Source organism: Hyla sarda, chromosome 2 (assembly GCF_029499605.1).
Source record: "Hyla sarda isolate aHylSar1 chromosome 2, aHylSar1.hap1, whole genome shotgun sequence".
Classification (NCBI taxonomy): Eukaryota; Metazoa; Chordata; class Amphibia; order Anura; family Hylidae; genus Hyla; species Hyla sarda.
This window is the reverse complement of record NC_079190.1, coordinates 321521587-321665765: the sequence shown is the minus strand read 5'-3', so window position 1 is coordinate 321665765 and position 144179 is coordinate 321521587. Positions and strand designations below refer to the sequence as shown.

Below are 144179 nucleotides of genomic sequence, written 5' to 3'. Positions count from 1 at the left end.
TCCTTTACAGGTTAAAGGTTAGAAACCAGCAAACCCTCTCTCGAATTTGAGGGAAGGGATGCTCTTCGAAGATTAGAATCTTGCTAGGTGCTATTATAGGGGAAAGGATAAGGAACATGTTTTGGAAGTCGTTTTGGCACTATGTCAGCTTAGGATGAGGAAGTAGGAACACTGATATGATGTCAGGGTAGCACAGCATACTTTGCAGTTAATAACAAGATCACATGATCCCATGTTAGCCAATGAATGCCTACATAGAGCTCCCAGGCTTATCAGAAGACAGCATAGGGGTAGGTTCAGAGCCAGACTGGGACCAAAAATAGGCTTGAGCATATTAGACAATGCAGCCCATTTTTTTTTAGGTGGGGGTCTCAGCAGTCGTACTACCGCCAAAATAAACTGGGCTGTATAAAATGACCTCAGATCAAGAGCTTTAGACATGATGTGAGTTGTAATTTTCTAACAGTTGGAGAGCCACAGATTTGGGTACAATTTTATCCATCATCACTGCAGAAATGACTAATAAAATAGACTGAATTCACAATGGTATAATGACTCACAGGAGACATCTTCTGTATTGTCTTTCCTTTTCTTTTCTTCTTAATATTGTTCAGATGCTAAGACTTCTTACAGCTACATCTTCCTCAGCAAAGTTTGACGCCTGGAAAACATTGGCTCTCTATGAAGACAGTAATCATTATAACCATGTCAAACATGCCCCCTTAAAATAATACTTCCAGACACTGTTTCTTCTGTTTGGCAGGATACTACCCCTATACTGTCCTCCCTCAGACCCATCTTTCCTCTCCTCCTTCCCTAGACCCCTCAATCCCCTTCTTCCCCCAGACCCCTCAATCCCCTTCTTCCCTCCGACCCCTCTGTCCCCTTCTTCCATCCAGATCCCTCTGTGCCCGCTCCTTCCCCCAGGCCCCTCTTTCCCCTTCTCATCCCCCAGCCCTCTCTGTCCCCTTCTCCCAGACAGGAATCATGGAGGTGCATGGACCCTTAAAGCGACAGCCTGTGCACGAGTGCGGCCCTTACAGTTTGTGCCAGAAACGGTGGCTGCCTGCAACAGTACACACAGCACAGTCTCAGTAATGTGCTGGCAATGTGCAGGAAAAGTTTGCATTTGGTTTAAGGAGAAATATGATCAACTTATATAACTATATTAATAGCCCATACAAAAAAAATAAGAAAACAATGTTCCAGGTTAAACCCCCTCAAAGGACAAGGCGCACTCCCTCCATCTGAAGAAGAAAATTTTTAGTTTCAAGGGGCTACAGGCTTTCTTTACCATAAGAACTGTGAATTTACGGAACAGTCAACCTCAGGGACTGGTCACAACAGGAATAGTTGAAAGCTTCAAAACAGAGTTAGATACATTCTAAGAATGTGCACGTTTTTTCACATAGGAGGATGTATTCACCCCTATGGGGTTTTCCCAAATGGCAAATTGCATTTTTTTTAATGTTTATATATTATGTCTTTTTCTTTTATGTGATTTTATAGTGTCTTTATATACAATGTGGTCAATGTTATTCTTATTCTTATTTTTATTTCATTGTATACTACATTGTTATTACAACTGTGATACATTGGTCTTGAGGGGCGGATACCATTTGGACACGTGGTCCTGACCAGTTCAGGTGCACCTGTTAGGTTATTGGTGTTCCGCCCACTTAAGACCTTTGGATTCAACGTTTTTTTGTATGAGTAAGGCTAGGTTACCTGGCTGAAACACGTCACTTTTATCCTGTTCTTGTTGGTACCTGAATAAAGTTTTCTACTGCACGAGGTCTGCATTGATCCATCCTTTTCTGCATTGTTTCCTCCGGTGTTGGGTTGCACCTGTCTGGGTTTGGAGACCTGGCGTGGTTGGGGGTGAGCTGATGATTATTGCTATCTTCCTATTCCTAGAACAATATAACATTAATGCTTACGCATAAATAAAAAAATCACATCCCTTCCCCAACTATACCCCTTCCCTACAATTTCTTGGTTGAACATGATAGACGTATGTCTTTTTTTAACCGTACTAACTATGGCTTAGCCATTCCTACACTTTTAAACATGCCCTTCTAGACCTAAAACACCAAAATAGTCTTCCTGAACACCACCTCATTTTCGACATTCCAACATGGTGGAACTATCATACCACATGTAGCAGCAGTGCAAATCGTGACAGGCTACCTAAAGCAGTAGACAGTTTTTGGAACCAGTGTGATTTCCAGCTTAGACATTGGAAGTTAACTGGAGCATGCTCAGGCCTTTTGAAGAAACAACAAGATTTGTCAACAAAGACAACAGTGGAATTAGTTGTTATGCTGCTTCCTTCTGGTGCTAACACTCATGGTGATGATTGAGCAAGGAACAAAGAACAGTTCACATTTGGCTGTTAGCAGTATGGACGTTCTTCTTGAGGAGGGGTTGGATAAGGAAGTGAGACCTGAGGAGGATTTGGAGATGAAATCTTTTGAAAGGATAACTGACAAGGAACCTACAGAAGTTGACAGAAATAATGATGACAATTGTGATTTTCAACCATGGCAGAGTGAGATGTAGGCAGAACCAGCTGGGCCCTCAGAAAAGCTGGAAGGAAGTTGAGCTGTATGCTCTCTTGTTTACACACTGACAGGCAAATTGGGAGCTTGGAGGAAAAATTAATACTGGATAGCCACACTCAGTATGAAGCCAGACTTGGGGATTTTTTTTCAGCTTCTGAGAAGGAGGGAATATTGAATTTTTATAGGGTGAAGTTATGCAACCAGCTTGACATTGCTTTCTAGCAGCAAACACCACTCTCTACTCCCGCTGAGTCAATACTCCCTCTGCCAGCACTACCCCTTAAGAGGCAGAAGCAGCAGCATCTTCACTTTGGAGTACATAATGATGAATTTTATTCTGGTATTCCCCCCTGACATGAATCATTACCACAGGGATGTAAACTACCAACTGAACAACAAGGTTGATGCATATGTAAGCTGTGTGCTTTCTATAACATACACCATAAGCCCAGACCCCATGGACTTCTAGGTTACCAAATTAGACCATAGGCCTGAACTTTCCCAGTTTGCCATGTGTGTTCTGTCTTGTCCACCCTTCAGTTTAGCATCAAAGAGAGTGTTCAACACAGTAGGCATTGGCGTCAACCCCAAGCGAACAAGACCCCAGCATTGTGGAAAAACTCACATCTGTTAAAATGAATCAGTAAGGGATTTAAACCTCCTTTGCCTGAGGCCACTCATTATATCCAGTACTACCATCACCCCTACTGTCCGCTGGCTACAACAACTATCACTATTCCACCCATCACTGTCTGCTGGATACAACTATTACTAGTCCACCCACCACTGCATGCTGTCCACTGACTACAACTATAACAAGTTCACCACTGCCTGCTGTATGCTGACTACTACACCAGGGACGTGCACACATAGACAAAAAAGAGGGTGTGAGCCTCTGCCCTTTTTTCTGCACATGCCCTTTGATGCCCTATTTTAGGCATTATTAGATATGTTTTATATGAATAGTGAATTTAGTACAAAGATAACTATTTTGTGTTGATACAGGTCTGGAAGATCCAGATCAGATTTTGGGAATATCCTGTCTTTAATTGCCAGAGGAGATGATAATATTGTATAAAAATAATGAATGTTGACCCTCATTTTGAAATTGGTAAGTTTCTGATGAAAGGACCTAGGATGGTCGAGAAATGTGCTCAGCCAAGTGTGAATACGTACTATTGTTTTACAGCCTTTGCATGCTGTTAGTTATTATGGGTTACCGCATGTCTACGAAACTTTGACATTAAAGCAGTTATCCACCATAAGGTGATTTTAGTACATAATTGCCAGACAGTAATAGCCATGCTTAGGAAGGATCCGCACTTGTCTTGGAGTTAAATGAGAGATTTCCATAAAGCTGAGGCTAACTTTTTGTGACCTGGCTATTCCCTATTGGAGTTTGTTCCCTTAAACTACAAATCCCATCATTCCTTGTTTGTAAGTGTGAGGTCCCTTTTCTCCCTCCCACACATCAGCCACCCCACCCATTGAAACACACCTGTGATCACTTCAATGCAATAGACCAGTGTTTTCTAACCAGGGTGCCTCCAGCTGTTGGAAAAACAGAATGATCTTCCTTCCACCCAGCGGTCACTCACCCATTAAAGCAAAGACAGGCTAGTGATGTAATGTCTCAAGCCACACTGAAACCAGGGAAAACCTGAGACGACAGTCAGGTTGTATGCTGTTAAAAATAAACCTTAGGGAAAAAATCATATAAGAATTGCGAGGCCACCATGAAACACAGGTACAGACATTATATTATGAACTACACTAACTTTACAGCCCATGTAGAATAGTCAAATAAAAAAAAACTCCTGGAATACTTCCTTAATGTAGCCTTAAAACAAATGTAAACCTAGTTGAATACATTCCTAGGTGACCCTAAAAGTTTTATACAGGGCTTCAGAGGTCTAAGGCAGTGTTATACACGTGTTTTTTGTGGGTTATTGCATTGTCAATTGGTAGAGATTAGCTAATCCAAGCTGACGAACCCAAATTCGTTACGAATTTCATGAAATATTCGATTTGCAATGAATATTGCCGTAATTTCATTGCGCAAATCGCTTCATTAACCCCTTAAGGACTCAGGGTTTTTCCGTTTTTGCACTTTCGTTTTTTCCTCCTTACCTTTTAAAAATCATAACCCTTTCAATTTTCCACCTAAAAATCCATATTATGGCTTATTTTTTGCGTCACCAATTCTACTTTGCAGTGACATTAGTCATTTTACCCAAAAATGCACGACGAAACGGAAAAAAAAATCATTGTGCAACAAAATTAAAAAAAAACGCCATTTTGTAACTTTTGGGGGCTTTCGTTTCTACGCAGTGCATATTTCGGTAAAAATTACACCTTATCATTATTCTGTAGGTCCATACGGTTAAAATGATACCCTACTTATATAGGTTTGATTTTGTCGCACTTCTGGAAAAAATCATAACTACATGCAGGAAAATTTATACGTTTAAAAATGTCATCTTCTGACCCCTATAACTTTTTTATTTTTCCACATATGGGGCGGTATGAGGACTCATTTTTTGCGCCGTGATCTGAAGTTTTTATTGGTATGATTTTTGTTTTGATCTGACTTTTTGATCACTTTTTATTCATTTTTTAATGTTATAAAAAGTTACCAAAATACGCTTTTTTGGACTTTGGAATTTTTTTGCGTGTACGCCATTGACCGTATGGCTGAATTAATGATATATTTTTATAGTTCGGACATTTACGCACGCGCCGATACCACATATGTTTATTTTTTTTTTTTTTACACTGTTTTATTTTTTTTATGGGAAAAGGGGGGTGATTCAAACTTTTATTAGGGAAGGGGTCAAATGACCTTTATTAACACTTTTTTTTTACTTTTTTTTGCAGTGTTATAGGTCCCATAGGGACCTATAACACTGCACACACTGATCTCTCATCCTGATCACAGGCGTGTATTAACACGCCTGTGATCAGCATTATCGGCGCTTGACTGCTCCTGCCTGGATCTCAGGCACGGAGCAGTCATTCGTCGATCGGACACCGAGGAGGCAGGTAAGAGCCCTCCCGGTGTCCGATCAGCTGTTCGGGACGCCGCGATTTCACCGCGGCGGTCCCGAACAGCCCGACTGAGTAGCCGGGATACTTTCAGTTTCACTTTAGAAGCGGCGGTCAGCTTTGACCGCCGCTTCTAAAGGGTTAATACCGCACTTCGCCGCGATCGGCGATGTGTGGTATTAGCCGCGGGTCCCGGCCATTGATTAGCGCCGGGACCCACGCGATATGATGCGGGATCGCGGCGCGATCCCGCTTCATATCGCGGGAGCCGGCGCAGGACGTAAATATACGTCCTGCGTCGTTAAGGGGTTAAACTCCATTTACTGCGGTCCAGGCTCCAGGTCATCTAAAATGGCGGATCCACATGTCAATACATGGGTCAAGCAAAGCTGGGAAGGCGGGAAGGCAAGGTGGGAAGGGAAGTAGGCGGGATGACCCTGAATCACATGCAGGATGCAGCCTATCAGCAGCCAGTCACCCCTGTGACTATATATTCGGCAACCATTTTGTGGCTCGTCATATCATTCATTACACTGCATACAGATAGGACGGACATCGCTGTGTGTGTGTTACACAGAAAAGCTAATTCCAGCAGCATTTCACATCCTAGTCACATCAGCGTTCTGGTGGACAGAGAGCAGTATTTTTTCACTGAAAAGGATTTTTACTGCAGCCATAAACCTCCCAGTTACTTTCTTCAACATTGTATTACAGAGAGGGGCAGATAGCTGTGTGTTGCCACATACATTTCAACAAGCTTCCTCAACTTCATAAACCTTAGCAGAGGAGGCAGGAATAATTTTTCAGCGCAATTCTTTGTCTTCCACAACAAATCATCTGCTGGTTATACTAGTCTGTAGATGGTATAATATCCAGCAGACCATTCCTAATAGTCTTTGACAGAGTGAAATTTTGTGTTTAGTACAGAACTTTATTGTGCTGCAGCACTGTTGTGTTCTGCTGGTGTTGTGCAAAAATACTTTTTTTTAAGTGTACTGTGGCGCATTTTTTCTGCCCTCAGAAGTACATACCACATACCTACATCTAAGTGGAGTACTATTTTGTGCTTGTTAATCTGTCAAGGGCCTAGATACTGTGAAAGGACAGCCAAAAGTATTCATTGGCTGGTGTTTTACTCAAATAATTTTTGAAGTGTACAGTAGCGCATTTTTCTGCCCACATAAATGCATACCACATACCTACAGCTAAGTAGCATACTATTTTGTACCTGTTAATCTGTCAAGGGCCTACATACTGGGAAAGTCAAGGCAAAAGTATTCACCGGTTGGTGTTTTACTAAAATAGTTTTTTTTAAGCGTACTGTACCGCATTTTTCTGCCCTCATGAGTGCATAACTGCATACCACATTCGTAAATCTAAGTAGCGTACTATTTTGTACCTGTTAATCTGTCAAGGGCCTAGATACTGTGAAAGACAGCCAAAAGTAATCACCGGCTGATGTCTTGCAAAATTACGGAGTTTTTAAGCGTACTGTAGCGCATTTTTCTGCCCTCATAAGTGCATACCATATACATACATCTAAGTAGTGTACTAATTTATACCTGTTAATCTGTCAAGGGTCTACATACTATGAAAGGACAACCAAAAGTAATCATCGGCTGGTGTTTTACTCAAATAATTTTTGAAGCGTACTGTACCGCATTTTTCTGCCCTCATACCAAATACATACATCTAAGTAGTGTACTATTTTGTACCTGTTAATCTGTCAAGGGCCTAGATACTGTGAAAGCCCAGGCAAAAGTAATCACCAGCTGGTGTTTTAAAAAATAGTTTTTTTTCAAGTGTACTATACCGCATTTTTCTGCCCTCATAAGTGCATACCACACACCTACATCTAAGTGGTGTACTATTTTGTGCTTGTTAATCTGTCAAGGGCCTACATACTGTGAAAGGACAGTCAAAAGTAATCACCGGCTGATGTTTTACTCAAATAATTTTTGAAGCGTACAGTAGCGCATTCTTCTGCCCTCATAAGTGCAAACCACATACCTACATCTAAATAGTGTACTATTTTGTACCTGTTAAACTCTCAAGGGCCTAGATATTGTAAAAATCCAGGCAAAAGTAATCACAGGCTGAAGTTTTAATCAAATGCTTTTTTAAGCGTTCTGTAGCACATTTTTCTGCCCTCATAAGTGCATACCACATCCCTACATCTAAGTAGTGTACTATTTTAAACCTGTTAATCTGTCAAAGGTCTAAATACTGTGAAAGTCCAGGCAAAAGTACTCACCGGCTGGTGTTCTAGACAAATACTGTTTTAAGCATAGTAAAGCATATTGTACTCCCCTCAAATACGCATAAGTATGTCACGCAGAGAAGTGACAGGAAGTGCACAGAGGAGTGGCAGAGGCCTAAATTCATCAGGCAAAGGTAACAGCAGACTAGGGGTGAGTGGCAGGAGGAGTCGCAGCGAGAGGCCTGAGCTCCCAGTATCAGCTAGCGTTCATGTCTCGACCATCAACCCATCTGCCTTCATTCATTGGTTAACACGGTCATCCACTTCATCACAAGTGACATCTAATACCCCCAGTCATCAGTCGGTGGGTTCTTCAGACACATCCCTCAGTTGTCATGGCCTGGGAGCAGTCCCTGTCCTCCCATTGCCTCTGTCCTATGCTGTTCCCTCCCCTACAAAAGTATCTTATGCTGTGGGTTCAGCTCCACTATTAACTGAGGACGATGTAATAGGGGACAGTCAGCAGCTACTGCCCAGCCTACAAGTGGAGGAGACATCCGCCTCTTCCTCCACTATGCGGGCAATTAGTGATGAGGAGAGTGACGTGGGAGGCGGTGTTGCCAAGGTTCAGGGTCCTGAAGCAGACTCTGTTGAGGAACCTGAGGAGGACATCAGTGACGTGCAGACACTTGTTGATGATGAAGCCGATCACAATTGGGAGCCGGGTGCAGAAGGGGCTTCATCATCATCAGGAGAAGAGAGTTGCAGGTTGCCCGTGAGACAGCAGCTAAGCCAGCAAGGGTGTAGCATGGTTGGCAGTCAGCATGGTGGCAAAAGTGAAATTTCTGGAGCCAAACGTGCCTGGGGGAGACCACCTGCTTCGCGGCAGCCTACCTTCCATGGAGGTAGTGGAACAGGAGTTCCTGGAGTTGGGGGCAGTAACAGTCAACTAGTGCAGACTGTTGGTGGGAACATCAGCTGGCAGTGTGGCAGCTTTGCATCAAGCCTCCGGAGGAGGATCACATAGAAAGATATGTCGGCAGAAGGTGAAGTGTGGCCAGGGTCCCAATGTTGGCACCACGGCCCTGCGTCAACATATGCTTCCCCACCATAAAGCAGCATGGAAGAACCGTGGCTCCGATGTAGTGGTCCAGCCTGCTGCATCACCCAGTGGCACGCTGCTCCCTCTTTCAGTCAGCCAAGGCTACACCACGTTAGCCGAAGGGAGCTGTGTGTCATACCCTCCTTCTGTCGCTCCAGGTAATCCTGCTCCTCCTCTTTTTAGTCAGCCATTCCACCAACAATCCATCCAATGGTGCAGAAGCTGAATGTGCTCCTATCTAAGTTGCTGGTGCTGCAGTCCTTCCCTTTTCAAGTGGTGGACTCTGAACCTTTCAGAGAACTGATGGCTTTTGCCGAGCCGAGGTGGAGAGTGCCAAGCCGTCATTTCTTTGTGAAGAGGGCAGTACCAGCCCTGCACAATTTTGTGGAAGAGAAGATAGTCCAGTCCTTGAGCCTGTCGGTGCGTACCAAAGTGCACGGCAGCGCCGATGTCTGGAGCTGTAACTATGGTCTGGGACAATACATGTCCTTTACGGCTCACTGGGTGAATGTGGTTTCTGCACAGCCACAACACCAACTTGGACAGGTCACGCCGCTTCCTCCTCCACGCTTTCAGGCCGTTGGTCCTGTGACAGTGTGCATTTCTGCCTCCTTATCCTCCACCCTGTCCATAGTTTCCACTGCCCAGACAAGTCTCAGTGGCCCTTCAGCATACCATGTGTGCAGGGCACGGTGGTGTCACGCTGTTCTTCACATGGTTTGCCTTGGTGAAAAGAGTCACACAGGAGAGGAACTGCTAAAATTAATTCGTAAAGAAATCGGAGCATGGCTTACTCCACGAAAACTGGAAATGGGAACCAAGGTGACTGACAACGGGAAGAACATCTTGCATGCGCAGCGACTGTGAAGGCTGAGCCATGCGCCCTGCATGTCACATGTGTTCAATCTTGTTGTGAAGCAGTTCCTGAAGTGTTCCCCCCAATATGCAAGACATGCTAACAATGGGAAGGAAACTTTGCATGCACTTCAGCCACTCGTACAGGGCAAAGCTTACCCTCCTTGAGCTGCCGCGTCAGAACATTATCCCACAACATAGTCTGATTTGTAACGTTGCCACATGTTGGAATTCCACCCTCCATATGTTGGACCGACTGTACGAACAGAGAAAAGCCATCACCGATTTCTTGATGATCCTCTTGATGATACTCCCTTGTGTAACTTCAATGTGAACCAGTGGCAGCACATACGTGACACCTGCCGCATTTGCTCAGGCCCTTTGAGGAGGCCACATTACGTCATTCCACTGCTTCATTTCTTATAACATGTGTTGGAAATAATGGCTGGTCAGGGCACTGGAGATGAGGCGCCTACTTATCATGGCCACATGAGCCCTGTGGGGGCTGAACTGGAGGAGAAGGAGGGGAGGGGCACAGTGGAGCACAGTTTAGGTTTCACCATATGGGCAGTTTTTCTAGTAATCTGACAGGAGAGGAGCAGCAGGAGCCGCCAGAGGAGCTAGAGGGTTATGAGGAAGGCGAGACAGAGGACCCAGACACACCGTGGCAGCAGTGGCGGATCCAGGGGGGGGGGGCAACGGGGCAATTGCCCCCCCCCCCCCCGCGATTGCAGCATGCAGCACCCGCCCCACCACCTTGCAAGGTGGAGCCGAAGCTGTAAGCTCCAGCTCCACCATTCACTAAACTTTCACACGCTGTGATTACACAGTGTGTGAGCTGTGGGGACGCGATCCACTAGAGGCCGGCGCGATGACGTCACATAATCGCGCCGGCGCCCGGAGATCCTGTCCCCGCAGCCCGCATACTGTAAGTACTGAAGAGTATGCTCAGGGCCCAGGGGAATTGGGGAACTATATCGTACAGGAGGAGGGGGAGGAGGATTTAAAACTTGGGAAAAGGGAATATTTCATGTGAAGGGCTACAGGGCAAAGCACAGGGGGCATTATATGGGAAGAGCACATGGCAGGGGCCCCCCTGTGCTGTGCCCCTCACATATAATGCCCCCTGTGCTCTGTCCCACACATATAAATTATATGTGTGGGGCACAGCACAGGGGGCATTATATGTGTGGGGCACAGCACAGGGGGCATTATATAAAATAATGCCTCCTGTGCTGTGCCCCTCACATATAATGCCCCCTGTGCTGTGCCCCTCACATATAATGCCCCCTGTGCTGTGCCCCTCACATATAATGCCCCTTGTGCTGTGCCCCACACATATAAATTATATGTGTGGGGCACAGGGGGCATTATATGTGAGGGGCACAGCACAGGGGGCATTATATGTGAGGGGCACAGCACAGGAGGCATTATTTCATATAATACCCCCTGTGCTGTTCTCCACACATATAATGCCCCCTGGGCTGTGCCCCTCACATATAATGCCCCCTGTGCTGTGCCCCACACATATAAATGGATGGGGGCATTATATGTGAGGGGCACAGCATAGGGGGCATTATATTTGAGGGGCACAGCACAGGGGGCATTATATTTGAGGGGCGCATGATGGGGGCATTATATGTGAGGGGCAAAAAAGGGGGCATTATATGTGAAGGGCACAGCACTGGGCATTATATGTAGGGGCACAAGATGGGGCATTATTACTATATGTGAAGGCACAGAGTGTTTTGTATTTCAGAAGTATAGTGTATATGATGAGGAATATATGGTCTTCTAATGCTTCAGCCACATCCAAGCTGTGTCATTCAGCCACTATATGGTCTCCTCATGCTGCTAACACCTCTATGCTGTGTCATTTAGCCACTGTATGGTCTCCTCATGCTGCTAACACCTCCACACTGTGTCATTCAGCCACCATATGGTCTCCTCATGCTGCCAACATGTCATTCAGCCACTAACTGATCTCCTCATGCTTCAGCCACATCCAAGCTGTGTCATTCAGCCTCTGTATGGTCTCCTCGTGCTGCAAACACCTCCACGCTGTGTCATTAAGCCACTGTATGGTCTCCTCATGTTGTCAACACTTCCACGCTGTGTCATTCAGCCACTATATGGTCTCCTCATACTGATGCCACCTCCAGACTCTGTTATTGTGCCGTTCTGCAGCAGTGATTCTAAAAGCAATGCCTATAATCTGCATGTCATTCTAAATAACAGTATTATTTCACTACCCCAACACACTCCATATGAGTGTTAGAACAAAGAAAAGTGTTCTACACCCCTTTTGAGGCTCTGTGTAGTCCAGAAATAGCCATTTTTAATATAGATTTGATGCAAATAAATTCGGATCAAACCAAATTTTTTCGAAAAATTCGCCAAATCGGCCAAATCAGATTTTTTAAAAGTTCGCTCATCTCTATCAATTGGCATAGAACTTGTTTGCTACGAATCAAACTTTTTATAAATCAAACCCAGAAAACCAAACTTGAAAAGCTTGCTTAACTCTATAAAGTGTCTTGCCAAGAAATGAGTGATTATGTTTAGGGAATAGACATCCATCCAGGACTGCCACTCAGAGGCTATACCATCATGGACAGTCCAGACATTAATGAAGAGGAGGATTAACACACTTCTACTTTCTACTCTTCCCTTGGTGTGTCTGCCTCTCAATAGGGCTTTGGCCCTTTGATTTCCATACATTTTCTACTCCCCCATCCCTTGTTATTAATCTATTTGCTTTTTGATTGACATGTGGAGCTTTAGTAGAACATTATAGTTCAGTGTGTAATGCACAGTGCAGTGTTCTTGCCTTCGCTGTATTTTATGCACTTGTGTTACAAAAAATACATATGTGATATTTATTCAACCTCTGTTTCAATCTGCTTTGCATTGCAGTATGTCATATGTTTTTTTTTTTTTTTTTTATCGGTGAGTGATTGTAAAGAAAGCTATTTTTAATTTAAAAAAATGGCAGTAATCAATGCCAAAGTTTGAGGGAGATTTTTTAACAGTGTTATTATCACCATGAGTAGGGAACAGTGCAGACCTAGACTCAACCCGAACTACTATCTATTTGGATGAACAGCGGCTCCCAACTGAGAAACGATTTCTACTCTTTACTAAGTTCAAGTGGAATAAAATCAAACAGGCAAAGTCAGCAACAAACAGACAGAACTAAATGAACCAAATGAGGAGAAAAGAGGAAAGACCAGAGACAATCCAGGGGGCCAAAAGGACAGTGCAGTACAAAATCAGCAGGATTAGAGTAGTCAGAACAACTGGTCTCATCAGGTCAGGTACACAGGGAACAGGTACAGGGGACAGGAACATGTAAGAACCCCAATTATAGGCATCTATGCTCTAGAGAGAACTGTTGAAATATTCCCCCGCCAAGGGATGTGAGGACCGTTTGTCAGGATAATAAGAGATCCTGCTGGGGAGAAGCAGGCTAGGTAAGTTTTTTACAGTTATTAAGTAGCTTAAAGGGATTATTTGTTTTCTTTGATGGCTTGTTGTATTGTAATGAATAACCCTTTTTTGGGAGGTAAAGAAAACTTTTGCCTTTTTTTTTTTAAAGAAAAAATGTTATGTACTGTTATGTAACTGTTTGGCGCTTGGTTTTGTTAAATTCAGCTTCCTAATTATTTTTCTTATTAATGTTTTTGGAATGATGATGAACAGAAACAATGTTATTTAGGATGTTCTTAATAAAGGGCTTATTATCATTTGACCTTAAATTTGGGGTATACCTTGGCAGGGAGGGTCATAATCAGGAGGAAACAGCCTGGACCCAGGTAAAAGGCCCTGGGGAGCCCAGGCCCAGCGAACAAAGTCCTATCTACTGAAGGCTTCTACCTAATGGAGGGAAATTACCTACTCACCATCACCCAATCCCCTAACCCCTCCCACCAACACATTTACCTATTCCTTTATACTATGCATGGCACCAGGGTGGGCATCTTTTGGAGCACTGAGGGTAGGAAAAAGGTGGGAAACGTGCTGAAAAATAGAAAATGGTTGTCTTTCAGATTCTCTGATGATGAGTCGAGGTAGGCTTCATTTTCTTTGGCCAAAAAATTGTTCCTTACTATAAGCACCGATAAGGATCTCACTCACTTTTTACTTTTTTCTCTGTTAAACTCCGGTAAACTACTGGATCACCGATGGATTCAAGTGACTGAGATCTGTCAGGACCTGGTGTTGACCTGGCAGAGTCAGTTGGGCTCCGACCTGTTTTGTGCCCGTTCAGCAAAAGAAAAGGAACCAAACGCACCCAAAATGGGACGGAACACAACAGCAACTTGAATTACCTTATTGGAAAAATTGATAATGGTTCATAAAAGTGGGCAGAACTTTTCAAAATTGAAGCTATGAATTAAAATATGTTTACTGTACCAGCTCTATTGTAATAATGCTACCTATAGATTAAAAAATGAATCTGCATTAATTGGTTAATATTTTCATGTTTTTGTTTTATTATAAACCAAATATGAAACACTCTGTGTCAATGTTTTTATTGTGGAAAATAAAAATACACTACAGTAACACATTAAAGTGATTAAAGTAAATACAGTATGGTGCTGACTGAGTAACAATCATGCAAAAGATATACAAAAAATATAATAAAAAGAAATCTAGAAACAAAAACTATTCAACAATATCAATAGATGTACATGTTGCAAATTAAACAAAAGCAAACAATATCTCTTATTGCCCCAAACTCAAAGAGACTCATTATAGAACATAATTGTCTCAATCCATCTTAAAGGAGTAGTCAGGCGCGCACTTTTCTCATTTTATCCCGTCCGGGCTGCAAAATAAAAGGAAACAAACTTTCTCTTACCTGCCAACGAGCCTCCGGAGCTCCGGTACACTCCGGTACAGGTATTCGGTCCCCGGGCTGTATTCTTCTTACTTCCTGTTAGCCCGGCAGGTCACACGGAGCTTCAGCCTATCACCAGCCGCAGCGATGTCCCGCCTCGGCAGGTGATAGGCTGAAGCTCCGTGTGACATGTCGGGCTAACAGGAAGTAAGAAGAATATAGCCCGGGGCCGAACACCTGTACCGGAGTATACCAGAGCTCCGGGGGCTCGTTGGCAGGTAAGAGAAAGTTTGTTTTCTTTTATTTTGCAGTCCGGACGGGATAAAGTGAGAAAAGTGCGCTCTGGACTACTCCTTTAAGTCAAAATTGTGATGATGACAAAACAAGCTGAACATCATGGACAGCTTTTAGCTATAAAACCCTGACAATGTATTTGTAGCATATCTCACTTAAGTTTCAGATGATTGCATAAAGAATCTTGTTGAAGCATAATGGTTATGGTAGTGAGATTCATACTGATATTCTACATATATAGAAGTAAACATTTATTTTTATATACAGTACATGGGTATACACACAGCTAATGACTTTTAATGTGTCACAGCAAGTAGAAATACAATATTTAAGAAAGCTATATATAACCAAAATTACTGTTTATGTAAATGGCTAAGGCTATGTTCACACATAATTTGTGGGCCTCATTTTAAAAATGTAACTATTGAAACATTAGCCCTGAATTGTGTCTGTGTCTGTGCCTGAATCTTCATCAAAAAGAATTCAAAAATCCAACTGACTCTCCATTTTACTTAGAAAACCTGAAAAAGGCGTGTGTCCCTGACATTTTCAAAAAATCCCAACATATTTAGTAAGGTTTCCACAGATAATGTGGTGTATTTTAACTCTAAATACCCCACAGCTCAGAGCAGTTGTAAAAAAATGCAAAACATAGGAAAAGTGCAAAACGTAAGAAAAAAGGTAGTAAATACAGTGGAAAAGTCAGGAATCAAAACCCACAAAGAAAACTCCACTCCACTCTTAGAAAATCAGCGCCATTGGATCAAAAGCAAAAAACAGCAGTTTTAAGCTGTATACTGTTAAAAAAAAATGGCAGATTTAAATATGCGTTAACATAGCCTAAGTGGAAACTGTAGAAATCCATATTCAACAGGAACCCTAAGGTGATGGCCACAGACTGCTGAAATAGTTGGAGCACAGTCTCTTATACTGTATATAAAGGAAACAATACAAAGTGTTCATGTAAAACATTCTAATGGTAGACAGTTTTTATTAGTAATACTTGTATATATTGAGTTCTCATTCCCAGTATTACTTTACTGGGATAAAAATTACATGTGTAGTTCCTATACCTTCTTTGTACAAGGGGTTATCCAGGAATGGAAAACAGATCAAATTTCTTTTAAAACAGCACCACATCTGTCTTCAGGTTGTGTGAGGTATTTTTACTTGGCTCTATTCAATACGTTGGAATTGAGCTGATGCATCGCGCACAACCCGAGGACAGGAGTGATGCTGCTTTTTGGAAGAAATCAGCTGTTTTTCTGACTTACCCCTTTTACATACTGCACATCTCAAATATCATTGTGAACTTGATATATATAGTTAGAAACAGTTTGTATTCATTTCTTATGTGCAATATTGACTGAAAGTGTGTAAGTAACTTAATAGGCACCAGCCTAGAGTGGTAAAATTGAGCAATTTTTTTGTGTGCAAACTCCCTTTTAATGCAAATTAGCCCAATTTTACAAATTTGCACTCTCATGCAGATTACAGTTTATTATTGGGGTCCCAGCATCAGGGCACACTGTCATTAGCTTATTGTTGAGTGATATTGTTATAGTGTATACAGCAGGTGAAGTAGTTCTTAATGAAATCCTTTGCCAGTCCTGTTTACTCAAAATTGCTGAAACTGGTCCACCCAGTTACTCAATACCATTTTCAGTGTACTATATTGATAAGATTTGTTGAATCTAGTGCCGCAGAAAACCAATCAGATTCCAGCTCCTGTTTTAGATGCCCAATTGTAATAACTTTCTTTTACTATGTACACTGAAATGAATACTGCCAACATTCAATAAATATAGTGTTTTCACCAAAAGTACTGGTTTTTGCCTGATTCACCTGACAGGATTGTGTGTACTTCTTTTATTGTCAATGTAGTGTTGTCTCCTGCATCCCTACTCCTTCCTCTTTCCTGAGACAAGCAAGTAATACATTTTGGGGATTGTAAGACGGTGGTCCCTTAAAGCACAACTGTCATGAAATAGTCCCCCATTTATTATTCCCAGGGTGACACAATTTAGCCATACCGTCTGCTGCTTTTTAGCAGCCTTTATCAGGCTAAAAAATGCTGTCAGCAACAGTCGGATAAGCATAGCGGCTGCAGAGCATAGCCATCCCGGACCACAGTGTGATCATTCTTACTTGTGGATGGCGAGTTTTTAGAACAATTGCTAGCTCCCTCTGCACACAACAGTGCCTGTTCTCTTTACTTCTTACAGCAGCGCAGTGCTAAACTGGAGGCAGAGAGCTCACTCTCTGCCTCTAACATTACACAGGCACACTGGAGGGATCAGGAGCGAGCGTTTGCTCTAAAAACCCGCTGCCCGCATGTAAGAGTGTCAATCACGCAGCAGTCCCAGCACTGACATACAGGGGATAGGCGTGGCGGCCACGAGGTGTAGCCAAGCCTATGTGACTGTTGCTGACAGTAGTAAAAAGCATTTTTTAGCCTGGAAATGTTATGGCTAAATTGTAATTGTGAAAGACTGTGTCACCTTGGGAATAGTTTAACCCCTTAACGTCCAAGGACGTAAATGTACGTCCCGGTGCGGAGGTACTTAGTGCACCAGGGCATATATTTACGTCCTGTGTATGACCGCGAGCATCGGAGCAGTGTTCATGTTATACACTGCAGGTCCTCGCTGCTATCAGCAGCCGGGGACCTGCCAATAATGGCCAACATCCGCGATCACGCAGATGTCTGCCATTAACCCCTCAGGTGCCGTGATCAATACAGATCATGGCATCTGCGGCAATGCGCATGTCAAAATAGATGATCGGATCGCCCGCAGCGCTGCCGCGGGGATCCGATCATCTGTAATGGCGGCTGGAGGTCCCCTCACCTGCCTCCGGCTGTCTCCTTGGGTCTTCTGCTCGGGTCTGAGACCGTGCAGACCAGAGCAGGAGATAGCCGATAATACTGTTCCATGCTATGCCCTATGCTTAGCACTGGACAGTATTAGCAATCAACTGATTGCTATTGATAGTCCCCATGGGGACATAAAAAGTGTAAAAAAAAAAAGTTGAAAAATGTAAAAATAAAAAGTAAAAAAAAAGTGAAAAATTCTCTCCCCCAATAAAAATGAAAATTGTCCCTTTTTCCCATTTTACACACAAAAAGTGTAAAAAAATATTTTTTATAAACATATTTGGTATATATTAATAAAAAGTGATCTAAAAGTTTTATTTATGCAAATTTGGTATCGATAAAAGTGCAGATGACGTCGCAAAAAAGGTGCCCTCATACCGCCCCATATACGGAAAAATGAAAAAGTTATAGGTGGTCAAAATAGGGCAATTTTATATTACTGATTTTGTACAAAAAGTTTGACATTTTTTTTAAGGGGTTCAAAAATAGAAAAGTATCTAGCCATGGGTATCATTTTAATCGCATTGACCCACAGAATAAAGAACATTGTCATTTTTACTATAAAGTGTACAGTGTGAAAAGGAAACCCTCCAAAATATTTTCATTTAAATTTCCTAAAATGATTCTGTGGGTTCACCATACATTTTTTTGTAAAATGAAAGGTTTCAATTACAAAGTACAATTGGTCACGCAAAAAACAAGCCCTTATATGGGTCTGTAGATGGAAATATAAGAGTTATGGACTTTAGAAGGGGAGGAGGAAAAAACAAAAATGCCATAATAAAATTGACCTGGTCCATAAGGTCAAAATGGGCTTGGTCCTTAAAGGGTTAAAGGGGTACTCCGGTGGAATTTTTTTTAAATCAACTGTTGACAGAAAGTTAAGCAGATTTGTAAATTACTTTTATTTAAAAATCTTAAAGGGGTACTCCCTAGACATCTTATCCCCTATCCAAAGGATAGAGGATAAGATGTCTGATCGCAGGGGTCCTACCACTGGGAACCCCCGTGGTCTTGGCTGCAGCACCCCGCTGTCATCACTGCACAGAGCAAACTCGCTCTGTGTGTAATGACGGGTGATACAGGGGCCGGAGCATAGTGATGTCAAGGCTCCACCCCCTCGTGATGTCATGGCCCGCCCCCTTTATGCAATGGTAGGGGGCATGGCAGCCATCACGCCCTCTCCCATAGACTTGTATTGAGGAGGCGGAGTGTGACATCATGCGGGGGCGGAGCCATAATGTCACAATGCTCCGGCCCCGTCATTACGCTCAGAGCGAGTTTGCTCTGTGCAGTGATGACATCAGGGTGCTGCAGCCAAGATCGTGGGGGTCCCTAGCGGTGGGACCCCGCGATCAAACATCTTATCCCATATCCTTTAGATAGGTGATAAGATGTCTAGGGGCAGAGTACCCATTTAATCCTTCCAGTACTTATCAGCTGTTGTATACTTCAGAGAAAGTTCTTTTCTTTTTAAATTTCCTTTCTGTCTGACCACAGTGCTCTCTGCTGACATCTCTGTCCATGTGAGGAACTGTCCAGAGCAGGATAGGTTTGCTATGGGGATTTGTTCCTGCTCTGGACAGTTCCTGACATGGACAGAGGAGTCAGGGGTGGTCAGACAGAAAAGAAATTCAAAAAGGAAAGAACTTTTATTGAAGCATACAGAAGCTGATAAATACTGAAAGGGTTAAGATTTTTAAATAGAAGTAATTTACAAACTTTACAACTTTCTGGCACCAGTTGATTAAAAAAAAAAATGGTTTTCCATCAAAGTACCCCTTTAATGGGGGACAATTTCGTGACTGTTGCGCTTTAACTTACATTGGTCTCAGGTTACAATGTTTTCAATATACGATGGTCTTTTCTGGACCATCTTAACTCGAAACCATAGTAAACATACAATACAACGGACAGTCCTCCAGATCTGCAAAATGTGTCAATGGTTGCAAGAACTGAACACTTAGAATGGACACATCACTCACTGCTAAAACACTTGTATTACTTAAATGGGCACTCTCATTAAAACGAATTTTTGCCATTGCACTCCTTATGGTAAATGAAAAATATTTCTAATATACTTTGTTTAAAAAAAAAAGCTTTGTGCTTAAAAAAGCTCAAGAGCACATTTCCCCCCAACTCATACACAGACTTTGGACCAAAGTCCAAACACAGGAAGTGCCGCCTGGAGTGCTGAGGGGGGGGGGGGCGGGGTGTCCAACCAACAGCATATGGCAGTTATGTGTGAGAGTAGCTATGATTGGATGAGGCTGGACCCCCCCCTCAGCACTCCAGGCGGCACTTCCTGTGTTTGGACTTTGGTCCAAAGTCCGTGTATGAGTTGGGGAAAAATGTGCTCTTTAGCTTTTTTAAGCACAAATAAAACATAGAAAATTCATTTTTTTTAAACAAAGTATATTAGAAATATTTTTCATTTACCATAAGGAGTGTAATAGCAAAAATTTGTTTTAATGAGAGTGACCCTTTAAGTTAATGCACTGACTGGCTGTCTAGTAGCGCCTACTGTACTACTCTTACCCTACCAGTGCCAGGGTTAGCTGCTCCTTTGGACACCAGGTGAGGGCAGCTCCATTTTATTTTTTTGGGTCACTGTGTGGACCCTGAGGAAGCTTCAAGCAGCTCTTTCTTACTTTTAAACAACCAAACAAATATTAGATCTGAGTCACTACAAATATATCACCTGCTTTGAGTTCACCACTAACTCACCACTAACTCTCTAATACCTAAAATACCAAGTAAGTGGGGTTTAAGGATCTCTTTCTTACTTTTATAAGTAAGGACTTGCTTTATCTACATTAGTTATCTACTTATTTTTCTTTAACCCTCCATTTTCCTATTTTGGATGCCATTTTGGGACTTCAGAACCAACGATAATGTTTCCATGGAGTTATGGTCTTAACATACAATGGTTTTAACATACAATGGCCATCCTGGAATTAAACAATATTGTAACGTGAGCGACCACTGTACTGACCAACTGTTCAAAAAGGAAATACAACCAGAAAGTACAAGACTAAGTCTTGCTGGTTTTGGAACTGTGGCAGACAGGAAAGCAATGGTTACTGCAGCATTTTTATTATATTTTTTTTACTGATGTCTGAGTATGCCTTTAAGTCCATTGTACCAGAAGAATTAGGACCTCTGCTTATTCTTGATTGCCTGGAAGCTTTAGTGAATTAAGAGACATAAGTAACCTGAAGTAGCCATAATCTGATCCTCTGTGCAAAAACCAATTAAATAATCTGAAACCTATTTAGATATTTGTATAGATTCAAACTGGTTATTATCAAACAAGAATGAGTGTTAGGTGATAGGTACCCTAACAGATATTGGGATGAGTCTAAAAATGTATACACTGTCCTCATGAATGTTTACTAAATAAGCATTTAACTTAAGGACTTAGGGCGTGCCTGTATGCCCTAAGCCCGGTCCCGGTGTGAAAAACAAGGTCACGCCGTGACCCCGCATCACACCGGGTCGGTCCCGGCTGCTAACGATAGCCGGGACCTTGGGCTAACAGCATGCAGCACCGATCGTTGTGTCGCGCGCTGTTAACCCTTCAGACGCGGCAATCAAAGTTTATCGCCGCGTCTGAAAACGAAAGTAAATGGTTCCCAGCAGCTCAGGATTTTATTGCGATGTTCTGATCAGCTGTGACGCAGGCGGAGGTCTCCTTACCTCTCTCCACAGCGTCCGATCTGGGATTGATTGCTCCAAGCCTGAGCTACAGCTATGGCTTTGCAGGGATCAGCATAGGAGATCAGTGTGTGCAGTGTTATAGGTCCCTATGGGCCCTATAACACTGCAAAAAAAAGTGAAAGAAAAAGTTAACAAAGGTCATTTAACCCCTTCCCTATTAAAAGTTTGAATCACCCCCCTTTTCCCATAAAAAAAAAGTGTAAATAAAAATAAAATAAACATATGTGGTATCACCGCATGCAAAAATGTCCAAACTATAAAAATATATAATTAATTAAATTGCATGGTCAATGGCGTGCGCGCAAAAAAATTCCAAAGTCCAAAATAGTGTATTTTTGGTCACTTTTTATATCATGAAAAAATGAATAAAAAGCGATCAAAAAGTCCGATCAATACAAAAATGGTACCAATAAAAACTTCAGAATACGGTGCAAAAAATTAGTCCTCATACCGGCCCGTACGTGGAAAAATAAAAAAGTTATAGGGGTTAGAAGATGAGAATTTTTAACATATAAATTTTCCTGCATAAATTTTAAATTTTCCTGATTTTTTTCCGAAGTACGACAATATCCAACCTATATAAGTAGGGAATCATTTTAACCGTATGGACCTAAAAAATTAAGTTAAGGTGTTATTTTTACCGAAAAATGCACTGCGTAGAAACGGAAGCCCCCAAAATTTACAAAATGAAATTTTTTCTTCAATTTTGTCGCACAATGATTTTTGTTTCCGTTTCGACGTGGATTTTTGGTAAAATGAATAATGTCACTGCAAAGTAGAATTGGTGGCGCAAAAAATAAGCCATCATATGGATTTTTAGATGCAAAATCGAAAGCGTTATGATTTTTAGAAGGTGTTGAGGAAAAAATGGAAATGCAAAAACGGAAAAACGCTGCGTCCTTAAGGGGTTAAAAAAACTGTGGTTTTATTTAAAGGGGTTCTCCACCATAAGGTGATTTTAGTACGTACCTGGCAGACAGTAATGGACATGCTTAGGAAGGATCTGCACTTGTCTTGGGGATAAATGGCTATGTCATGAGAATACCATAACACTGTGGCTAGCTTTTTGTGAACTTGTATTTCCTGTTTGACTTATGTTTTTTTGACTACAAATCCCACAATGCCATTTTCCTCCCTCTCACACGTCAGCCACCCCACCCATTGAAACAAAAGACCTGTGGTTTTCAATCAGGGTGCCTACAGCTGTTGCATTAGTTGCATATTGATACCTCTACCCATTGAAGCAGACCGGCTCCCTGTCATCAGCTGACTAGTGAGTCAGGTCTCGGCCGCATTGCAAGCTGGGAAAAATCCGAGACAGCAGTCATTTGTTTATGCTGGTAAAAATAAATATTGGAGTGAAAATCACATAAGAATTGTGAGAAAACCATCACACACAGGTACAGACACTATATTATGAACTACACTAACTTTACAGCCCCTGTAGCATAGTCAAATAAAAAAAACGTGTTAATGTGTACCTGTCATTAGCAAAAACATTTTAAATAATGTAGATAATACCATTATATGTATGTTTGTAATATACATTGGTTATTGCCTGTGAGTCTCTATGCAGAGATCAAATACAGGAAGTATGGGTGGACAAGCAGGGCTCTGTGCACTGAAGACAAACAGGACTGTGTGCACTGAAGACAAGCAGGACTGTGTGCACTGAAGACAAGCAGGACTGTGTGCACTGAAGACAAGTAGTACTGTGTGCACTGAAGACAAGCAGGACTGTGTGCACTGAAGACAAGCAGGACTGTGTGCACTGAAGACAAGCAGGACTGTGTGCACTGAAGACAAGCAGGACTGTGTGCACTGAAGACAAGCAGGACTGTGTGCACTGAAGACAAGCAGGACTGTGTGCACTGAAGACAAGCAGGACTGTGTGCACTGAAGACAAGCAGGACTGTGTGCACTGAAGACAAGCAGGACTGTGTGCACTGAAGACAAGCAGGACTGTGTGCACTTAGGCTCTGTGACATTCTCCCGGCCCACACATCAGGATGATTGACAATCTAATCCAGTCCAGTATTTGAATGTGTCTCATCATAAAGATAATACCTACTCAAAAATGGGCCTAATAACACATCTAAAGGTACCTAGACCTTTGCAATAAATAACCCTTAAAGGTAAAAAAAAAAAAAAAAAAAACTTTATATACATGTGTAAAATTTAACTTTTATTATAGTACAAGAAATCATAAAAGGTGAGATACACACGATTAAAACTACCATCTCCAATTGCATCCATGATATATCTATCATGCTCAATGCCACTACAGGGTTGATACAGATCTAGTCTATGGTCACACTCTAACAATATAGAGTGTGACCATAGACTAGATCTGTATCAACCCTGTAGGGGGATCGAGCATGATAGATATATCATGAATGCAATTGGAGATTGTAGTTTTAATCGTGTGTATCTCACCTTTTATGATTTCTTGTACTATAATAAAAGTTACATTTTAACTACCTTGTGACACATGTATATAAAGGTTTTTTTTTGACCCCCAATGGTTATTTGTTGCAAAGGTCATCATAAAGATAAAACTCAGACTTGAATCCAGAGTCACTAAAGCTATTGAGAAAGAGACTGAGAGATTCAAAACATGTCTAGAGAAAGTGAAAGAACAATCATAACAACATTGTTTTCTTTTACTGAATACAGAAGAAAACCAACACAATATTACAGAATACATAAAGTTTATCAGTGGGCCAAAATTAAAAATATGTAAAATTCTTCTTGGTGTCACAAGAGCCCGTCCACTTACCCCTCCCCCACATAAACAGAACTATGCCACCGTAGCAGGAGTGCAAAAATTGCTTCAAATGCTCTGCATTAAAAGACCAGGAACACAACGTCTGCTAATTAGCCACTTGCTGGACAAATATAGGAGATTCAGGAATACCTTATGTGTTGTCTTCCTGATTTCTACAAGACTGTTTGCTCCAGATACATGAAGAAATGATTGCAGACGGACAAACACTTGGGACACATTTTTCTTATATTTCTTTTTATCATGCATTCTAGCTTTGGTTGTACTTTTACATACTGTCACTAAACTATTAGGCTAGGACCACTCTGAAATGCGCCGTCTCATAGACGGAAATGCATTTCTGCGTGGACTAAGTTACCTGTCTATGTCTATTGTCTACATGTCTATGAATAGGGATTTCCACAGCAGAAACATCTGCTGTGTGCACAACACAGCTGAATCCCACTGATATCAATAGGAATCTGCTGCTGCGGAATCTCAGTGCGGAATTCTAATGCGAAATTCTGCACTGAAATTCCATTGTGTGAACATACCCTTATAGTAAAATATAAGACTTCAGGGTAGAATTTAATTACCTGCATTTCCTTTCTCTGCATCAGCAACATTTTTGTTTCTATTCATTCTGTACTGTTAATTCGGTTTGTCCTACCTGCACTATTGTATTGGGCTGTGGCTGTAGTATCTTCAGCCTTGAGCCACAATACAATATCTGGAGGAATGTATTTTAACAGTGTTGATATCACAACATTTTTTTATTGACTGACATTTCCCATTAAGGTTTACCACTTGGATTGTTGACTGTTCATCATTGTAGTAAATATATATCTAATACCAGTGCATAAGAAAATGCAGATTAGTTGCACTGAATGTTTTTACAGATCAAAATGTCTAAGAATACGATTATACATTGGTGTGTTAGTACAGGAAATTGGACTACAGCAGTTTATTAGTTTTGCCTATTCCTGTTGTGGGCCATATCACTTAGATGATCACAGATTGCAAAAGACGGAAACACATGATAACATCCAGCGGTATTGGGGGTTTCAGCTGGTTTCCATCCAATCTCAGGTATCGCAGATGTGGAACAAAGGTCAAATCTGATGACAGGAAATCAACTGGCGCAAATGGTAGCGGGCAAAGATCAGTGCCATTAATTTCTGCAAAGAGAGAGAAAAGTATATATATAAAGTATGTATATTTACCAGTCAATAAACTGTTTAAACAGAATACACATGCAATTCAGAAGCCATAAATAATCTTGCTTCTATACTTCTGCTGTTACTTTTCACATATTCACCATCTGTTTTTCCCTTTTCCATTTTCATCTTTATAAATTGTTATAGAACAGTAAACTAACTCAAATTTTTTATTAATCTAAGCAAAGTTGTGAAACATTTTGCAGGAATAGCACATGTCCATTACTCAGACAAAACTTGTCAGTTTGTATAAACACAAATTCTGTGTCCTTTGGCAAGGGTAGGAAAAAAAAATGCAAAATATCAAATATTCATAACCTTGGATAGACAGCAAATTCATTGGGGGTGAGGTTGGTTGTGTGTACTACATTATATTAAATACATTTTTTTTCTTCAATGAATATTCTTTTAAAGGGGTACTCTGGCCCTAATACATCTTATCCCCAAAGGATAGCGGATAAGATGTATGATCCTGCAATCTGTCATTCCGCACCAACTTTTGTGAGCTCTCAGCAGCACTGGAAGCTCCGAGTGTGAAGCATGATGACCACGGGGCCAGAGCATTGTGACATAACAACTCCACCCCTGTGTGATGTCACACCCTGCCCTGCCCCCTCAATGCAAGTCTGTGGGAGGGGGCGTGATGGCTGCCATGCCCCCTCCCATAGACTTGCATTGAGGGGGCAGGGCGTGCCATCATACGGGGGCAGAGTCGTGACTAGAGATGAACGAATCGAATCAGACAAAGTCGAATTGGTTCCGAATTTCATGAAAAATTCGATTTGGACCGAATCCGAACCTCGACTCGATTCGAAAAAACAAATTTCTTCATTAGCGACACCCGCTGCAAGCGTCCTGTATAATGTATAGATGCGAGTGGCTTTCTCCTGTACTCGCATCTCTGCAATAGATAGGAAGATTGCAGCGGATGTCAGGAGTGACACCTGCTGTGATCTGTCCTTAACTGCAGGTACTACTGCTCCCAACAAGAAGCACACACTGCTCTATGCTGGGAGCTGTAGTGCCTGCATTAGTAGACAGATCGCAGGGGGTGTCACTTCTGACACCTGTTGTGAATTGTCTATTAATGCAGGTACTACAGATCCTAGCATTAGTGTGCTCCATGTTGGGAGCAGTAGTACCTGCAGGTAATGAAAGATCACAGCAGTTGTCACTCCTGACACCTGCTGCGATCATCCTGTATAGAGATGAGTGAATTTCTGAAAAATTCTATTAGGCCGATTTGCTGGATTTTACGAAAAAAATTTGTTCGGTCTGAATTTATTTGTGGCGAATCACTATTAAAAACGTCTATTTCTGGCTTACAGAGAGGCTCAATAGAGGTGTAGAACACTTTACCTTGTCCTAACACGCATAGGGAGTGTGCTGTGTTAGTGAAACAACACTGTTATTCATTATGACATGCAGATTACAGGCATCGCTATTAGAATCACTGCTGCAGAGCGTCTGGATGTGGCCGATTTTTTATCGCTACAGTACGCTTAAAAAAGTATTGGAGTAAAACACCAGCCGGTGAGTACTTTTGGCTGTCCTTTTCACAGTATCTAGGCCCTTGACAGATTAAAAGGTACAAAGTAGTACACTACTTAGACGTAGGTATGTGGTATGCACTTATGAGGGCAGAAAAATGCCATACAGTACATTTAATAAACTACATTTAGTACACTATTTAGATGTAGGTATATGGTATGCACTTATGAATTTTATTCGCGAATATCGCATATTCGCGAATTCGCAAATATTCGCGAATATAGCACTATATATTCGTAATTACGAATATTCTTTTTTTTTTTTTTTTTTTTCATAGTACACATCACAGTGATCACCCCTCTCTGCTTCCAGCTTGTGTGGTGTAAAGAAGGCTCTAATACTAATGTGTGAGACTGGTGTGCGAATTTTCGCATATGTGAAAATTTGCATATGCTAATTTCCGCACATGCAAATTTTCGCTTATGCTAATTTTCGCATATGCAAAATTTTAAATATGCGAAAATAAAATGAGAATATTACGAATATGCGAATTTTCGCGAATATATGACGAATATTCGTCCATATATTCGCGAATATTCGCAAATTTGAATATGGCCTATGCCGCTCAACACTACTTTTGAGGGCAGAAAAATGCGATACAGTATATTTAATAAACTCCCAGTGTACAAAAGTGGACCCAGCACTGAACCTTGTGGTATATCACTTACAAATTAAGATTATTCAGGGCAGAAATCATGAACCATCACTATCTTCCTATGATTCTTAAGCCAGTTTGGAATCAAGTTATAAACAAAATTTTGTCCAATGCTGTGTCAAATTCCCCTCTTCACTAGTTGTCCTACTTCCCTGCAATCTGCTGTCTTCTGCCTGTAGATAGGTTACAGATACACCAAGACAAAAAACATAAAGTGGGGGGTGGGGTTAGCTACTGCTATGTGCAGGACTGGAGGGGAAGGGGGGCATGGGCTGTGTACCTTAAGTCTGTGAGCCTTTGTCCATCCTCTAGAGGATCCTCAATGCCCCTGAAAGGTAAATAAAGGCTTCCCTCTAAGCAGCATCTGTTCAGTGCTTAGTGTAACCCCTTCTTTGTGGTGCTGTTTCTGTTTTTTGTATTTTTGCTCAGTTAGGACCATGAAAAGTCAGTGCTTTAGTAACCCCTTCTGTCTTCACATGCTATTCATAGCAGTGTACTGTAAATCATATTCCAGCACAGTGCCAGCTTGTTTAGTCCAGTGCATTTCACCAGCACTTTGTCATGGCAAAGCAGTAAGGTTTAGGGGCTGTGCTGTGATTGGCCACAGGGCCACCATCAGGGGGGTACAACCCATGCACCTGTGTGGGGCCCAGAGCTTCAGGTGGTCCCTGGTCCCTTTTTTTTTTTATTAGTGCTTGTCTGTGGGGGCCCGACACCACTACTAACTGATTACTTACAGTCAGTGCCGCACTCTATGCATGCATGCATGCAGCAGGGATGCTGTCTCTTTAAAATTGCAGTGGCCGGTGCGAGGTACTACTTCCTCACGCACAGCCGCTGCGCATTGATTCAGCCGCCACCCTGCTCCTCATGCACAGTAGTGCTGTGGCGGAGCAGAGGAGAGTCGCTCTGCTGCCTGCTGCTCACTGTGCGCACTGACTGGCTACCAAAGAGGTGAGTGGTGGCAGCGGTGACAATTGAGCCTGATCACAGGCAGCACTAGAGAATGTCGTAAATTTTATGAAAAAAAATATCTATCTGTGACTTGGGGCTGGGGGGGCCCAGAGCAGAACTATATAGCAGTGGCAGGCAGCGCAGCTGAGCTGGGGCCTGCTGCCTGGGAAAAAGATATGAGGCCTAATCTATATGGGGGCAACAATGAGCAGGAGAAAGGAGTAGGCCCCTCTGTTAATAGTTGCTTCCATATAGTTTGGGTAGGCCCCTCTGTTAATAGTTGCTTCCATATAGTTTGGGCAGGCCCCTCTGTTAGGCAGTAGTCTGGTGAAAAATAACTTACTCCCTATCCAAGGGAGATTTATTAATGTCAGCACCTGGCACAAATTGGCATAATTTAGTGCCATTTTTTTTTATCTGTGTCGTGATTGCAAAGTAGGTGTGAGACCTGTCTAATCTGGCACAGTCCTACACTAGCAGCGAGAGGTTCCCTTAACGGGGAACTCCAGGGTGGGGGGGGGGGGTTCCAACTGCCGCTCCATACATGGAATGGTAGTTGACATCATGCCCTTACCGTGTATCTCTATAAGAGAGCCAAAGATACACAAGTACAGTGCCTGTGCATCTCCGGTTCTCCCAAAGAGAGGTTGTGTCAACTACTGCCGCTCCATGCAAAAGGAGAGCAGGTGTTCTGAAAAAAATCTTCAGAACATCGGGGTGCCATGTAGGAGATCGTGTGAGTTCCAGCGGTCAGACCCCCGCAATCCTGCAGTAGTTCCCTGCCAAAGTTTCCCTTTAAGACCAGTGTATGAAGTGCCATTCTTAGTAAACCCCCCCATAGTGTTTTACCATCAACGGTATGTTCCCTAATGCACATGCATGCACGTTGCTTGTTCACTTGTGACCCCTCCACTCTTTTTTACAAAACGCATTGAAATATTTTAAGAGTATCATAAATTATTTTTTTTAACAGAGTGCGCAATATATAAGATATATATAAAACAATATTTTAAATCATTCCTTGCATGTGATTTATCTCCTGCCAGGGAACCTCCATCTGTATCACCTTGTTCCTATCAGTCATGGTACATTGGCAGTTTGTAATCACTTTGGCAGCATAACCAGTGTCTCTGATTGCTCATCGCTATAAACAATTTGTGTTGCAAGCAATTCTTTATATCCATTGATTATAGTGGACGTCTGGTAATTTCCTTTAGTCTAGTGATTTTTTTTTTTTGCCAAAGCAGCAGATATAATTTGATGTTTATGTCACTTATTCATTTATTGAAAATAAATCTTCATATAGCTTTGTCTTCAAAATGCAGTAAATTAGTTAGTACTATACGGCTTACTTCTGTTTTATTATAATCCATATCATACTGTATAAAGATAAATTTTCATTCTAATATAAAATGACATTAATAGAAACACTTGGTACTATATATGATCAGTCAATATTGTCTTTTAACCACTTAAAGACATTGGAAGTAAATATATATGTCCTGATGCGCTGGTAGCGCACCAGGACGTACATTTATGTCCTATACATGAAGCAAGCACAGGAGCTGTGAGTGCTTCATGCACAGCAGGTCCCAGCTGCTGGGGACTCGCTGATAATGGCGAACATCAGCGATTGCACTGATGTCTGCAATTAACCCCTCAGCTGCCGTGATAAATATTGATCACAGCATCTGCGGCAATGCACACTTGTAATGGCTGATTGGATCGGCCTCTGCATGACTGCAGAGATCCAATCAGCCAAGATGGTGGTCGAAGGTCCCCTTACCTGCCTCCTGCCATCATCATGGTGTCTTCTCCTCTGGTCTGCATTCTAACAGGGCAGAGAAGAAGATTGCCGATAATACTGATTAGTGCTATGCCTATGCATAGCACTGACTAGTATTTTCAATCAAAGTGCTATAAATAAGCCCCTATAGGACATAAAAGCTGTAAAAAAATAGGAAAAAATGTAAAAAAAAGGTGAAAAATCTCCTCCCCAATAAAAATTTTAATCACTCCTTATTCCCATTTTTGCCAAACAAAACTTAAAAAAAAGTTAATAAACTTATTTCATATCAGCCCGTATGTAAATCTAAATATAATGTTAATGATCCATATGATGAACAGCGTAAACGTATGCAATTGTTCCATAATTTTACACACTTATTTTAACCAATGAAAAACGCATGAAAAAACACTGTGTGACCCTAGCCTATTGGCCAAATCAGGATTTACAATCTGATTATGATATTATAATACTGAGAATAAGTGTTTCTTTTATATGTTGCCCCTATTGTGGCGTGTGCACCTCTGGCTAGAAATTTTTAAAGAAATGCTGGTTACCCTTCTGGTGTAATATGGTTGTTAAAGCTACCTCTCTGTAGCAGGCTACTGGTTTTAAATGTCTGATGGCAGATGTGGCTCACACCATTACTAGAGGTACACTTTAAATGCACTTAAAAGCTATGTTCCCACTCAGTTTTTAAGAGTAAAAATATTGTTACAAATTAAATCAATTTTCTTATAATATTAAGTTCCATTGTCAAGGGAAAATTGTATGCTAGTGCACAAATAAGGTAAAAAAAAAAAACTGACGTAATTTCCACAGACATTAAAGGGGTACTTAGGTGAAGAAACAAGTGGAAAACAAATGTTTTCAAATCAACTGGTGCCAGAAAGTTAAACAGCTTTGTAAATAACTTCTATTTAAAAATCTCAATCCTTCCAGTACTTATCAGCTGGAGTATACTACAGAGGAAGTTGAGTTGTTCTTTTCAGTCAGACCACAGTGCTCCCTGCTGTCACCTCTATCCAAGTCAGGAACTGTCCAGAGCAGGAGAGGTTCGTTATGAGGATTTGCTTCCAGGGCTGCCATCAGAAATTATGGGGCCCCTTACACAGCTTTAGGCCTAGGCCGCCCCCATTCAACCCCCCGCTCCTCGATGACCTTCTCTCAGTGCCCCCAATAATACTCCCCTTGGTGTCCTAGGGAGTAGGTTAGTGGGCTTGGAGAAAGGGTAGGGGGATTGGGTGGTGGTGGGTAGTTAATTTTCCTTCCACTATTAGTTAATGCCCCCATTAGGTAGGTAGTAGGTTATGCCCCTGGTAGGAGGTAGGTAATGCCCCCAGTAGGTAGTGCCCCCTGTAGATACATAGTAGGTAATGCCTCCAGTAGATAGTGCCCCTAGTAGGTAGGTAGCAGGTAATGCCTCCAGTAGGTAGTGTCCCCCAGCTAAGTAATGCCCCCAATAGATAGTGGCCCTAGTAGGTAGTGGTCCCTGGTAGGTTGTGCCATCAGGTAGGTAATGCCCCTAGTATATAATGATCCCTGTTGATAGTTTCCCCATGTAGGTCATTCCCCCAGGTATGTAGTGTCCCCAGGTAAGTAGTGCCTCCAGGTGGGTAATGCCCCCAGTTGAGTAATAATGCCCCCAATTAGGTAATATTGCCCCCAGTTAGGTAATAATGCCCCCACATAGGCAATGCCCTCAGTTAGGTAATAAAGCCCCCAGTTAGGTGGTAATGCCCCCAGTTTGGTAATAATGCCCCCAGTCAGGTAACAATGCCCCCAGTTAGGTAATAATGCCCCCACATAGGTAATGCCCCTAGTTAGGTAATAATATCCCCACATAGGTTATGCCTCCAGTTAGGTAATAATGCCTCCAAATAGGAAATGCTCCAGTTAGGTAAAAATGCCCCTACATAGGTTATGCCTCCAGTTAGGTAATAATGCCCCCAAATAGGAAATGCTCCAGTTAGGTAAAAATGCCCCCACATAGGTAATGCCCCCAGTTAGGAACTAATGCCTCCACACAGGTAATGCCCCAAGTTAGGTAATAATGCCCCCACATAGGTAATGCCCCCAGTTAGGTAATCATACCCCAACATAGGTAATGCTCCAGTTAGGTAAAAATGCCCCAGTTAGGTAAAAATGTCCCCCACATAGGTTATGCCCCCAGTTAGAAACTAATGCCTCCACACAAGTTATGCCCCCAGTTAGGTAATAATACCCCCAGTTAGGTAATAATGCCCCCAGTTAGGTAATAATGTCCCCACATAGGCAATGCCCTCAGTTAGGTAATAAAGCCCCCAGTTAGGTGGTAATGCCCCCAGTTTGGTAATAATGCCCCCAGTCAGGTAACAATGCCCCCAGTTAGGTAATAATGCCCCCACATAGGTAATGCCCCTAGTTAGGTAATAATATCCCCACATAGGTTATGCCTCCAGTTAGGTAATAATGCCTCCAAATAGGAAATGCTCCAGTTAAGTAAAAATGCCCCTACATAGGTTATGCCTCCAGTTAGGTAATAATGCCCCCAAATAGGAAATGCTCCAGTTAGGTAAAAATGCCCCCACATAGGTAATGCCCCCAGTTAGTAACTAATGCCTCCACACAGGTAATGCCCCAAGTTAGGTAATAATGCCCCCACATAGGTAATGCCCCCAGTTAGGTAATAATACCCCAACATAGGTAATGCTCCAGTTAGGTAAAAATGCCCCAGTTAGGTAAAAATGTCCCCCACATAGGTTATGCCCCCAGTTAGGAACTAATGCCTCCACACAAATTATGCCCCCAGTTAGGTAATAATACCCCCAGTTAGGTAATAATGCCCCCACATAGATAATGTCCCCAGTTAGGTAACCATACCACCACATAGGTAATGCCCCCAGTTAGGTAATAATACCCCCACATAGGTAATGCTCCAGTTAGGTAAAAATGCCCCAGTTAGGTAAAAAATGTCCCCACATAGTTACTGTACCCAGTTAGGTAAGTTAGGAAAAAATTGCCTCCACATAGATTTTCTAAAAAAAATAATAATCCACTCACTGCGTTGAGGCCGTTGCGGCGCGGGCGCAGGACTTCTCCGGCGGGCTGCGTGATGAAATTACGTAATAGCGTGGCCTGCAGTGCAATGTAGGCTCGTGTATCTACATTGCGTATGCTATTTGCGCAATGTACGTACAGGAGACGTAAAATGCTTTAGCCTGTACGTTCATTATGTACGCAATTTGGGTACTGTACATACAGAAGCAGAGATCACTGTTTACACAGCGGTCTTCTGCTTCTGTGCTTCTGCTGCCACAGGGAGTGTAGTGGGGCCCTGGGGCCTTAACTGGTGTACTGGCTGTACCCCCCTGATGGCGGCCATGTTTGTGTTTAAATAGAAGTAATTGACAAATCTGTTTAACTTTCTGGCACTAGTTGATTTGAAAACTTTTTTTTTTCACTGGAGTACCCCTTTAAATAGAATGTTCTTTATTGTAGGACAATTTTTTTTTTTTTATACAAAAACTGCAAAAATACAGCATATTTTTGAACACTGTTTTTGGGTGGTGAGCCACGGGGTGTGAGGTGTAAGGGGCAGATGGTGTTACCCAGGGGTAGATGGTATTAACCCCTTCGTGTTTGTGACACCAAGGCGTGGTTTAACCTTAATCACCCGAAGGTAGCACAGCTAGCCCTTAGTTTGGCAGGGGCAAATAATAGTCCAAGGGCAGGTTAAGGTTAACGGTAGCTTTTACTGAGGTAGACAGATGGTACAGTCTATACAGATCGGCCAGGATCCCAGAGAGGTGACCAGTAACACGGGGGACCTTGCAGCTTGCTGGGACTTGCAGTGACTTGACAGACTATAGATGCAGGCCAGTCTGACTACAATTGACTTGACTTGACTGAAGATGATGACAGATGATAAAGACGACTTGACTTACTGACTTGTGGATGCAATTTATGTTGAGGCCTCCAGATGTGCTGGATACTTACCCTGAGATGTCTGGACTGGACTGAACCTCAGCAGGAAAGAATCACAAGAGGGAGATTGCAGATCCTCCCTATCTTATAAAGGGGGGCTGTGCAGGGAGCCCATAGGCTACCTGCAGGTCACCTGGTGCTCTCTGGGTAACAAACATTATCATGTGACTAACAATCATATGACCAACGTCAAAGGCCATTTACACTTAATATACAACCTATTAACATTGTGGGGGAACACTGCAGGAGAGCCCTGAGGACGTACGGAGACTCAACAGGACAGGACTGTAGGAGCATATCTGTTACGCCGAGCGCTCCGGGTCCCCGCTCCTCCCCGGAGCGCTCGCTACACTTCCCTCACTGCAGCGCCCCGGTCGGTTCCACGGACCCGGGGCGCTGCGTTACTACCTCCGGCCGGGATGCGATTCGCGATGCGGGTAGCGCCCGCTCGCGATGCGCACCCCGGCTCCCGTACCTTACTCGCTCCCCGTCAGTTCTGTCCCGGCGCGCGCGGCCCCGCTCCCTAGGGCGCGCGCGCGCCGGGTCTTTGCGATTTAAAGGGCCACTGCACCGCTGATTGGTGCAGTGGTTCCAATTAGTGTTTACACCTGTGCACTTCCCTATATCACCTCACTTCCCCTTCACTCCCTCGCCGGATCTTGTTGCCCTAGTGCCAGTGAAAGCGTTCCTTGTGTGTTCCTTGCCTGTGATTCCAGACCTTCTGCCGTTGCCCCTGACTACGATCCTTGCTGCCTGCCCCGACCTTCTGCTACGTCCGACCTTGCTTCTGTCTACTCCCTTGTACCGCGCCTATCTTCAGCAGCCAGAGAGGTTGAGCCGTTGCTAGGGGATACGACCTGGTCACTACCGCCGCAGCAAGACCATCCCGCTTTGCGGCGGGCTCTGGTGAAAACCAGTAGTGACTTAGAACCGATCCTCTAGCACGGTCCACGCCAATCCCTCTCTGGCACAGAGGATCCACTACCTGCCAGCCGGCATCGTGACAGTAGATCCGGCCATGGATCCCGCTGAAGTTCCTCTGCCAGTTGTCGCTGACCTCACCACGGTGGTCGCCCAGCAGTCACAACAGATTGCGCAACAAGGCCAACAGCTGTCTCAACTGACTGTTATGCTACAACAGTTACTACCACAGCTCCAGCAATCATCTCCTCCGCCAGCTCCTGTACCTCCTCCGCAGCGAGTGGCCGCTTCTGGAATACGACTATCCTTGCCGGATAAATTTGATGGGGACTCTAAGTTTTGCCGTGGCTTTCTTTCCCAATGTTCATTACACTTGGAGATGATGTCGGACCAGTTCCCCACTGAAAGGTCTAAGGTGGCTTTCGTAGTCAGCCTGCTGTCTGGAAAAGCCCTGGCTTGGGCCACACCGCTCTGGGACCGCAATGACCCCGTCACTGCCTCTGTACACTCCTTCTTCTCGGAAATTCGAAGTGTCTTTGAGGAACCTGCCCGAGCCTCTTCTGCTGAGACTGCCCTGTTGAACCTGGTCCAGGGTAATTCTTCCGTTGGCGAGTATGCCGTACAGTTCCGTACCCTTGCTTCAGAATTATCCTGGAATAATGAGGCACTCTGCGCGACCTTTAAAAAAGGCCTATCCAGCAACATTAAAGATGTTCTGGCCGCACGAGAAATCCCTGCTAACCTACATGAACTCATCCATCTTGCCACTCGCATTGACATGCGTTTTTCCGAACGGCGTCAGGAGCTCCGCCAGGATATGGACTCTGTTCGCACGAGGCGTTTCTTCTCCCCGGCTCCTCTCTCCTCTGGTCCCCTGCAATCTGTTCCTGTGCCTCCCGCCGTGGAGGCTATGCAGGTCGACCGGTCTCGCCTGACACCCCAAGAGAGGACACGACGCCGCATGGAGAATCTCTGCCTGTACTGTGCTAGTACCGAACACTTCCTGAAGGATTGTCCTATCCGTCCTCCCCGCCTGGAAAGACGTCCGCTGACTCCGCACAAAGGTGAGACAGTCCTTGATGTCTACTCTGCTTCTCCACGTCTTACTGTGCCTGTGCGGATGTCTGCCTCTGCCTTCTCCTTCTCTGCTGTGGCCTTCCTGGACTCTGGATCTGCAGGAAATTTCATCTTAGCCTCTCTCGTCAACAGGTTCAACATCCCGGTGACCAGTCTCGCCAGACCCCTCTACATCAATTGTGTAAACAATGAAAGATTGGACTGTACTATACGTTTCCGCACGGAGCCCCTTCTAATGTGCATCGGATCTCATCACGAGAGGATTGAACTGTTGGTCCTCCCCAATTGCACTTCTGAAATCCTTCTTGGACTTCCCTGGCTTCAACTCCATTCCCCAATCCTGGATTGGTCCACTGGGGAGATCAAGAGTTGGGGGCCCTCTTGTTCCAAGGACTGCTTAAAACCGGTTCCCAGTAAACCTTGCCGTGTCCCTGTGCTTCCTCATGTAACCGGTCTCCCTAAGGCCTATATGGACTTTGCGGACGTTTTTTGCAAAAAACAAGCTGAGACTCTACCTCCTCACAGGCCTTATGATTGTCCCATTGACCTCCTCCCGGGCACTACTCCACCCCGGGGCAGAATCTATCCTCTGTCCGTCCCAGAGACTCTTGCCATGTCTGAATACGTCCAAGAAAATTTAAAAAAGGGCTTTATCCGTAAATCCTCCTCTCCTGCCGGAGCCGGATTTTTCTTTGTGTCCAAAAAAGATGGCTCTCTACGTCCTTGCATTGACTACCGCGGTCTTAATAAAATCACGGTTAAGAACCGCTACCCCCTACCCCTCATCTCTGAACTCTTTGATCGTCTCCAAGGTGCCCATATTTTTACCAAACTGGACTTAAGAGGTGCTTATAATCTCATCCGCATCAGAGAGGGGGATGAATGGAAAACGGCATTTAACACCAGAGATGGACACTTTGAGTATCTGGTCATGCCCTTTGGTCTATGCAACGCCCCTGCCGTCTTCCAAGACTTTGTTAATGAAATTTTTCGTGATCTACTATACTCCTGTGTTGTTGTATATCTGGACGATATCCTGATTTTTTCTGCCAATCTTGAAGAACACCGCCAGCATGTCCGTATGGTTCTTCAGAGACTTCGTGATAATCAACTCTATGCCAAAATAGAGAAATGTCTGTTTGAATGCCAATCTCTTCCTTTTCTAGGATACTTGGTCTCTGGCCAGGGACTACAAATGGACCCAGATAAACTCTCTGCCGTCTTAGATTGGCCACGCCCCTCCGGACTCCGTGCCATCCAACGTTTTTTGGGGTTCGCCAATTATTACAGGCAATTTATTCCACATTTTTCTACCATTGTGGCTCCTATTGTGGCTTTAACAAAAAAAAATGCCGATCCCAAGTCTTGGCCTCCTCAAGCGGAAGACGCCTTTAAACGACTCAAGTCTGCCTTTTCTTCGGCTCCCGTGCTCTCCAGACCTGACCCATCTAAACCCTTCCTATTGGAGGTTGATGCCTCCTCAGTGGGAGCTGGAGCTGTCCTTCTACAAAAAAACTCTTCCGGGCATGCTGTTACTTGTGGTTTTTTTTCCAGGACCTTCTCTCCGGCGGAGAGGAACTACTCCATCGGGGATCGAGAGCTTCTAGCCATTAAATTAGCACTTGAGGAATGGAGGCATCTGCTGGAGGGATCAAGATTTCCAGTTATTATTTACACCGATCACAAGAACCTCTCCTACCTCCAGTCTGCCCAACGGCTGAATCCTCGTCAGGCCAGGTGGTCTCTGTTCTTTGCCCGATTTAATTTTGAAATTCACTTTCGGCCTGCTGATAAAAACATTAGGGCCGATGCTCTCTCTCGTTCCTCAGATGCCTCTGAAATTGAACTCTCTCCTCAACACATCATTCCTCCTGACTGCCTGATTTCCACTTCTCCAGCCTCCATCAGGCAAACTCCTCCAGGAAAGACCTTTGTTTCTCCACGCCAACGCCTTGGGATCCTCAAATGGGGTCACTCCTCCCATCTCGCAGGTCATGCGGGCATCAAGAAATCTGTGCAACTCATCTCTCGCTTCTATTGGTGGCCGACTCTAGAGACTGATGTGGTGGACTTTGTGCGAGCCTGCACTATCTGTGCCCGGGATAAGACTCCTCGCCAGAAGCCCGCTGGTTTTCTTCATCCTCTACCTGTCCCCGAACAACCTTGGTCTCTGATTGGTATGGATTTTATTACTGACTTACCCCCATCCCATGGCAACACTGTTATTTGGGTGGTCGTTGATCGATTCTCCAAAATGGCACATTTCATCCCTCTTCCTGGTCTTCCTTCAGCGCCTCAGTTGGCTAAACAATTTTTTGTACACATTTTTCGTCTTCACGGGTTGCCTACACAGATCGTCTCGGATAGAGGCGTCCAATTTGTGTCTAAATTCTGGAGGGCTCTCTGTAAACAACTCAAGATTAAATTAAATTTTTCTTCTGCATACCATCCTCAATCCAATGGACAAGTAGAGAGAATTAACCAGATCTTGGGTGACTATTTACGACATTTTGTTTCCTCCCGCCAGGATGACTGGGCAGATCTTCTACCTTGGGCCGAATTCTCGTATAATTTCAGAATCTCTGAATCTTCCTCCAAATCTCCGTTTTTCGTGGTGTACGGCCGTCACCCTCTTCCCCCCCTCCCTACCCCCTTGCCCTCTGGTCTGCCCGCTGTGGATGAAATTTCTCGTGATCTTTCCACCATATGGAAAGAGACCCAAAATTCTCTCTTACAGGCTTCTTCTCGCATGAAGAGATTCGCAGATAAGAAAAGAAGAGCTCCTCCCATTTTTTCCCCTGGAGACAAGGTATGGCTCTCCGCTAAATATGTCCGTTTCCGTGTCCCGAGCTATAAGTTGGGACCACGCTATCTTGGTCCTTTTAAAGTTTTGTGTCAAATTAATCCTGTCTCTTACAAACTTCTTCTTCCTCCTTCTCTTCGTATCCCTAATGCCTTTCACGTCTCTCTTCTTAAACCTCTCATCCTCAACCGTTTTTCTCCTAAATCTGTTCCTCCCACTCCTGTTTCCGGCTCCTCGGACATCTTCTCTGTCAAAGAGATTTTGGCCTCTAAAAAGGTCAGGGGAAGAACTTTTTTTTTAGTGGATTGGGAGGGTTGTGGTCCAGAAGAGAGGTCCTGGGAACCTGAGGACAATATCCTGGACAAAAGTCTGATCCTCAGGTTCTCAGGCCCCAAGAAGAGGGGGAGACCCAAGGGGGGGGGTACTGTTACGCCGAGCGCTCCGGGTCCCCGCTCCTCCCCGGAGCGCTCGCTACACTTCCCTCACTGCAGCGCCCCGGTCGGTTCCACGGACCCGGGGCGCTGCGTTACTACCTCCGGCCGGGATGCGATTCGCGATGCGGGTAGCGCCCGCTCGCGATGCGCACCCCGGCTCCCGTACCTTACTCGCTCCCCGTCAGTTCTGTCCCGGCGCGCGCGGCCCCGCTCCCTAGGGCGCGCGCGCGCCGGGTCTTTGCGATTTAAAGGGCCACTGCACCGCTGATTGGTGCAGTGGTTCCAATTAGTGTTTACACCTGTGCACTTCCCTATATCACCTCACTTCCCCTTCACTCCCTCGCCGGATCTTGTTGCCCTAGTGCCAGTGAAAGCGTTCCTTGTGTGTTCCTTGCCTGTGATTCCAGACCTTCTGCCGTTGCCCCTGACTACGATCCTTGCTGCCTGCCCCGACCTTCTGCTACGTCCGACCTTGCTTCTGTCTACTCCCTTGTACCGCGCCTATCTTCAGCAGCCAGAGAGGTTGAGCCGTTGCTAGGGGATACGACCTGGTCACTACCGCCGCAGCAAGACCATCCCGCTTTGCGGCGGGCTCTGGTGAAAACCAGTAGTGACTTAGAACCGATCCTCTAGCACGGTCCACGCCAATCCCTCTCTGGCACAGAGGATCCACTACCTGCCAGCCGGCATCGTGACAATATCCTGTACTGGGACACCATATTTGCATAAAAATCAACCCATTTTAAGCTAAAAAGTTGGGCCAAAAACATTGTGAGAACATAAGAGGAGATTTATCAAAGTCAGTGTCAATTACATGGTGCAGGGCCTGTGATAAATATGGGGCTAGTACATATTTTTGTGAAATTTTACTTTAGTACACCACATTGTCTGATTCTGTCTCTGTGACTTTTCAGCAAATTCGAATATGAGCAATGCCGCTCATCACTAGAAATAGAGGGGTTAGTAACTAACAGTTTGTTATTTTAATGCATTTTTGGCCTTTAAAACATTTTTCTAAAAGGTGGATACTCCTCCAAAGGGGTTATTCAGTGTTTGCCATTAAATACATAGAAAATATATTTTTTTAAAAACTATTACCTTACTCTGATCTCCTGCTGGTTGCCCAAATCTCCATCTCATCTCCATCTGTTTACCTGATCTTCTTTCTTCTTCCTGCTTCTGAGACGGGAACTTATTGCAAGAACTTCCCACTTAGCCAATCACTGGCCAAGACAGGATACCACGGCAGATAAATCAGCAAGGGACCATGGCCAGGGCCTTTTTTGTTTTGTATTCCCCAACACCCGCCCCAGCAGCATATTGTTTTTAGCAAACTCTGAATAACCCCTGTAAGACACTCCTGTGCCTCCGTCTACTGAGGGTGTGGCTTCAGAAAAAAATCTGTGCGACTTCTGCTGGTTTTAGAGGTATTTAAAGTGTATTGGGTTTAGTGTGGGTGAACAGATGACCATTTTTCTTTAATATTTGTGTCTTATTTTAAAATAATCACATATTTCTACACTCAGTGGATGGGGTAGAAGTCCACAAGGCAAAAAAAGTGCATTTAAATCCATCAAATTTATTTGACATAAAGGAAAAAAGTGCCAGCTGGAAGAAAAGAGTAAAAAAATGCTCAAATGATAAATTCCCACAATTGTGTTTAATTTGATGACAAAACAGTCTATGAAAAGGAAGATTTAGATTGAGAAGATTAAGACAACAATTCTTCTTTTATATTTCTCTCTAGAGCACAGTCCTACATATGACAGCATTGATATTTGTCAGTTCATAAAGTCATTGAGAAGTATAATTACACCTGCTTTGACAGATGGGATCTGGAGGTTGTTTCCCACAATCTCACATCTTAGGGTTTATTTCTCCTTGGATACGCAGTTTGCTTTACTTTCTTAATTCCCAAACCATTTGTATCTTGGCCTCTCTCCCAGGACTGCATGGAAGTTCCTGTCTCTATAAATCTAAACCGTCATCCTTCCTGCAACACTCACGGATTTGACAGGTGTTTGCTATTCAATGGAAACATTTTTATTTTTTATTACTGTAAACCTTAAGGGCTTAGAAAAGTCTCAGCAATGCTTTATTAAATGAAATTTAGATCACAGCATTTGAAATGTCTTTTTTTTTTCTTAGCAAAAAGTAATACAAGAAAGAACTTTTATGTTGTACGCCCCCTGTAACAGAATGATGCATCATCGGACTGTTTCTTAAAAATAACTAAAATAAAAACTGTTCTACAATTCAAACATTGAAGTAGTTTTTAGTGCTACAAGAAAATAGAGATGGTAGGTAGCTCAAACAACATTGGAAATAGAACCAAATGAGAACTAGTAAAAATGTGGTTGTATACCCTAAACAACCTAAAGAAACAAGTGAACAAAAGACACTGGGCCACATTTATGACTGTAGGTGTAAGTGAAGCATTTTTTTACACTTTTTTTTGTGTGCTGATAATGTGTAGGAGCACCAAATCTATTAAATGTTCACCGAGCATTTGATAAATTTTGTGCAGGTAAACATTTTCTAAAATTTCTCTCTTCACATACACTAAAAAGCTACGCCAGGTCTGGGATGGTGTAGTTTTAGACACTTTTCAGTGGCTTTGCGCCTTTTGTAAAAAGGCGCAGTGCATTGCCAAAATCAGTGGATCACAACTCAAAATCTGTGGATTGCAACTCAAAATCAGCAGAAATGTGTAAACAAAAAGGCACAAAAAAGGCGCAAATAAGCCCTGCTTGCGCCTTTTTGCGCCTCTTGTAGACACAAAAAACTGTTTAAAGACAATGATAAATGTTGGCCACTGTCCTGTGGTAAGGCCACTGTGTTAGTGTGCAGTGGGTAGAGTGTATAAGGTGTTAAGAATGTAGTCTGGTAGTGTTTTTAAAATGTTGCAAATAGATACATTTATTATAAAAAATACAGAAATAGATTTTCAAGAGCTAACTGCAGAAGCTGCGCTCGCATCATAGATTGCTAGTCCCAGTTGCTATCAGCAGCCAGGGACCCGACAGTAATTGCGAACATCAGCGATTGCTCTGATGTCAGCAATAAACCCTTCAGATGCTGTGATCAATAGTGATCACGGCATCTGCCCAATGGAGCCGTTCCGATGGCTGATCTGATCACCCATGGCACAACTACGGTGATAATATCAGCCAAGATGACGAATGGTGGTCTCCTTATCTGTTTGCCTCCTGCCATCATCATGGGGTCGTCTTCTCTGGTCTGTCTTCAAGCAGATAACACTGATCAGTGCTATACCTATGCATGAGGCTAAGTTTCCACTTGTTTTTTTTCTGGCAGTTTTTGGAATGCTGCCACTGCAGTTTTTGAGCCAAAGCCAAAAGTGTATTCAAAAGGAATAGGACATATAAAGGAAGGACTTACACTTCTCCTCCCGTATGGAACCACTTCTGACTTTGGCTCAAAAACTGCAGTGGCTGATATCCAAAAACTGCCAGAAAAAAACAAGTGGAAACTTAGCCTAACACTGATCAGTATTTGCAATCTAAGGGTTGCAATAAAAAGTCCTCTGTGGGACCTAAAAACTATTTAAAAAAAAAAAGAAAGAAAAGTTTTAATAAAAGTGAAGAAGCCCCTTCCCCAATAAAAAAAAAAAAATCCCTTCTTTCCCATTTTGGCCTTTAGAACACAGGAAACCTTCATTTTTGTGTTTTTGTCTTCTAAGAGTCATAGCACTTATTTTCCAACTACAGACCCATATGAGGAGTTTTTTTTTATTTATTTTTTGCGCCACCAATTGTTCTTTGTAATGACACCTTTTATTTTACCATAAAATCTATGGCAAACCAAAAAAATTGTTTGTTGGCACACTTTAGGCACCTTAGTTGAGCATCATGTAAATGCAACCTTAGCATTGGGGCTGACCATGCCCATCCCTTTATGACCACAGTGTAACCATCTTTTGAAATTGCATCATGTCTCAAAGCTCACATCATCTCAAATTGGTTTCTTGAACATGGCAATGATTTCACTGTACTCTAATGGCCTCTACAGTCACCAGATCTTAATCCAATAGGCACCTTTGGGATATGGTGGACTGGGATATTCGCATCATGGATGTGCAGCCGACAAATCTGGACCCAAATCTCTTAGGAATGTTTCCAGAACCTTGTAAAAATTATGTACTTTGAATAACAAAACTGCACATAATGTAAACTGACCCTAACACACTTAGGAGTCTAATGAATTCACCATGATTACATGACAAGGTACTGTGATCAAACACCACACCCAATCTCTCTGCAAAGCTAGAGGATTCCTGTAAATCATGCATCTAAAATTGCTAAAAGCCCATCCATGCTACATCAGATAAAACAGGTAAGCACAAGGCATACACAAGAACACCTACATTCTCTAGTAATAGCCTATGCTGCATTTTATAAGCAGAGTACTGCTAAAAAGGATGCATTATCAAATAATTCTTCATTAAAACAGACACTTTGGAATTTTTTTTTTAACTATTTAACGCCTAATTTATGAAAATGTCAATTTATTGACTTTTTGATCTCTCTGTCTAGAAAACTGATTAAGATTTAGGTCAATATTGTTTGGTGGTTGGAGAATCAGACCTTGAATTGACCACTTCAGGAATTGATTGGTGAAATATTAGATGCTTCAACAGCTCCCATCTTAGTTATTTCATGCTTATTTGATTCCATGAATTGCTCTGTGAAATAGATAAAGGACCTGCACAAACACCCTATTAGACTCATCATTACTATGGAAATGATTCAAGTTAAGCAAATCATTCAGTTCATCATAACATTTCATAAACTAAAACTTTCTATGAAATTGTAAATATAGTTCTGCAGCAGTCCTATTCTTGTGTCCTACAGCCAGTTTCCTCTGTATAACAGATTAAAACCATATGAAATTACATATTTTCAGTATTTCTGTTTTGCTGGCACTTATTTACAATTCTTATTGGTAACTTTTTGGATTTTTATTGTGCAGTATAGGTTTATGTCTGCTATTTCAGACAATTTATTTGAAAACACTTTTGCACAAACCTTAGCCTAGTCATAGATGTAACCTAGTCCCTCTCAATGTTTTCAATGCATATTTTTATTAACCTCTTAAGGACACAGGGCATACCTGTACGCCCTGCGCCTGGTCCCGGTCTATAACGTCATATAAATGAAAACCGGGACCCTAAGCTAATAGCGTACGGCCCCGATTGTGGTGCCATGCCTTTAGACGTGGGGTTCAAAGTTGATCGCCGCGTCTAACATAACAAAAATACACTCCCGGCAGCTCAGTCGGGCTGATTGGGACCATCACGGTGAAATCGCGATGTCCCGATCAGCTAGAACGTGAGCGGAGCATCCGTTACCTGCCTCCGGCAAGTTCGATCTGCGATTGATTGCTCCAAGCCTGAAGTCCAGGCTTGAGCAATCGACCACCGATAACACTGATCATTGCCATGTTAATGCATGGCAGTGATCTGTGTAGAAGATCAGTGTGTGCAGTGTTATAGCTACTAGAGGGGGCTATAACATTGCAAAAAAAAAAAAAGTGTGAACAAAAGAAGTTAATAAAGAACATTTAACCCCTTCCTTAATAAAAGTAAGAATAACCCCCCTCTTCCCATTTAAAAAAAAAAAAAAAAACAGTGTAAATAAAAATAAACATATTGGTATCCCGCATGCGGAAATGTCCAAACTATAAAAATATATTGTTAATTAAACCGCACAGTCAATGGCGTATGCGCAAAAAATTTCCAAAGTATTCCACATTTAATGGGGTACTCCGGTGAAAACCTTTTAAATCAACTGGTGGCAGAAAGTTAAACATATTTGTAAATTACTTCTATTAAAAAATCTTAATCCTTCCTGTAGTTATTAGCTGCTGAATACTACAGAGGAAATTCTTTTCTTTTTGGAATGCTCTCTGATGACATCACGACCACAGTTCTCTCTGCTGACGTTATTATAATAATAATAACGCTTTATTTATTGTTGTCCTTAGTAGGATTTGAACCCAAGTCCCCAGCACTGCAAGGCAGCAGTGCTAACCACTGAGCCACCATGCTGCCCTTAGCATGCTATGCATGGTTGCTAAAATGGACAGAGATGTCAGCAGAGAGGACTATGTTCATGATGTCATCAGTGTTCCAAAAAGAAAGGAATTTTCTCTGTAGCATTCAGCAGCTAATAAGTACTGGAAGGATTAAGATTTTTTAATAGAAGTAATTTACAAATATGTTTAACTTTCTGTCACCAGTTGATTTAAAAGAAAAAAGGTTTTCACCGGAGTACCCCTTTAAGGCCGGGTTCACATGGCAGATTTTCTGCACCTGATTCTGCATGAATTTATAGCCAATACACTTCAATAGGATTCCACTGTCCAATTCACATTGCAGAATTTCTGCTGCAGGAGTTCCATTGAAGTAAATTGGCTATAAATTCAGACAGAATTTTCATGCAGAATTCTGTGCAGAAATTCTGCAGTGTGAACAAAGCCATAATATAAACACTTTTAATTGTTAAAAATGGGTAGAAACACTATGGGGGTGATTTATCAAAACCTGTGCAGAGAAAATTTGCCCAGTTGCCCATAGCAACCAATCAGCTTTCTTCTTTCATTTTTTAGACCTCTGAAAAATGAAAGAAGAAATCCCATTGGGTGCTATGGGCAACTGGGCAATTTTTCCTCTGCACAGGTTTTATAAATATTTCCCTATGTGTCTGATTAAACACAGCAAATACACGTATCTTGGCCAAAAATGCGTAGGCAACATTCACTATAGAGGCTTTTAATTAATATTTATGTTGAATCCAAGTAGAAATATTTATCAAAACCTGTGCAAAGGAAAAGTTGCCTAGTTGCCCATAGCAACAAATATGATTGCTTCTTTCATTTTGCAGATGCCTTGTTGAAAAATGAAAGAAGTGATCTGATTGGTTGTTCTGTGTTAATAAAACACAGAAAATACACATTACTTGGCCTAAAATGCGCATTTCACGTTCATTATAAGGGTAGGGTCACATGTGCCATATTTCTCTGTGTATTTGCTGCTATGTATTTTCCTATCTATTGAAGTCAATGCGTAGCAAATTTTGCTTCGTATTTAGCTATCCATTGACTTTATTGAGTAGGAAAATAAACCGCAGCAAATATGTCAAATGTGACCCTACCCTTAATGCGTATTTATGTTAAAATACAGGTCAACATACTGCTTTTCTCAACTTGCTTTGTATAGTAATCTGATGGCTTTTAGGGGCTTGTTCTGCAGTGACACTGCTGGAGTCTGTAGTGCACCAACTGGACACAGTAATGCAAATGACAGGAGGTCACTCTTTGAGGTCGGCCCACTGATCAATGCTTTGTTTCTGCGATCAATAAGTGATTTGCCCTGTTTGCTCTCAGTTTTTTTCTCCAAAAGGGTTATACAGAAGCTCAGCAAACACGATACAGCAACTTACACATGAACGCCTTAGATACACATCTTAAGGCACAGTATCTTACATGGCAGGCTTAGATACACCTACTTATGTTAAAAAGAGAAGGAGCCTTTGGTGGTGCACTTACAGGAGCTCAGCCACAAAATATCACACACACCAGGATTAGATCTGAACACAGAAGCCTTCAATACACAGCTCGTTCAGAGGGAAGAGGGACATCTAGTGGATGAACTGTGTCTGTGCATGGGAAAGAATTTTAGCATTTGCACTACAGATACAGGAGCGGTGTGCACATTGTTATGCCTCAGAGGCCAAAATTCTAGTACTCTACGAGAAATGCTGGCCAGTTGGCTCAAAGGCAGCACAGTTGGCTCCAGGGCAGCCACCTGGGCCACCAGGAACGGCTGTGTATTAAAGATTGCCTGGATTGTGTTTTAGATACAGTACAGGGATGCACAGTTTTTAACAGGATTTATAGGACAATATATACTTTTCCTGGGAACCTATTTTGTTATGTATTTCACCATTGAATATCATGGCACAGTAAATGCATCATGGTGAGGTTTTGTTTAATAAAGGAGGTTATCCGGGAAAAAACTTTTTTTTTATATATAAACTGGCTCCAGAAAGTTAAACAGATTTGTAAATTACTTCTATTAAAAAATCTTAATCCTTTCAGTACTTATAAGCTTCTGAAGTTAAGGTTGTTCTTTTCTGTCTAAGTGCTCTCTGATGACACGTGTCTCGGGAACCGCCCAGTTTAGAAGAGGTTTGCTATGGGGATTTGCTTCTAAACTGGGCGTTTCCTGAGACACGTGTCATCAAAGAGCACTTAGGCAGAAAAGAACAACCTTAACTTCAGAAGCTCATAAGTACTGAAAGGATTAAGATTTTTTAATAGAAGTAATTTACAAATCTGTTTAACTTTCTGGAGTAAGTTGATATATATATATATATATAAAAAAAAATTTTTTCCTGGATAACCCCTTTAAGTTTTCTAATTTTTCATTGAATGGATTCTACAAGGGAACCAATTGAAAAGCATTTACATCTCTTATCCTATTTAGTGGGAGAACACCGACTATTGGGACTAGTGACATATACTAAATAGCAAGTGAGAATTAGAGAGTATTTTTGTGGTTTTTGCAAAAACACATTTTTTGCTTGTAGTTTTGTAAAAATTGTGGCAAAAATTTGAAATTGCCATTTTGGTCTGAATTTATGCAAATTGCAGCAAAAAAAGAAAACATTTTTGCCACAATGATTTACTGAAAACCACGACAATGACCAAGAGAGAAAAACTGGAGAGATTTTTGCCCATATCAACTACAGCTCAGCTTTCACTTTACCAGAGCTGGATGTGATATGAAAGCTGAGCTGTGATTGGTTGTTATGGGAAAATCTCTCCACTTTTTTCTCCCCTATGTGTCAGTGTTTTTATCAGTGTTCATCCTGTGTGAATAAGAAGTGTACTGCACATGCTGATTGTGTAGATACAAATATGGGGGTAAATTCCCTATCATAACACTATGACCTCTATAGTATCTACACAGGGAGACTGGGTTCCTAATTTAGTGTTGATTGTGGAAAAACATTCCTTTTTAATATGGCTGAATAAAAGTAACTTTTTTAGGGTGGGTTTTTTAATAGGGATTTTTGGTCTACAGAGTTTTGTGATTTGCTTATATTGGGCCCCTAGCACGATTTTTACTTATTGGGTTAGTGTTTTGCCATTGCAAAGTTTTATACTAGTTTGCACTGTAGATCCGCCAAAACAGGCTCTTTCTTCAGCATTTATGGTATTATTTGCTGGCACTTCCATTAGCAGTGCTGTTCCCTCTTATGTAGTTTTCTCCCTGTACACAGAGCAGTGTCGGCTGGCCAGCGCTGTTGTGAGCAGGCCATGTGATTACTGCTCTCCGCAGCTCTTCTCTTTCTGTATAACAGTCCCGCTCACCACACCCCACTACCCATATTCTTAAATGACCTATTGATTTCACTTAGTCAGTGTAGTGAAAGGGGTCCCAGGGGCCTAGTTGTGGTTGACATCACTGAGATCCCTATAGCTATGCCACTGCATCTTCTTCTGCTTTTAATGTTTATTCAGTTACTAGGAGCAGTTTAGTTTTTTGCCTGAGTATTGGGTTTCTGCTGGGTTTTTGCTATGCCTGGTTTTAGGTGATTAAGATACCTTCAAAGTGCTTCAATGTTTATTTTCCCCTTTTACACTCAGGTAAACTGATCACCTGCTTGCTGCTGTTTTAGCATTAGTCAAATAAGTCAGTTGAAACCTTTAGGGTACGTTCACACATACAGGATCCTGCGCAGATTTGATGCGCAGGATTTGTAACTGCCGATTAGAAGCTGTGCTCAGTCATTTAGTTTACATTTATATCTGCAGAAGAAAATCCTGCACATCAAATCTGCGTAAGTGTGAATGTACCCATAAAACATATTGGGGGAGATTTATCAACACCTGTTCAGATTTATCAACACCTGTGCTGAGTGGCCTGTAGCAACCAATCAGATTGCTTCTTTCATTTACATTTTTCAGAGGCCTTTAAAAAAATGAAAGAAGCGATCTGATTGGTTGCTATGGGCAACTCAGCAACTTTTCCTCTGGACAGGTTTTGATAAATCTCCCCCACCTGTTCTTATGTTTACTTAATTTTTTTTTTTTCACAATAAAACTTTGGGTCTCAACCAATCTGTTGCTTATACCCATGTTCAAAAGACCACCAATTTACTGTGCCTGTTAAGCATTAGCTGCAGAACCTCCAGTGGCAGAGAACACCCAGCTTGCCAGGGTTCCGGAGTGGCTGGTTAAAAGTGTAGCTTTAATTTATTTATTTAAAGGAAATCTGTCATCAGAATCACCCGCACTAAACCTGTTACACAGGCTTGTAGTGCGGGTGATCCTGATTAAAACGCTCCTTACCTGGTTAAAAATGGTTCAGCGGTTCTTAAGATATCTATATTTTTAGTTTTCTGTTATTCCCTGGCTTGGGACTCAGTGGGAGGTGTTATCATCTCGGACTCGGCCACACGTCATTCTAGCTGGGTGGAGCTGCCGCCCGGCTCATGAATATTCATGAAGTTATTCACACAAATATATCTCTATATAACCTGCTTGTTCCTTCAGTTTGTGAATAAAAACACCCTCCGTCCCTCCCTTCCTCCCACCCCCGGCTTTTCACTCATGCAGCCCGTTTTCTTACTTGTATTGGGCCGCAGCTCGAGTGAAGCCGGGGGGAGAACGCCGCTTCCGGATGTACGGAACGCGGCGCATGCGCGGCCCTCCCCACCAGACCGAGAAAAAGGAGTTAGACTACGAGGATAAGTTAATGAATATTCATGAGCCGGGCGGCAGGTCCACCCAGCTAGAATGACGTGTGGCCGAGTCCGAGATGATAACACCTCCCACTGAGTCCCAAGCCAGGGAATAACAGAAAACTAAAAATATAGATATCTTAAGAACTGCTGAACCATTTTTAACCAGGTAAGGAGCGTTTTAATCAGGATCACCCGCACTACAAGCCCGTGTAACAGGTTTAGTGCGGGTGATTCTGATGACTGATTTCCTTTAAGAATCTGACTACTATCCTCAAAGGCTGGTTATAATGTAATGCTGAAGTGTTGTTAGACTGCAGATTCAGGCATCACTTTTCCTGGGTCCAAAAATGTCTCCCAGTACTCAGATACCCTCTGGTAGGGCAGGATAGTGAAATCAATAAGCAGTTATGCCAAAAATGTATACACGCTTGTATTAACCCCTTAAGGACGCAGGGTTTTTCCGTTTTAGCATTTTCAATTTTTCCTCATCACCTTCTAAAAATCATAACGCTTTCAATTTTGCACATAAAATTCCATATGATGGCTTATTTTCACTAAGGAGACCTCCGCCTGCGTCCCAGCTGATTGGAACATCGCGATTTTATTGCGATGTCGCGATCAGCCTGACTGAGCTGCCGTGAAGCGTTTACTTTCGTTTTCAGATGCGGCGGTCAAGTTTGATCGCCATGTCTGAAGGGTTAACAGCGCGCGGCACAACGATCTATGCGCTGTTAGCCCAGGGTCCCGGCTATGATTAGCAGCTGTGGCCGACGCGGTGGGATGCGGGGTCACGGCGTGACCCCGTTTTAAACACCAGGACCGGGCGTAGGGCGTACAGGTACGCCCTACGTCCTTAAGGAGTTAAAGGTCAGAACTTAATTTTTTTTTGCAAGAGATGATTAATATATTGACGTGGAAGTAAGGGGCATGTCGGACAGATTAAAAAGATATGCAGTGTATCAACAAATGGCACGACATCTCCCAGCTATCGTTGCTATTTTGAAAAACAAGGATATGCTTAAGATAGCAAAAAAAAATATTGGGCTAGTTATGAATACCATTCTGTGTACTCCTCCTATTCTAGAGGGGTTTTTCTATATATACATCATAATATATCATTCAAACCTATTAGGGTTAGAATTGATATGGAAGAAAGATATGTCTTTATACATGGTTTAGTAGATGGTAGGGAGATGATTCTAGCATTTGTTTACATACCGTCTCCATTTAAGACTTTATATTCCTTGCTCTGATTTTTGGAACAGGTGGGAGAGATCCCGGTGGTGATTAACGGCAATTTTAATGCTGTATTAGGGTGGGTTCACACGGCCGTTTGCCCCCATTTTTTTTATCCCTGTTTTAGTTTCGTTTTTGCAGATTGTAAACGGATTAAAAATGGTTTTAAAAAAATCTCATTCATGTCAATCGGATATTTTTACAATCCGTTTACATTAACGGATGCACCCGTTTGCACTCATTTCCGTTTTATTCATGGAAGAAAAAAAACGGCACATGCAGTATTTTTTCTTCCGTGAAAATAATGGAAGAAAACACGGACATCATAATTTTAACAAAGGGTTTAAAATATCCGTAATTACATCTGAGCATTCTCAGAAGAGGTGACATCAGCAGACTCCTACAATGTTGTGGGACTACTACTACTCCCATCATGGAAACAAATCTGTTCCATGATGGGAGCAGCAATTCCCTGGCTGCGGGAGTCTGCCGGTGGCTGGAGGGACTACATTAGTGTTTGTACTACTATCCCCATCATGGATCAGACTCTGTTCCATGATGGGGGTTGTAGTACAGGGGCTGAGGGATTGATCGCACTGGGTCTCACTTCTGAGACCTGATCCGATCAGAAGTTATTAAGCATGGGAGCGGGCGGCATGGTCTGCAACCCTGCGATCACCAATGTATTTTACTTTCATTTTTAAATTCCTCACAGGGAGCTCTGAATGGCCCGTACTGAGGAGCCAATCAGGGCTCACTGCAGGGATTTTTAAAATGGACAATGCATATTAAAAGCGCTGTGGGGGGCAAGTTATATAGCGCTATATATCTAGCCCCCCAGCGCATTTATAAAGATATAACCCCAGCTAGCGCAAAAATATACACCCCCTCAGTATATATATATATATATATATGTGACCCCCAGCCAGCGCATTTATAATGTAACCCCAGCCTGCGCCTTTATAATTATATACCCCCACCAGCGCAATTATCAATATATACCCCCCGCCAGTGCATTTATATGACCCCCCGCTGGCGCATTTATGTGACCCCCGCTGGTGCATATGTCATTACTGCAGCGATATCTGTGAATAGTATTTTACTCGCAGAGCATCGCACCAGCCGCCGCCGGCACGATGCTGCTGATAGAATACTATTCATACATCACGCTGCAGGGGCATATTATATAGAAGTGCTGTGGGGGCCATATATATAGTATTATCTGGCCCCCACAGCACTTCTATATAATATGCCCCTGCAGCGCGATGTATGAATAGTATCAGCAGCATCACGGCAGCGGCTGGTGCGATGCTCTGCTAGTAAAATACTATTCACAGATAGCGCTGCAGTAATGACATATGCGCCAGCGGGGGGTCACATAAATGCGCCAGCTGGGGGTCGCATAAATGCGCTGGCGGGGGGTATATATTGATAATTGCGCTGGCGGGGGTATATAATTATAAAGGCGCAGGCGGGTTACATTATTTAATGCGCTGGTGGGGGGTCACATATATATATACTGTGGGGGTATATATTTTTGCACTAGCGGGGGTGATATCTTTATAAATGCACTGGGGGCTAGAAATATAGTGCTATATATCTTGCCCCCCACAGTGCTTTTAATATACATTGTCCATTTTAAATCTCCCGCAGGGAGCCCTGATTGGCTCCTCAGTATGGGCCATTCAGAGCTCCCCGCAGGGAATTTAAAAATGAAAGTAAAATACATCGGTGATCGCAGGGTTGCGGACCATGCCACCCACTCCCCTGCTTAATAACTTCTGATCGGATCAGGTCTCAGAAGTGAGACCCAATGCGATCAATCCCTCAGCCCCTGTACTTCAACCCCCATCATGGAACAGAGTCTGATCCATGATGGGGGTAGTAGTACAAGCACTAATGTAGCCTCCCCAGCCGCCGGCAGACTCCTGCAGCCAGGAACTACTACTCTCACCATGCAAACAAGTCTGTTCCATGATGGGAGTAGTACTAGTCCTGGCTGCGGGAGTCTGTAGATTGCTGATTTTTTCATTAAAAAAAAACGGATTAAAAACGGTTACAAACGCTTCAAAACTGATACCCGTTTGATCAGCCATTTTATCCGTTTTTTTTAATCCCTTTTTTTTTTTACGGAACGGGGGCAAACGGCCATGTGAACGCACCTTTAGATCCGAGCCTCAACAGAGGCTGGACCCAGAGAGACCCGAGTTTGGCAAGTACGGCTCTGGCGAGGCTGGCTTCAGAAGTGGGGTGGGTAGATTTGTGGAGGAAGATAAATGGAAATCAGAAGGTTTTCTCATGTTTTTGTACAACATATATAACAGCATCCCATATTGACCAGATAGCCGCACAAATTACTATTGGTATGAAATATGAATCTCGGTCAATCTCAGACCATGCCCCAATAAGAGTTATGCTTGCAGACCATAGATCACTTAAGACAATGTCACGGGAGTTCAAAATAAACCCTCACAGGTTAGTGCTTTTGCATCGGGATATGTTCATAATCCTGTATTTTTAGGATATGAATAAGGGCTCGACGACCATTAAATATGTATGGGACTCTCTAAAGGCCTTTATTAGAGTTTTTTTATTTAAAGAAATCTTGGCCAAATAGAAATCTTTTGATAAGACAGAAAGAGAACTTAAAGAGAAAGTTTATCAACTAGAGAGGGAATATGAGGAGAGGCCAGGGGTACAAATTTAACATAAAGAAACATAAAGAACTTACGGATTATCTAACTATAAAAGCGCAGCAAAAATTTATTTTTCAAGGGGTGAATCGATTTGTAGAAACAGGGAAGTCGGGCAAATTCTTAGCTAAACTAGTTAAAACTCATAGGAGTAAGAATATAATAGATACACCGTCTTCAGATAATGGTGAAAGTATCTCTTATCCACAAAGTATTGAAGAGAAATTTTTTGAGTATTAGGCCTCTCTTTATAGGTCCAACTCTTTAGCGGGGGATGTAGAAATGGATGAATTTTTGGAGCAATTAGATATTCCCAAATTGACGCAATGTCAAACCTTGCATGAAAGCATCACTTGTGAGGAAATTAATCAAATAATTAGAACTGCTCCCATGGGTTCCTCTCCAGGTCCTGATGAGATCCCTTTTGAATTTTATAAGAAATGTATTGGTATTTTTGGTCCCCTCTTAACATCGATTCTAAATGAATCCTATATGAATAATTTGCTTCCTTATTCGATGTTGGAGGCTACTATTATACTGATATTAAAAAAGATAAAGACCCTACGAAAGTGGAATTGTACAGACCAATCTCTATAACACGGATGCCAAGTTTTTTTTAAAGGTTTTGGCAGCCGATCTGATTATAGTTATCCCAAATTTAATACATGAAGATCAAAATGGTTTCATACCTGGGAAATCTATAGGAACTTGTCTTGAGCGGGTCTTTTCTTGTATTCAGTTAGCTGATAAGGGTCCCTACTCTATCCTGTCTTTGGATGCAACAAAGGCATTCGACAGGGTGGAGTGGGGCTTCCTCTGGAGGGTGTTAACAGCATTTGGGTTTAGTACCCAGTATAGTGACTGGATCAAACTGTTATATAAAAATCCTAATGCCATGTTAAAAGTTAGTGTTCGAGTGTCCTGTAGTTTCCCCCTTGGTAGGGGTACCAGGTAGGGTTGCCCACTGTCACCAATGCTATATGCCCTCTACGCGGAGCCACTAGCCATGGCTATTAGAAGGAATCTGAAGATAGAGGGTTTTGGTATTAAGGGTATTGAAGAAAAGGTGTCTTTATATGCAGATGACACACTTTTATTTATTCAGAACCCAGAGGTCAGAGTAGAAGAGGTAATGAAAATTTTTAACCAATATAAATATCTAGCGGGACTTGATATTAACTGGAGTAAGTCATCACATAATGCAATAAATCACCAAACATCTTGATTAGATATGAAGGAGGTATCTAAGGATTCACCATTAGAATATTTAGGAATAAAAATCACCCCTAATATATCGGATTTTATAAGCTTAAATGTAAAACCTTTGTGGAAAAAAATAGAAAAAAGGTACAGATATGGGCTAAGCTCCCTCTATCTATGTCAGACAGGGTGGGACTTCTTCCTCATATTTTGTTAGCCATTTTTGCAGCCCCTGTTTGGATTTCGGTGCTATGGTTTAAAAAATTTGAAATAATTTTAAAGCATGATTTGATGTGAAAAAAAAATGAAACAGTTGACTGGTAGTCTGCCGTATATACCTTTATGGAAGAATAGAAATTTGTTTGAATTTCATAGTATTCCTGACACTATATTTGGGTTTCGCATGGGGGTAGATAAAGTTAGGCACATAGTTAGGCAAGGTAAATTATTATCCTTCTGAGTAATGAAGGTAGAATTCGGCATCACAGAAAAACACAGTTTTAGATATTATCTAATATGGCACATGATTAAACAAATACTCGGTTAATAAATGGTTAAAATATTAATGAACACAAAGTAATGAATTTCATTAACAACAACCAATTTAAAAAGAAAGACCTGACAGCTATTTAGAATGAAGTGGGGTTGCACGAAAGTAGGAATCAATTGGATAGAATTGCAATTAAGTGGAGGCTTAATGATTGATGGAGTGAGAGAAGATTTTTGGAATGAGAGCTGTAAAAATATTGACAAAATCTCTGTTAATATGCAGAATAGACAATTGAGAATTATTTGAAAAACATATATCTCCCCCTCTGGATAGTTGCAAATTTGGCTCAAAGGAGGTTGTAGGTTGTCCTAGGTGTAAGGTAGAGAAAGCTGATTTTGACCATCTTATATGGGGTTGTAGGTATTTGCAAGAGTACTGGATGAAGGTTTATGATATCATCCAGAATAAAATAGGTTATGGACCTCCTTATACTTTGGCCTGTGCATTACAGGGTGAGAGCATGTGCATTAATAATTATTAAAGTTCTGTTCTATGTTAGATTAATGGTATTAAGAGTTTGGTACTCGCAAAAAAAATTTGATTGGTTAAATACTTTAACTCCTTAATGACGCAGGATGTATATTTACGTCCTGCACCACCTTCCGCGATATAACACGGGGTCAATGGCCAGGACTCGATTGCGGTGATGCCCTGTATTAAACCTTCAGATGCGGCGATCAAAGTTGACCGCTGCATCTGAAATGAAAGTGAAAGTATCTCGGCAGCTCAGTCGTGCTGTTCGGGACTGCCGTGATGAAATCGCTGCATCCCGAAAAGCTTACAGCATACCGGGAGGATCCCTACCTGCCTCCTCGGTGTCCGATCGGCGATTGACTGCTCTGTGCCTGAGATCCAGGCAGGAGCAGTCAAGCGCCGATAACACTGGTCAATGACAAATTAATATATGCCAGTGATCAGTGTAAAAGATCAGTGTGTGCAGTGTTATAGCTATAACACTGCAAAAAAAGTGAAAAAAAAGTGTTAATAAATGTGATTTAACCCCCTTCCCGAATAAAAGTTTGAATCCCCCCCCTCTTCCCATTAAAAAACTCTATAAATAAAAATAAACATTTGTGGTATCACCTCGTGTGTAAATGTCCGAACTATAAAGATATACTATTAATTAAACTGCACGCTCAATGGCTCAAATGGTGTATTTTTGGCCACTTTTTATACCATTAAAAAATGCATAAAAAGTGATCAAAAAGTCAGATCAAAACAAAAATGGTACTGATGAAAAAAAAAATTTGCCCTCAAACTGTCCCATATGCGGAAAAATAAAAAAAAGTTATAGAGGTCAGAAGATGTCATTTTTAAACATTTAAATTTTCCTGCATGTAGTTACGATTTTTTCCAGAAGTACGACAAAATCAAACCTATATAAGTAGGGAATCATTTTAACCATATGGACCTACAGAATAAAGATAAGGTGTCATTTTTACCCAAAAATGCATTGCGTAGAAATGGAAGCCCCCAAAATTTACAAAATGGCGTTTTTTCTTCAATTTTGTCGCTCAATGATTTTTTTCTGTTTTTCCATGGATCTTTGGGTAAAATGTGTAATATCACTGCAAATTAGAATTAGTGGCGCAAAAAATAAGCCATAACATGAACTTTTAGGTGGAAAATTGAAAAGGTTATGATTTTAAATGCAAAAACTGAAAAACGCATCCTTAAGGGGTTAAAGAAGATCAGAAATGATGAATGGTATTTGGCCAAAAATAGAGCTAGGGGGATAAAGAGGTTCCAAAAAGTATTAAGAATTTAGAACTGTATTTAGAAATGATATGGTGATGCACTTTGTGATATATGTTTACTGTGGACATGGTGCAGCGGACAATTTATCTATTGGGCTTTTCCTGTTTTGTGCGAGAAACACAACACGTAATTATATACATCTCCTGCCCGTGTGATACGCTCCCGGTCCTGGCCCTCCAGTTGTCCCTCCCTTATCCCTTCCTGAGCCATCTGGGAATAGGGTTTAATAGATACATTATTGTGTATACTATACTTATGTTTATCATATCATTTAATATCTGATTTATTATCGTGTGGCATTGTCTATATTTATTTTGGTGTGGACTGATACGGACTGTGTTATGTGCTTTATCAGACATATCAGAAGAGCTATTGAGATGCTTATCCACTTGAGTTTGTGATATGATTTGTGGTACCCCTTGTTTTATGGGCATATAATAAAAGTTATATTTTAATAAGTCTATTATTCGGTGATACAAAGCAACTTACTAATATGAGATACTGGCTTGTATCTGTGATGTCCCATTACACTCTCTAAAAGCACAGCACCCTCCCTGTTCCCATTTTCCCTTCTGTTTGCGGAGGACTGGGACATTTTTGTGAAGAGGGGGGCTCATATTACTGCTTATTAGATTTTAAAGCAGCAAAAAGCGTTTATTAGAAATTTTTTAACAGACCATTACTGGTCTCTTCCTGAGCAGACAGGTCGAGAAGGGGGAGTGCGGGGACAGAGCTCTGAGTCTGACATGATGTCTCAGCTACAAGGACAGAGCAAAGCTTATATGGAGAGATCTCTGCACCAATAACATTATATTAATAAATTGATGTATTATTCTTTTTGACACTATACACTGGTTGTTTCTTTTGCTGCACAACCAATTTAAGTGCAAACAACAAACACACAACATGACAAGACAGACTGAAGGAACTAGAAACAACAGGACCAGAAAATTCAGTAGGCAAAACTCTGCTAAAAAATATGACAAACTTCCAATATCAATTACTTAAACCCACCTGAGACAGACTAGACAAGACCTAAGACATGGCAGCAATATAAACCAAACATAATCAATCAAAGTAACTCACATAGGGGGAGATTTCTCAAAACCTGTGCAGAGGAAAACTTGTCCAGTTGGCCATAGTAACCAATCAGATCGCTTCTTTCATTTTTCACAGGCCTTCATAAAAATGAAAGCAACAAGCTGATTGGTTGCTATGGGCAACTGGGCAAGTTTTCCTCTTCACAGGTTTTGATAAATCTCTCCCATAGAGACTAGAAGCTGGACCTTTAAAAATAGTCTAAGAATCAACTTAAAGAAGTAGTCTAGTGCAGACCATTCAAGCTCCATTCTGCCCATCTTCTTCCTTTTTCCATGTGCACAGAATGTCACATGGCTCTCAGCCTATCACTGGCCGAGGCGGGACATCGCTGGAAGAAGGCAGAAGATGGGACCGGAGGACCGATCAGCTGTAATGGCGCTCTGGGGGGACACAGGAAGGTGAATGAAAGGTTGTTTTCATTTTTTTCAGCCTGGGCACAATGGATTTAGAATTGCCTGCGCTAGACTACTCTTTTAAAGCCAGCATGGTAGAAACCAGGCAGAGATACAAAAGTTCAGAAAAAAACTGAAACTGCTTCCAGAAAATGAGTAAACATTAAATGTAGAAGAATCTTACATTGCAGAAGAATTGCTAAATGTCACTATTATGTCTAAAATGAATTTTTATATATGTTATACATGGCAGAAGAATTTTTGCAATGCACTACATATATAAAACATCATAAGAAGATTTTAGGCATAATTACAGTGACAATCGGCACCTCATCCTGTTGACGTGACCTTTGGTGCACTACCTGTAGCAAGATACCACACATGGTTATTTCATGTGCCAGATTTTCTTGTTTCTGTGAAAAGGTCATTTTATAATGATATATCCTGACAGGTATTTTGTGTCATAAAATTATGGTTTTCCCTGTTTATTGTATAGCTATAAAGCCTGTTACCAACTTATAAGCTTAAGCAAATGGATGTAAAGCTGTTGCAATCACTAATCGTGATTCCAATGTGATGGACGTCACCATGACATCAACATGCACCATAATCCTGACATTCCGACAAAAGCATTATGTTACCGATCACTAAATAGAATCACATCACCTGCTGTTGGTAACAGGTCCTTGTAATAAAAAAAAAAACACAGTGTCATATTTACATCTCAAAAGTCAAAAGGTATTTACTTGCTCTCCACCTTATATTTTCTAAATGTCTAGCGCTGGTCTGTCAGAATAACGTGATATGTGTTTCTGACAACATTAGAGGAAATACCATCTAGAACCCTTGACAGTCTTTATCCTATACCTCTTTGGTTGTTCTATTCCCTTCTACAGTGTTCCAAACAGCTACTTAACATTTATTACATTAACATATGCATACACATTATGGGGGGAATTTATCATTGGTTTTACCCTGGGTTTGTGGTGTACATTTGTCTCACAGTTTGTCTCAGATGCTGTTTTGAGACTTTTCATTGCGACTTTTGCTTTCGAAGGTTTTTCTAAACGAACATATCAAGTCATGATTTCAGTTGATATCATGCAGTGGTCAGGTATTCATGAATGAATGTCTCATCTTTTGTCGCAACTGCGCTCAGTTAGGTGCAGATCTACACCAGCCCTGACTTGGCTTACAGAACTGACTCTTGACAGCATTATTAAAAAATCACACATTTTGTCGCACAGGATAAAAAGTTGCACAAAAAGTCACAGAGGAATCACCATACAAAGTGGAGTACTGAAGTAAGAAATGTGATCAGCACCAGATTTATCACATTTGTGATCGGGGCTTACACATTCGTACTCGTGATAACAATGATATATACTTACTTGTTATGTACACATTATGACTTAACCTATCGGTCTGAGATGTGCCCGATGACCGCGACGGAGGCTATACCTTAAGAGGGCATGCCCTGTAATGGATGAAATGAAGAATGAAAGAGGAAAAAGAGAGGGAGGGTTGGGAGGGGTCCGCAAACGTCACGAACGGCCCACTGATAGGAGGTAGGGGCGTTATATACCCCTGCCCCCACCCACAACCCTATGTGCCGCCTGACGTGCAAGGGGGGTGGAGATGTTACCGCCCCTCTCACAAATACAGCCTAACTAGGCTTCACACTCCCTGCACCATGGAGTACATTTGGTGCAGGTTCACAGTTTCCTCCACATGAATTAATGGGGTTAAAAGACGTTCACCTACACCACTCTTGATGAATACTCCCTTATGTGCATAGATATTTCCCCTCAAGCAGGTATGTTTCCCCTACTGTTCCCATAGATAAACATGGCCCTATGTCCAAGGGCCTTGACCTTAAAGATAACCTTGTAAAGATACAAAATGATATGCATGTACATCTGAGTGCGGGAAACGGGTTAAAAGAATGCATAAAACATGTCATTAGAATGGGAATGCACCAGTGGAGGGGGGGGGGGGGGGGGTGCTAGTTATATTTCATTTCCATTGCTGTAGTCAGTAAGAAATATGTGGAGCGTGGCAGTAAAATCTTACAGGCTAATGCAAGTAGAACTAGTCACAGCCTCATTAATGGTCTTCCCATATATATCCTTTGACAGGTTTCCTTTTAACTATTTCATTTTAGTGCAAATTGTAAAACACCATCTGCTTGTTCATGCTTGTAATTGATATTGACAGAAGTTGCTTCAGAGGGATCAAGAGGGACCAGAGGGACCTGTAAATGTTTTTTATCATCATGATTTACTGTACAGTATATGGCATTTTATGGCTCCAAAAGATTAGAAGTCATATTGTTGCTTTTAGTAATGATTGCTATTTTTTTCTATAGGAAAACTATAGTGGAATGTGAGCTGTGACTAATGTAACAATTCATAGGTGATTCTGTGTCACTATGCAGCCATAGAACTATGGAAACTACATATATTAAAGATCTATTTAAAAGGAAAATAAACTGTATATTCTATCTTGAAAGGAAATGTATCCTTTAGTGAATTGTTGCCAAAACTTTATTTAAACACTGCATCGGAGGCATATTTTAGGGTATGTTTAGTCAAAAAATGACATTGGAAACTAAAGGCCTGGTAGTTAAACCTACATTCAATGTAAATAATTTGAGGACTTGTGAAATTAAAGGGGTATTCCGGTCAAAAACGTCTTATCCCCTATCGAAAGGATAGGGCATAATATGTCTGATCGCGGGGGGGCCTGCTGCTGGGACCCCCCGCAATCTCCCTGCAGCAGCCCGCATTCTATGTAGTGTGGGAGATAATGGGATGTTTATTTTGAGAGGAACATAGACGGGGGAGGGATATATTGCGCCTTAGAAGGGGGATAGAGAATATGAGTGGGCTGGAGTCAAGGGTGTGGTGACATGTCTTTGTTATATCTTTATCAATGATATTCTATAGAAAAATAGATTCTACTATACTCGGTGGATATTTTGGGTTATAAGTAATTAATTAAAATTGAAATTTATAGAGTGCTGGAAGCATGGGAGTGAGGCCCACACATGATTTTTTTGCACCCCCAATTTTTTTTTCTCTTTTTGTATTTTTTTTTCTCTCTCGCCATTTAGGTACGTTTACCCACTACCTGTATTTTTATATTTATTTATTTTAATTATTTATTTTTCCCTTTTTTTTCCCCCCTGTTCTGGACTTGTTCCTACAGGGTTTTAGTAGTACTAAGTGTGGCAAGAAACAGGCATTGGCCAGGGGTTTCCCTTTTTTTTTTTTTTGTTCCTCTCCCCTCTGCCCCCCTCCGGATCCCCCCCTCTTTCTTGGCTTCTGGGGCTGGACGGGTTTGCCTGGTTACCTGCTCGTGTTTTCTACGATCACTGACGGTTTAGTGGGGAGGATGAGGGGGAAAAAATATGAGAAATTAGTAGTGGGCTCTCTCAATGTTAGATGGCTACCAGACCTGGGGAAACGCGCAATAATGGGCAATTTATTAAGATCTGAAGGTTTGGATGTAGCGTTTCTCCAGGAGACACATTATCTATCCTCACACAAGTTTGTATTTACTAGTAGGAAATTCCCGATTGCATATCATAGTTATTCAGATAACCCAAAATCTAAAAGGACCAGTATTCTTACTGCACAAAATACAACTTGGGTTTTTATGGATATCTGTAAAGATTAGGGAAGATATATTTTTGTCAAGGGCACTGTTGCTGCACAGAAATATTAAACAGGGGTTAGTTTTGCGTCAGATTTTGAATAAATTGGAGGAGTTTATTGAGGGGATTCTAATTCTGGGAGGGAATTTCAACTTTGTGCTTGAACCACATATAGACACATCGCGAGGTATGTCGTATATGAGCACATCACCATTGCGATACTGTAAGAGAATGTTGCATGAATTTCGCTTGGTTTATCCTTGGCGTATTTCACACCCGAAGGATAGGGATTTCTCATATTACTCCACTGTACACGATTCATTTTCTAGGATTGATTTTTTTTTTACTGAAACAAAGAGATCGGGAGTGGTTTCAGGGGGCATCAATTGAAAATATTTTTTCTCCGATCACGCTATGATAAAATTAACTTTGAACATTCCTGAAACATGTCATAGACAATGGGATTGGAAGCTTTACCCTCTTCTTCTACAAGATGAAGTAATACTTACTGATTTAAAAGAACAGGTGAAGGAGTATTTTTGTAACAATGATTTAGAAGATATTTCACCAGGAGTGTTATGGGCAGCACATAAATGTGTAGCTAGGGGGATACTTATCAAACAGGGGGCACGATTAAAAAACACAGAAAATGTCAGAAATTCTTGATGATTTAAGAGTGCTAGAAGTAGAACATAAGAATAAAAGAGACCAGCAATTAAAAATTAAGGTAGAAAAGAAGTGAGAGGAGTTAAGGCATGTTCTTTTAGTGGCGAAAAAAGATTTAACTAATTGTAGGAGTCATACGTACGAATATAGCAACAAAATAAGTAAGGCATTAGCACTGGCCGCAAAGGCTCAAAAAGCTAGCTCGTATATCGCAAAAATACAAAAGCATAAAACTCAGGAGATGGTATTTAGACCGTCAGAGATTGCAGAGGCCTTCTCTACAAAGAATTGTATAATATAGATATATCTAACCTTATGACCGGGGGACCAAAATTTTGATCTAAGATTAGGGAATATATTGTAACATATTTTTTGGTCGTGCCCTAAAATAGAGGGTTATTGGCGAGAGGTGCATGAGACTATTGTGAAAATCATGGATGAGGAACTTCCATTTTCACCTGCTTTCTTCTTGCTGCAGCATAACGAGATGCCTATGAAGTGGTATAAAAATTCCCTGCTGGGTTTCTTAGATATGTCTGCTAGGAATTGTATCCCATTGCTGTGGAAACAAGAAAGGGTACCAACTATGACAATGTGGTTCGCTAATGGAAGATTTAAGATCCGCTCGGCAAAGTGCAAACACAGATTTTTTTGGCACTTGGAGGAATTGGATCCAATTTCAGGAATCTGAGCATTACGAAATGGCAACCCAGGGAGTGCAGGGAGGGGAGAGATGAAGGAGGTGGAGAGAGAGGGGGGTAAAAGAGTGATGAGCTGGGCTGGAGATCGGGGTTGGGGAAGCTGGCTAAAATATATCTCCGAAAAGGTGTATTTAAGTTTTGCGATATTAAGTTTAAGGTAGTGCAGTATAATCAAGGCAAACAGAGTTGAAGTTTTGCTATTTAGGAGGGTATATTGGGTTAATATCCCTCAATCCTCAAATTGAAGAGGAGAGAGGAGTTAGAGGGTTTGGTGTTTAAGGTTTTTTCCTTTCTTTTTCTTTTTTTCTTCTTTCTCTTTTTTTTCTTTCCTTTTATTTTATGTAAGTTGGTCTTGTCTTTGTATATTTTTGGGTGTAATTGTATTTGTGTTTGAAATATAAATAAAGAATTGCCAAATGTATTTTTCAGCCCAATGCAGCCATTTCTGCTTGTGAGCATTGGTTAGTGGTGGCCGAATAGAAGGTTTATGCACAGTTGCAAGAGGACTCTACACCTGGATGTCCATGGGACTCCAGAGGCACCAGCAGCTTCAAATAGCTATTTGCTGCTATGTAATGGTATTTTAGCAGCTGCTCTCTTGATCCAATGCATGGATCTGGCAGAAAACTTCCTCGATTTGCCTTTATTTGCACAAACCCGTCTATTTCACTCTTTTCGGCAGCAGAGAGATCCTTTTTCTTCCCCGTATTGCTTGAAAATGGTGCTCTGCTAATAATGTGGAACACCCACTTTTGTAGATGTTCCTTAAATTGGGCTCACCTGCCAATCTAATTATTGTTTTCAGTGATCAAAAGAGCCATGAGACACAATGCCATCCATGAGTTAAACTGAAAAACTAAATATTTAATCTTTGTGACACCAAAATATCATTTGCATTATCATTTGGAACAGGGTGTATAACTACCTGTGAAAGATCTATATCACTTAGTTCTTTTATTTATTTATTTTTTTTAATTGGCCCCACATTTAACTTGCTCTAGTCCCTATGTTAGTCACCAAAGAACCTCTTAATATTGTAAACATGGGAACAGGAATAAATTAACTAAATTCTTAAAATATTCCCTGTCATTTTGAGAAACTCTGCTGCTTTGGATAGGCAATGTACTAACTAGTACATAAGAAATATGTGTATTTATATTTAACCTGTTAAGGACCACGGGCGTACCTGTACTCCCTGAGTCCGCTCCCATTCTATAATGCGAGGCCACGACGGGTCGGGACCGGCCTCTAACAACGGCTGGGACCCGTGGCTAATAGCGCGTGGCACTGATCGCGGTGCCGTGCGCTATTTGCGGCGTTCAAAGTTGAGCGCTGCATCTAAAGTGAAAGTAAATCATTGCCAGTTAGCTCAGGGGGCTGATTGGGATGTCAGTGGCGAAATCGCGGCATCCTGAACAGCTGTGACACAGCAGGAGGGTCCCTTACCTTGCCTCCTGGTGTCCGATCGCCGAATGACTGCTCAGTGCCTGAGATCCAGGCATGAGCAGTCAAGCAGAAGAATCATTGATCAATGGTTTCCTATGAGAAACCATTGATCAATGTAAAAGATCAGTGTGTGTGTGCAGTGTTATAGCCCCCTATGGGAGCTATAACATTGCAAAAAAAAAAGTGAAAAAAAAGTGAATAAAGATCATTTAACCCCTTTCCTAATAAATGTTTGAATTACCCCCCTTTTCCCATAAAAAAAAAAACTGTGTAAATAAACATATGTGGTATTGCCGCATGCGGAAATGTCAAAATTATACAAATATATTGTTAATTCAACCGCAGGGTCAATGGTGAACACGCAAAAAAATTCCAAAGTCCAAAATAGCATATTTTTGGTCACTTTTTATATCATGAAAAAATTAATAAAAAGTGATCAAAAAGTCTCCTCTGCTGCGGAGGATAAGTTCATCCGAGTCACCAGCCTCAGAAATTGCAGGTTAAGAGCAGCTCAGATTAGAGACCAGGTCAATGCCACACAGAGTTCTAGCAGCAGACACATCTCTAGAACAACTGTTAAGAGGAGACTGTGTAAATCAGGCCTTCATGGTAGAATATCTGCTTGGAAACCACTGCTAAGGACAGGCAACAAGCAGAATAGACTTGTTTGGGCTAAAGAACACAAGGAATGGACATTAGACCAGTGGAAATCTGTATTTTGATCTGATGAGTCCAAATTTGAGATCTTTGGTTCCAACCACCGTGTCTTTGTGTGATGCAGAAAAGGTGAATGGATGGACTTCCCATGCCTGGTTCCCACCGTGAAGCATGGAGGAGGAGGTGTGATGGTGTGGGGGTGCTTTGCTGGTGACACTGTAGGGTATTAATTCAAAATTGAAGGCATACTGAACCAGCTTGGCTACCACAGCATCTTGCAGCGGCATGCTATTCCATCCGGTTCGTATTTAGTTGGATCATCATTTATTTTTCAACAGGACAATGACCCCAAACACACCTCCAGGTTGTGTAAGGGCTATTTGACCAATGAGGAGAGTGATGGGGTGCTGCGCCAGATGACCTGGCCTCCACAGTCACCAGACCTGAACTCAATGAAGGCAAAAGGACCAACAAGTGCTAAGCATCTCTGGGAACTCCTTCAAGACTGTTGGAAGACCATTTCAGGTGACTACCTCTTGAAGCTCATCAAGAGAATGCAAAGAGTGTGCAAAGCAGTAATCAAAGCAAGAACCTAGAATATGACATATTTTCAGTTGTTTCACACTTTTTTGTTATGTCTATAATTCCACGTGTTAATTCATAGTATTGATGCCTTCAGTGTGAATCTACAATTTTCATAGTCATGAAAATAAAGAAAACTCTTTGATTGAAAAGGTGTGTCCAAACTTTTGGTCTGTACTGTAAGTAAGGTATCATTTTAATCGTATGGACCTACAGAATAAAGAGAAGATGTAATTTTTACCGAAAAATGTAAAGTGTAGAAACAGAAGCCCCCAAAAGTTACAAAATGGCGTTTATTTTTTCAATTTTGTCTCACAATGCTTTATTTTTCCATTTCGCCGTAGATGTTTGGGTAAAATGACTGATGTCATTACAAAGTAGAATTGGTGGCGCAAAATATAAGCCATCATATGGATTTTTAGGTGCAAAATTGAAAGAGTTATGATTTTTTAAAGGTAAGGAGGAAAAAATGAACGTGCAAAAACGGAAAAAAAAACCCTGGTCCTTAAGGAGGTTAAAAACATGTTACAATAATTCTGGCCGGCAGGGTTCTCCCTACCTGCTAAAATGATATCAGCCCCCAGTTGAATTGCAAGATTACCAATGCACAGTATGTTCCTATAGCTGAATGTTGTGTTCAACTACAAGCATAATATTGAGGAGATAGTGACAAGTAAGATGGCATCTAATTGGACAGCGCTTGTCTGCTGCTGATTTGGGGCTGCTTTTGGGCTAGTAAGTGAACAGAAGTTGGCTTACTTCTACTGACAAGTTTTATGCTTGCAATGGATGCCCACTATGCAGGAGAGAAGTGCAAACAGTTTTACTGGGCAAATGAGTCCCTTGGGAGGAGCTGTTAGAGGGCCCAAAGTTAAAAATAAATAAAAATAAAAACAAACCCCCAGGTACTATAAGGCTGGAATTCGGCTTGTTTTTTGTGTGGGGAAAAACACTAAAAAAACGCCAATTCTGCCGCATGGCGTTTTTTTGGCCAAAAAACGCTGCGGCCAGATGTTAGCTGTAAACCAATGAGAAATTGCAATATTATTTTTCCTTTTGGCGTTTTTCAGTTTGGTGTTTTTTTATTCTTTATCCTTTTGGCATTTTTTTCACTCTTTTCAGCTCCTTGGCAAAATCTCAGTATGTTGAGCCTATGGCGTTTTTTTCCCTGAAATTGTGTCGAAGTCTAAAAAAACGCCAAGAAATACGCCATGTGGGTTTTAACTTTGGTGTTTTTGTAGGGTACCATTAAAAAATAATAATAAAAAGATACAGTAGTGATGGAAAAAATTGTATTTAACAAAATTCATCTTTTTTTATACCAAAATTTTTATAAATTTTTAAAACAGGGATCAATTTATGTGGGCGGGCTAGGCACTAAAAATATAGCCAACAATAAGAAAAATGCAGTGTGTGTGTTTTTTCACTTTTTTTTCTTTATTTTTTGGGTGAAACTACTACTCCCAGCATGGAACACACACTGTTCCATGATGGGAGTAGTGTTGAGCGGCATAGGCCATATTCGAATTTGCAAATATTCGCGAATATATGGACGAATATTCGTCATATATTCGCAAAATTTGCATATTCGTAAAATTCTCGTTTTATTTTTGCCTATGCGAAAAATTTGCGTATGCGAAAATTAACATATGCGAAAATTAGCATATACCAAAATTAGCATAAGCATGTGCGAAAATTCGCACGCCAGTCTCACACAGTAGTATTAGAGCCTTCTTTACACCACACAAGCTGGAAGCAGGGAGGGGTGATCACTGTGATGTGTACTGTGAAAAAAAAAATTAATATTTGTAATTACGAATACATAGTGCTATATTCGCGAATATTTGCGAATTCGCGAATATGCAATGTTCGCGAATATTCGCGAGCAACACTAGATGGTAGTAGTTGTACCTGTACTAAGTGACAGATCACTCTGGGTCCGTTTCGATCCTTCTGTATAATGTATAGATGCAGCCGACCGCTTTTCAATGGTCCCCTGCACTACCGTGTATATACACCTATTCATATTTCCCGCAGAGAGCTGTGATTGGCCGGATGGTTCCAGCCAATCACAACTCTCTGTGGGAAATATGAATAGGTGTATATACACATCAGTGCAGGGAACCGTAGAAGAAGGGGGGCCGGCTGCATGTATACATTATATAGGAGGATCACAGCGGGTGTCAGGAGTGACATTCGCTGTGATCTTTCCTTAACTGCAGGTACTACAGCTCCCAACATGGAGCAGAGCTTGCTTCATGATGGGAGTAGTAGTACCTGCATTAATAGACAGATCGCAACAGGTGTCAGAAGTTACACTCGCTGCGATATGTCTATTAATGCAGGTACTACAGCTCCCAGCATGGAGCAGAGTGTGCTCCATGTTGGGAGTAGTAGTACATGCAGTTAAGGACAGATCACAGCGGGTATCCCTCCTGACATCCACTGTGATCGTCCTATCTATTGCAGAGATTTTTTTATATTATGGAAAATCACATCAGGTGGCAGGACTGACACCAGGGGCGATATGTCTGTTAGAAACATAAGGGTCATCCCTATCACAGGTACTACTACTCCGATCATGGAACAGTCTGTTCTATGCTGGGAGTAGTAGTACTACCTAAAAAAAGAAGAAAAAAATAGGGGGGAAAAAGTGAAACACACATACACACTTTATTAAAAATGTATTAAAAGTTCATTATATAAAATAAAAATTTCCTTGAATACATTTTTTCCCATCCCCACTGTATTATTTTTATTTTTTTAAAATTTTTTTGGTACCCAACACATTTAGAAAAAAACGACAAAGGGTCCAAAAATGCAATTTAAACTCAAATGCAAAAACGGCAGCAGGAAATTGCACTGGCGTTTTTTCTGAAAAAAGTGGAAGTGGAATCCTAGCCTAAGGAATATATCACCTAGATTGTTTTTTTTTTTTTTTTTGCGTTATTATAGGGGCTACCATCTTTCCTGAGATGTTTTTAAAAGCATTTAGTAATATGCTTCACAGCAGGACCCATGGATCAGCATGGACCATAGACAGCAATAGACAACAGGACCTGTCCCACTTAGAGATGCTACTGGGCACTCTCTGTGACCTTTTCAGAGGTTATTGTACAGGAAGGGGAAATGCTAATCTCTACTGTAAATGATGATGGAATGGTGCTCCCTACTGCTGTCACCTTTCATTCTAATTTTGTCTGGTGTTAGAAGAAAAGCATGTGTTTTGAAGACATAAAACATGATTTAACCCCTTAAGGACCAAGCCCATTTTGGCCTTAAGGACCAGAGCGTTTTTTACACATCTGACCACTGTCACTTTAAACATTAATAACTCTGGAATGCTTTTAGTTATCATTCTGATTCCAAGAATTTTTTTTCGTGACTGTCACGATTCGGCTCACAGGTAGTGGATCCGCTGTGTCAGCGAGGGAATGGCGTGGACCGTGCTAGTGGACCGGTTCTAAGAGGCTACTGGTGTTCACCAGAGCCCGCCGCAAAGCGGGATGGTCTTGCTGCGGCAGTAGCAACCAGGTCGTATCCACTAGCAACGGCTCAACCTCGCTGACTGCTGAGAAGGCGTGGGACAGAAGGACTAGGCAGAGGCAAGGTCAGACGTAGCAGAAGGTCGGGGGCAGGCGGCAAGGTTCGTAGTCAAGATGGATAGCAAGGATTCAGGTAACACAGGCTTTGGACACACTAAACGCTTTCACTGGCACAAGGCAACAAGATCCGGCAAGGGAGTGCAAGGGAGGAGATCAGATATAGCCAGGGAGCAGGTGGAAGCCAATTAAGCTAATTGGGCCAGGCACCAATCATTGGTGCACTGGCCCTTTAAGTCTCAGAGAGCTGGCGCGCGCGCGCCCTAGAGAGCGGAGCCGCGCGCGCCAGCACATGACAGCAGGGGACCGGGACGGGTAAGTGACCTGGGATGCGATTCGCGAGCGGGCGCGTCCCGCTGTGCGAATCGCATCCCCGACGGCCATGACAGTGCAGCGCTCCCGGTCAGCGGGACTGACCAGGGCGCTGCAGGGAGAGAGACGCCGTGAGCGCTCCGGGGAGGAGCGGGGACCCGGAGCGCTAGGCGTAACAGTACCCCCCCCCTTAGGTCTCCCCTTTTTTTTGTCCGGTAACTGCCTCCCCTGGGATGAGGACACCGGGAAAGAATGGAGGGTTTCCTCAATGGCAGGCAGTACAGCAGGAGTTGGAATGGGGAGGGAGGGCAGAGGGTGAAGCTTGGCACGGGGCAGGGTGACACAAGGACGGGAGCCATGAGGAGGCACAGAGGCTTGCCTGACGGGACTGGGAGGGGGGGAGAGGCACTTCCTATGGCAGGCAGAGTCCCAGTTCTTGATCTCCCCGGTGGTCCAATCAAGGGTGGGAGAATGAAGCCGGAGCCATGGCAGACCGAGAAGGACCTCAGAGGTACAGTTGGGGAGAACGAAGAGCTCAATCCTTTCGTGGTGGGGTCCAATACACATCAGGAGGGGTTCAGTGCGGTAACGCACGGTGCAATCCAGTCTGACTCCATTGACCGCGGAAATGTAGAGCGGCTTGACGAGACGGGTCACCGGGATGCGGAATTTATTCACAAAAGACTCCAAAATAAAATTCCCAGAGGCACCAGAGTCCAAGCAGGCCATGGCTGAGAGGGAGGAGTTGGCTGAAGGAGAAATCCGCACGGGCACCGTGAGACGTGGAGAAGCAGACTTAGAACCAAGAGATGCCACACCCACGTGAGCTGGGTGCGTGCGTGCGTTTCCCAGACGTGGAGGACGGATAGGGCAATCCACAAAGAAATGCTCGGTACTGGCACAGTACAGACAGAGATTTTCTTCCCTACGGCGATTCCTCTCTTCCTGGGTCAGGCGAGACCGATCCACTTGCACGGCCTCCTCGGCGGGAGGCCCAGGCGTAGACTGCAAAGGATGCTGTGGGAGAGGTGCCCAGAGATCTAAGTCTTTTTCCTGGCGGAGCTCTTGGTGTCGCTCAGAAAAACGCATGTCAATGCGGGTAGCCAAATGGATGAGTTCTTGGAGGTTGGCAGGAATCTCTCGTGTGGCCAGCACATCCTTGATGCGACTGGATAGGCCTTTTTTAAAGGTCGCGCAGAGAGCCTCGTTATTCCATGATAACTCGGAAGCAAGAGTACGAAATTGGATGGCGTACTCGCCCACTGAAGAATTACCCTGGACCAGGTTCAACAGGGCAGTCTCGGCAGAAGAAGCTCGGGCTGGCTCCTCGAAGACACTCCGGACTTCAGCGAAGAAGGACTGGACTGTGGCTGTGGCAGGATCATTGCGGTCCCAGAGCGGTGTGGCCCAAGACAAGGCCTTTCCTGAAAGAAGGCTTACTACGAACGCCACCTTAGACCGTTCTGTAGGAAACAAGTCCGACAACATCTCCATATGCAGGGAACACTGAGACAAAAATCCACGGCAGAGTCTGGAGTCCCCATCAATTTTGTCCGGCAGGGACAAGCGGAGGCTAGGGGCGGCCACTCGCTGCGGAGGAGGTGCAGGAGCTGGCGGAGGAGATGGTTGCTGCTGTAGCAGAGGCAGAAGTTGCTGTAACGTGGCGGTCAACTGCGACAGCTGCTGTCCTTGTTGGGCAATTTGCTGCGATTGCTGAGCGACCACCGTGGTAAGGTCAGCGAGACTTGGCAGCGGCACCTCAGCGGGATCCATGGCCGGATCTACTGTCACGATTCGGCTCACAGGTAGTGGATCCGCTGTGTCAGCGAGGGAATGGCGTGGACCGTGCTAGTGGACCGGTTCTAAGAGGCTACTGGTGTTCACCAGAGCCCGCCGCAAAGCGGGATGGTCTTGCTGCGGCAGTAGCAACCAGGTCGTATCCACTAGCAACGGCTCAACCTCGCTGACTGCTGAGAAGGCGTGGGACAGAAGGACTAGGCAGAGGCAAGGTCAGACGTAGCAGAAGGTCGGGGGCAGGCGGCAAGGTTCGTAGTCAAGATGGATAGCAAGGGTTCAGGTAACACAGGCTTTGGACACACTAAACGCTTTCACTGGCACAAGGCAACACGATCCGGCAAGGGAGTGCAAGGGAGAAGATCAGATATAGCCAGGGAGCAGGTGGAAGCCAATTAAGCTAATTGGGCCTGGCACCAATCATTGGTGCACTGGCCCTTTAAGTCTCAGAGAGCTGGCGCGCGTGCGCCCTAGAGAGCGGAGCCGCGCGCGCCAGCACATGACAGCAGGGGACCGGGACGGGTAAGTGACCTGGGATGCGATTCGCGTGCGGGCGCGTCCCGCTGTGCGAATTGCATCCCCGACGGCCATGACAGTGCAGCGCTCCCGGTCAGCGGGACTGACCGGGGCGCTGCAGGGAGAGGGACGCCGTGAGCGCTCCGGGGAGGAGCGGGGACCCGGAGCGCTAGGCGTAACAGTGACATATTCTACTTTAACATATTAGTATTTTTTTGTGGTAACTTGCATTCTTTCTTGGTGAAAAATCTGTAAATTTGATGAAAAATTTGAAAATTTAGCACTTTTCTAACTTTGAAGCTTTCTGCTTGTAAGGAAAATGTATATTACAAATAATTTTTTTGGGATTCACATATACAATATGTCTACTTTATGTTTGCATCATAAAATTGACATGTTTTTACTTTTGGAAGACACCTGAGGGCTTCAAATTTCAGCAGCAATTTTCAAAACAAAATTTTCAAACTTGATATTTTTCAGGGACCAGTTCAATTTTGAAGTGGATTTGAAGGGTCTTCATATTAGAAATACCCCATAAATGACCCCATTATAAAAACTACACCCCCCAAAGTATTCTAAATGACATTCAGTCAGTGTTTTAACCCTTTAGGTGTTTCACAGGAATAGCAGCAAAGTGAAGGAGAAAATTCAAAATCTTCATTTTTTATACTCGCATGTTTTTGTAGACCAAATTTTTGAATTTTTGCAAGTGGTAAAAGGAGAAAATTTTTACTTGTATTTGTAGCCCAATTTCTCTTGAGTAAGCACATATGTCATATGTCTATGTAAAGTGTTCGGCGGGCACAGTAGAGGGCTCAGAAGGGAAGGAGCAACAAGGGGATTTTGGAGAGAACATTTTTCTGAAATGGTTTTTGGGGGGCATGTTGCTTTTAGGAAGCCCCTATGGTGCCAGAACAGCAAAAAAAAAAAAAACCCACATGGCATACCATTTTGGAAATCAGACCCCTCGGGGAATGTAACATGGGATAAAGTGAGCCTTAATACCCCACAGGTATTTCATGACTTTTGCAAATGTAAAAAAAAAAATAAAAATTTTTACCTAAAATGCTTGTTTTCCCAAAAATGTTACATTTCTAAAAAGGGTAATAGCAGAAAATACCCCTCAAAATTTGAAGCCCAATTTCTCCCGATTCAGAAAACACCCCATATGGGGGTGAAAAGTGCTCTGCTGGCGCACTACAGTTCTCAGAAGAGGAGGAGTCACATTTGGCTTTTTGGAAGAAAATTTTGCTCTGGGGGCATGCCGCATTTAGGAAGCCCCTATGGTGCCAGGACAGCAAAAAAAAACACATGGCATACTATTTTGGAAACTAGACCCCTCGGGGAATGTAACAAGGGGTTAAGTGAACCTTTATACCCCACAGGTGTTCCACGACTTTTGCATATGTAAAAAAAAAAAAAATTTTTTTACCTAAAATGCTTGTTTTCCCAAAAATTTTACATTTTCAAAAAGGGTGAAAGCAGAAAATAGCCCCCAAAATTTGTAACACAATTTCCCCCGAGTACGGTGATACCCCATATGTGACCCTAAACTGTTGCCTTGAAATATGACAGGGCTCCAAAGTGAGAGATCGCCATGCGCATTTGAGGCCTAAATTAGGGACTTGCATAGGGGTAGACATAGGGGTATTCTACACCAGTGATTCCCAAACAGGGTGCTTTCAGCTGTTGTAAAACTCCCAGCATGCGTGGACAATCAGTGGCTGTCTGGTTATACTGGGAGTAATGGTTTTGCAACAGCTGGAGGCTCTGTTTTGGAAACAGTGGCGTACCAGACGTTTTTATTGGGGAGGGGAGGGGGGCATGTGTAGGGGTATGTGTATATGTAGTGTTTTTTACTTTTTATTTTATTTTGTGTTAATGTAGTGTAGTTTAGTGTTTTTAGGGCACAGTCACACAGGCAGGGGTTCACAGTAGTTTCTCGCTGGCAGTTTGAGCTGCGGCAGAAAATTTGCCGCAGCTCAAACTTGCAGCCGGATACTTACTGTAAACCTCCGCCCATGTGAGTGTACCCTGTACGTTCACATTGGGGGGGGGGGGGGGACATCCAGCTGTTGCAAAACTACAACTCCCAGCATGCGCTGACAGACTGTACATGCTGAGAGTTTTAGTTTTGCAACAGCTGTAGGCACACTGGTTATGTATCTCTGAGATTGTGACCTAACTCAGTGTTTCACAACCAGTGTGCCTCCAGCTGTTGCAAAACTACAACTCCCAGCATGTACGGCGCATGGTGTACGTTGACTGCTGAGAGTTGTAGTTTTTAACAGCTGGAGGCAAACCAGTCGTGAATCACTGAGTTAAGTAATAAAAAACTCTGAGTTTCACAACCAGTGTGCCTTCAGCTGTTGCAAAACTACAACTCTCAGCAGTCACCGACAGCCAATGGGCATGCTGGGAGTTGTAGTTATGCACACAGCAGATGCACAACTACAACTCCCAGCATGCACTTTAGCTGTTTGTGCAAGCTGGGAGTTGTAGTTATAAAACAGCTGAAGGTACACTTTTCCATAGAAAAAATGTGCCTCCAGCTGTTGCAAAACTATAAGTCCCAGCATGCCCATAAGGGAATACTGGGAGTTGTGGTTGTCTGCCTCCTGCTGTTGCATAACTACAGCTCCCAGCATGCCCTTTTTGCATGCTGGGAGCTGTTGCTAAGCAACAGCAGGAGGCTGTCACTCACCTCCGGGACACAGGTCAGTCCCTTGCCGCCGCCGCTCCTGGGGCCCCGATCCCAACATTGACTCCGGGGATCGGGGTCCCCAGCTCCCGGGGTCTTCTTCCCCCACCCGCTCACGTCCTCCGGAGGAGGGGCGTAGCGGGTTGTGGGAGTGACACCCGCAGCAGGTGCCCTGATTGGTCGGCCGGTAAACCGGCCGACGAATCAGGGCGACCGTGAGGTGGCACCAGTGCCACCTCACCCCTGCTGGCTATGGCTGTTCGGGGCCATCAGAGACGGCCCTGATCAGCCAGTAACTCCGGGGCACCGGGTCACTGGAGACCCGATTGACCTGGAATCGCCGCAGATCGCTGGACTGAATTGTCCAGCGATCTGCGGCCATCGCCAACATGGGGGGGCATAATGACCCCCCCTGGGCGATATACCGCGATGCCTGCTGAACGATTTCAGCAGGCATCCGGCTCCGGTCCCCAACCGGCTAGCGGTGGGGACCGGAATTCCCACGGGCGTATGGAGACGCCCTCGGTCCTTAAGGACTCGGAATGCAGGGTATATCCATACGCCCTATGTCCTGAAGAGGTTAAACAATAGATGATTTTCGGATGACTCATTCAATTTAAGGGTTCATGGCTTTTAAAGGACTACTGTGATGCAGGACCATTTATCCCCTATCCAAAGGATAGGGGATGTGTGTCTGATTGTGTATGATGCCCAGCTTTCCTTGTGCACAGAACGATTTCTGTTCCAAGCAAGGAGACTGTTGACCCTCGCACAAAGCTGTGGTCAACACCCCCCCTCCATGTATTACTATGGGATATCCGGAGATACACGAATGCTGTATCTCCGGCTTTCTCATAGAGTTGCATGGAGGGGGCGTGTTAACGACCGCTTTGTGCAGGGGAAGTCGACACAGCCATGCAGAAAGCCAGGGCGCTATGCAGGAGATCCTAGGGGTCCCAGGGATCAGACAATTCACGATTAGACACTTATACCCTTTCCAACAGATAGAAGGTAAGTTGCCCTGCACCACAGTACTGCTTTAAGACAGCTGGTTTTATTTGTCATTGTTTGCTTATGAGCCAGGAAAAATTTTAAAATAACTCCAGGACTAATGAACACATTTTTATGAAATTTGGTTGATACATACCTTACTCAATGACAATACAGAGCCCCTAATAACTTGTCCATTGAGCACTCCTTAACACAAATGAAATAAACAACTTTGAAAAGAAATTCAGCAGTCAGAAAGCCATCAGCAAAACTGTGTATTTAGAAATTGAAACGGAAAATGGAAACGATAGGAACATTATTGGACATGCATGGCAGAGGAAGGCCAAAAATTTAGCAAGAAGAAGTGCAGAACGTTAAAGACAGATTGTTGGCTTCTTCAAGAAAGCCTTTACACAAAAGATCTAAGCCGATGGAGACATCCAAAAACATTTGCCAAAGATCTATAAAGAGAACTTGTCTTCATACCAAGAGACTGTGGTGCATGAATTGAAAGGTCTTGAATTGAACAAACATTTCCCTATCAACTTATGAATATATGACGTGACCTTCTGATTACTTGTTTTTTTTATACTAATTCAATTTAACAGACCTTAAGGGATCCTGTTCTGCAATAGTTTTGCTCAATGAAAATACGCTGTTGCATAGTATAGCACACAAATGAAGGCATGGTGTGTTGAGTGAGACAGTCAGACTAGCTGTTTCTTCTCCCCTGCCGGCGACTGGTGGCAGTTAAGTTAAGAAATGCTCAACGAACAAGTTATGAGGGGTTCCTGTTTTTCATTGAGTAAGGTGTGTTTCATTCAAATTTAAAGGGTTATCCTGTGATTTTTCTATTTCCTATTCTTCCTGGGTTGCAAAAAAAAATTAAAAATAACAAACCTTAACTTACCTTCCGACACTCCCCCACTGCACCAATATTAGTCTCCCGTCTTTTGCCCCGGTCTTCTGCTGCATACTGGGGCCCAACACGTCACACTGTGCTGAGCTTATTGCCGGTTGCACCATTGCCCAGCCTCAGCCAATGATATGCTGAGCGGTAGTGTAATCTAACGGGCCCAGGCTTATAGCATGTCAAAGTCATAGAAAGTGTGTAAAAACACTAATAAAGTAGTGTGTGGAAAGGAGCCTTCAGAGGACTATCAATACATCACAAGAAAAGCATGCATTAATTTGACTTACTTTCTATTAAGTTGTCATTCATATAGAGGTGTTCCAGATGGGAGCTGATGGATGGTACTGTCGTAAATCGGTTATGAGCTAGTTGAAGGACCAGAAGACTGGAAATGTTAAAGGCATTTTTCGGTAGTCCTTTTTCTGAGAGCTGGTTGTAATTGAGCCTTAAGAAAGCTAAATTGGGGAGATCTTTAAAGTAATTTGCAGGGATGTCCTCTATATTATTCCTGTCAAGAAATAATTGATTCACTGTTTCAGGTATTGTGGGAGGCATTTTTCTTAGTATATTGTGTGCCAAATTAAGCTGAATAAGATTCTTTAGACCCTTGAGTGTATTCTTGTTAAACACATTATCACTTAATTTATTATGGTGCAAGTCAAGCAATATCAGCTGGTCCATTTTGTTGAAGACACCAGGAGGTATTTTGGAAATCTGATTACGACTGAAGCGAACTTGTTCCAGTTTTGGAGGCAAATAAGGTGGTACTTCCTTTAACTGATTCTTTTCCACATAAAGATATGTCAGGTTTTCCATCTTTTCAAGGATTTTTTTGTCTAACTTCTTAATACGGTTATTATCAAGGTTGATCCACTGAATCTCAGTGGCATTTTTGAAGGCATCTTCTGATAAATCCTCAATGAAGTTATTTTGCAGGTACACATACCTAGCACGAGAAGGCAGAATTGGCACTTTGCGTAAATTGCGACTGTCACAATAAATTGTGGAAGGAAAATCAGGAGGACAGTAGCATTCACGAGGACAATCAGGATAAACAGATGGAGGTCCAGGTGGAAGTGGCGGGGGAAGCTCTGTGGGTTCCACGGGTTCTGGTGGTGGTGGGGTTGGCCTCTTAGGTGGACGAACAACTGTTGGACGAGGTCTACGTCTTTGACCGTCTACTTTTATGACCCAAATTAGGACCAAAGGTAAAAGTAGAATGACCCAAGTTCTCATAGTCACCTCCTGTAAAGTAAAATATGAAAGTAAAATAAACCAATTTGAAATATACATATATTTTGTAATATATTTTACAAGATTGCTCTTCTAAACAAGATAGGTAATATGTTTCTATAAAAACTGAAATTTTAAATCTGAGCTTTGTACCCCTATGGTCTGTAATATTCATGCAGTATATTAAATTTCCTTTAATACATCTGTACATCATCTCTTTGTTTATTATGGAACAGTTTCGTGAACTATGAGTAAAGGCAGTATGGTAAATTTTCACTTTCTTACTTGTTGAAAAAAAATTTAAAATTACAGTTGGGTATAAGTTTCTTAGAAGCCATTTTTTTAAAGTGAAGAAAATAATCGCTATACATTTAACATATATGTAAAAATAAGTTACATACATTTGTAACCTTTGTAAACATTTTCTAGCTAAATATTTGTAGAACATGCTGAATGTATACTAAAAATGTGATGTGATCCGAGACTTATTTACAAATATATGACCAATTTTTAGAAAAGCCCTTTAAGAACATTTTAATATGTAGCAGCATGCAGCAATAACATGTCACAGTTACTGTAGCATAAAAATATATTGTGACTTAACATGTTAAAATTTACTTATCCCCTATTCACAGATCCCCAACGGTCGGAGCCCCCGCGATCTCCAGGATGGGACCCCGGCGGTCTCAGTGAGGAGCGTGTGTCATCTACCGGTAGACGGCACGTGCTCCATTCATTTTTATAGCAGCGCCGATGATGCCTGAGTGCTGTGATTGGGTCTTTTCGGCACTCCCATAGAAATGAATGGAGCACGTGCTTCTCACTGAGCGCCGAATCCCGTCCCAGTAATCTCGTGGGGCCCCAGCGGTTGGGCACCCCCCCCCCCCCCTGCGCTCAGGTACTTATCCCTTATCCACAGGAAAGGGGATAAGTAGATTTTTGTCAGAAATCTCCTTTTAAAAGTGAAGCATGACAGAATATTCTATACAAACAGACACACAACATATTAACAGTTTATTTTGTAGATCAAAGCATATAAGAGCGCAGTTCTTAGATGGCACATATCCTGCAATGTCACTTCTGTTATCATTATAACCAATGTAACTTATTAATGAGTTTGACACAAGACTGCATATATTAATGAATATATTCCAGGTTTTGGTTCATAAAACCATTCTTTCTTTTTACATAGTTGCATTGTTGAAAACAAATGATACATGCACATCAAGTTCAAACTATTATCCTACAATGTTTTGCACATTCTCTCTCATTAGAGAAGACATGTAGCCACCCCAAAAGACTAGGATGTTACTGTCATGATACTACCTATAGCGGGCTATACCAACAGAGCGCTGATTTAATAGATCAATGTAATGCATATGTTTTATATTGATGTATATAAGAATTCAAATGATTGCTTATAAAAGGCCCAAAGGCCCAGTTTTGCCGAAACTATGAAAAAGTGGTACTGGTAAAAACTATAGCTTATGGTGCATGTGTGTGTGTCGGGGGTTGGATATGCCTTAGCTTGGCTGGGCAGCAGAGAGGCTGAACGATAGCAGCGCATATCGTTCTGTCCATTGGGGCCAATAACCTTAGGCAAAGCCATGAGGGGTGTACTTGGTCTGCAATAATGTTTAGGTGATAATTGACAAAATAATATGCCCAGTAATTTCAGTATCAAAGGTTTTGTAGTTAAGCATTTTTCACACTTCGTGCTGGCTTGCCTTCTTTCCATAATGTATCCTGGTCCATAGTAACAAATGCACATGCATCAAACCATTAACACAATTTAAAAGAAGCATAAATCATCAGACCAGTCCTCCTTTCTCTGGTCCAGTTGTAAGCAGAGGACACTCTGGCCATTCTGTGGCAATAAGCCAAATGCCAAGCAAGCTGCCGTGCTATCTGTGTTTTGAAGGCCATCTGGGGTTGTAGGGCTGGCAACACAAAAGAGAATTAATGCGACAGAGTTTAGTGTTTATCCCCCTTGATTTTGTTATTGTCCTGACTGAGTGACTGGTCAGTGAGTGCTTGTTCCCCTCCCCCATCTCATCGGACCTTTTATTTATGTCCTGGCCTTACCTCGCTCTGCCTCTTCTGTTCCTAGAGGCAAGTTTTCCTGCAGCCCCCCCAGTTATGTGACTATTATTATTCATATTGTTATGCAGAGTTATTTATTATATGAATTTCTGATACATTCTTTTATTCAGACACAGCTGGCAGTCTTTAAGATAATGGTGGTTTCAGGGGATGCTGCAAAGGTGGACTTGTCAGCACAGAGTCTGGCAGGTTGCATAGCTCCTTACGGCCAAGCAGTGATAATAAGTTATTTTTCCTCTAAGTGGTAAAAGTTTTGATAAATGTGTAAATAGCTGTGGCCAACTGCCTTCCATAAAAAATAAAAGAATTAAGTTTTATGATTTATTATTTTAGGATATGGGGCAATAACTTTTTTTTTTTTTAAGCAATTTGTGCTACTGTAGCTCTTCTGTTGGATCAGACCAAAAGAGTTAGCAGCTAGCCCTTTATCTGTGGAATCATGACACAACCCTTTTTTCTGTAAATCTGTAGTAAGAAAGGCAATTGCAAGGGTAATTTGTTCTATTTGTTTAAAAAAAAAATTACCCATGCTGTATATACAGTAATAATTAATGTATCACCTGCAGATCTACATTCACTGTCTATAGTCTGGTTTGTTTTTGTGATTGTTTCTACACTGGTAAAACGAAACACCCTTTTTTTCATTGGATCCCAGAATATGTCCACTCTCTCAGCACTGTAACCAATGCAATGTGGTTTATGCAACATATGAAAGATATGCATAATAATTATATTAATGCTTTGAGGTTCATGTCGCTGGAGAGAGCAGAAAAGGCCCGGAATGGTTTAGATAGACATCAGATTTTACTGAGAAAGAAGGCAAGATGGATCATGCGTTTAGATGCTATGGGTCCTTTAGGCCTAAATGATCGTAGTGGGTGTCGCGGCCCACACTCCAATGAGGCACCCTGGCCGGGAGTACTCTCTCTTGTCCCCTTCTGTCCCAGGCAGTGCTGCGGTTCGCATGCGAACCCTGGACTGCTGCTCACCTTCCGCGGCCTCCTCCGGCCGTTTCCCTCTGTCCATTGCGCTTGCGAGCCCCGCTCTGTTCTCCTCCTGCCCATTCCTGCTGGCACACATGTCCCTGCCTCCTAGGGCACATGCGCTGACTCTTCTAAATTTAAAGGGCCAGTGCACCAATAATTGGTGCTTAGGAGAAACAGTCCCTATTTAGTTCCGGCACTTCCTGCGGCTCACTGCTGGATCTTTGTGCCCTGGTAGCCAAGAGAAAGCTTGTATTAGTGTCTTGCCTTGTTGTATCTGGTCCCTTACTACGAATACTGAACTTGGTCCTGTTCCGCCTGCCTGCTAACAGTCAGCTATGTGACCTGACCTTGCTTCATTGACGCCTGTCCTGACCTCCTGCCTGTCCTGACTACGTCTGTGTCTCATCCTTCCTGTGCCATGTTATACCTCGGCTGCCTGTAGGGATGAGCCGTAGGGGTAGCCGCCTACCGCAGCAAGTCCATCACTCTTTGCGGTGGGCTCTGGTTAAAACAAGTTGCACCTTAGACACCACTCCCTGGTACGGTCCAAGCCATCTTCCTCAACAGGTCAGTGGATCCACCTAAGCACAGCCATTACAGTGAAATGAATGTGCTACTGTATAATACCTTTTTTCTTTTGCTTTTGAGGTATGTTTTATCCAGCACTAGTTTTCTATATAAGTTGTTTACATGTTACTATGACAACAAGATACTCAGGTGGCATTTTTACGTACCTTGAAAAGTGATGACGTGTGTCCCAATTAAAGTGCTTGGTTAGCATGAAATTGCACCATTGACCTCCCCCCCCCCCCCATATGTCCATTGCACTTTTTGTATTCCTGAATGGATTAATAAAAGAACTATGAAGCAAGCTACATTTGGTTGAGTGCACTCTTCACATTTCTTTGAGGTAGATTATATATACGGAAAAAAAATTTGTGAGCACCACCAGTCTCTACACTTTTATGTTGCTGTGCTAATTGGGACATCTGGTGTCTGGAATTTGGAGGTAGATCTTGGAAAGTGGTTGGAGTGCCAAGTTACTTCTCTGTAGTAGGATGTACAAGCCGACATCTCATAGTCAAGATATAAAAACATTTGCATCATATTCGTTCATAAAAATATAATATTAAATCAATGGCTTCTTAAAGGAAATCTGTCATTAGAATCACCCGCACTAAACCTGTTTACACACACAGATTAAAACGCTCCTTACCTGGTTAAAAATGGTTCAGCGGTTCTTAAGATATCTATATTTTTAGTTTTCTGTTATTCCCTGGCTTGGGACTCAGTGGGAGGTGTTATCATCTCGGACTCAGCCACACGTCATTCTAGCTGGGTGGAGCTGCCGTCCGGCTCATGAATATTCATGAAGTTATCCACACAAATATATCTATATATAACCTGCTTGTTCCTTCAGTTTGTTAAAAAACAACATATCCCGTCCTCATATCCCATCCTCTTATCCAGTCCTCCTATCTCAAGCTCATATCCCGTCCTCATATCCTAACCTCATATCCTGTACTCATATGCTGACCTCATATCTCATCCTCATATCCTGTCTTCATATCCTGACCTCATATCTTGTATTCATATGCTGTCCTCATATCCCGTTCTTATGTCCCATCCTCATATCCTGTCCTCAGGTGGGACTGATTTGTGATGAAGATATTGTAAGCTAAAAATAGAAGGGGATGTGGCTTTGTGGGACTGGGCGTGATTTGCAAGCCAGACAGATGCACAAAATGGGTAGATAATAAAAGGAGTGGGGCTAAAACAGTGGGCGTATCTTTGTGAGATGGGGTTTGGCTTGCAAGCCGGACTGACACATTCACCTGGAGATGCAGAGAGGAGCTTGTGGAGTAAGGTACTGGAAGTCCCATATACCTGCATGGGACTTGAAACAAAAAAACATCTTTTATATAAGGGTGTAGGTAATGGCTAATTTAATTATCATATATTTTTATTTGTCATATAAGTAATATTTGCACCAGGTATTATAGAAATATCTCCAGCTGTATGGAAGTTACGTGGGAACATACATTTCCCATAGATTTGCATGGGACTTTAAACAAAAACCCCCGACACTCAGAAATGCGGGGTAGTTAAGGGTTAAATTCACTATCCTATATTTTAAGTGGACATATAAGTAACATGTGACCAAGTATTATTGAAATATGTCCAGCCGTTTGGAAGTTATGCTGTAACATATATTTCCCATAGACTTGTATGGGACTATAAACAAAAACCTTGACCCTGGCAACTGGGGGTGAGTAAGGGTTAACCCCTTAAGGTCGCAGCCCTTTTTCACCTTAAGGACTGAGCCCTTTTCGCAATTCTGACCACCGTTGCTTTACAAATTAATAACTCGAAAACGCTTTTACCGAATATTCTGATTCTGAGATTGTTTTTTCGTGACATATTCTACTTTATTTTGGTGGTAAATTTCCGGCGTTACTTGCATCCTTTTTTGGTGAAAAATGCCAAAATTTAATGAAAAATTTGAAAATGTAGCATTTTTCTAAATTTGAAGCTCTCTACTTGTAAGGAAAATGGATATTCCCAATTAATTTTACTTTTATTCACAAATACAATATGTCCACTTTATGTTGGCATCATAAAATGGACATATTTTTGCTTTTAGAGGGCTTCAAAGTAGAGCAGCAATTTTCTAAAATGTCATAAAAATTGCAAAATCTGAAGAGACAGATGTTACAGAACTACAACTCCCAGCATGCCTGGGCAGTCTAGGCATGCGGAGAGTTGTAGTTTGGCAACATCTGGAGGGCTAGCGTTTGGGCACTACTGTAACAGTGGTCTCCAAACTGTGACCCTCCAGATGTTGCAAAACTACAACTCCCTGTCTGGGCATGCTGGGAGTTGCAGTTTGGCCTTCCTAGTGGTTGCCACAGTAAAGATCACTTTACTTTCACTTTCATTTCCCGGACCCCCCCCCAACGGGGTTTCTCTACCTGTGCCTGTCTCCAGCGACGATCAGGGGGTCCCCACGCATCTTCTCCTCCAGGTACCGGTCTACATCTTCTCCACACGTTCCCCACAACATTCAGGGGTGGGCAGAATGGAGGGTTCTGACCAATGGCAGGGGATAGGAGGAGATCGCAGCACTGTGACCTCGCTCCTAGCCCTCAGGATGATCGGGCTGTCACTGACAGCTCCGATCATCCCTATTTTCCAGGTGATCGGGTCACCAAAGACCCGATCAGCCCGGAATAGCAGAAAATCGCATGTCTGAATTGACATGCGATTTTCTACCATCACCGACATGGGGGGGGGTCTCAGGACCTCCCTGGGCGATGTGTCGGGATGCCTGCTAAATGATTTCAGCAGGCATCACGGTCCGGTCCCCAACCTGGCGGGAACCGGAATTCCCACGGGTGTATGCATACGCCCCACGTCCTGAAGAGGTTAAAGGGGTATTCCAGGCAAAACCTTTTTTTATATATATCAACTGGCTCTGGAAAGTTAAACAGATTTGTAAATTACTTCTATTAAAAAATCTTAATCCTTCCAATAGTTATTAGCTTCTGAAGTTTTCTGTCTAACTGCTCAATGATGATGTCACGTCCCGGGAGCTGTGCATGATGGGAGAATGTCCCCATAGGAACTGCACAGCTCCCGGGACGTGAGTCATCAGAGAGCAGTGAGACAGAAAACAACAACTCAACTTCAGAAGCTTATAACTATTGGAAGGATTAAGATTTTTAATAGAAGTAATTTACAAATCTGTTTAACTTTCCGGAGCCAGTTGATATATATAAAAAAAGTTTTGGCCTGGAATACCCCTTTAAATTATCTATCCTCTGTTTGTTGTTGACATACAAATTACATGTGTGCCAAGGTGCATGTTAATATCTTTAGCCGTTTGGACGTAATGCTGGAACATACACACACATACATTAAGTTTTATATATATATATATATATATATATATATATATATATATATATACACACAGATAGATTATACATGTATTGTACTAGTGTGTTTAATGTTCACATGTATATTAGAAATCATTACCTCATGTTATTATTGGATATTTTCCCTATTGCTTTTAACTCTTCTTTTATAATTCCATAAATTTCTATGCACATTTTTGTATGTTTATCTTTGCATATTTTTGAAGGTTCTTTAACTTGTCCAGGACACAGGGCGTCCTGGGACTTAAGGACCCAAGGTGTATCTGTACGCCCTGGAGGTTTCCATTCACCACCGGTAACAGAGCGGAGAACGGAATGGGATGTCTGCTGAAATCATTCAACAGACACCCCCTGCACCCACCTGAGACCCCCCATGTCGGCGATCACCAGACAATTCCGACCGGCGATTTGCGGTGATTCCGGGTCAATCGGGTCTCCTTTACCAGCAGGAGTGATGTGGCACTGGTGCCACCTCACGATCGTCCTGATTCGTCAGCTGTTACCGGGACTCAGGACTCCTGCTGGGGGTATCACTAATGGCACCGCTCTGCCCCTATTCTGAAGGGCGAGAGTGGGTGTCGGGAGTTGACACCAGCACCTGGGGCCCCTGATCCCTTGTGTCTGTGGCGGGATCGGGGCCCAGGACAAGCGGCAGAAGCGATGAGGAGCGCAGCAGCAGGAGGTAGCAACAACTCCCAGCATGCACAAAAGGACATGCTTAGAGTTGTTGTTATGCAACAGCAGAGGGCACAACCACAACTCCCAGCATGCCTTTTGGCTGTTCTATGAAAAAGTGTGCCTCCAGCTGTTGAATAACTACAACTCCCAGCATGCCCTTCGGCTGTCAGTGCATGCTGAGAGTTGTAGTTTTGCAACAGCTGAAGGCACACTGGTTGTGAAACACTGAGAGTTTGTCATCTAACTCAGTGTTTCTCAACCAGTGTGCCTCTAGCTGTTGCAAACTACAACTCCCAGCATGCACTGAAAGACCGTACATGCTGGAAGTTGTAGTTTTGCAACAGCCAGAGGCACATTGGTTGCAAAACACTGATTAGATAACAAACTCTCAGTGTTTCGCAACAAGTGTGCTTTCAGCTGTTGTACAAATACAACTCTCAGCATGCAGTGACAGCGGAAGGGTATGCTGGGAGTTGTAGTTATGCAACAGCTGGAGACACACTACTACAACTCCCAGCATGCCCTTTGACTGTCCATGCATGCTGGAAGTTGTAGTTTTGCAACAGCTGGAGGCACACTGGTTGCGAAACACATATAGAGAAAAATGTAAAATATGTAAAAATCAGATAAAAGCCGCAAAAATAGAGACAGAAAGTCTCATTGCCAAAGAGAGTAAAACTAACCCCAAAATCATGCGGAAGAAATTATAAACGGGGATCAGGAAAAAGCAAATATATTAAACAAATTCTTCTCCACTGTATTCACTGAGGAAAATGAAATGCCAGGTGAAATACAGCGAGATAAGGTAAACTCCCCAGTACAGGTCACCTGTCTAACCCAGGAAGAAGTACAGTGCCGCCTACAAAAAATCAAAATAGACAAATCGCCAGGTCCAGATGGCATTCACCCCCGTGTTCTAAAGGAATTAAATAGTGTAATAGACAGACCCCTATTTTTAATATTCATGGACTCTATAGTAACAGGGACTGTTCCCCAGGACTGGCGCATGGCAAATGTGGTGCCAATATTTAAAAAGAGGACAAAAGGTGACCCCGGGAATTATAGGTCTGTTAGTTTAACCTCTGTTGTATGTAAATTGTTTGAGGGTTTTCTAAGAGATGCTATTTTGGAATATCTTGATACAAATAAATGCATGACTCCATATCAGCATGGCTTTATGAGGGATCGGTCCTGTCAAACTAACCTGATCAGCTTTTATACATAAACGGTTGGTGCATAAAATGAGATGGATGGGGCGGGGGGAGAATGTGTGCAAGTGGGTAAGTAACTGGCTCAGTGATAGGAAACAGAGGGTGGTTATTAATGGTACTTATTCTGATTGGGTGACTGTAACTTGTGGGGTACCACAGGTGTCAGTATTGGGTCCTGTCCTATTTAATATATTCATTAATGACCTTGTAGAGGTGTTGAATAGTAAAGTAGTAATCTTTGCAGATGATACTAAACTCTGTAAAGCAGTAAACACAATAGAGGACAGGGCACTGTTACAAATGGATCTGGATAGGTTGGAGGCTTGGGCTGGAAAGTGGCAGATGAGGTTCAACACTGATAAATGTAAGGTAATGCACATGGGGAAGAAAAATCTGGCCTGGGATTATGTATTAAATGGGAGCACACTAGGGACGACTGACGTGGAAAAGGACTTGGGAGTTTTAGTTAACAGTAAATTTAGCTGTAGTGACCAGTGTCGGGCAGCTGCTGCCAAGGCAAATAAAATCATGGGGTGCATCAATAGGGGCATAGATGCCCACGACAAGGAAATCATTCTACCGCTGTACAAATCACTAGTCAGACCACACATAGAATACTGTGTACAGTACTGGGCACCAGTGTACAAGAAAGATACAATGGAGCTTGAGAGGGTTCAAAGACGGGCAACCAGTGTAATACGGGGAATGGGAGGACTACAGTACCCAGAAAGATTATCAGAATTAGGGTTATTTAGTTTAGAAAAAAGAAGGCTTAGGGGAGACCTAATAACTATGTATAAATATATCAGGGGACCGTACAGAGATCTTTCCCATGATCTATTTATACCCAGAACTGTATCTATAACAAGGGGGCATCCTCTCCGTTTAGAGGAAATAAGGTTTCTACACCAGCACAGACGGGGGTTCTTTACTGTAAGAGCATTGAGACTGTGGAATTCTCTCCCGGAGGAGGTGGTCATGGGGAACTCTGTAAAAGAATTTAAAAGGGGTCTGGATGCATTTTTGGAGAGTAAGAACATTGCTGGTTATGTATACTAGATTTATAGGGACAGAACGTTGTTCCAGGGATTTATTCTGACTGCCATATTTGGAGTCGGGAAGGAATTTCTAACCTCTAGTATGATGGTTGTTTGCCTTCCTCTGGATTAACTCAGTAGGGACTCATAAGGGATATAGGTTGAACGTGATGGACTCTGGTCTTTTTTCAACCTTATGAACTATGTTACTATAACTACAACTCCCAGCATGCACGGACAGCCAAAGGGCATGCTGGGAGTTGTAGTTTTGCCACAGCTGGAGGTCCCACCCCATGTGAATGTACAGGGTACATTCACACGGGCTGGGTTTACAGTGAGTTTCCCGCTACAAGTTTGAGATGTGGCAAATTTTACAATGCAGCTCAAACTCGCTGGGAACCCCCCGCCCATGTGAATGTACCCTAAAAACATTACACTACACTGCACAAAATAAAAAGTAAAACACTACATATACACTCCCTTACACAGTAACTTCTCGTAATTACTAAACGGAGCCTCCAGCTGTTGCAAAACAACAACTCCCAGTATTGCCGGATAGCCATTGACTGTCCAGGCATGCTGGGAGTTTTGCAACAGATGGTGGCACCCTGTTTGGGAAATACTGCCGTAGGGTATTTTTGGTATCGGAGGCAAGTGAAATGCTTGCATCCAGGTCCGTCCCTATGCAAATCCCTAATTTAGGCCTCAAATGTCAAATGCGCATGGAGCTCTCTCACTTCAGAGCCCTGTCGTATTTCAAGGCAACAGTTTAGGGCCACATATGGGGTATTTCCGTATTCGGGAGAAATGGCCTAACAAATTTAGTTTTTTTTTTCTCCTTTTACCCCTTACGAAAAGGTAAAGTGGGGGTCTACATCAGCATGTTAGTGTAAATAAATTACATTTTTACACTAACATGCTGGTGTTGCCCCATATTTTTCATTTTCACAAGAGGTAAAAGGAAAAAAGACCCCCAAAATTTTTAACGCAATTTCTTCAGAAATACCCCATTATTTGGACATAAAATGCTTTGTGGGCGCACAACAGGCCTCAGGAGTGAGAGAACGCCATGTACATTTGAGGGGATTTGCACAGGTGTGGCTGAGAGTTACAGCGGTTTTGACATAAACACAAAAAAAAAAAAAAAAAAGCACCCACATATGACCCCATTTTGGCAACTATACCTCTCATGGAATATAACATGGGGTGTATTGAGCCTTAACACCCAACAGATGTTTGATTTTTTTTAATTAAAGTGTGTAGTGAAAATAAAAAAAAAATGTTTTCACTAAAATACTTGTGTTACCCCATATTTTTCATTTTCACAAGCGGTAATAGGAAAAAAGCTCCGAAAATTTGTAACACCTTTTCTTCTGAATAAGGAAATACCCCATATCAGGATGTACAGTGCTCTGCGGCTGCACTACAGGGCTCAGAAGAGAAGGAGTGCCATTGGGCTTTTAGAGAGAGAATTTGGCTGGAATTGAATGCCACATGCGTTTACAAAGCCCCCATGGCCCAGAACAGTGGACCCCCCCACATGTAACCCCATTTTGGAAACTACACCCCTCACAGAATGTAACAAGGGGTGCAGTGAGCATTTACACCCCACAGGTGTCAGTGCCAGTGGGGTGTCAATGCTCACTGCAACCCTTATTACATTCTGTGAAGGGTGTAGTTTTCGAAACATGTGGTGGCACGGGGGCTTTGTAAATGCACATGGCCCCTGACTTCCATTCCAACCAAATTCTCTCTCCAAAAGCTCAATGGCTCTTCTTCTCTACTGTGCTCTGTAATGCACCCGCAGAGCACTTTACATTCACATATGGGGTATTTCCATACTCATAAGAAATGGGGTTACAATTTTTGGGGGCCTTTTTCTCTTATTATCTCTTTTGAAAAGAAAAATGTGGGGTTATCCCAGCATTTTAGTGAGAAAAATCAATGTTTTCATTTTCACGTAAATTTTAGCAAACATTTGTTAAACACCTGTGGGGTGTAAAGGGGTGTTGTTTCCCAAATAATATACCATGTGTGTTTTTTTTTTTTGCGGTTCTGGCCAAAGCAAACCATGTGAAGAACAGCGTGACACTGCTGTGCCCTGCACACATGGTATGCTGTAGGGGCACTGAGACTTGTCCGTACAGTGGAGGCGTGCAGGCTGAGGGCACGATTGAGGATGAGGAGGTGGAGTCGCACACTGTCACTGGACCAATGACCTGAGAGCGTGGAGGCAGAAACGGGGTGACCTGTCCCAGTTGATGCTGTGGCTGAGCAGGAACCACATTCACTCAGTGGGCAGTAAAGGACATGTATTGTCCCTGACTGCAGTTATAGCTCCGTGCACTTTGGTACACACCGACAGGCTTAAGGACTAGCCCACCTTCTGTTCAACAAAATTGTGCAGGGCTGGTACTGCCTTCTTCGTAAAGAAATGACGGCTTGGGACTCTCCACCTTGGCTCGACACAAGCCATCAGTTCTCTGAAAGGTGCAGAGTCCACCACTTGAAAAGGGAGGGACTGCAGCACTAGCAACCTGGACAGGAGCACATTCAGCTTCTGCGCCATTGGAATAGTGGCCGCATATTGTTGTCTCTTGGACATGGCTTCGCCGATGCATTGCTGGCCGAATGACTGACCCGAAGATGGGTATAACATACAGCTCCCTTTGGCTGAGGTGGTGAAGCCTTGGCTCGGCAAAACAGGGATCGGCATGCCAGTGGGTGATGCAGCAGGATGGACCACCACATCGGATCCACAGTTCTCTCAGGCCATTTTATGGTGACACAGCATATGTTGATGCAAGGCCGTGGTGCTAACATTGGGACCCTGGCCACGCTTCACCTTCTGCCGACACATCTTGCATGTGGCTATGTTAACATCCTCCGGATGCTTGATGAAAAACTGCCACACCGCCGAGAGCTGATTTTCCCACCAACAGTCCGCACTGATTAACTGCTACTGCCCCTACTCCAGGATCCACTGTTTCACCACCTCCTGGGGAGTTAGGCTGCCGCAAAGCAGGTGGTCTGCCCCGGGCACGTATGGCTCCAGACTTTCCACTTCTGCCACCATGCTGACTGCCAACCATGCTACCAACTTGCTGGCTCAGCTGCTGCCTCATGGGCATCCTGCATCCCTCTTCTCCTGATGATGATGAAGCCCCTTCTGCACCCGTCTCCCAAGTGCAATCGGCTTCATCATCATCGAGTTGTGTCTGCATGTCACTGATGTCCTCAGGTTCCTCAACAGTGCCTGCTTCAGAAGCTTGAATGCTTGCAATACCACCTCCCACCACACTCTCCTCATCACTACTTGCCCGCCTAGCAGAGGAAGTGGCGGATGTCTCCTCCACTTCTTGGCTGGGCAGTACCTGCTGACTGTCCTCTAGATCGTCCTCACTAAATAGTTGAGCTGAACCCACAGCATAAGATACTTCTGTGGGGGAGGGAACAGCATAGGACAGAGGCAACGGGAGGACAGGGACTGCTCACGGGCCATGCCAACTGGGGGTTGTGTCTGAGGAACCCACCGACTGTTGACTGGGGGTGTCAGATGTCACTTGTGATGAAGTGGATGAGCGTGTTAACCAATCGATGACGGCAGATGGGTTTCCAGTCGACACACGACCAATAGCTGATACCTGGAGCTCAGGCCTCTCGCTGCAACTCCTGCTGCCACTCACCCCTACTCTGCTGCAACCTCTGCCTGATGAATTTAGGCCTCTGCGACTCCTCTGTGCACATCCTGGCACTTCTCTGCCTGACATACTTAGTGCGGGGAGGACAATGCCAGTACGCAAAAAACTGTATTTGTGTACAACACCAGCCGATGTGTACTTTTGGCAGTATCTAGGCCCTTAAGACTTTAACAGGAACAAAATAGTACACCTCTTAGATGTACATATGTGGTATGCACTTATGCGGGGAGGACAATGCGCTCCAGTATGCTTAAAACAGTATTTGTGTACAACACCAACTGGTGTGTACTTTTGGCTGGCTTTTCACAGTATCTAGGCCCTTAAGACTTTAACAGGAACAAAATAGTACACCACTTAGATGTACGTATGTGGTATGCACTTATGAGGGGAGGACAATGCGCTCCAGTACGTTTAAAACAGTATTTGTGAACAACAGCAGCAGTACACACCAGTGCTGCAGCACACAGTCACTGTGTACTACACCCAAAATTGCACTCTCTCTCTCTCTCAATCTCACTCCCTTCCCTGTCAGTGCTTCTAGGCAGGATTTGGGTTTGAGGTGAATCACTGCTGATTAGAGTCGCTCATCCCTAGAAATAATGGGCTTGCTCCTTAAAAGGGGTTAAATAGGGGTGAATCTTGACTCATTACTAGAGATGTCGCGAATTGTTCGCCGGCAAACAGTTCCCGGCGAATTTAGCATGTTCTCGTTCGCATCGCCGGGGGAACATATGTGAAGTTCGATTCGCCCCCTATACTTTAACATTGCGGTAAACTATTTCAAAGGGCTGAAAGATATCAGTCCGTGTGTTTTGCAACAGCTGGAGGCACCCTGGTTGGGGACCACTGCTTAAAAGGGGAACTCCGCTGGCAAGCTTTTTTTATTTAAAGCAACTAACTACTACAGTATTCAAAGGGCTGAAAGATATCAGTCCGTGTGTTTTGCAACAACTGGAGGCACCATGGTTGGGGACCACTGCTTAAAAGGGGAACTCCGCTTGCAAGCTTTTTTTCTTTAAAGCAACTAACTACTCCAGTATTCAAAGGGCTGAAATATATCAGTCTGTGTGTTTTGCAACAGCTGGAGGCACCCTGGTTGGGGACCACTGCTTAAAAGGGGAACTCCGCTGGCAAGCTTTTTTGCTCATTGTCACACTAGTGCAAATCATATTTGGTGAGACAGTTGTGCAAATAAAAACATTTGCACAACTGTCACAAATTTTCCAGCCGGGTGTACATGCCTAATCTTCTGACCTCTGCTGCTGCACTTTTTCTGGTGTTGCAATTTTTCTGGCCGCTGCTACAGCTGCGGCTGCGACAATACCAAATTTTTCATCCATGTGTACATGCCTAATTTTTCGGGCCTCTGCTGCTGCACTTTTTCTGGTGCTGCAATTTTTCTGGCTGCTGCTACAGCTGCGGCTGCAACAATACCCAATATTTCATCCATGTGTACATGCCTAATTTTTCTGGCCTCTGCTGATGCACTTGTTATGGTGCTGCAATTTTTCTGGCCACTGCTACAGCTGCGGCTGCGACAATATCCAATTTTTCATCCATGTGTACATGCCTAATTTTTCTGGTACTCTCTGCTGACATCTCTGTCCATTTTAGCAACCGTGGATATGAGACATATGCTAAGGGTAGCATGGTGGCTCAGAGGTTAGCACTGCTGGGGTTCAAATACCACTATGTGCTGCCTCAAGGGGGCCTCTAACTATGTGCTGCCTAATATGGGGGACTCTTATATGCTGCCTAAAGGTGAACTCTAACAATGTGCTGCCTAACATGGGGGAATCTATGTGCTGCCTAAAGGGAGGATCTAACTATGTGGGGGCTAAAGCACATTATTCCAAACCATTTAGGAATGTTAGGTGATTTATGGATTAAAACCAGACTGCATCAACTATATAATTTTCCATGGGAGTTTTGCCATGGATCCCACTCCGGCACGCCACAGTCCAGGAGTTAGTCCCCTTGAAACAACTTTTAAATCACTATTGTGGCCAGAAAGAGTCCCTGTGGGTTTTAAAATTCACCTGCCCATTGAAGTCAATGGCGGTTCGCGAACTTTTGTGGAAGTTCGCGTTCGCGAACCGAAAATTTTATGTTTGCGACATCACTACTAATTACTTAATTTCCTTGCTATTTTTTAAACCACCTGGGTGTTTGTATAGGTAGCCAAGATTAAAAGACTGTGAGTTAACCGTCGAAATGCATTGGTGTTTACATAGAGGGAGTCCGTCAAGTCTTTTATTTCATGTAAATAAAGACGTATTGACCCTGATTTACTAAGAGCGGAGTGCAGTTTTCTTTGTTGGTTTTGTTTCCCGACAGGTATTTTTCTACAGTTTTTACTAATGTTTCCCTACGTTTTGCACTTTTCCATATGTTTTGCTTTTTTTACAACTGCTCTAAACTGTGGGGGTTTCCAGAGCTCAAATCCACCACATTTTCTGTGAAAACATTAGTAAATATGTTGGGACATGCCCTATTTTCGGTGGCCACGCCCCCATTCCCTGGCAGCTGTGCCCCCTTTTCGGGATTTCTAAGTAAAAATGGAGAGTTGATTTTTATTTTTTATTTTTGACTCAAATTCTGGCGCAGACACAATTTGCAGCACAATGCAACACATTTTGACACACAACCCGACAAAAAAGGTCAGGTTTACAATAATAAAGCAGGGCCATATTGAGTGGTTTTGTTCCTGGATTTAAATTTTCCTTCTCGCTCATATTGTGTGGTCTTTATCTAGGAGATGAGGAACTGCTGACAAAGTGATGAACCAAAATCATGGCGCACTGGACCAGATGAAGAAGAAAAGGAAAGACTAAAGTGCAGTTGTCGCCTATGAATCACTAATATCATTGTGCATTCTGCCTTTGTACAATCAGTGCTGTAGTCATTGGTAAGTTCTGTTGTGATGATAAGTACAACAACCCAGCATACCCATACCTCTTTAGTGCTTAATTCTTACTTGTCAAGTGATATTTTTGATTATTACAGAAGAATTTTTTTTTTATAAAGTGTCATACCAGGTGCATCTGTCACATCAAGCAATGAACCTTTAATTAAACATTTGAATCTCTCCTCTGTTGCATACATTAACCATGCTGGGAACACATGTAAACATATTCCTAGACATAAATTAGAGGCCAAAAGAGTATCATTATGTTATGTCTTTAGGTTTAATTTTATTAAATGTAACTTAATTAATTTCATACAGTGGCATCCATTACCATAGATATCCATTGTTAAATTAAACAAAAATACATCAGAAATATCTAGATACATCTTATGTATTTTTTTTAATTTATTTAACAATGGATATTTATGGTGATGAATCCCACTATGAAATCCACTAAATTACATTTAATGTATACATCTGGAGCTTTTCCAAGCTAATGTGTTTAACCTGTTAAGGATCCATGACGTACCGATACGTCATGAGTCCGCTCCTGTTCTACAATGCGTGGCCCCGCGTCATAGCGGGTCGGGCCGGCCTCTAACAACATCCGGAACCCGTGGCACTGATCGCGGTGCCGCATGCTATTAACCCTTTAGACGAGGCATTCAAAATTGAACGCCGCGTCTAAAGTGAAAATAAATCATTGCCGGCTAGCTCAGGGGGCTGTTCGGGATGTTCGCTGTGAAATTGCGGCATCCCGAACAGATGTGAGACAGCAGGAGGGTCCCTTACCTTGCCTCCTGGTGTCCGATCGACGAATGACTGCTCAGTGCCTGAGATCCAGACATGAGCAGTCAAGCGGCAGAATCATTAATCAATGGTTTCCTATAAGAAACCATTGATCAATGTAAAAGATCAGTGTGTGCAGTGTTATAGTCCCCTATGGGAGCTATAACATTGCAAAAAAAAGTGAATAAAAATCATTTATCCCCTTCCCTGAGGCTGGAACTCCACTGAGTTTTTTTTGTTGCAAAAATGCCGTAAAAACACCAATTTTCCCGCACAGCATTTTTTCAGTGAAAAAACACCGCGTCCAGATGTTAGCTGCAAGTCAATACTAAACTACAAATGCCAGATTCACTTGGCGTTTTTTTAATCCTTTTGGCGTTTTTCAGCAATTTCGTGCTCAGAGGCTAGATTTTCAAATCGCCCGACAAAACCTAGTTTGGCGTTTTTTGCCTTGAAATCGTGGCGTTTTCATCCCATAGAAGTCTATGGGAGAGCAAAAACGCCAAGAAAAAGTCCATGTTGGTTTTACATTTTGCATTTTTGCAGGCGGTTTTTATTCTTTTTTGGACTTTAGCGATCCAAAAAAATGATGGAGATACCTTTTTTTATTAAAATTTCGTAGGGTACCATAAAAAAAATAATAATAAAAAAGATGATGGAAAAAATTGTATCTAACGAGATTTCTCTTTTATATTACGAAATGTTTATTAATTTTTAAACAGGGATCAATTTATGTGAGCGGGTAAAGCACTAAAAATGTAGCCGACAATAATAAAAATGTAGTGTGTCTGTGTGTTTTTCACTTTTTTTTTTTTTTACATTTTTTAGGTAGTACTACTACTCCCAGCATGGAACACGTTGTTCCATGATGGGAGTAGTAGTACCTGTACTAATTGACAGATCGCCCATTGCGATCCTCCTGTATAATGTATAGATGTATCCGGCCACTCTTCTATGGTCCCCTGCACTGACGTATATACACCTATTCATATTTCCCGCAGAGAGCTGTGATTGGCCAGATGGTTCCAGCCTATCACAGCTCTAGGAATATGTGTATATATATGGCAGTGCAGGGGACCATAGAAGAGCGGCCTCTGCATCCATACATTATAAAGGACGATCGCAGCGGGTGTCAGTAGTGATACCCGCTGTGATCTTTCCTTAACTACAAGTACTCCTACTCCCAACATGGAGTACACTCTGCTCCATACTGGGAGCTGTAATACCTGCATTAATAGACAGATCGCAGCGGGTGTCAGAAATGACACTCGCTGTGATCTGTCTATTAATGCAGGTACTACAGCTCCCAGCATGGAGCAGAGTGTGCTCCATGTTGGGAGTTGGAGTACCTGCAGGTAAGAACAGATCACAGCGGGTATCACTACTGTCACCCGCTGCGATCGTCCTGTCTATAGCAGAGATGGAGCGGCTGTATACAGAGGTTGCACCCCTGCTATGCACTATACTCTGGGCCGACCACTCATTCATTCATATTTCCCTCAGAGCTGTGATTGTCTGCAACCATCCGGCCAATCACAGCTCTGGGCGCAAAATATGAACGGCCAGTGATCTGAATAGGACATCACTCAGAGAAGAAGTGCGAGCGCTGTATAGAGCCGCATCTCTGCAATGTTATGGATGATCGCATCGGGTATCAGACTGACACCCGGGGTGATCTGTCTATAGTACAGGTACTACTACTCCCATCATGGAACAGTGTGTTCCATGCTGGGAGTAGTATTACTACATAAAATATTTGGGGGGGAAAAGAGAAAAAAAAGTTAAACACACACACTTTATAAAAAAAATTATAAAAATGTTGTTATAAAAAATAAACATTTACTTAAATACATTTTTACATCCCTACTGCATCTTTTTTTTTTTTTTTTTTGATACCCAACTATTTTCTAAAAAAAAAAAAAAACGCCAGAAAAAAATGCCAAAACGCAGGGAAAAACTGTGGCAGTTTTTCTGGTGTTTTTTTCTTGGGTTTTTATGCCACAAAAATCGCAGGGCAAAAATCTCAGTGGAGCCCTAGCCTTATAAAACTTTGAATCACCCCCCCTTTTTTCATAAAAAAAAAAACCCAGTGTAAATAAAAAATAAAATAAACATATGTGGTATCGCCGCGTGCGGAAATGTCCGAATTATAAAAAATAAACCGCATGGTCAATGGCGTACGCGCAAAAAAATTCCAAAGACGTAAATAGTGTATTTTTTGGTCACTTTTTATATCATGAAAAAATAATTAATCAATGAGTCCTATCAATACAAAAATGGTACCGCTAAAAACAAACCGCTAAAAAAATAAAAAAGTTATAGGGGTAAGAAAATAACAATTTTAAACATATACATTTTCCTGCATGTAGTATCATTTTAACTGTATGGACCTACAGAATAAATAGAAGGTGTCATTTTCACCGAAAAATGTACTGTGTAAAAACAGAAGCCCCCAAAATTTACAAAATGGCTTCTTTTTTTTCAATTTTGGCTCACAATGCTTCGCTGTAGATTTTTTGGGTAAAATGACTGATGTCATTACAAAGTAGAATTGGTGGCGCAAAAAATAAGCCATAATATGGATTTTTAGGTGCAAAATTTAAAGAGTTATGGTTTTTTAAAGGTAAGAAGGAAAAAACGGAAATGCAAAAACGGAAACACCCCAGGTCCTTAAGGGGTTAAAGAATAATATTTATTACAGTGTAAAAGTAGCCTGCTTAAAGGGGTTATCCAGAAATCGAAAAACAGAGATAATTTCTTTCAAAGACTGCTCCCTGTCTGTCTCCAGGTTGAGCGTGGTTCTGCAGCTCAGTTACACTGAAGTGACTGGAGCCAAGTTGTAATACCACACTCAAAGTGGAGATAGAAAGGGTGGGGTCTTTGAAAGAAAATAGGTCTGTTTTTTGATTCCTGGATAACCCTTTTAAATGCTAGGCCTGTAAGTTGCAAGCCTACTTACAGTGAACACATATGCCCACATCTTTTCAGACTGACATAGATGTAAGCAAATATATGGCAGAATATGTCGTGGGCACAGAGACATTGCATATGTATGTATCCTGGAGGGGGCCCAATAGAGATTACTTGCTATTAGGAGTTTTAGGATTATTACAAATCAATATAAAATATTTACTTATAATATTTCCTTTTAATGTGACAGCTTAATATGCAGTGCATACTTTTTATGCTTTTAAAAAAGATTAAAGGGATATAATAATAAATATTTTATAGTTAAGAAATGAAGTAATACAGCAGTCACAACCAGTTCACTATTTTAACCAGACACACCCAGTTACTCTAAGAGTTGGATTAAACATTTTATACACAGCTGTCTTATTGGCGTCATAACCGTAATACATTCCAGTAAGATGATTATGTCTAAGCTAACTTTCTATATCTTATCCATGTATATTACTTATAAGTACTACTAACTTTTTGAATTTCCATTCTGCCTGACCACAGTGCTCTCTGCTGACAACTCTGTCCATTTTAGAAACTGTCCAGAGCAGAAAAGGTTTTCTATAGGGATTTTCTTCTACTCTGGACAGTTCCTAAAATGGACAGAGGTGTCAGCAGACAGCACTGTTGTTACGCCGAGCGCTCCGGGTCCCCGCTCCTCCCCGGAGCGCTCGCAGCATCCTCTCATTCGCAGCGCCCCGGTCAGACCTGCTGACTGGGTACGCTGCAATATCACTCCCAGCCGGGATGCGATTCGCGACGCAGGAGGCGCCCGCTCGCGATGCGCATCCCGGCTCCCGTTCCTGACCCGTTCCCCATCTGTCTTGTCCCGGCGCGCGCGGCCCCGCTCCTTAGGGCACGCGCGCGCCGGGTCTCTGCAATTTAAAGGGCCACTGCGCCACTGATTGGCGCAGCAGGCCTAATCAGTGTTATCACCTGTGCACTCCCTACTTATACCTCACTTCCCCTGCACTCCCTCGCCGGATCTTGTTGCCATTGTGCCAGTGAAAGCGTTCCCTTGTGTGTTCCTAGCCTGTGTTCCAGACCTCCTGCCGTTGCCCCTGACTACGATCCTTGCTGCCTGCCCTGACCTTCTGCTACGTCCGACCTTGCTCTTGTCTACTCCCTTGTACCGCGCTTATCTTCAGCAGTCAGAGAGGTTGAGCCGTTGCTGGTGGATACGACCTGGTTGCTACCGCCGCTGCAAGACCATCCCGCTTTGCGGCGGGCTCTGGTGAATACCAGTAGCAACTTAGAACCGGTCCACCAACACGGTCCACGCCAATCCCTCTCTGGCACAGAGGATCCACCTCCAGCCAGCCGAATCGTGACAGTAGATCCGGCCATGGATCCCGCTGAAGTCCCGCTGCCAGTTTTCGCCAACCTCCCCGCGGTGGTCGCCCAGCAGTCGCAACAGATAGCGCAACAAGGCCACCAGCTGTCCCAACTGACCGTGATGCTACAGCAGCTATTACCACAGCTCCAGCAATCTTCTCCTCCGCCAGCTCCTGCACCTCCTCCGCAGCGAGTGGCCGCTTCCAGCCCTCGATTATCCTTGCCGGATAAATTTGATGGGGACTCTAAGTTTTGCCGTGGCTTTCTTTCGCAATGTTCCCTGCACTTGGAGATGATGTCGGACCAGTTTCCTACTGAAAGGTCTAAGGTGGCTTTCGTAGTCAGCCTTCTGTCTGGGAAAGCTCTGTCATGGGCCACATCGCTCTGGGACCGCAATGACCCTGTCACTGCCTCTGTATACTCCTTCTTCACGGAGATTCGAAGTGTCTTTGAGGAACCTGCCCGAGCCTCTTCTGCTGAGACTGCCCTGCTGAACCTGGTCCAGGGTAATTCTTCTGTTGGCGAGTACGCCATCCAATTCCGTACTCTTGCCTCCGAATTATCCTGGAATAACGAGGCCCTCTGCGCGAAATTAAAAAAAGGCCTATCCAGTAACATTAAAGATGTGCTGGCCGCATGAGAAATTCCTGCTAACCTGCATGAACTTATTCATCTTGCCACCCGCATTGACATGCGTTTTTCCGAAAGGCGTCAGGAGCTCCGCCAGGATATGGACTTTGTTCACACGAGGCGGTTTCTCTCCCCGGCTCCTCTCTCCTCTGGTCCTCTGCAATCCGTTCCTGTGCCTCCCGCCGTGGAGGCTATGCAAGTTGACCGGTCTCGCTTGACACCTCAAGAGAGGACACGACGCCGCATGGAGAATCTTTGCCTGTACTGTGCCGGTACCGAACATTTCTTGAAGGATTGTCCTATCCGTCCTCCCCGCCTGGAAAGACGTACGCTGACTCCGCACAAAGGTGAGACAGCTTTTGATGTGAACTCTGCTTCTCCACGCCTTACTGTGCCTGTGCGGATATCTTCTTCTACCTTCTCCTTCTCTGCTATGGCCTTCTTGGATTCCGGATCTGCAGGAAATTTTATTTTGGCCTCTCTCATCAACAGGTTCAACATCCCGGTGACCAGTCTCGCCAGACCCCTCTACATCAATTCTGTTAACAATGAAAGATTGGACTGTACCGTGCGTTACCGCACGGAACCTCTCCTAATGTGCATCGGACCCCATCACGAAAAAATTTAATTTTTGGTCCTCTCTAACTGCACTTCAGAAATTCTTCTTGGATTACCGTGGCTTCAACGCCATTCCCCAACCCTTGATTGGTCCACAGGAGAAATCAAGAACTGGGGTACTTCTTGTCACAAGGACTGTCTTAAACCGGTTCCCAGTACTCACAGTCGTGACCCTGTGGTTCCCCCGGTATCTGGTCTTCCTAAGGCCTATCTGGACTATGCTGATGTTTTTTGCAAAAAGCAAGCAGAGACTTTGCCTCCTCATAGGCCTTATGACTGTCCTATTGACCTCCTCCCGGGTACTACTCAACCCCGGGGCAGAATCTATCCTCTGTCTGCTCCAGAAACCCAAGCCATGTCGGAGTACATCCAGGAGAATTTAAAAAAGGGGTTTATCCGCAAGTCCTCCTCTCCTGCCAGAGCTGGATTTTTTTTTGTGTCCAAAAAAGATGGCTCCCTACGCCCTTGCATTGATTACCGCGGACTTAATAAAATCACGGTAAAAAAACGCTACCCCTTACCTCTTATCTCGGAACTCTTTGATCGCCTACAAGGCGCCCACATCTTTACCAAACTGGACTTAAGAGGTGCTTATAATCTCATCCACACCAGGGAGGGGGACGAATGGAAGACTGCATTTAACACCAGAGATGGACACTTTGAGTATCTGGTCATGCCCTTTGGCCTGTGCAACGCCCCTGCCGTCTTCCAAAACTTTGTTAATGAAATTTTTCGTGATCTCCTATATACCTGTGTTGTGGTTTACCTGGACGATATTCTGATTTTTTTCTGCCAACTTAGAAGAACACCGCCAGCATGTCCGCATGATTCTTCAGAGACTTCGGGACAATCAACTTTATGCCAAAATGGAAAAATGTCTCTTTGAATGTAAATCTCTTCCTTTCCTAGGATACTTGGTCTCTGGCCAGGGACTACAAATGGACCCAGATAAACTATCTGCCGTGTTAGATTGGCCACGCCCCTCCGGACTCCGTGCTATCCAACTTTTTTGGGGGTTCGCCAATTATTACAGACAATTCATTCCACACTTCTCCACTATTGTGGCCCCTATCGTGGCTTTAACCAAGAAAAATGCCAATCCTAAGTCCTGGTCTCCCCAAGCGGAAGACGCATTTAAACATCTCAAGTCTGCCTTTTCTTCTGCTCCCGTGCTCTCCAGACCTGACCCATCTAAACCCTTTCTATTGGAGGTAGATGCCTCCTCAGTGGGAGCTGGAGCAGTTCTTCTACAAAAAAATTCTTCCGGGCATGCTGTTACTTGTGGTTTTTTTTTTAGGACCTTCTCTCCGGCGGAGAAAAACTACTCCATTGGTGATCGAGAACTACTGGCCATTAAATTGGCGCTTGAGGAATGGAGGCACCTGCTGGAGGGATCAAAATATCCAGTTATTATATACACTGATCACAAGAATCTCTCCTATCTCCAGTCTGCCCAACGACTGAACCCTCGCCAGGCTAGGTGGTCGTTGTTCTTTGCCCGTTTTAACTTTGAAATCCATTTTCGCCCTGCTGACAAGAACATGCCGATGCCCTCTCTCGTTCTTCTGATGCCTCTGAAGTAGAGGCCTCTCCGCAACACATCATTCCTCCGGACTGTCTGATCTCCACTTCTCCAGCTTCCATCAGGCAAACTCCTCCAGGGAAGACCTTCGTTTCTCCACGCCAGCGTCTCGGGATTCTCAAATGGGGACACTCCTCCCACCTCGCAGGCCATGCGGGCATCAAAAAATCCTTTCAACTCATCTCTCGATTTTATTGGTGGCCTACTCTGGAGACTGATGTTGTTGATTTTGTGCGGGCCTGTACTGTCTGTGCCCGGGATAAGACTCCTCGCCAGAAGCCTGCTGGTCTCCTTCATCCTCTGCCTGTTCCTGAACAGCCTTGGTCACAGATTGGTATGGACTTTATTACGGACTTGCCCTCATCCCGTGGCAACACAGTTGTTTGGGTGGTCGTTGATCGATTTTCCAAGATGGCACATTTTATTCCTCTTCCTGGTCTTCCTTCAGCGCCTCAGTTGGCAAAGCAATTTTTTATACACATTTTTCGCCTTCACGGTTTGCCCACGCATATCGTCTCGGATAGAGGCGTTCAATTCGTGTCTAAATTCTGGAGGGCCCTCTGTAAACAGCTCAAGATCAAATTAAACTTCTCTTCTTCTTATCATCCCCAATCCAATGGGCAAGTAGAAAGAGTTAATCAGGTCCTGGGTGACTATTTACGGCATTTTGTTTCCTCCCGCCAGGATGACTGGGCAGATCTTCTACCATGGGCCGAATTCTCATACAACTTCAGAGTCTTTGAATCTTCTGCTAAATCCCCATTTTTCGTGGTGTACGGCCGTCACCCTCTTCCTCCCCTCCCTACTCCTTTGGCCTCAGGTTTGCCCGCTGTGGATGAAGTGACTCGTGATCTTTCCACCATATGGAAAGAAACCCAAAATTCTCTTTTACAGGCTTCATCCCGGATGAAAACATTTGCTGATAAAAAAATAAGAACTCCCCCCATTTTTGCTCCCGGAGACAAGGTATGGCTCTCCGCTAAGTATGTCCGCTTTCGTGTCCCCAGTTACAAACTGGGACCACGCTATCTTGGTCCTTTCAAAATCTTGTGCCAGATTAACCCTGTCTCTTACAAACTCCTTCTTCCTCCTTCTCTCCGTATTCCCAATGCCTTCCATGTCTCTCTCCTTAAACCACTCATCCTTAACCGCTTCTCTCCCAAAGTTGTTTCTCCCACTCCTGTTTCCGGTTCGTCTGACGTCTTCTCTGTGAAGGAGATTCTGGCCTCCAAGATTGTCAGAGGTAAAAGATTTTTTTTTGGTGGATTGGGAGAACTGTGGCCCAGAGGAGAGATCTTGAGAACCTGAGGACAACATCCTAGACAAAAGTCTTGTCCTCAGGTTCTCAGGCTCCAAGAAGAGGGGGAGACCCAAGGGGGGGGGGGGTACTGTTACGCCGAGCGCTCCAGGTCCCCGCTCCTCCCCGGAGCGCTCGCAGCATCCTCTCATTCGCAGCGCCCCGGTCAGACCTGCTGACCGGGTGCGCTGCAATATCACTCCCAGCCGGGATGCGATTCGCGACGCAGGAGGCGCCCGCTCGCGATGCGCATCCCGGCTCCCGTACCTGACCCGTTCCCCGTCTGTCTTGTCCCGGCGCGCGCGGCCCCGCTCCTTAGGGCGCGCGCGCCGGGTCTCTGCAATTTAAAGGGCCACTGCGCCACTGATTGGCGCAGCAGGCCTAATCAGTGTTATCACCTGTGCACTCCCTACTTATACCTCACTTCCCCTGCACTCCCTCGCCGGATCTTGTTGCCATTGTGCCAGTGAAAGTGTTCCCTTGTGTGTTCCTAGCCTGTGTTCCAGACCTCCTGCCGTTGCCCCTGACTACGATCCTTGCTGCCTGCCCTGACCTTCTGCTACGTCCGACCTTGCTCTTCTCTACTCCCTTGTACCGCGCTTATCTTCAGCAGTCAGAGAGGTTGAGCCGTTGCTGGTGGATACGACCTGGTTGCTACCGCCACTGCAAGATCATCCCGCTTTGCGGCGGGCTCTGGTGAATACCAGTAGCAACTTAGAACCGGTCCACCAACACGGTCCACGCCAATCCCTCTCTGGCACAGAGGATCCACCTCCAGCCAGCCGAATCGTGACAACTGTGGACAGACAGAAAGGAAATTCAAAAAGAAAATAAGTTCCTGTGGATCATACAGCAGCTGGAAGGATTAAGATTTTTTTTTTTTATTGAAGTAATTTACAAATCTGTTTAACTTTCTGGCACCAGGTGAGAATTTTTTTTTTCCAGTGGAGTACCCCTTTAAATAGTTCAGGAAGTTGTGATCACACACCTTTTTACAATTTTACAATCCCTCCCATTCCTGGGATATGTTCCAGATATATGTGTGTTTTTAGTTTCTATGAAAATTCAAGGAATCAGTCTGATGGGCATGAACTTAATTTTAATAAGGGAATCTCAGGTAATGGGTAGGACTATACAGTCAGGAGGTGTGTATTAGGCATACTTAAATTCATGCACATCTGACTGATTCCCTAAATTGTCACACAAACTATACACCCTAATATCTCAGAAACAGTTTTTTGGGTTAGCCACATGTCCTTTTTAAAGGGGTACTCCGGTGGAAAAAATTTTGTTAAATCAATTGGTGCCAGAAAGTTAAACAGATTTGTAAATTTAAAATCTTAGTCCTTCCAGTACTTATCAGCTGCTTTATGTTCCAGAGAAAGTTCTTTTCTCTTTGAGATTTTTTCTGTCTGACCACAGTGCTCTCTGCTGACACCTCTGTCCATTTCAGGAACTGTCCAGAGCAGGAGAAAATTCCTATAGCAAACCTCTCTTGCTCTGGACAGTTCCTGACATGGACAGAGGTGTCAGCAGAGAGCACTGTGGTCAGACAGAAAATACATTCAAAAAGAAAAGTACAAATCTGTTTAACTTTCTGGCACCAGTTGATTTAAAAAAAAAATATTTCCACTGGAGTACCCCTTTAAAGGGGGGTCCCACCGCTGGGGACCCTTTGCAATCTGTCATTCAGCACCCACCTTTGCGAGCTCTCCGCAGCGCTGGAGGCTCCGAGTGTGCAGTGTGACGACCACGGGGCCGGAGTATCGTAACATCAACATGTGACATTACGCACCATCCCCTCAATGCAAGTCTATGGGAGGGGGTGTAACAGCCATCCTTTGGATAGGGGATCAGATATATAAGGGCCGGAGTACCCCTTTAAAGCAAAATTGTCACATTATGGGGATCTGGTTTGTACCCATGTTGCTGTATCTTTTGTTGAACAGATGCCTGTCAGCCTCATGTCTCGACAAGCTCCCCAACAGAGTCACTGCTCTACCACCTTTAATGCTATAACAAGTAGCAATAGCTGCAGCAGGCCATACAGCTTTGAATACATGATGCAACAGTTTTTTCATTCATTGCATAAAGCAGATGCACAGCAGTAAATGGATATAACTTGCCTGAACAACCAGGTTCTCTAACAGAAACCCAGTGTCCCGACCCCATAAACTTGGATTGGCACATTAGAGCAGTGAGTGGCAGGAATGAGCCCATTGTGCAAGCGGTGAAGTTATTCAGCGCTGCAGGTGGTATCATCTAAGTGGACAAAATTAACCTCCGTCCACAACTGTGGAAGACAAAACCTAAAAAATAATTAGACATAGATCAGTGAGTATTTTTACACATTTCTACTGTCACAGTTACTACTTCCCCTGCTGCTGCCACTGCTAGACCTATTGCTGCCATCTCTGCAGCTACTACTATCACTGCTGTCACGGCTACTAGCCTATGGAGCTGCACATATCCTGTGCTGTCCATCATCTTCCATTCTCCTGCAATTGTTGCCTTTTCTTTCACTGTTAAAGAGTACCTGTCATCAAACCATATTTTCTAAACTAACTCAGATTATATTCCCTTACTACTCCTAACACCACCTCCTGCCCTAAAAAAAAAAATTCTGAGCTTTAAAAAGCTCTGTATCATACCTTTTTCCTTGCTCACATTGTGTGAGCTCCCTGCAGGAGAAAGTGGGCGTTCCCCAGCAGGGACGACATTACTGAAGCTTGCCATGCCCAGCACGCACTTCCTGAGTTTGGACTTCTGCAAGTCCAGGTGGAAACCAAATGAACTTTTTGAGAACAGAACCTAGTGGCCCTTTTTTCAATCACTTTAAAAACATATAAAGGTTGAGAATTTTAACAACAAGTAAATAGCAAAGTGTCTTACAATAACAAAAGGAACAATATATTAAAAGCTTAGTTTGGTGGCAGGTACTCTTTAAGCTCACTGTCACTGCCACATGTAGTCATGGCAGTGGAAGTGGTGTATACTACTCTTATAATAAGGGCTCTTTTTTGGGAAACCTTATAAAAAGCTTTTGTTTCTTCTAAAACCACCATGTGTATATAAAATTCTCAAGGCATCTGATCCCAAAAAGAGAAATTTTTTGGACTTTTTTTTATATTAAAAAGCCAGATAATTCAATAGTGCTTATGTGTTAAGCTTGAAAGAAGTTGGATAGAGACTTTATCGAACATGGCTTTTGTGGACAATTGTAGAATTTCCAAATCTGAATCAACCTCTTAATCAAAAAATATGACCGATTTGCTAGAAGTGGACCCAAAATAAATTCAGAAGCCAGCAGACAGATTTTTACAAATCTTGTGACTGCAGGAGCACTAGGGAGGCGTATGTACCATAGGACTGTCATCTCATGTTATGCTCCCTACAAATTCCAGTCCAAGAGCATACTTGGATGTTGGTTTATGGCCAATGGAGGGACAATTTTTTGGACAGGGACACATAGCAGCCCAGCAGAGGCGTGTCAGACACAAGTGTTTTGGAAGAAGTTTGGCAGCAAAGCAGAAAACAGTTCAGGAGGAAGGAATCAGAAAAAACTCCACAAGAATAGCCAGGAAACTAATCACAGAGGCTAATAAGCAAACACTGGTTTATGGTTCTGGACAAACTACATCACACCACACCAGGTCTTGCCACATACTAGGACATCCATGACCTCACCTTAGCAGTTGGATGCCATAGCCATGGACAGGTAGACATGCTGTTAATCAGTATGGCATAGAGTCAAGGTGGATTGTGTAGTCCTCCATAGTCGAATATTTCACTAAGAAAAAAAACTAAGAATTGGCAGCCTGCATTATCACACTGACCCAGTAGGGAGGAAAGTAAATCCCTCCCTGTGGGCCCCTGGGCCTCCCACTCTTGCATGCCTCTGCCTCAGCTTAGCTGTCAGAATGCCAACCATCCACGTGACTGTTGGTTGGCAACATATAGTTTTAACAGAGACACAGTGTGTGTGAAAGTGACTGTGCAGGTGTTTGCAAATGGGCAGCATATATAATGACAAGATGACTTGCTTCCCACTGCCAGGCTTGGAATAAGCCTGGCCTGTGGATTACAGGTGTCCAATATGTGTTTGGTGACTTCCTGCAGTTTTGTTATTGGCTTAGTAATAATACTATTTCATATTGTGCTAATTTATTAAAATAGTTTAATAGCTCTGTTTTTCTGATACAGATCTACAAATTTCCGGCATAGTTTAATCATAAATACCCTTCAGCCACCACTGGGGGAAGCTTGAATGCTTACAGCATGCTGTATAATGAATATATAAACAGTTTGCAGCCAGCACTTAAACTTCCCCTACTTGTGAATTTAATTTTGTATTCAAAACTCTGTCTAGAGGTGTGGCTTTAAACCCCTAGTCTCTAATGCATAATCTGTAGCAGGGTCCTCAACATATGCCATTAGGCCATTGGGTCAAGCTTTTCAGCATGAGGGGGGGGGGGGGGGGGTGTCCCAGTGTGAGTGTGCAAGCTAGTATTATTTAAGGGATATAAGTGTGGTGTCTCTGTACTGGCAGTGCGTCCTGTCAGGTAAACATTGCTTCAGGTGCTTGTGCTTGGCCTTGCTGCTCAAGAAATGCTGTAATATTTAATGTAGTCTTTGTCTGTTGCTTTCTATTGTTTTGCTTTATATTGTTTTGCACATTTCTTTAAGAAAGTTCAGTCAGTGTTTAGTATCAGTTTAGGGAGTGCAGAGTTCAGTGTGAGCTGCAGTGTGGAGAAGAGACAGCAGGAGTGTGAGATGATTCAAAGGAAGCCTAAAGCAAATCTTTAAGCAAGCAACTGCACCATTCTGCAAGTGTTTCCCGCCCAGGAGGAGTTTGAAATTCCTAACTGTGAGCACAATACCTGATGAGTCCATGGGCCACAGAGTGATAGTTCATGCCCTGGTGGTGTAGCATTATTTGGACACTATCAGAACCCTTGCCAGCGTGGGAGGCCTCAGAATTAAGTCTTAAGTCACAAGCCTGCAACAAGTAAAGTCAAGTGGGTGTACAACACTGCAAGTCACAGCAAGTCTACAAGGGTTACTCTGCATCTCCTCTACTCTAATCTGCACTGTGGGGATTGTAACATCTACTCCTGCCTCAGTAAAGACAGTTATCCATAACCTGGCAACGGTGTATTTATTATCCTGTGCCTAGCCCAGGAGAAGATGTCCTATCCTCAAACCGTGTAGGTTAATGGTATCCTGGCATCACAAAGTAAAACACTTTACCACCCCGAGTCACATACCATTCCACTGTCTGTCTAACTCCGTGTGGCTGCCACATAAGAATATTAGTTAATACACTAAAACAGCCTGCCCTACAGATTCCTTTCCCACCTAATTATCCTGCCTGCTGGGCTGCTGGCAGCAGTGGCAGAGACTTCGAGCAAAGAGAAGACAGGAGCATGAAGGTGAAATTAACCATTTCTGTCCTGCTTCCTCCTGATGTGGCATCTAAAGTGAGCATTTCCCACACCCAACATGTATGCATGTTAAAGTTACCTAGTGAGTATATTATATGTGCAAGGAACCGGGAATGTGCAGATGGTAACACTGGGGCTAGCAGGGACTTGTGGTGCTTGTTGCCATCATGATTAGTATTAAGGCATCAGTGAGTGAGACCACTGGCCCAGGAACACTTTCCTCATCTCTATGGCAGTGAAATAAGTAGTTGATCGCGGCATCTAAAGTGAAAGTAATAGAATACCGGGAGCTCAGTGGAGCTGATCGGGACTATCGTGACAAAATCGAGATAGTCCCAATCAGCTCCGCTTTAAATCACCCCCCTTTTAAAAAAAATTTAATAAAATTATGTAGTAAAGAATAAAAATAATCATATGTGGTACCACCACGTATGTAAATGTCCAAACTATTAAAATATAAGGCTAGCTAAACCACATGTTCGATGGCGTACACGTAAAAAATACCAAAGTCCAAAATTGTGCATTTTTGGTAACTTCATATACCATAAAAATATTAATAAAAAGCGATCAAAAAGTCTCATCAAATCAAAAATGGTACCGATAAAAACTACAGACGACAAAAAATGAGCCCTAATACCACCCCGTACATGGAAAAATAAATAAGTTGTAGGGTCAGAAGATGCCAATTTTAAACATACTAATTTTGGTGTGTGTAGTTTATCATTTTTTTAAGTATTAAAATAAAATAAAACCTATATAAATTGGGTATCTTTGTAACCATATGGACCTACAGAATGAAGATAAGGTATCACTTTTCCGAAAAAAGCACTGCCTAGAAATGGGAGCCCTCAAAATTTATTTCACCCCACAAATTATTATTTTTGGTTCGCCTCAGGTTATATTATAAAATAAGTGATGTCATTACTAAGTAGTGACGCAAGAAACAAGCCCACATTATCAAATATGCAAAGGGACAATATGGAGGTCTCTATTACACTAGAGAAATAAATGATTCAAAAAAGAATTTTCTCCAAAGACAGGCACTTCTCCCAATAAAAGGTTATCTTTATTCCATCAGGATAGACATAAAAAATTGGTGTAAAAAAACACTTTCACGTGCACGTCTTGATAAAGAGTTCAGTCAGAGCTAGAAACGTATTGAAAGTGCATTTTTACACCAATTTTTTATGTCTATCCTGATGGAATAAAGATAACCTTTTATTGGGAGAAGTGCCTGTCTTTGGAGAAAATTCTTTTTTGAATTGTTTATTTCACTACTGCCTGCCTACCTCCTTGGATGTTTGGGTGCTCCTGGGCTGCTGACCCACTACTGATGCGCTGCTGTATATGTTATGCTCTGAGCATTACCAACTCTGGTGAGCACATATGTGTTGAAAACTCTGCCTTTAATGTTTTTGGTAATGCACTAGGATCGCGCTCCTCTGTTCTTTTTTGTCTCTTCAGTACAGTCTATTACACTAGAAACAGCATTAAAATCCTTCTCTGGGAATTAATCTCTAGGTAATGATGGACCCCCATTTGAGATATAGAGAAGGTTAGGTACCATCCTACTTCCCAAATTATTAGAGATTCTGAATGCTGCCAGGAGGGAGACTGCCCATAACTATGTGCGCAGCAAGCAAAGTCTTGATTCCTAAGAAAATAAAGACCAGTGTGATGTAGAATCATATAGGCCCATCTCCCTTGTGAACAAGGATGCAATGATCTTCAGAAAAATTCATGACTTTACAGTGAAGGCAAAATATGACTTATATTATTAGCAAGGACTAAGTAGGATATATTGTGGTCGCCCAGTACAGGAGTTGCTCTCATGTACTCTTTCTGTCCTGTGTGGCGGACTCCATTTCAGAGCCCCCTGAGTCTAGCTTCATTATATGTGCCCTAAATGGTTAAGTGACCTATGCTATTTATTAATCTGTCTTTCTAATGTTCATATGCCTTTAAATGTTGTTACCAAGTCATGTAACCAGGGAAGGTGTCAATGACCAGGTGACTTGTGTGGTGACCTATAGGACCCCTCCAAATTGCTCCCTTATAAACCAAGGGAGGAGCTAGTTCTGTCTGTTGAGTCTAAGCTGAGGAGCAGTACAGTCAAGACCTGAGAGTGTCTGGTGTTCTGAGAGAGACTTTGGCCTAACCATGCAGCCACGCCTGCATCACCAAGTGCCGGTTCAGGTGAACGTTAAAGCCTGGCTAGCAATCACAGGGGTTAAGCCTAGGCAGTCATAGTCAAGTCAGACAAGTCTGCTCAAATCAGCGTGGGTCTGCATAATTCAGTCCAAATCCACTATAAGTCCCAGCGAGCCCGCAAGTCTTCTTAAGTCACTGGTCGTCTCCTTGGGCCTAACTGAGCTGTAAAGACTATTCCATCTGTCTACCTCAGTAAAGCTGCTGTTGTTCCTTAACTTTGCATTGGAGTGATTATTTGCCCCGCACCTGGCCCAGGAAACAGCGGCCATACCTTGGGAGATGTAGAGAATAAACCACACCCTGGCATCACGAACACAAGGGGTTAATGTCATCTGCCCATAGGGTAATAACATCTGCCCTTCATTGCCCCCTCACAACAAATGTTGGCGTCCTACTAACAGGATACGGGTGTGCGCCTTATGCAAAAAGTACCCCCCCCCCCCAGTGATTGGTCAATACGCCATCCGAGAAACAACTAGATTGGCTACTCCATCTGACCAATAGGGTCAGTGACCCTGTACATCACAAAACACAAAAATAACCTTGAGTTGTGCCCCTATTAGTCGCTCCTGCATCAAGTGGTCCGCTACTACTAGCGGCAAAGCGATATTTAAAAAAAAAGAGCACCAGATACACATCATTGGTCGCTCTTACATCACATGACCGAGTTACATCACCACAGTTCTGCAATCCGATTGGTCGCTCTTATTATGAATATTTCAGCGGGATAATCCCAATATTTCCTTTATTACAAAACATCCAAAATACACTATTACAGTACAGAAAACCACAATGTCTCACCATGTATTTACAAAATGTGAATATACTGATTTAAAAACAACACATTTGATCCACATTCTAATGTGATTTTGTACTTTATTTTTACAATTGTCCAAGAATGTATCTGCAGGTGTACGGCGCTGACCCCCCAGTGCTGCCCACCCTGACCCTCGACCCCCTGCCATTTTTGGCGCCAGGAATATTTGTATATAATTCCACACTGTGATGTTTCTGTACACTCTATGCAATTGAGAAAGAGGGAACATACCCTCGAAACGCGTCTTGCACTTTCCTGTACTAGTCCCGTGTATTGATAAAATGCATGATACTTTTACCTGGACTTGACTCTGCATGTGAATCTACCGAGGCAGTGCCACCGCAGAATTCTTTCTACTTTAATCACGTGGGTCTGCATAATTCAGTCCGAATCCACTATAAGTCCCAGCAAGCCCACAAGTCTCCTTTAGTCACTGGTCATCTCCTTGGGCCTAAATGACTATTCTATCTGTCTAACTCAGAAAAGCTGCCGTTGTTCCGTAACTTTACATCGGAGTGATTACTTGCCCTGGGTGTAGCCCAGGAACAAGCGGCCACACCTCGGGTGGTGTAGAGGGTAAACCATGCCCTGGCGTCACGAACACAAGGGGTTAATGCCATCTGCCCTTCATCGCACCCTCACCACAATATGCCCAGTAGAAGTGTTTCCAATAATTTGGCAGCCAAACTGCAAAATAAACAGAAAACACAGGAGCAAAGGAGCAACGAACCACATATAGTTAGGACACCATCCAATATCTTGAAGAGCAATAAAATTCCAACCAAGGGCGCACAGTATCATCCTACATCACTGGGAGAGACAAATAGCAGTTCCTCCATATACTGAATATGTGTGACTTCAGCGAATCAATCCCCCAAGTTTGGGAAGTCAGGAGATCTCCAGGACATAGGAATAACTGTGTTGGCTGGCTGGAGGAGGTGTTTGGACAAGGACTTTTTATACTGTAAATCTGGATGAGGTAGCCAACAAGATAGAATAATTAGCAAATAATATTTTATTGTTTGTCAGAAACCTTCAAAATTACAATATATCCAAATTGAGGAATTCTGTAGCCTAAGAGAGCTTTTAATAAACTGGTGTAAATCTTACCTTTTGCCACTAAGAACATGAGGGATTAAAAATATTAGATATTAAAGGGGTAGTCCAGTAGTGAAAAACTTATCCCCTATCCTAAGGATAGGGGATAAGTTTGAGATCACGGGGGGTCTGACCGCTGGGGCCCCCTGCGATCTCTCTGTACAGGGGCCAGGCTCTCCGGCCAGATAGCGGGTGTTGACCTCCGCACGAAGCGGCGGCTGACACGCCCCCTTAATACATCTCTATGGCAGAGCCGGAGATTGCCGAAGGCAGCGCTCTGGCTCTGCCATAGAGTTGTATTGAGGGGACGTGTCGGCCGCCGCTTCGTGCGGAGGACGACACGCCCCCTTCCCGCGGGCTTTCGGGGCTCCATACAGGAGATCGCAGGGGGCCCCAGCGGTCGGAACCCCGCGATCTCAAGTTTATCCCCTATCCTTAGGATAGGGGATAAGTTGTTCACCACTGGGTTCACCACTGGACTACTCCTTTAAATATTAGGTGTTGGAGTCACAAATAAGGGAATCATTGTAAAGAGACACCGCATTCTCACTTCCAGACATAACTCTAGACTTACCACTTCCTGTTTCTCTCTGTACTGAGGTAGAGTCAGTATATGCTCCCCTTTCTCTCTAGAAGGATTTCTCAAGTGGGGGTGTTCCTCAGCCACTTGGTGAACTGCTCTGCATGCCCGCACAGACCCATTGGTGCACCAAGGGGCTGGGGGAAGAAGGTAATTTACCTATTCTTGTGCATAACAGTTTCACCGATCGCAGGATGGCAAACAGCATGGGAATAAGCATCACCACACATTACCCTGTATAATCAGTTTCTCTTTTACTAATAATACCCCAAATGCAACTTTTAGACTTATGAACCGAAATTCCTTAGCCACACAACAACCTTCTTTTTGTAGCTGCGACGCAGGTCACCAAGTATGTGTCTATTCTTATTATGAGGTAATTTTTTCAGTGAACTCCAAGTTTGTTCATTAATTCATAAGCCTGTGTCTGGTCTGTCTGTAGCCCCTCCTGCTGTCTACAGGGAACTAGACCTAACGTTTAGCTTTCTTTCCATGGAATTTTCTTATCTGGTCCTCATGACTAGTGTTATTCTCAGCCAAATCACTCAATTATTTCCAGACTTGGTAAAACTGATGGAAAGTGACCGAGCAGAAATTATAGCCGTAAGATTTAAAAGGAGGCTGTAAGTAAGTAGCTGCTAGCTGGAGGGAGACCTATGAACATGCATATATATATATAAAACTCAACGTGTGTGTGTGTGTGTGTATGTGTGTATGTTCCAGCATCACGTCCAAACGGCTAAAGGTATTAACATGAAACTTGGCACACATGTTACTTATATGTCAACAACAAACATAGGATAGTTGATTTAACCCTTACTCACCCCATTTGCCAGGGGCGGGGTTTTTGTTTAAAGTCCCATACAAGTCAATGGGAAATATATGTTACTGCATAACTTCCAAACGGCTTGAGATATTTTGATAATACTTGGTAAAATGTTACTTATATGTCCACTTAAAATATAGGATAGCTAATTTAACCCTTAACTACCCCCATTTGTGAGGGTCGGGGTTTTTGTTTAAAGTCCCATGCAAATCAATGGGAAATGTATGTTCTCACATAACTTCTGTATGGCTGGAGATGTTTCAATAACTGGTCACATATTACGGGTCGGGATAGGAGGTCGACATAGGAGGACCGGGATAGGAGGAGGGGATAGGAGGACGGGATAGGAGGACCGGGATAGGAGGACCGGGATAGGAAGACCGCGATAGGAGGAAGCGATATAGGAGGTCGAGATATGAGGACAGGATAGGAGGTCGAGATATGAGGACGGGATAGGAGGACGGGATAGGAGGTCGTGATAGGAGGTCGGGATAGGAGGACGGGATAGGATGATGGGATAGGAGGACAGGATAGATGAACTCGATAGGAGGACGGGATAGGAGGACGGGATAGGAGGACGGGAAAGGAGGTCAAGATATGAGGACAGCAAAGGAGGATGGGAAAGGAGGATGGGAAAGGAGGACTGGATAGGAGGACGGGATAGGAGGAGGGGAAAGGAGGACGGGAAAGGAGGACGGGATAGGAGGACGGGATAGGAGGACAGGATAGGAGGACAGAATAGATGGACGGGATAGGAGGACGGGATAGGAGGACGGGATAGGAGGACGTGAAAGGAGGTCGAGGTAGGAGGACGGGAAAGGAGGATGGGAAAGGAGGTCAAGATATGATGACGGGATAGGAGGTCGGGATATGACAACAATATATGAGGACGGGATATGAAGTCAAAAGCTTCCTCCTTTGTTTATTTTCCTCCCCAGCAAGGATTAGGAAGGAAAAACCAGGCAACGCCGGGTACTCAGCTAGTATATATATATAAAACTCAATGTGTGTATGTGTGTATGTATGTATGTATGTGTGTATGTTCCAGCATCACGTCCAAACGACTAAAGATATTAACATGAAATTTGGCACACATGTTACTTATATGTCAACAACAAACATAGGATAGGTGATTTAGCCCTTACTCACCCCCATTTGCCAGGGGCGGGGTTTATGTTTAAAGTCCCATGCAAGTCAATGGGAAATATATGTTACTGCATAACTTCCAAACCGCTGGAGATATTTCGATAATACTTGGTCACATGGACCTTATATGTCCACTTAAAATATAGCATAGTTAATTTAACCCTTAACTACCCCCATTTGTTAGAGTCTGTGTTTTTGTTTAAAGTCCCATGCAAATCAATGGGAAATGTATGTATAACTTCCGTACGGCTGGAGATATTTCAATACCTGGTACACATATTATGAGGATATGAGAACGGGATAGGAGGTCGGGATATGAGGACGGGATAGGAGGCTGGGATAATAGGGGGGATATGGGGTTGGGATATGACAACAATATATGAGGATAGGATATGAGGTCAAAAGCTTCCTCTGTTGATTTTCCTCCACAACAAGGTTTAGGAAGGAAAAACCGGGTATTCAGCTAATATATATATATATATATATATATATATATATATGCATGTATATATATATATATATATATATATATATATGGATAGATATGCTTCTAGCAATAGCAAAGAAGAAACCACAATATTGGCCCTCATTTACTTAGAAAATCGGGTTGTAAGTCTATCTTGCTTTCTTACTGCTTTTTTCCCCTGGTATTTATTATTATGTCACATCCTGTTTGTCGCACTGGGTTTTGTAGGTTTTGGTTTCCAACTCCTCTGAGTTGTCGGGAAAAAATCCACAACAATTCAACAAATTCGGGTTGGAAACCTTTATAAATATGTGGGAAAGCTCAGAAATGTCGGGTTACGCCCCTTTTTCGGGTTTGGGAGAATCCACATCGGGTCCGTCGGGAAAAAATGTTGCATCGTGTCGCAGACTGGCACACAATGTCTGCGACATGGCGCAGACAAAGATGCGACAAAAAAAAACGACAAAAGAAGTCGGGTTTAGAATAGTAAATGAGGGCCATTATAGCAAATGTATTATCTATACTTTTGAGGGAAAAGGGTAAAAATTAAGTTTACACTTAAAATGCATCTATACAAGGACACCAGCAGTAAGATAATAGGAAGATGAAACAGCTTTGTCCACAACTTGTAAACTTACATCACTTAAATTGCATTAGTTTTTAGTATCTGGTCAATAAATTGTGTTTCTTTTCTTGTGTAAAAATTGCCAGTTTACCCTTGGAACCCGGAACTGTATTTTCACACACATGCAGAACATATCCTTCTTTTCCTTGTGTGCTGGGTGTGGGCAATATAAGAGTATCCTCCCATGAGTAATATTCCTTTTTGCAAAAGTATCCTAGGAATTTAATATGTTTTATAAAAATTTAAATAGGAACTTCAGTTTGATTTTTATGCTGTCAATGCTACGTCAAGTAAATTATCTTAAATGATTTGTCAAGGACATTTATAATCTAAAATAACATGGACTGTGCATTTGAAGTAAAACATTCTTATCCTTGATTGACTCCAGTATATATATATATATATATATATATATATATATATATGTCTATGCTGCTAGTAATGGAAGGTGGATAGGATTGCCGTTCTCTTTCTCTATTTTGTTCTTAACACCTACTTTATTAGTCCTGTATTAGAAAAGCACAGTTTACAGCCTGCAGCACTCAAAAACATTGTTTTCACAGACATATGCACGTATGTTTTTGTTGGTGGAAAATGATGTCCTGCTTTTATACCTGGATCACGCTCCTTACTTAGAGTGTCACTTTAGAGCTCCACTGTTGTTAGCAAGTAATAAAGTCCATAAACCATTAAAAAAAAAAGGTGATCTCTAATAATACTACCAATTGTAGAAGAGCTCGATAAAGTGCCTTCAAACAAATCCTTTGGAGAGGAATGACAGAAGTAATATTTACCCTATCCTTAATACTTTGTTGCAATAAAGTAAAGATAATTTCTATATATGCAGTTATTTGGTCAATTCACATATTTTGTCAGACAACCACCAGGGAATGCAGACTGAAGATGGTTTATACAACTAGTATGGATCAAAATGTAAATACTAAAGACTTTTATCATAGTCCATAAAAGGCTTCTAAATAGACTGTCATTGTACCATTAGTTGACTTGCTGCTCTGGTTCTGAAAAAAACTAGGGGAGGGGCAACCAGTATATTACTGCCATTACAGTTCTCAATTTCCCATAATCCTTAAATGGGCACTGTCACCAACTTTATTTTTTGATATGTTGTAGTACATAAGTACTACAACATATCTCTAATATACTTTTATTTTTTTTTTCCATTAAAAAGGTTTAATTTACATTTAAAAACCGGCCACTGAAAAAGGACTGATTTTGGAGTGGCAATCAGTCATTTTTCAGGTAGGCTGCACTCGCTCCCTGCCTGTCAATCAGACAGGCGGGAGGGAGCGCATTGGCTCCCTGGCCACTGGCTGGGAGGCCACTCCTCCCGCACATCGCCGCCGCCTCGTTGCCGCCGCTGTCCCTGCACGCCCGCTGCCGGACTCTGCAGTAACTGCAAGTGTAATGAGGGAGCGGGGTATGCGGGGCGAGGGGGGGGAGGGAATGGGCTAGTGCCGTAGTAGGGGGGGGGGGGGGGTAACGGGCTAGCAAAAAAAAAAATATAGGATGGTGGGATCTACCCTTTAAGGATGTATTCACACACACCAAATCTGCTCCGGATTTGCAGTTCCAAATCCACAATTCCAAGTCAATCAATTTATTGATATGCCAATAAAATCACATAAGAATTGCCTTAACAAAGTCGGCAGTTGCAGATCCGCAGTTGTAGATCGGTGCGTGTGAATACAGTAAAATTGCCTGGCTATGCAGTAACACAGGGGTAAAGGATGCATTACATTTATAATTTAGTATACTAACCATCCACCCCAGGTGATGATCAGCTACAGGTATATTGGTTTTAGGAATAGTTTTAAAAGAACATGTTTTGATAACATGGAGCATATATAAAATAGTATATTCCATAAAGTAAATTTAATTCTTTACTTAAGATATTATTTGCACAGATAAGAAAGACCCATTTATGGATTTTCATAGCATTCTTACAACTTTGTTGGCACTTTAATCTGCAGAAAAGAAATGTGTATTATACAGCATACATTATACATCAGTGCTATTAATATGTGAAATCTAGTAAGAATATCTTTGTAATGCATTTACACTTGTTACACGTTTAAATGTTCGGTGAAGTTGCAGTTAAAACAGGCCAAGTATAGCTGGAAGGCTGGTCAGGAAAACAGCTCTGGACAGTCTGTTTGTTATGTTCTGCAACACACAGCTTTTGTAACATAAAACATAACAGCGCCGCTTGGCTCCTCTCAGTAGAGCACACTGCAGCTTTATGGGTTCTCTCTACCTAAAACATGCAGAGCAATTTCACAGCTGAAACTTGGAAGCTAATGTTCCACTTTTTCCCTACAATCACAAAAGAGACAAACCTCTTACCTGTGAGGGAATCTGTCACTTTTGCTGCGGACTGGGTACAGGTGGGCTTTATTCCCAGAGAAATATTTGGATCTCTCTTTCACTCCTTCGTTTTTTTTCTCTCTCTCTCCTCCCTCCTTTTCTTCTCTATCTCTCTTTTGAGCCCAGATCCCTGTGAGCAGTTCTTTGAGTTTTCTGGGATACAAGGAAGAAGGGAGGGGAAGAGAGATGTACAGGAGGGGAGAGTATTAGGGAGGAGGACAAGAGAGAGGGTGAAAAGGGGAAAAGGAGAGAGGAGGGTAAAGGAGGGGATAATGACAGAATCAAATATGGTGGGGGAAAGGGGGAGTACAATGAAGCCTTTATATTTGGCAGCTAGAGCTTGGATTTATTCCTGTTCCCTAGCATCTCCTCCTATGCACACCTTAAATCTGCTAATGTTCTGTCCTCCTTATAAACAGCAAGAGCACAAATAAAAAATGTGAAAGAGATAAAACATTTACAGCTATCCTAAACTGCAAAATATGCAAGCACTCAAAACCTACTTTGTACCATTTGTAATACTGGTGCTTTTATATTTCAGAGAGCCTTTGGACCCCCTCAGGCATCAGGGCCCTGTTGCAACTGCTATATCTGTATTTTTTATAGTTACAGTCCTGCTCATCATGCGCATGTCTCTGTAGAGGTGTGGCCTGGATGCACAATAAAGGAGCTAGGGTTAAAAAATAAACAACAAAATACAAAATGCAAGTTGGTACACAATGACCAGTATATAAGTTTAAAGCCTAATTAGGCTGTATTTGTGGGAGGGGCGTGAGATATATAACGCACCACGCCGTGCGTGTGTTGCGTTTTGGCGGTTGTATCAGTTACCTGTGCACCGCTGCGATCTCTCACATCTCCCTGGGTAGTAAGAAGGTCTGCAGTTTCCTGTTCCTGCAGGTGTTCGTCGGGTTGGTAAGTCTGCTGAACGGCGGTACATGCGGAGGGGAGGGGGGGGAATATGGTTACTAGTTACCTGCTACAGAGCTTATTACTGTACGGCCCGGCGTTGCGGGCGGGATGCTCAGCTCCCCCGCCGGCCGGCTGGCGACGCTTGCTCCAGCCAGGGTGCCGGATGGGGTACGGGTATCTTGCAGCAGGGCCGGGGGAAGGAGCCATGGCAGGCGTGGGGCTCGGCTCTCCCTGTGGCCGGCTGGTGGTGGGGTTTCCGGTCGGGAAGCGGGGGAGGCTTGTCCCGTGCAGCGCTGCAAAAGCCGGCTGTCAGAGCGGGATGTGGGGTGGTGTGGTGTCCGCGGCAGCTTCCGGGTAATCTGGCTGGTGGAGTGTGTGTGTGGTGGGGTGTTGTAGTGGAGCCCGACGTCCCTGGCTCTGTGGCAGCACCTCAGCCCTGCACTCCACGGGCAGCGGACGTATGTAATACTGACAAAGTAAAACATCTCACACTAAGTTATCACTAACATATTTTCCTGGTGTGCTTGCATGTCGTAAAAGTTTCACAAACATATTCCCTGCTTGTCACTCTCCCCCATCATGTCCCACTCGGCTGTCCTGTGGGGCCAGCTGTTGCGGCTCGGTGCCTCAGCATCGGACACACAAAAAAAAAGAAAAAATAAGGGGGGTTAACCCCTGCGTGGCTGGTGCTGAGGCGGGAGTGCATTGGTTGGGTCTGCCGGGAGCGGGTGGCACGTCCAGTTTTCGCTAGCTGCTAGGTGGATCAGTCATCAGGTGTAAAAAAAAAACTCAATAATAAAGATGTATGTGTATTGTGAGTGTGTACATATACAGGTTTGCACGGGGGCACAGGTGTATGGGTATATGTGCACATGGGTTCACAAAAAAATATATATATGTATTTATATATATGTAACAATAAAAAAAATTGCATACACGGGTGGGCGCACCATGTGCATATATACAGATACACAAAAGGTACGGCTTTTGACGTTAGGTTTTGCTCTATTTTAGCTGGTTGCATTGCGGTCTATAATTCTCGTTGCGGTCCAAATTCTTATTGCAGTCCGATTTCCCATCGATGATAGTACCAAGTGGTCTATAAGAGGTTGGTTGTATTCCATGAGCTTTGGCATGGTTTCATAAGTAGTGTCTCCCACCATGCACAACTAGGTCAGGTGACTGTTGGAGGTCGCACTCACTATGCGGTTAGCATCACAGTAAATCGCAAAGGTATAAGTCACTACACATCTCCCGCCAGGTACTCGGCAGGCCTTTCTTCATGCCAATTCACACTGATCCATAGGCAGCAGTTTTACCGCCATCCTGGCTCGTTACTTCCAGGGGAGACTATTGCATGATTGCACAACAATGTGCTCAAGCATTGGCAGACAGTCATTCACGTTCAGTCACACCTCCTATGTTAGCTTACTTTCTGCAATGTACCGATATGTAGGCGTGTTATGTATTTGCTTTCCTAGGTTTCGGATTTGTGGATGGTTGTGTTTCGGACAGGCGTTCGGTAGGTCAGTATTAGTGTAACATGGCTTGTAGGAAAACTTAGTAACATAGTAACATAGTTCATAAGGTTGAAAAAAGACCAGAGTTTATCACGTTCAACCTATATCCCTAATGAGTCCCTACTGAGTTAATCCAGAGGAAGGCAAAAAAAAACTCATACTAGAGGTAAAAAATTCCTTCCCCACTCCAAATATGGCAGTCAGAATAAATCCCTGGATCAACGTTCTGTCCCTATAATTCTTATATACATAACCAGCAATGTTCTTACTCTCCAAAAATGCATCCAGACCCCTTTTAAATTCTTTTATAGAGTTCCCCATGACCACCTCCTCCGGGAGAGAATTCCACAGTCACACTGCTCTTACAGTAAAGAACCCCTGTCTGTGCTGGTGTAGAAACCTTCTTTCTTCTAAACAGGGAGGATGCCCCCTTGTTATAGATACAGTCCTGGGTATAAATAGATCATGGGATAGATCTCTGTACTGTCTCCTGATATATTTATACATAGTTATTAGGTCTCACCTAAGCCTTTTTTTTTCTAAACTAAATAACCCTAATTCTGATAATCTTTCTGGGTACTGTAGTCCTCCAATTCCCCGTAATACCCTGGTTGCCCGTCTTTGAACCCTCTCCGTCTCCACTGTATCTTTCTTGTACACTGGTGCCCAGTACTGTACACAGTATTCTATGTGTGGTCTGACTTGTGATTTGTACAGTGGTAGAATTATTTCCTTGTCGTGGGCATCTATGCCCCTATTGATGCACCCCATGATTTTATTTGCCTTGGCAGCAGCTGCCCGACACTGGTCACTACAGCTAAATTTACTGTTAACTAAAATTCCCAAGTCCTTTTCCACGTCAGTCGTCCCTAGTGTGCTCCCATTTAATACATAATCCCAGGCCGGATTTTTCCTCCCCATGTGCATTACCTTACATTTATCAGTGTTGAACTTCATCTGCCACTTCCCAGCCCAAGCCTCCAACCTATCCAGATCCATTTGTAACAGTGCCCTGTCCTCTATTGTGTTTACCGCTTTACAGAGTTTAGTATCATCTGCAAAGATTGCTACTTTACTATTCAACCCTTCTACAAGGTCATTAATGAATATATTAAATAGGACAGGACCCAATACTGACCCCTGTGGTACCCCACTAGTTACAGTCACCCAATCAGAAAAAGTACCATTAATAACCACCCTCTGTTTCCTATCACTGAGCCAGTTACTTACCCACTTACACACATTCTCCCCCAGCCCCATCCTTCTCATTTTATGCACCAACCGTTTATGTGGAACCTTATCAAATGCTTTGGAAAAATCTAGATATGCGACATCCAGCGATTGCCCCTGGTCCAGTCTGGTGCTCACCTCCTCATAAAAGCTGATCAGGTTAGTTTGACAGGACCGATCCCTCATAAAGCCATGCTGATATGGAGTCATACATTTATTTGTATCAAGATATTCCAAAATAGCATCTCTTAGAAAACCCTCAAACTATTTACATACAACAGAGGATAAACTAACAGGGCTATAATTTCCGGGGTCACCTTTTGTCCCCTTTTTAAATATTGGCACCACATTTGCCAAGCGCCAGTCCTGGGGAACAGTCCCTTTTACTATAGAGTCCATGAATATTAAAAATAGAGGTCTGTCTATTACACTACTTAATTCCTTTAGAACATGGGGGTGAATGCTATCTGGACCTGGTGATTTGTCTATTTTGATTTTTTGTAAGTGGCACTGTACTTCTTCCCAGGTTAGACAGGTGACCTGTAAAGGGGAGTTTGCCTTATCTCGCTGTATTTCACCTGGCATTTCATTTTCCTCTGTGAATACAGTGGAGAAGAATTCATTTATTCTTGATCATTTTTTAAAGGGCCTACACTTTCATTTTTGACCTTTTTTCTATTTATATAGTTAAAAAACATTTTGGGGTTAGTTTTACTCTCTTTGGCAATGAGTCTTTCTGTCTCCATTTTTGCGGCTTTTATCTGTTTTTACATATTTTACATTTTTCTCTATAGCTTTTTAATGCTTCCTCACTGCCATCCTCTTTTAGTAGCTTAAATGCTTTATTTTTGTCATGTATTGCCCCCTTAACATTTTTATTCATCCATATTGGTTTTCTTTTATTTCTGACCCTTTTATTCCCATAAGGTATATATATCTTGCAGTGAGAGTTTAAGATATTTTTAAAAGTCTCCCATTTAGTGTCAGTATTCTTGTTTTTGAAGACATTATCCCATTTTATATTGTTAAGGGATTCTCTGGGTTGGCCAAACTTTGCCTTCCTAAAGTTCATTGTTTTTGTGGCCCCTCGAGAGATTCCCTTATTGAAGAACAAGTTATAATGTATTATATTGTGATCACTATTTCCTAGGTGTCCTTCAACGTGCACATTAATTACTCTGTCAGGTCTGTTGGTTAATATTAAGTCTAGTACGGCGCCCCCTCTGGTCGGGCTCTGCACCATTTGGGACAGATAATTGTCTTTAGCTATAGTCAGAAACCTGTTTCCTTTATGAGATTCACAGGACTCAGTCTCCCAATTTATATCAGGATAGTTAAAGTCCCCCATTATTATCACCTTCTGATTTGCTGCCTTGTTTATTTGCCTCATTAATTGATCTTCTGCTTCTTCCATTATGTTTGGTGGCTCATAGTAAACCCCTATCAGAATTTTATTATTTTTATCTCCATATATTTCTACCCATAATGACTCCACAATATCGTTTACCTCCCGTATATCCGTATATATGGTCAGACTTCTGGCAATAGTCAACATGCAATTCAATGGCATATGGTTTTTCTTCCTTTGAAGCCTATACCTATTAACTATTCTAACCCCTCCCTCCGCTCCACCCTCAGGTACATTAATAAGTCCCCCCTCTCTATCTACACTATCTTCCCCCTCTATGTTGTAGGTTCCCTCCCCCCCCCCCAGTCCCTAGTTTAAACACTTAGCAGCTTCTTTACGGTTTCATTTTTTCTTTCCCTGGCACCCTTGCCTGGACCTGACATGTCGGAGTACGGCAATCATGTCACATGGATCAGATATCAAGGATCCCTTATCAGTACCAGAAACCCCAGTCAGAAGCTCCGAACATGGAGCAACGTCCTTGGCTTATCGTACGTGGACCATTCCGAAGTTAATGGAAGAACTTTGTAGGAGGGGTATTCCATTTCCAGCATCGGCCTGCAAAACTGAACTTTATAAACTTTTGATGGCTGATCTGGGGGCAGGGAGTGGCGAGGAGATGGTCCCTGGACAGTCTTCATCAAACACTCTCGACCAACTGCATGCCATGATATCCTCTGTGGTGGCATCTATGTCATAATTTAACTCAAGGTTGGAAATCCTGGAGAGGGGAAATACTCGGGACACGATAGCCTCTGATACAGTAGCGACACCCTCAACCTCCCAGGACATTGGGTCAGGTATGCTTATGTGGGCTCCAAAAATAGCCCCGAAGCATTTCGTTGCAGCATTCGTTCGCAAGGACATATTGGATGGGAAAGACATCAACCTGGCGTCCTTGCTCATCTCATCACAAGACCTCACCGAGACGAAGACAGTCACTTGCGGTGAACTGTCAGTGGTGTTGAAGAGCAAGGATGTCTTGCTCAATCGCAAGCTAATTTTTCAAGAATTCGTGTTAGGTTTCAGCATGTTTAGGGATGTTATATGCCCTATGAAACGTGAACATAAGGAGGAATTAGACCTCTTCCATTCAACAGCTTGGTGTGGTAATAACCAACAACCCGAGGCCAGCACAAGTAAAGGTGTCACGTCTGGGTCAGACCCCACCCAGAAGGCTGCTCTTACAGTTGACAAGTTGGGGCGCCTGGTCAGATTCCTGGGCCATAGCCAGATCTGTAACAATTACAATTTGTCAACTTGTAATTACAGCAATTGCAGGCTTCTCCACGTCTGCTTCCTGTGCTACAGGGCACATCCTAGCACGACGCGTTCGGACAAAAGGGCAGGTATGACTAGGCGGGGTTCAGGTACAGGCGTTGGCAGGGGTTTTGCACAATTATCCGGATCCAAGCAGGGTAGATTGGCTATTCAATGGATTCTCGCACGGTTTCCATATCGGCTTAGTGGCAGTACCCCAGTGCACTTTTGAATGTAGCAACCTTTTGTCAGCATGCAGGGAACCTCATGTGGTATCGGAACTTCTTCAGATCGAGCTTGACCGAGGCTACATGATCGGTCCATTCCTGCAGCCCCCATTTGATTGTTGCTGTGTAAACCCTGTTGGCATAGTAAGTGCAATAAAAAAAAAGAGGATGATTTACAACTTGTCCACACCATACTCTTCTGTGATACCTAGTTTGAACTCCTTAATCCCATCAAACGAGGTCACAATGAAATACACCTCCATCGACCAGGCTATTCAGCTTATAATTAGTGTTACTCGCGAATATTCGCAATGCGAATTTTATTCGCAAATATCGCATATTCGCGAATATTCGCGAAAATAGCACTATATATTCGTAATTACGAATACTGTTTTTTTTTCCTTTTTTTTCCCCACAGTTCACATCACAGTAATCACCTCTCTCTGATTCCAGCTTATGTGGTGTAAAGAAGGCTCTAATACTACTGTGTGAGACTGGCGTGCGAATTTTCGCATATGCTTATGCTAATTTTTGTTCATATTCGTCCATATATTTGCGAAATATCGCGAATTCGAATATCGCCTATGCCGCTCAACACTACTTATAATACACTTAGGTCCAGGTTCATGGCTGTCCAAGGCGGACATCACGGATGCCTTCAAGTTGCTACCGATACACCCAGACCTCTGGAAATGGCATGGCATAAAATGGCAGAACGCTTACTATTTTGCGACAAAACTTATGTTCGGTTCAAAAAGTAGCCCATGGCTATTTGACCAACATGCAAAAGCACTTCACTGGTCAACACTAGGGACTGTTCATACATTTTACACTATTTAGATGATTTTCTACTCATCAAACCACCCACTGCGGGAGATGGAGATTGTACTGTTTTGACACATACATTACTGACCCGCATATGGAAATGGCTGATGTGTTTAAGTATTTGCCACTTTGAATTCAATAATATCACTCTGACTTCATACCCTACATGGTGTCTTTTTTGCCCACTAAAGGCTGATCCTCAGTCGCGGTTTTAGGCACAGTTTCAACTGCTTTATGTATATGTGTATTGGTTATCAGTCAATTTGTTATAGGTGACAATGAAGATCAGCAGTACTACCTCAGGTAAATCTTTTCCTTATTCACAGTATGCGGTTAGCCCTGACCACAAATATAACATACAGTACTTATACTCCATTCTTAAGCTACTCAATACAGTCATTATAAAAAAAAGTCCTCTTTTCAACTTCTTAAGGATGCAGGGCGTACCTGTATGCCCTGCGCCCGATCCCGGTGTTTAAAACAGGTTTACGCCGTGACCCTGCATCACACTGGGTCTGTCCCGGCTGCTATTCATAGCCGGGACCCTGGGCTAATCGATCGTTGTGCCGTGCGCTATTAACCCTTCAGACTCTCCTATGGGAGCTATAATACTACAAATAAAAAAAAGGGAAAAAAAGTTAACAAAAGTCATTTAAACCCTTCCCTAATAAAAGTTTGAATCACCCCCCTTTTCCCGTAAAAAAAACCCAGTGTAGATAAATATAAACATATGTGGTATCGCCACGTGCGTAAATGTCCGAACTATAAAAATATATCATTAATTAAACCGCACAGTCAATGGCGTATGTGCAAAAAAATTCCAAAAAATTTATAAAAAGTAGGGTATCATTTTAACCATATGGACCTGCAGAATAAAGATAATGTGTCATTTTTACCCCAAAATGGACTGCGTAGAAACGGAAGCCCCCAAAATTTACAAGATGAAATTTTTTCTTACATTTTGTCGCACAATGAATTGTTTTCCCGTTTCACTGCAAAGTAGCAAAGTAGAATTGGTGGCGCAAAAAATAAGCCATCATATGGAATTTTATGTGCAAAATTGGAAGCGTTATGATTTTTAGAAGGTGATGAGGAAAAAATGAAAATGCAAAAACGGAAAAATGCTGAGTGCTTAAGGGGTTAAAGCCCTGTTGTCTATCAGAAGTATAGTACATATACAATAATAATAATGTAGTAAAGACTACGAAATGTTTAACAGGTCATAGACATGACATTTCAACTAACCGACAGATGGAACACCAAGTGTCCTTCCTGTGCATTCAGCCTATGTACCCTCAGACATTTATAACTGCTCATAGTCAAATACCACCAGATGCATCAGGGAGAAATAGAAATAGGAAAATCCACTTATTATAACATACCACAAACCAAGTTATGGCAGACTACCAGACAAAAACATAGACCACAAAAAAGCTACTTTTGACTGATTGTTGGTGATGCAACTGATAACTAAAGCTGGCCAAAGGTTTATTTGAAAGATTTTTCTATACAATTTGCAGTTGGAGACTTAGACTTGAATTCCAACTAACAGAACATTTAGTTATTTGGCGCTTAGCATATGATTATATCTAAATACTTTAAGAACTGCACTTTATAAGACTATACAGTACAATTATACAGTTTTACCTTCTATGTAGAGTCTTATGTACTTTATATTTTAAATATTTTCCTCCCATCACCCTTTCAATTTTGTTATTTTTACTTCATCAACACTTTCCATTTTTCCTTTCCACCCGTCTGTTCATATATTTTCAGGGTTTTTACAACAGTAGCTTTCTGTCTTCTATATGGTTTTTGGACAGCAAAACACAGATTCTTTGTGTAGCAGATGGCAAAACACACAAATGGGAATCCTCTCATCATCCGCAAATAGCCAGACTGTAACATGAGGGCACAGTGGTGGAGTTCCTCTTTGAAGAAATTATTGCACACTGTAATATTTAAACAGAAGATTTTACTTGGTTTGTAACATAATAATGGCACAACAATTCCCCACATTTACCATTTTTGAAAAGGTAGCTTGTTTAATGGTTATAGTTAAGTCTATGTTGCCTTAACTCCTTAACCCCTTAAGGACCAGACCATTTTACACCTTAGGACCAGAGCGTTTTTTGCACATCTGACCACTGTCACTTTAAACATTAATAACTCTGGAATGCTTTTAGTTATCATTCTGATTCCGAGATTGTTTTTTCGTGACATATTCTACTTTAACATAGTGGTAAAATTTTGTGGTAACTTGCATCCTTTCTTGGTGAAAAATCCCAAAATTTGATGAAAAATTTGAAAATTTAGCATTTTTCTAACTTTGAAGCTCTCTGCTTGTAAGGAAAATGGATATTCAAAATATTTTTTTTATTTTATTCACATTTCCAATATGTCTACTTTACGTTTGCATCATAAAATTGACGTATTTTTACTTTTGGAAGACACCAGAGGGCTTCAAAGTTCAGCAGCACTTTTCCAATTTTTCACAAAATTTTGAACCTCGCTTTTTTTCAGAGACCAGTTCAGGTTTGAAGTGGATTTGAAGGGTCTTCCCATTAGAAATACCCCACAAATGACCCCATTATAAAAACTACACCCCCCAAAGTATTCAAAATGACAATCAGTAAGTGTTTTAACCCTTTAGGTGTTTCACAGGAATAGCAGTAAAGTGAAGGAGAAAATTCACAATCTTTATTTTTTACACTCGCATGTTCTTGTAAACCCAATTTTTGAATTTTTACAAGGGGTAAAAGGAGAAAATGTATACTTATATTTGTAGCCCAATTTCTCTCGAGTAAGCACATACCTCATATGTCTATGTAAAGTGTTCGGCGGGCGCAGTAGAGGGCTCAGAAGCGAAGGAGCGACAAGGGGATTTTGGAGAGTATGTTTTTCAGAAATGGTTTTTGGGGGGCATGTTGCATTTAGGAAGCCCCTATGGTGCCAGAACAGCAAAAATAACCCACATGGCATACCATTTTGGAAACTAGACCCCTTGGGGAACATAACAAGGAATAAAGTGAGCCTTAATACCCCACAGGTGTTTCACGACTTTTGCATATGTAAAAAAAATAATTTTTTTTTTTACTAAAATGTGTGTTTCCCCCCAAATTTCACATTTTTGCAAGGGTTAATAGCAGAAAATACCCCCCAAAATTTGTAACCCTATCTCTTCTGAGTATGGAGGCACCCCATAAGTTGGCATGAAGTGCATTACGGGCAAACTACAATGCTCCGAAGAGAAGGAGTGATATTTGACTTTTTGAGAGCAAATTTTGCTCGGGGGGCATGTCGCATTTAAGAAGCCCCTATGGTGCCAGAACAGCAAAAAAAAAAAACACATGGCATAACATTTTGGAAACTAGACCCCTTGAGGAACGTAACAAGGAATAAAGTGAGCCTTAATACCCCACACGGGTTTCACGACTTTTGCATATGTAAAAAAATATATATTTTTTTTTCACTAAAATGTGTGTTTCCCCCCAAATTTCACATTTTTGCAAGGGTTAATAGCAGAAAATACCCCCCAAAATTTGTAACCCCATCTCTTCTGAGTATGGAGGTACCCCATAAGTGGACGGGCGAACTACAATGCTCAGAAGAGGAGGAGCACCATTGAGCTTTTGGAAAGAGAATTCATTTGGAATGGTAGTCAGGGGCCATGTGCATTTACAAAGCCCCCCGTGGTGCCAGAACAGTGGACCCCCCCCCCCACATGTGACCTCATTTTGGAAACTACACCCCTCACAGAATTTAATAAGTGTTGCAGTGAGCATTTACACCCCACTGGCGTTACATTTTTCATTTTCACGGATCACTGTTCCAAAAATCTATCAGACACCTGTGGGGCGTAAATGCTCACTGCGCCCCTTATTACATTATATGAGGGGTGTAGTTTCCAAAATGGGGTCACATATGGGGGGGGTCCATTGTTCTGGTACCATGGGGGCTTTGTAAACACAAGTGGACTTCAATTCCGGACAAATTTTCTCCTTCTCTTCTGAGCATTGTAGTGCACCCATAGAGCACTTTACATCCACATATGGAGTATGCGCTTACTCAGAAGAAATTGGGTTACAAATTTTGTGGGGCTTTTTTTTTTATTTTCCCTTGTGAAAATGAAAAATTTAGGTTGACACCAGCACTTTAGTGAAATTTTTTTTTTTTTTTATCATTTTCCCGTCCAACTTTAATGAAAATTTGTCAAACACCTGTGGGGTGTTCAGGCTCACTATACCCCTTGTTACGTTCCGTGAGGGGTGTCGTTTCCAAAATGGGGTCACATGTCTGTATTTATTGTTTTGTGTTTATGTCAGAACCACTGTAAAATCAGCCACCCCTGTGCAAATCACCAATTTAGGCCTCAAATGTACATGGTGCGCTCCCACTCCTGAGCCTTGTTGTGCGTCCGCAGAGCATTTTACGCCCACATATGGGGTATCTCCGTACTCAGGAGAAATTGCGTTACAAATTTTGGGGGTCTTTTTTTCCTTTTACCTCCCGTGAAAATAAAAAGTAAAGGACAACACCAGCATGTTAGTGTAAAAAAAATAATTTTTTTTTACACTAACAGGCTGGTGTAGACCCCAACTTTTCTTTTTCATAAGGGGTAAAAGGAAAAAAAGCCCCCAAAATTAGTAACGCAATTTCTCCCGAGTACGGAGATACCCCATATGTGGCACTAAACTGTTTCCTTGAAATACGACAGGGCTCCAAAGTGAGAGAGCGCCATGCGCATTTGAGGACTAAATTAGGGATTGCACAGGGGTGGACATAGGGGTATTCTACGCCAGTGATTCCCAAACAGGGTGCCTCCAGCTGTTGCTAAACTCCCAGCATGCCTGGACAGTCAGTGGCTGTCCGGAAATGCTGGGAGTTGTTGTTTTGCAACAGCTGGAGGCTCTGTTTTGGAAACACTGCCGTACAATACGTTTTTTATTTTTTATTAGGGGGACAGTGTAAGGGGTGTATATGTTGTGTTTTACTCTTTATTATGTGTAAGTGTAGTGTAGTGTTTTTAGGGTACATTCACACTGGCGGGTTTACAGTGAATTTACCGCTAGGAGTTTGCGCTGCGGTGAAAAATTTGCCACAGCCCAAACTTGAAGCAGAAAACTTACTGTAAACCCGCCAGTGTGAATGTACCCTGTACGTTCACATGGGGGGGCAAACCTCCAGCTGTTTCAAAACTACAACTCCCAGCATGTACTGACAGACCGTGCATGCTGGGAGTTGTACTTTTGCAACAGCTGGAGGCACACTGGTTGGAAAACCTTCAGTTAGGTTCTGTTACCTAACTCAGTATTTTCCAACCAGTGTGCCTTCAGCTGTTGCAAAACTTCAACTCCCAGCATGTACTGATCGCCGAAAGGCGCTGGGAGATGTAGTTGTGCAACAGCTGGAGGGATCGCAACTACAACTCCCAGCATGCAGAGACAGCTGTTTGCTGTTTAGGCTTGCTGGGAGTTGCAGTTTTGCAACATCTGTAGAGCTATAGTTTAGAGACCACTGCATAGTGGTCTCCAAACTGTGGACCTCCAGATGTTGCAAAACTACAACTCCCAGCATGCCCAGACAGCAAACTGCTGTCTGGGCATGCTGGGAGCTGTAGTTTTGCAAGATCTGGAGGTGCACAGTATAGAGATCACTTTGCAGTGGTCTCAAACTGTAGACCTCCAGCTGTTGCAAAACTGCAACTCCCAGCAAGCCTAAACAGCTCTCTGGGCATGCTGGGAGTTGTAGTTTTGCAACATCTGGAGGGTTACAGTTTAGAGACCACTATAGTGGTCTCAGACTGTAGCCCTCCAGATGTTGCTAAGTAACTCACCGGCTTCCGTTGGATCCAGGGAGCTGCGTCGCGGTCCTCTTCTTCCGCCGATTGTCGCCCGCTGCCGCCGCTGATCGTCGCCGCTGCCGTCGCCGATGGGTAAGTGGATCTTCGGCGCCGGTCCCTGTCGGTTTCCCCGTCCTGCCCCGCCTATTGTGGGTGGGCAGGACGGGGAAACCGAAAGTAAACCCCTCCGCCCCCGATCTGCTATTGGTGGTCGCGTCTAGACCACCAATAGCAGAGATAGGAGGGGTGGCAACCCTGCCACCTCACTCCTATCGCTACAGGGGGATCGTGGGTGTCTAGGACACCCGCGATCCCCCTTCTATTCCGGGTCACCGGGTCACCATAGACCCGTATGACCCGGAATCGGCGCAAATCGCAAGTGTGAATTCTAATGACCCCCCTGGGCATTTGCGCGGGGTGCCTGCTGATAGATATCAGCAGTCACCCCGGCGCGATCCCCGCCCAGCGGGGACCGAAATTCCCACGGGCGTACAGGTACGCCCTTGGTCCTTAAGTACCAGGGAGCAAAGGCGTACCTGTATTCCCTTGGTCCTTAAGGGGTTAAGGACCCAGCACATTTTCACCTTAAGGACCCAACCATTTTTTGCACATCTGACCACTGTCACTTTAAGCATTAATAACTCTGGGATGCTTTTACTTTTCATTCTGATTCGGAGATAGTTTTTTCTGTGACATTCTACTTTATGTTAGTGGTAAAAATGTTGTCAATACTTGTATCATTTCATGGGGAAAAATTCCAAAATTTGATACAAAATTTGAAAATTTTTCACTTTTTTTTTTTTACTTTGAAACTCTCTGCTTATAAGGAAAATGGACATCCCAAATAAATTATATATTGATTCACATATGCAATATGTCTACTTTATGTTGGCATCATAAAATTGACATGTTTTAACTTTGGAAGACATAAGATGGCTTCAAAGTTCAGCAGCAATTTTCCACAAAATTTTCAAAATCAGAATTTTTCAGGGACTAGCTCAGGTTTGAAGGGGATTTGAAGGGCCTTCTTATTAGAAATACCCCATAAATGACCCCATTATAAAAACTGCATCCCTCAGAGTATTCAAAATGACATTCAGTAAGTGTGTTAATCCTTTAGGTGTTTCACAGGAATAGCAGCAATGCGAAGGAGAAAATTCTAAATTTTCATTTTTTACACTCGCATGTTTTTGTAGACTCAGTTTTAGAATTTTTACAAGGTGTAATAGGAGTAAAAGCCCCCCAAAACTTATTTGTAACCCAATTTCTCTCGAGTAAGGAAATACCTCATATGTTTATGTGAAGTGTTCGGCGGGCGCAATAGAGGGCTCAGAAGGTAAGGAGCAACAATGGGATTTTGGAGAGTGACTTTTGCTGAAATGGGGGAGGGGGGGGGGCATGTCACATTTAGGAAGCCAGAACAGCAGAAAAAAACCCACATGGCATACCATTTTTGAAACTACACCCCTCAAGGTACATAAGTGCAGTTTTTCTCCCCAAATTGAACATTTTTACAAAGGATAATGGGAGAAAATTCCCCCAAAATGTGTAACCTCATCTCTTCTGAGTATGGAAATACCCCATGTTAGGAAATAAAATGCTCTGCAGGTGAACTACAATGCTCAGAAGAGGAGTCACATTTGGCTTTTGGAAAGCAAATTTTGCTGAAATGGTTTTTGGGGGGCATGTCGCATTTAGGAAGCCCCTATGGTGCCAGAACCGCAAAATAAACCCCACATGACATACTATTTTGGAAACTACACCCCTTAAGGAACATAACAAGTGGTACAGTGAGCCTTAACACCTCACAGGTGTTTTACGACTTTTTGTTAAAGTTGGATGTGTAAATGAAAAAAATAAATTATTCACCAAAATGCTGGTTTTTCCCCAAATTTTACATTTTTACAAGGGGTAATAGGAGAAAATGACCCCCAAAATTTGTAATACCCATTGTGTTGATGTAAAGGGCTCTGCTGGCACACTACAATGCTCAGAAGAGAAGGAGCGCCATTGAGCTTTTGGAGAGAGAATTTGTTTGGAATGGAAGTCAGGGGCCATAGTATGAGTATGGCTGGTTTTTCCGGCTGAAACGCGTAACCCTGTGTCCTGCTATCCTATGGCTTGAATCTACAATAAATTTTGGTTTTTATTGCACGTTATCCCGCGCTGGACCATCTATTTCTTCATTGCTACCTTGGTGTTGGTTCACACGGTGCCGTGCGGCAGGCGTCTGGCTGGAAGGGTGAGCTGAGTTACCTTATAATCACTAATGAATATATTAAACAAAATTTGTCCCAGTACAGATCCCTGAGGTACCCCACTGGTAACAAGACCTTGCTCTGAATATACTTCATTGACTACAACCCTCTGTTGTCTGTCACTCAGCCACTGCCTAATCCACTCAACAATATGAGAGTCCAAGATCAATAACTGTAGTTTATTGATAAGTCTTCTAAGTGGGACAGTGTCAAAAGCCTTACTAAAATCTAGGTATGCAATGTCTACTGCCCCTCTGCCATCTATTATTTTAGTCACCCAGTCAAAAAAATCAATAAGATTTGTTTGACATGATCTCCCTGAAGTAAACCCATGTTGTTTTTCATCTTGCAATCCATGGGATTTTAGATGTTCCACAATCCTATCCTTTAGTAGGGTTTCCATTAATTTCCCCACTACTGATGTCAGACTTACTGGCCTATAGTTGCTTGATTCCTCCCTACTACCTTTCTTGTGAATGGGGAAAACATTTGCTAATTTCCAATCTTCCGTGACAACTCCTGTTACCAGTGATTGGTTAAATAAATCTGTTAACGGTTTTGCTAGCTCACCACTAAGCTCTTTTAATAATTTTGGGTGTATCCCATCATGGACCTGTGACTTTGCTGTCTAAAGTGAAGACAAATGACATAGAACCTCTTCCTCTGTAATGACACATGCATCAAATGATTCATTAGTCTTCCTCCTTAATGGAGGTCCTTTTCCTTCTTTTTCTCCTTCCTCCTTCTGTAAAAACTGAACAGAAGTATTCATTGAGGCGGTTGGCTAGCCCTTTATTCTCTTCTACATACCTTCCTTCCTTTGTTTTTAATTTAGTTAGTTATTCCTTGTTTTAATTTCCTTTTTTCATTTATATATCTGAAGTATGTCCTATCCCCTTTTATCACAGACTGAGCTAGTTTTTCTTTTGCCTGCACTTTAGAAGTTCTTATGACTTGCTTTGCCTCTTTCTGCCTAGTCTTGTAGAGTTCCCTATCTTCATTGCTCTGGGTTGTTTTATAATTACTAAATGCTAGCTTTTAGTTTTTTATGATTTTGCCCACTTCTGCTGAGTACCACAGTGGTCTCTTCCTTTTTCTGCTTTTGCTGACAAGTCTAATGCAATTTTCTGTTGCCTTCATTAATGCGTCTTTTAAGTAGTCCCATTTCTCCTGGACTCCATGTAATCCGTTCCAGTCTAATAGGGAATCATTTATGACTAATCTTATTTTTGAAAAGTCTGTTTTTCTAAAATTTAAAACTTTAGTTTTTGTGTGGTGTGACTCCTTTACTGTCCTTATATTAAACTACACTGACTGGTGATCACTAGGTCCCAAGCTTTCGCCTATAATAACATCATATTCCAAATCCCCATTTGTAAATATCAAATCCAAAATGGCCTCCCTCTGGGTTGGCTCTTTAACCACTTGTTGTAGAGATAATCCAAGTAGCGAATTTAGAATATCTGTACTCCTGGCAGAACTAGCTATTTTGGTTTTCCAGTTTATATCCGGAAGATTGAAGTCTCCCATAATTAATGATAACTTCTCCTTTCATTGTCATTTTAGCTATTTCTTCAACTAGTAGATCATCTAATTCTATAACTTGGCCAGGTGGTCTATATATCACGCCCACACGAGTTACTCTCTGATAACCAAACTGCTACGTAACCCAAACTGACTCTATGTTTGCCTCACTAACTTGTATTAGGTTAGATTGTATGCTGTCTTTCACATATAGGGACACTCCTCCTCCTTTCTTGCCTTCTCTGTCTCTTCTGTATAAAGAGTACCCTGGTATGGATATGTCCCAGTCATTACTTTCATTAAACCATGTCTCAGTAACAGCCACTAAATCTACATTCTCAGATGCCAACTCTGAAGCAAGGATACGAAACTGGACTGCATAGTCTCCGATGGAGGAAGTCCCTTGTCTTAGGTTAAGAAGAGCCATCTCAGCAGAGGATGCATGTGCAGGTTCTTCAAAAACGCTGCGGAATTCAGTTAAGAAGGGCGTGAGGTTCGAGGTAATTGGGTCACAATTATCTCAGAGCGAAGTAGCCCATGCCAGGGCCTTTCCAAACAAGAGGCTAACCACAAAAGCCACCTTAGAATGCTCCGTAGGAAACAGATCCGTCAAAAGCTCCAGATGCAGGGAGCACTGAGTGAGAAAGCCCCTACATAGCTTAGGATCTCCGTCATACTTCATGGGAAGAGGAAGACGAAGTTTACATCCACAAGGAACTGCTGGAACTGGTGGAGACTGCTGTTGCGTGGACAGAAGTAACTGCGCCATGGCGGACAGTTGACTCAATTGCTGTGCCTAATGGGCCAACTGTTGCGACTGATGGACCACTCTGGATGGGAGATCCGTATCCTCAGGCAGAGGAACCTCAGTGGGATCCATGGCTGGATCTTACTATTAGACTCACCGCAGACGGCAGGTACCCAGTAGGTAGTAGATCCATAATTCCACGGTGGTTGGGAGCAGGAGATGTAGTAGATCCCCTGATCCTGTGGGGCAGATGACGTGGGTCGTACCAGGGAGCGAAGTCTAAGGTGCCGCTGGTTTTCACCAGAGCCCACCGCAAAACGGGATGGACTTGCTGTGGCAGCCGGCACCCAGGTCGCTACCCCGGGGCACGCGCGCCGGAGCTGAGGCACAGAGACCGGGGATGGAGGTGAGTGACGGGCTGGGACTCGCATGCAGTCGCGTCCCGCAATGCGAATCCCGGCCCCACCGGCAGCGGACAAGGAGGAGGAGGTGCGCTCACGAACGGTATGTCCAGCCGGAGTGCCGTGCATCACAGTGAAGAAGTAGTGACAAAGTTCAAAGCCACAGGACAGCCTTTGGTCCTGAGACACCACAAAAAGTTATAGATCAGCCTATTTGAATTACTTTTTTAATATACTTCTTTATAAAATGTTGTAGCTTTAGGTGTTAAATTAACCCCCAAAAATTTCTGGTCCTTCCTGCAGTCCTGCGTGAAGATTGGCTCCTGCAGCAGCCTGGCAGAAACAAAAGTCAGGAAATGCAGATGGGACCTTAATTAAGCAAAGTGTATAGAGTTTATATAGCTGAATATTTCAGGTCCCTTTAAGCTGTGCTAGACAGTTAAATCACGATGCCTTCAGAGCAAAATATTGTTGCACCCTTTGCAAGCTGCTGGAAAGAGCTTACACACTGTAGAGTTCAGTGCTAAGGGGGAGGGGGGGGGGGGTTGGGGAAACAGCTTATCACACACTGATTTAAAAGTTTAAAAATGAAACCAAGTGTAAAAAGCTAAAAGAATAAAAAGAAAAAGAATGTGTGCAATCCCAGAAGACACAATGTTAAGTGCAAATTGACACTTTCCCTGATGATGGGCATCAGATCTCTCTTCTATGCTATATTGGGACAAAGATCAATTTTTTTTGCCCTTAGATCTACAGTGCGTAGTGAAAGTATTCGGCCCCCTTGAACTTTTGGACCTTTTGCCACATTTCAGGCTTCAAACATAAAGATATAAAACTGTAATTTTTGTGGAGAATCAACAAGTGGGACACAATCATGAAGTGGAACAAAATTTATTGGATATTTCAAACTTTGTTAGCAAATAAAAAACGGAAAAATTATTCAGCCCCTTTACTTTCAGTGCAGCAAACTCTCTCCAGAAGTTCAGTGAGGATCTCTGAATGATCCAATGTTGACCTAAATGACTAATGATGATAAATAGAATCCACCTGTGTGTAATCAAGTCTCCGTATAAATGCACCTGCACTGTGATAGTCTCAGAGGTCCGTTTAAAGCGTAGAGAGCATCATGAAGAACAAGGAACCCACCAGGGAGGTCCGAGATACTGTTGTGGAGAAGTTTAAAGCCAGATTTGGATACAAAAATATTTCCCAAGCTTTAAACATCCCAAGGAGCACTGTGCAAGCGATAATATTGAAATGGAAGGAGTATCAGACCACTGCAAATCTATGAAGACCTGGCCATCCCTCTAAACTTTCAGCTCATATAAGGAGAAGACTGATCAGAGATGCAGCCAAGAGGCCCATGATCACTCTGGATGAACTGCAGAGATCTACAGCTGAGGTGGAAGACTCTGTCCGTAGGACAACAATCAGTCGTATACTGCACAAATCTGGCCTTTATGGTAGAGTGGCAAGTAGAAAGCTATTTCTTAAAGATATCCATAAAAGTGTTGTTTAAAGTTTGCCACAAGCCACCTGGGAGACACACCAAACATGTGGAAGAAGGTGCTCGGGTCAGATGAAACCAAAATCAAACTTTTTGGCAACAATGCAAAATGTTATGTTTGGTGTAAAAGCAACACAGCTCATCACCCTGAACACACCATCCCCACTGTCAAACATGGTGGTGGCAGCATCATGGTTTAGGCCTGCTTTTCTTCAGCAGGTACAGGGAGGATGGTTAAAATTGATGGGAAGATGGATGGAGCCAAATACAGGACCATTCTGGAAGAAAACCTGATGGAGTCTGCAAAAGACCTGAGACTGGGACGGAGATTTGTCTTCCAACAAGACAATGATCCAAAACAAAAATTTCAGTCTCTCGATGTGCAAAACTGATAGAGACATACCATAAGGGACTTACAGCTGTAATCGCAGCAAAAGGTGGCGCTACAAAGTATTAACTTAAGGGGGCTGAACAATTTTGCACGCCCAATTTTTCAGTTTTTTATTTGTTAAAAAAGTTTGAAATATCCAATTAATTTCGTTCCACTTCATGATTGTGTCCCACTTGTTGATTCTTCACAAAAAAAATTACAGTTCTATATCTTTATGTTTGAAGCCTGAAATGTGGCAAAAGGTCGAAAAGTTCAAGGGGACCATATACTGGTTATTAAAGATGTAGAGGAAAGAAATCTTACTAATTTCAGTCTATGTGTATGTAAATTTATGACTTCAACTATATCTGCATTTACTTTGAAGCCTGATTAAAATTTTGAATCAACATATAATAGCATGGGAATAAACAGGGCAGAGTAAGCTAATTTTGCCCAATGATGACCCACAAAGAAGGACAATATTATATAACATGTAAAATGTGCCCTCAAATGACCAAGTGTCGCACTTCCAAAGAATATAAAAAAAAGCTGTTTTCCAACTACAACATTGCTGCCATCTGTTCTGAGAAAAGATTAAAGATATCATGGTATATACTGTATAAAATATGCACAAGGAAACCTTATAATGAATTACATTTTTCAAACTGTCAGTATACATCTAAAATCTGTTTCTTATTCCTTGTTACTCTACATAATTTACTTTTATATCTGTAAGGCAGATTTACTTATGATGCTTAAATACTGCATAAAGTGATTTTATAAAGAGATTGAAACTTTAGAGTTTAAAGCATTGAACAGTTCTACTTTTAGAAGAGCACATCTAAAAACTCAAATGAAGATGATTCCTAATCAGAACAGAGAATCTGATTTAGCAGCACTTTTTCCTCATTTACACAAAAGTCTTAAAATACGACACACATAGCGGCCACAGTACTGACACAATGCCAATGTGATACTATAACCATTAATAAATAAGAGTGATGTTTCTGGGTTAAAGACTTCCTCCTAATCACGGCAATATTTGCCTGTAGGCACTGGTGGCAATGTGTGACCCCCCTTTGCCCCATCACTGTTTTTAGTGAGATATGTGCCCCCCCTCCCCGTTTTATACGGTGACAGATATCACTATGCACAGTATATTGTGACATGGGACAATCCTGTGCACTGTTTATAGTAGTATGTATTACTGTTATATGTAGTGTACAGGGGTGGTCACATATCACTATATATAGTACACAGTGGTATGTGTGACATTCTTGATACTGTATGGGACCTACCAGAGCTTAAAGGAGTACTCCGGTGCTAAGACATCATATCCCCCATCCAAAGGATAGGGGATAAGATGCCCGATCTTGGGGGTCCCGCCGCTGGGGACCCCCATGATCTTGCATGTTCCCTCCGGGTCTGATTACTGGCGATCACAGGGGCCGGAGCATTGTGATGTCATGGCTCCGTCCCCATGTGACGACACGCTCTGCCACCTCAATGCAAGCCTATGGGAGGGGGCGTGACATGCTCCGGGGACTGATTTTAACGGGGTGCGGCATTCAAGATCATGGGGGTCCCCAGTGGTGGGACCCCCGTGATCAGGCATCTTATCCCCTATCCTTTGGATAGGGGATAAGATATCTAAGCGCCGGTGTACCCCTTTAAGAAAATGACTAAAACAGTTGCCAATGAACTCAAAATTCAAGAAACAACTCTAATTGTCACCCTTGATCAAGCAGATGTGTCACACACTAGACCTCTGCTAGACTTAGCTCTGATTTATGCACTGTCTGACAAAGAAGAATATAAGTGGTCGATGCCATTTCCTAGTGGGGGAAGGACCTTCGATGACTTTATGGCCATGTTTGGTTTTTACAACATTTACTCTGTGGATCAGTGGATCAGTTTTGCAGCAATAGCAAATTTACTTAGCTTTTGTTGGTTTTATTGCAAAAGAAATTTTATATACATATATATATATATATATATATATATATATATATATGTACACAGTGACCTCCCGACATACGATGGCCCCGACATACGATAATTTCAACATACGATGGCCTCTCAGAGGCCATCGCATGTTGAAGGCAGCATCAACATACGATGCTTTTGTATGTCGGGGCCATCGCATAAACGGCTATCCGGCAGCGCAAACGGCTTCAGCTGCCATCGAATAGCCGTTTAACCCCTTAACGACCACGGACGTAAATGTACGTCCTGGTTTGTCGGGACTTCCCGCACCAGGACGTACATTTACATCCTGTGTATGACCGCGAGCATCGGAAGGCTGCTAGCAGCAGCCGGGAACCCGCCCGTAATGGCCAACATGCGCGATCGCGCGGATGTCCGCCATTAACCCCTCAGATGCTGTGATCAATATAGATCACGTCATCTGCAGCATTGCGTTACTTTGATTGGATGATCGAATTGCCCGCAGCGCTACCGCGGCGATCCGATCATCCAGCATGACGGACAGAGGTCCCCTCACCTGGCTCCGGCCGTCTCCCGGGGTCTCCTGCTCTGGTCTGAGATCGAGCAGACCAGAGCAGAAGATCACCGATAATACTGAGCAGTGCTGTGTCCTATGAATAGCACTGCACAGTATTAGCAATGAAAGGATTGCTATAGATAGTCCCCTATGGGGACATAAAAAGTGTAAAAAAAATTAGAAAAATGTAAAAATAAAAAGTAAAAAAAGAAGTGAAACATACCCTCTCCAAATAAGATAAAAATTGTCAGTTTTTCCCATTTTACCCGCAAAAAAGCTGATTTTTTTTTTAATAAACATATTTGGTATTGCCGCATGCGTAAATGTACGAATTATCAAAATATAATGTTAATGATCCCGTACGGTGAATGGCGTAAACATAAAAAATAAAAAAAGTCCAAAAATGCAGCTTTTTTGTCACATTTTATTTTTAAAAAATTTATAAAAAATTATCTAAAAGTTTTATATATGCAAATGTAGTATCTAAAAAAAGTACAGATGACAGCACAAAAAATGAGCCCTCAAAACCGCCCTATAAACGGAAAAATTAAAAAGTTATAGGTGGTCAAAATAGGGCAATTTTAGATTACTGATTTTGTACAAAAAGTTTTAGATTTTTTTTTAAGCGGTACAAAAATATAAAAGTATCTAGCCATGGGTATCATTTTAATCATATTGACCCACAGAATAAAGGACACATATAATTTTTACCGTAAATTGTACAGTGTGAAAATGAACCCCTCCAAAATGTGCAAAATTTTGGTTTTCATTAAAATTTTCTCCCTAAAAATTTTTTTGGGGGGGTTCGCCGTACATTTTATGGTAAAATGAGAGGATTCATTACAAAGTACAATTGGTCACGCAAAGAATAAGCCCTTATATGGGTCTGTAGATGGAAATATAAAAGAGTTATGGATTTTAGAAGGTTAGGAGGAAAAAACGAAAATGCTAAAATAAAATTGGCCTGGTTCTTAAGGTGAAAAGGGGCATGGTCATTAAGGGGTTAAGGTGCCCCATGTGCTGTGGTCACTCACCTGTCCCCGATGCTCTGGACTGTCCTCTTCAGGATCCCCTGCATGGCTGTCCCTCTCCTTCATCGTCATCACTAGAGATGAGCAAACTTTTCAAAAATTTGATTCGGCCGATTTGCCGAATTTTCCGAAAAAGCTTGTT

The 144179-nt window shown here is 42.8% G+C and overlaps 1 protein-coding gene across 2 annotated transcripts; it reads right to left on the bottom strand.

The window, feature by feature from the left end:
• Positions 1-24145: 24145 nt before the first annotated feature.
• On the bottom strand, positions 24146-120749 carry PRELP (proline and arginine rich end leucine rich repeat protein). Of its 2 annotated transcripts, none has more exons than XM_056557826.1 (3): positions 120451-120749; positions 78157-79114; positions 24146-25440 (listed from the first exon to the last, which is right to left on the bottom strand). In XM_056557826.1, exons 2-3 carry the CDS (start codon positions 79103-79105, stop codon positions 25265-25267), a joined length of 1125 nt encoding a protein of 374 aa, XP_056413801.1. In that variant the 5' UTR covers positions 79106-79114; positions 120451-120749; the 3' UTR covers positions 24146-25264. The 2 variants fall into 2 exon arrangements, with proteins under 2 accessions (XP_056413801.1, XP_056413802.1); XM_056557827.1 differs by lacking the exon at positions 120451-120749 and adding an exon at positions 85164-85274.
• Positions 120750-144179: the final 23430 nt, after the last annotated feature.

Bases quoted from the DNA above. Each gene is read 5' to 3' on its own strand.
- PRELP (XM_056557826.1), bottom strand. From the start codon at position 79,105: ATGAGAACTTGGGTCATTCTACTTTTACCTTTGGTCCTAATTTGGGTC. The intron at 25,441-78,156 runs GTAAGTCAAATT...CTCTCTTTGCAG, and splicing joins GAATGACAACTTAATAGAAA to AAATTAATGGCACTGATCTT.